The sequence below is a fragment of the Megalobrama amblycephala genome, linkage group LG7 (genome assembly GCF_018812025.1).
Source record: "Megalobrama amblycephala isolate DHTTF-2021 linkage group LG7, ASM1881202v1, whole genome shotgun sequence".
Taxonomy (NCBI): domain Eukaryota; kingdom Metazoa; phylum Chordata; class Actinopteri; order Cypriniformes; family Xenocyprididae; genus Megalobrama; species Megalobrama amblycephala.
In genome coordinates this window covers 54795650-54939828 of record NC_063050.1, presented here as the reverse complement: position 1 = coordinate 54939828, position 144179 = coordinate 54795650, and the positions used below count along the sequence as shown (strand labels likewise).

The 144179-nt window shown below is 36.5% G+C and overlaps 9 protein-coding genes and 2 long non-coding RNA genes across 17 annotated transcripts in view; 6 read left to right on the top strand and 5 right to left on the bottom strand.

Moving 5' to 3' along the window:
- The window catches only part of rhbdl3 (rhomboid, veinlet-like 3 (Drosophila)), a 93898-nt gene extending 78897 nt beyond the window's left edge, over nt 1-15001 (top strand). Inside the window, exons 7-9 of the mRNA XM_048198434.1 lie at nt 201-313; nt 9482-9649; nt 13368-15001. Of these exons, the coding sequence (XP_048054391.1) occupies nt 201-313; nt 9482-9649; nt 13368-13657 (571 nt within the window). The 3' untranslated portion in view covers nt 13658-15001. The remainder of the gene's footprint in view (nt 1-200; nt 314-9481; nt 9650-13367) is intronic.
- Nucleotides 15002-22104: 7103 nt separating this feature from the next.
- On the top strand, nt 22105-24708 carry LOC125272942. Its single transcript, XR_007185970.1, has 3 exons — nt 22105-22428; nt 22784-22888; nt 24510-24708. It is a non-coding gene; the product is annotated as an uncharacterized LOC125272942 (long non-coding RNA).
- A 3778-nt stretch (nt 24709-28486) lies between these two features.
- Nucleotides 28487-37852, top strand: znf207b (zinc finger protein 207, b). 3 transcript variants are annotated; one of them, XM_048198133.1, is made up of 12 exons: nt 28487-28752; nt 29153-29279; nt 29375-29513; nt 29611-29796; nt 29874-29949; nt 30034-30104; nt 30502-30644; nt 33339-33431; nt 33877-34089; nt 34281-34446; nt 37131-37304; nt 37520-37852. In XM_048198133.1, exons 1-11 carry the CDS (start codon nt 28712-28714, stop codon nt 37280-37282), a joined length of 1407 nt encoding a protein of 468 aa, XP_048054090.1. In that variant the 5' UTR covers nt 28487-28711; the 3' UTR covers nt 37283-37304; nt 37520-37852. The 3 variants fall into 3 exon arrangements, with proteins under 3 accessions (XP_048054090.1, XP_048054089.1, XP_048054091.1); XM_048198132.1 differs by having other exon boundaries at nt 28488-28752; nt 37131-37852; XM_048198134.1 differs by lacking the exon at nt 33339-33431 and having other exon boundaries at nt 28492-28752; nt 37131-37852.
- Nucleotides 37853-41068: 3216 nt separating this feature from the next.
- On the top strand, nt 41069-50323 carry cd7al (cd7 antigen-like). Its single transcript, XM_048198139.1, has 4 exons — nt 41069-42572; nt 42862-43215; nt 48263-48369; nt 48891-50323. The coding sequence occupies exons 1-4, from the start codon at nt 42512-42514 to the stop codon at nt 49065-49067; spliced, it is 699 nt and encodes a 232-aa protein (XP_048054096.1). The 5' UTR covers nt 41069-42511; the 3' UTR covers nt 49068-50323.
- Nucleotides 49974-70744, bottom strand: rhot1b (ras homolog family member T1). Of its 3 annotated transcripts, none has more exons than XM_048198121.1 (20): nt 70606-70744; nt 67739-67797; nt 67539-67620; nt 67005-67048; nt 66864-66917; nt 66312-66364; nt 64052-64160; nt 61792-61893; nt 61551-61649; nt 60354-60462; nt 60092-60212; nt 59427-59511; nt 59187-59332; nt 58921-59021; nt 55541-55671; nt 55025-55108; nt 54172-54294; nt 53747-53949; nt 51894-52016; nt 49974-50637 (listed from the first exon to the last, which is right to left on the bottom strand). In XM_048198121.1, the coding sequence occupies exons 2-20, from the start codon at nt 67769-67771 to the stop codon at nt 50520-50522; spliced, it is 1920 nt and encodes a 639-aa protein (XP_048054078.1). In that variant the 5' UTR covers nt 67772-67797; nt 70606-70744; the 3' UTR covers nt 49974-50519. The 3 variants fall into 3 exon arrangements, with proteins under 3 accessions (XP_048054078.1, XP_048054077.1, XP_048054079.1); XM_048198120.1 differs by lacking the exon at nt 70606-70744 and adding an exon at nt 68907-69399; XM_048198122.1 differs by lacking the exons at nt 51894-52016; nt 70606-70744 and adding an exon at nt 68907-69396.
- LOC125272932 (E3 ubiquitin-protein ligase RNF135) lies at nt 70436-76334 on the bottom strand. Its single transcript, XM_048198135.1, has 5 exons — nt 75993-76334; nt 75514-75609; nt 75271-75417; nt 71143-71257; nt 70436-71051 (listed from the first exon to the last, which is right to left on the bottom strand). Exons 1-5 carry the CDS (start codon nt 76320-76322, stop codon nt 70525-70527), a joined length of 1215 nt encoding a protein of 404 aa, XP_048054092.1. The 5' UTR covers nt 76323-76334; the 3' UTR covers nt 70436-70524.
- An 86-nt stretch (nt 76335-76420) lies between these two features.
- Nucleotides 76421-79463, top strand: tefm (transcription elongation factor, mitochondrial). Its single transcript, XM_048198138.1, has 4 exons — nt 76421-76558; nt 76960-77429; nt 77518-77667; nt 78584-79463. The coding sequence occupies exons 1-4, from the start codon at nt 76516-76518 to the stop codon at nt 79007-79009; spliced, it is 1089 nt and encodes a 362-aa protein (XP_048054095.1). The 5' UTR covers nt 76421-76515; the 3' UTR covers nt 79010-79463.
- A 1790-nt stretch (nt 79464-81253) lies between these two features.
- On the bottom strand, nt 81254-98928 carry atad5b (ATPase family AAA domain containing 5b). Of its 2 annotated transcripts, none has more exons than XM_048198100.1 (14): nt 97772-98928; nt 97511-97658; nt 91071-91404; nt 87162-87250; nt 86883-87028; nt 86618-86771; nt 86262-86429; nt 83728-83879; nt 83462-83555; nt 83326-83390; nt 82915-83100; nt 81920-82668; nt 81668-81820; nt 81254-81490 (listed from the first exon to the last, which is right to left on the bottom strand). In XM_048198100.1, exons 1-14 carry the CDS (start codon nt 98531-98533, stop codon nt 81418-81420), a joined length of 3273 nt encoding a protein of 1090 aa, XP_048054057.1. In that variant the 5' UTR covers nt 98534-98928; the 3' UTR covers nt 81254-81417. The 2 variants fall into 2 exon arrangements, with proteins under 2 accessions (XP_048054057.1, XP_048054056.1); XM_048198099.1 differs by having other exon boundaries at nt 91071-91407; nt 97772-98927.
- Nucleotides 98929-99833: 905 nt separating this feature from the next.
- suz12b (SUZ12 polycomb repressive complex 2 subunit b) lies at nt 99834-116458 on the bottom strand. The gene is made up of 17 exons (XM_048198115.1): nt 115842-116458; nt 115462-115508; nt 115288-115352; nt 115119-115187; nt 114125-114174; nt 113938-114023; nt 113575-113806; nt 112765-112873; nt 112571-112676; nt 112192-112366; nt 109397-109485; nt 106859-107002; nt 106444-106601; nt 103062-103260; nt 102789-102868; nt 100905-102668; nt 99834-99957 (listed from the first exon to the last, which is right to left on the bottom strand). Exons 1-16 carry the CDS (start codon nt 115987-115989, stop codon nt 102368-102370), a joined length of 2058 nt encoding a protein of 685 aa, XP_048054072.1. The 5' UTR covers nt 115990-116458; the 3' UTR covers nt 99834-99957; nt 100905-102367.
- A 255-nt stretch (nt 116459-116713) lies between these two features.
- Nucleotides 116714-123609, top strand: utp6 (UTP6 small subunit processome component). The gene is made up of 19 exons (XM_048198124.1): nt 116714-117177; nt 117262-117346; nt 117525-117566; nt 117884-117976; nt 118062-118109; nt 118247-118310; nt 118504-118622; nt 118740-118817; nt 118901-118982; nt 119072-119153; nt 119402-119577; nt 119701-119780; nt 120397-120474; nt 120603-120782; nt 122020-122100; nt 122293-122402; nt 122779-122845; nt 122960-123032; nt 123131-123609. Exons 1-19 carry the CDS (start codon nt 117086-117088, stop codon nt 123283-123285), a joined length of 1785 nt encoding a protein of 594 aa, XP_048054081.1. The 5' UTR covers nt 116714-117085; the 3' UTR covers nt 123286-123609.
- Nucleotides 123610-123915: 306 nt separating this feature from the next.
- LOC125272941 lies at nt 123916-127618 on the bottom strand. 2 transcript variants are annotated; one of them, XR_007185969.1, is made up of 3 exons: nt 126814-127012; nt 124945-124975; nt 123916-124747 (listed from the first exon to the last, which is right to left on the bottom strand). It is a non-coding gene; the product is annotated as an uncharacterized LOC125272941 (long non-coding RNA). The 2 variants fall into 2 exon arrangements; XR_007185968.1 differs by lacking the exon at nt 124945-124975 and having other exon boundaries at nt 126814-127618.
- Nucleotides 127619-144179: the final 16561 nt, after the last annotated feature.

Sequence of the window (144179 nt, the reverse complement as noted above, 5' to 3'; positions counted from 1 at the left end):
GTACCGGCCCACTTCAAGCACTGGAAGTAGTACAATATAAGATTTGCCAACTTTACATAACCAAACCTGTTTGTATACCCTGCACTAAATCCAAATATACCAATTGTAAAAAATAAAAAAAGGGGGGGTGGGGGTATTCATCCCTTCCTCAAACTCATCTGTAATAATGCTAATGCTAATGGCTGATTTATATGTTTCAGAATAGAACACCTGGGCCTAAACATGGCCATGCAACTTTTGGTCGGTGTGCCGTTAGAGATGGTCCATGGAGCTTTGAGAATTGGCCTGGTATATGTGTGTGGCGTACTGGCAGGTGAGTCAAACTCAGCATAGATTTTTTTAGGGGGGTTTTGGTACTATTTGTGATGAGAAAGTGTGCTATTTTAGTGCAATCTTTTTTAAAGCCTTTTTTAAAAAATCAATTAACATGAACTAGAGAAGTCATGGAAAATTCATTGGAAATTCATAGGTCAAAAGTGTGGGAGTTCTGTTTTTTGCTGTTTTAACTTAGAACTGAGATTTTTCAAATGCAGTCTTTGAATGACAATCCATATCTGTCAGTCACTTCGATGTTGATGTACTGACACTAAGGGTCACACCTTGGAGCCCCAAACAGCTTTGATACTTTGAGAAAAGGTCAATGAAAACTGGCGAGTGGAATTTGCATGTGCCACTTCCTCGGACATAAGGGTATAAAGGAGATGGCGTGCATCCACTCATTCAGATTTTTTCTTCTGAACCGAGTGTTTATTGATGCAAATATTCAATCCATTCACCTCTAAAAGGGAACCTGGTTTCTTGGCTTGTGTTTACGGCGCATTGCAGTGGGCTCTATCCCCCTCTAAAGCACAGATAAGTGCAGAGAGCACTTTCCCCTGTGCACTTTAGCTTTAAAAGAGCAGATGTCCCTAAAAGAGCAAACACAGACAGAGAGTGTCTTTTTAAACATGCTTCTCCACCTGTGTGTTTCTGGTTGCAGTCGATATCTCTCATCCTCAGATGGCCACAATTTCTGCCTTTCGTGTTTGGGGACGATTCATGTTCTCATTGTGAGAACATGACCATGGCAATGTTATGGTCACGACTCTCTTTTCTGGTTAGAGAAAAAGTCACTTCAGTTGCACCCTGTCCCTGTCCTTCTGCTATGCACAAGGCCAGAGGATAATCGGATGCACAATAGGAGCATTTCCACTGGGTCAATTACCACAGGCCTCCCATTTCTCGTCTCACTTTGTGTCCGGTGGAGTTCATGGATGAGTTAGGTGGCTCAATGTCCACCATGGTGGTCCAGGAACGCCATCTCTGGCTCAACAATTCTGAGATGAGGGAGTTAACAAAGAAATTAACAAAATTAATTTTCTTGACGCTCCCATCTCACAAGGACACTGTGGAGAACTTTGCTCAGCAGATCTCAGCCATTAAAAAACAGAGGCGATCAAACATTTTCTGCCAAATCCACCAACCCCTTACAGCCTGCCGAGGTCCTGCACTCCGTTTACTTGTCACTGAGGGTGTCCACCTGCAGCTGCTACAGCCCAAGCCCTTAGCCCGGCCGCAGTGTAGAGCCACCCACAGAAAGGTGAGTGCCTATTCATCAGGTGATTGGTAAGAATCCAAGGAAGGCTTTGAAGTGACCCTGAGATGGCCGTCGCCTCATGCTCAGCTGCAGCACACACAAATCCCTACTCGGCTCAGTGTGACGCGTCACAAGGACAAACAGCTTCTTCACCCATAAGTCTGGTTTCAGACGGGATATACGGAGCAAGGTAGGTGTTTCAGTGCACCCACAGGTGCAACCATATGGTCGGGACATGATGTTTTCCAATTTGGCAGCAGGGCTCTGCTTCAAAAGCATCAAAAATGATTGTCCCACTAGTGCCACTCATAAGGAACTTGGAATAATGGTTACCGCCCCCCAACCCAAGCAAATCCGTACAAGGTCCTCCCTTTCGGGCTGTCTCTGTCACCTTGCATCTTTATGAAAGTCACAGATACTGCCCTTGCCCTGCTAAGGGAAGTGGGCTTTTAGCATTCACAATTATCTTGATGAGTGGCTGATTCTGGCTCATTCTCAGGATTTTATTTTGTGGGCACAGGGACCTGGTGCTCAGACACCTCAGCCGATTGGGGCTACAGGTCAACTGGAAAAAGAGCAAGCTCTCCCCAGAGCAGGGCATCTCTTTTCTTGGGATGGAGCTGGACTCAGTCACTATGACAGCGCATCCCACGAACGAGCATGCTCAGTCAGTGCTGCATTGCCTGAATTCATTTAGGGGAAAAACAGTGGTCCCATAATCAGGTTCCTCAGGGGTGCCAGGAGATTAAATCCTCCTAGGTTGCACCTTATTCCTTCTTGGGACCTCTCTGTAGTCTTGCTGGGCCTACAGAGAGCTTCTTTTGAGCCCTTGGTTTTCAGTTGAGTTGATCACCGTCTCTTTAAAGACAGTCCTCCTGACCGTGCTTACTTCCATTAAGAGGGTTGTGGACCTGCAGGTATACTCTGTCAGCAAAACATGCCTAGAGTTCAGTCCAGCATACTCTCACATGATCCTAAGACCCTGGCCAGGCTATGTGCCCAAAGTTCCTACGACCCTGTTTAGGGATCAAGTGGTGAACTTCTAAGCACTGCCTCGGAACCTCCAGCAACCTGCTCATTGGTGTTTTCCCCAGCGACCCCTAGTGTCAGTACATTAGCACAACATCAAAGTTACTGACAGATAGGGAACATCTTGGTTACTATTGTAAGAAAACGAGACGTTGTGTCCCTTTTGCCACAACACTAAACCACCCGCTGAATGGCTGGGACATGTTCTCAGCTCTTAAGCACCAACCAGAATGAGTGGATGCACGGCACATCCTTTTATACCCATATCGTCAATTCTCATTTGCCTTTTCTCAAAGTATAATAGGTGTTTGGGGCTCACAAGTGCGACCCTGTCTGACTTGTCTGTCTAGAGTACATTATTCCAGAAGTACTGTTCTTCATTTGTTGGATAGCAAACATCCATCTTGCCTTTTCCATCCATCAAAAAACGTTTTTTTTTTTTTTTTTAAAGTAGCTGCTGCTTTGCTGCCCTAGCATGTAGACCAGATTTGTGCAGTCTCTTTCACATGGTTGGCAGCTCTATCAACATTCACATTGTATACAGCTGACTGTAGATCCCTTATAACATCCTAGGGTCTCTTTGAGGGGTCTTTTACATGACACCCTTTCAACTAAAAACGGAAAACTTTTTATACGTTTTGGCCGTTCATTTACATGACAACAGCATTTTGGTGGCCTTAAAATGCAAATTTTTGAAAACAGGTTTCAAAGTGCAAGTTTTTGAAAATGGTCTCCGTGTAAACATCAAAAACACGGATGACGTCATGCACAGAATGCAGCGTCTTTAGTCATATTTCCGGATTTGTATAAATGGGGATCGTTTTGACAACGGTGTCGTCTGTACGCAGAAAATTCAAAGTTAAAACTTCTCTGTTTTAAGCATATCATTGTCATGTAAACATACTCTGAGCCTCCTTGAAGCATCTTGTGCCCTGCTCTTGAGGTGAGTTTGGTGGAACGGTTCAGTCTGGACAGATTGCCAGTGGTCTGAAACCTTCTCCATTGTGCATTATTTTAGATACAGTGAAATAGAGATTTAGAAAGGTTAGAAATGTCTTTAAATCGTTTTCCAGGCTCCTATGATTCAACAACCTTCTTTCAGGGGGTCAGGCATCACTTTTGTTCATGACACCAAAACAGACTAGTTTATTCAGGTTTACATAAGGTGTCACCTTCTTCTTTAATTATGTTCTATTCATGATGTTCTATTCTATTTCTCTCACTTCTACTCAAGTTTCTGTGCTCAAGTAGGCCTACAGCAGCTATTACAACTGTGTGGCCAGTCATTTGTTATTACATCAATTAGAGCCTTATGTACTAAATGCATATAGGGAGGGACCTTTTCATTCTAGAGAGCATGAAACTGTCAAAAATCTCTATAGTACATCATGAGTCCAATATTTATTTTCATGGAACAAAGTCAACTTGTGAATAGTGCACTTAATCCAACCACTCTGTTTACTTGTGATTAAACTAATGAAATAAACAAAATTGAAGTTCTGAAAACTCATAAAATCAAGTAGAAATCATAAAATTAATCTGAGTCAGATAGATGGAAGCAAACATGTTGGTATAACATAATGATTATATAATTATGTCCATGGACCAGCCATGTGCTTTCAGACTTGTGAAGATTAACAAATGGAAAGCTGATTAAAACGCTACAAACACTCTGAGCTTTTCCAACATTAGAAAACCTCTCACAACAGTCTGAAACCCCTGCTGAGAGTGTGGTTAAAAAAAAACAAAAAAAAACAAAAAAAAAACAGTAAAACAGAGAGATGAAGAGGCACGAGGAGTGAAAGAGAGAAAGATGCAGAGCAAAGGACAGAAGAAAGGAGGGAAAGCCCACCTGCATTTTCCATCAGCTGTAGGATTTGATTTGAAGTGGAAATGTCATTTCACTCTCCCTGATGACATTAGCAGCTTGTGTGTGTGTGTGTGTGTGTGTGTGTGTGTGTGTGTGTGTGTGTGTGTGTGTGTGTGTGTGTGTGTGCTCCTGGAGAATCAGCAGCAGATGTCATACACAGAGGGCAGAAGTTTAACCCCAGCCCTCACTTTACTGCAGCCCAGACCCAGACCCGGGAAATTAGGCATACATTTCTGGAATATTTTGGAGAAGACTCCAGTAAGTTGAAATGATAAAGGCTGTTTGTAGAGCTTGCAGGTATATATAGGTACATTGTATATAATGAATATTGTTGGCTCTTTGACTAAGGTGTTTACATTGAATAATTTAAAATGTAAACACCTCCCATTTTTACAAAGTGAAACGACTGAACCAAGCTAATTGATTGTGAAGAATGTAATCTCATATTGACTGACATTTCATCAATTTTTAACAAAATATAAACAACACTGAAGCCTAAAATAAAATGTAATTCCGCAAAAGAAGTGCTTTATGTAAAAAATGAAGTGCAATGTATTTGTAATCATAATTGACCATAAGGAGAATATTTCAAGAATATTCAGATTAAAGGCCTGTTAACGCCAAAAACAAGTATAACAACTATAAAGATAACTGTAACTATATTAGCATCCACATAAGTTAACAATATCATTCTGGTTATGTAAATCGCACGCTGCAGTTTTGTCCTCTGCCACTTTAATTGCTCTAACTCTAAGTAAAATGGATTCTGATTGGTTGTCAGCTGGAAAAAAAATCGATCTGAAAGTGATTCCAACCATATCATTTCTCTTTGCCGTTATCGTTATATTTGTGGTGTTGACTTTGCTATTCTTTTATATTCAGAATGATTTTTAGAACTATATCTTTATCATTATAGATATCATTCCTGGTGTGAGCAGGTCTTAATAGTCAATTATGTTTTTTCCAAGGTTCATTCTTACATTATTACAATTGCTTCTCTTCAATCGTAAATATGTGTTTACAACCCTGGGGGAACATGAGTTAATGACAAATGTAAGTAAATACAGTTGTTTAAAAGTAAACAATTGTGGGTGAGTAAATGACTTTTTTCAGTGAACTACAGTATGCTTTTAATGTTTGGTAATAAGGAAAGGAAATAAAGTTCTTTATTGCAATTTTGTTTTTGCAAATCAATCACCTGTAACACTTTAATATGAAGAACAATTCTCACTTTTTAACTACTTGCTTATTAGCTTGCATAATGGCTGTTTATTAATACTTATAAAGCACATATTAATGCCTTATTTGGAATGATCATATTCTACATCCCTGTTACAAACTGCTCCGAGACTTAGGGTGGAGATCCAAATGCAGCTTTTATTGGGACAATCCAGAGTCTTAATCCAAATAACAGGCAATAGGTCAAAACACAGGCAATCAGTCCAAAAATGCAACCAGGCAGAAAACACAGGCAAAAGGGAAATCCAGAAGACAAGCAGAGAATAAAAAAAACCAAGATGGAACCAGGAAATGTTCAGAAATGCAGTGTAGACATGTACAAAACCTCACCGTGAATGACAGTGTGAACAGGGTTTATATAGGCTGGGTTAAACAAGGTAATGAGGAACAGCTGTAGACAATTATGGATGACAAAACTGGGCAATGAGTCACGGGTAATGTTGTTCTTGATGGAGTTACAACAGTCTGGGGTGGAGTGCCCTCTGGTGGTAATCACGGGCACTGTAGCTGGTGACTGCGACAATCACTAAATCCTACCCCATACCTAAACTTAACAACTACCAAATTTCTTGTTTGTTTATATATATTATATATATATATTATATATATATATATATATATATAAAATGTGTGTGTGTGTATCAATTTACTGCTTCAGTCATTTAACTGGATTTTAGATTTTGACTTGGTTTCTGCAGGTCTCATGTCAAGAGGCTTCGTGTTATGAATAAAATTTCCACAGTGATGCAGTAAATTGAGTTTCATTTAAAGCAGCCACATTAAAGGAATAGTTTAAAGGTCCCGTTTTTCGTGGTTTTTTGAAGCTTTGATTGTGTTTATAGTGTGCAATATAACATGTGTTCATGTTTCGCGTGTAAAAAAAACACAGTATTTTTCACATAATTTACTTATCTGTATACCGCTGTTTCCACTGTCATAAAAACGGGCTGATGACTTCCTTGTTCTATGAAGTCCCTCCTTCAGAAATACGTAACGAGTTCTGATTGTGCCAGCGGTTCCTGTGTTGTGATTCGACAGCAGTTTAGCGCATCTTGCCCGGAAAGGTCACGCCTCTTACCATAACGTGGAGATGCATGCGCTCAGTGTTATTGTAAACATGTCTTTAATTTTACCCTATCAATTTGAGCCAGAATCAGACCCGGTGATTGGACTGCGGGATGAAAATAACAGCGTTTCGACGACATGGCGACAAACACACGCAACTCTTGTGTATTCCTGTGGGCGGAGGTTAGTCAGAAAACTGTTTTAGTGACGTCATTAAAGAAGGAAGTAGAGGGATGTAGTCCAAACTGGCCGTTCAATGTAGGCGACTTCTGTTAAATAAAATATCTCACTTGGCATTGAACTTTGAGCTTTAAAATTTTACAGATTTTATTTATACTCTAACAACAACATTACACACTAACTAAAGTTTGAAACATGGGATCATGAAGAACGGGACCTTTAAAAATCTTGGTCCCACTTTATATTAAGAGTCTTTAACTACTATGTACTAACATTTAAATGAATCATTTTATAAAATGCACTTATTGTGTACACCCTGTATGTGTTTTTTTTTACAATTTTTACAATTAAAGAATACCTGCATGTAATTACAACTATAAATATAGCTGCAAGCAGCAATTACGGGGCCAAGCACGAAAACAGCAGAAGAAGCCAGCCAACATGGCTGGGAGCATCAGACCAATTGCAACAGTGAGCAATTAAAGACCTATTAAGATCATTTTAGGCAAAAGAGCTGAAAAATTATCAAAAATGAGGATTTACTGTTTCATCACTTTCGACCAATAGGTGGCGCTGTGACCAAATTAATGTGGTATGGTCAGAGTGAGGTGACAATGACACTTGCAAAGTTTGGTGTCAATATGTCAAAGCATTGCAGAGATACATCTTCAAGAGTCGTTCTTGAATCATGCCTCAAATTCTTTGCTCTGGTATACGAAAACAGTTTGACATATTGACTTGAAATCCATAACGTTTTGTCGGCATGGTCTGAAGATGATGCGGTTCAATTTTGGTGAAAATTGGAGCAACGGTCTAGGAGGAGTTCGAAAAAGTAGGTTTTTAAAGAAAAACAATATGGCGGACAGGAAGTTCAGCTGACTATGGCAAATTTTATATCTATGTTCTCAGCATGACCCAAGGAATTGACAGAGACCAGTTTCATTACAATCGGTTAATACAGTCAAAAGTTATTAGCATTTTTTTGTAAATTTTGTTATAACTTTTGACCACAAGGTGGCGCAGTGCCGAATCTTCTCAGGCTCCTTCAGGGCATTGTACTGATGACCCATACCGAGTTTCGTAATGATACGCTAATTGCAAAAGTTGCAAAGTTTGGTGTCAATATGTCAAAGCATTGCAGAGATACAGCTTCAAGAGTGGGTTTTGCATCATGCCTCAAATTCGTTGCTCCGGTATATGAAAATGGTTTGATGTATCGACTTGAAATCTATAATTTTTTGTCGACATGGTCTGAAGATGATACGGTTCAATTTGGTGAAAATCGGAGCAACGGTCTAGGAGAAAATACAGCATTCGTAAAATACAGCATTTTAGCACAAAATTCAAAATGGCTGACGGCCAATATGCAAAAATTGGATATCATTCGACTCAGCATGACTCTCTGAATCCATCGAGAAATTTATGATTTTTGGACAAACCCATCAGAAGTTATAAGCAAAAATGACCATTTTTCATATCTCTGCACCAGTAGGTGGCACTGCGCCGAAACACTGCATGATGCCTCAGGTCATGCTTGTGATGACATGTACCAAGTTTGGTCTGAATACGATAAAGCGTTGCAGAGATACAGCCTTGTGTCCATTTTCGCAAGCACTACATACAATTTGTTCGTGTCTTTTTCGAAAACGGTTGTAGGAATCAACTTGAATTCCATAACTTTTAGTCGGCATAGTCTGAAGATGATCTGGTTCAATTTTCATGAAAATTGGAGTAACTGCCTAGGAGGAGTTCGAAAAAGTACATTTTACAGAAAATTCAAAATGGCGGAAAAATTTTCATGATGGAAAATGACGTCATAGGGACATTCAAATCGGCTTGACCCAAGGAATCAGGAAAAAAGAATTTCGTTTCTAACCCTTACGGTTCAAAAGTTATTAGCATAAACATAAGTGCAACTTTGGACAGCTGGTGGCGCTAGAGGGATTGAGTTAGAGACTCTAATTTTGCTATGGACAAAGGTCAGACTGTCCTCTAACTGTGTGCCAAATTTCACAACTTTCCCGCAAGCGGTTCTATGGGCTCCCATAGACTTCAAGAGCGGAAGAAGAAGAAGAAGAAGAAGAATCGAAAATAAAAAGAACGCCAACAGATACAATAGGTGCCTAAGCACCTTCGGTGCTTGGCCCCTAATTACAGTACACTGCTGACCCTTCCCTTACACTTTAACCTACCTTTAAACTTAACCATACCATGAAACCCATGTCTTTAACCTTATCTCCCTCCTCATTAGCAGAAGCAAAAGTGTTTTGCAATACAACATGAACACAATAACATGAGTACAATGTATCTAGAATTTTTTATGTGAATACATTTAATTAAAGACACCTAATATAAGGTGTGACCAAAATTACAATTTTCATTTGTTCAGCAATGTTATTTGTTAACGATGGTTTAATTTCAAGTGATTTTGGCTCCAGTTTCTAAGAAAGAGAAAATATTGGTGATAATGTCCTCAACATGTTTGTGTTATTGTGACTTTTGTCTGCATTGTCTTGCTGCAGGTTCATTGGCTGTGTCAGTAACGGACATGACAGCACCTGTGGTCGGATCATCAGGGGGAGTCTACGCTCTGGTCTCCGCCCACCTCGCCAATGTTGTCATGGTAATTGGGAAATCACTATATTCCTATAATGGCACTTTGAGGAATTGTGACTTGGTTTGGTCAGAAATTTGAATATGAATATACAATGTCCAAAATTCCAAGCAATTGGAACACTAATCACCATTACGGCGACTTCAAAACAATTACAGTACTAAACAATATAATTTCTTACAGTGGCATGGTTAAATACAACTTTATCATGTAAATTCACAGTAAAACAAGCAGCAAATCACTGTGATTTTAAGTATCATTTTGCTGTTGATTAACAGTAAGAAAATGACCCAGCATGCATTAATTTCACTGTAAATTTCTGACTACAGTTATTGATTATAAAATAATACTCTTAAATCCTATAAAACCTGGCAATATTTTACAGTGTAGACTTAATTCAAGCTTAATTCAGCTCGTGTTTAAATTCTCTTGAAAAATACCAGGATGCCTATGACTCAGACTTGTGTCAGGATGAATAATGAGTGTGAAGTTCAGCCGGATTTCTCTTGTCACAAAAATTACTCAATAACTCAAGCTATTAACCCTTTCTGATGTGTTTGTGTGTGATTCATTCTTTTTCTGACTTTATTTCAGACACGGCTGTTCCCATTGATATTCTCAGATTAGCAAATAGCTGAAAGATTGTTAGGATCTTGTTACAAGAGTTTTAGCCATTCATATGATACGTTAAACTCAAGTCTTGTATGTTGCTCCTCCCCCTCTGTGGCTGACCAATCAAAGACCTCTATGCTGCTCCCCGAAACTTTGACATTATCTCTAAGTGAATGGAGGTATTTTGTACTGCATAATGACCTGGAAACAGTCATTAAATATTAACACTGGGGCTGTACACAGTTCTCCCTGGTCAGATCATGAACCCTCCTATACTTGCTCAGCATTTCAAGTAGAACTTTTTGTGTCAGCACTGTTACATGGTCAGGACTCAGATTACACATAGTCTGGCCACACAAAAACTGATCTCTCATCAGGCCAAATCAAAACTGACTCAGTTATTATTTGGAATATTACATGCAAAACAGCAAGACTGACCTTGAATTAGCTGATGAGTCACAGGTGCTAATGCTGCTCCCTATGCCAGCTCTGATCCTCACATCATCACTGAAAATGCCAGAACAAATATCCATCTCAGTTTGAAGCAACCTCAATAAAATAGGGTACCAAAACCAATTCCCTGGAACAACACCAGAACAGTCTAAGCAAGAATACTGATGTGCTTTCTCTCTTACCTACCAATTTCCTACTCTTATCTCATAATTAGGGCCCAAGCGAAAATTCGCGCAGGGCCTGGTGTGCTATGTAAACTTTTTCATGTTCTTCTAAGGATTATTATTATTTTTTTTTTTTTTTTTTTTTTATTTTTTTTTATTTTTTTTCCGTCTTCCGGGGCTTTTTGGGGGCCTTAACATGCTCAAAAACTCTTGAAAATTGGCACACACATTGGAATCCGCGGCCATTAGGACGCCGGAGAGGCTGGTACCCGGGCGTGGCAGGGGGGCTCGACAGCGCCCCCTTGAAAAAAGTCTGAAAATTTGGTCCATATATTAAACACGCTTGCACGTATTAGTATGAAACTCAGTACACATATAGACCTCATCGGGCCGAACAACTTTCGTGCTCTAAGTTAAACACCACGCCAACAGGAAGTCAGCTATTAAGGGTTGTTTGAAAAACGCATGCTCTGGAATTTGATATACTCCTCCTAGACGATTAATCCGATCGCCACCAAACTCGGTCAGCATGAAGTCAAGACACTGATGATTAAAAATTGCCAGGGGATTTTTGATATCTCGAACGGTTTGGCCGTGGCGAGGCAACGAATTTATGGCGAGAAAAAGGAAACAGGAAATGTGTTATAACGTCTGCATACATATATTGATCTTTATGAAACTTCACGAGTGTGTTCGTTATAGGAGTCTGATCACATGGATGTGACTATTGTGAGTCAAAGTTATAGCGCCACCAACTGGCAGCAGGAAGTGTATCACTTTTTGAAATGTTTTGAGATCACCCTCTTATTTTTACCTGATTTGCTTCAAACTTCATCAGTGTAATGTCAATACACAGCAGATGTAGACCTATGACAGGATTTTTGATATTTGAAATATTGTTGCCATGGCAACAGGTCAAACTGTAATAATATTCTTGAGTGTTTTTGAGGCTCTTAACATGCTTCAAATTGCATGAAACTCGACACACACATCAATATTGTCAACCAGTAGACATGGACAAAGCCATAGAAATGGGCGTGGTGGAGGGGCTCAATAGCGCCACCTTTTGACAAAAGTGGGGGGGTTAGTTTTTCCTACAGTCACCAAACTCGGTACACATATTGTTCTCATCAAGCCGGACAATTTTCTAATTTACATTCATTAGCTCCGACCAACAGGAAGTCAGCTATTTTGGTTTGAATGTTAATTTTTTGAAAAAACAGGCTATGAATTTTATACTACTGCTCCTACAGGGTTTATCCAATTTACACCAAACTTTTTTTTGGTTGAAGTTGTTTATTGGGTTTTGGATATCTCAAACGGTTTGGCCGTGGCGAGGCAACGAATTTATGGCAAGAAAAGGGAAACAAAGTGTTATAACTTCTGCATACATTAATTGATTTTGATGACTTAGTCTTCGTTGTACAAGGCTGATCACATGGATGTGACTATTGTGATTCAAAGTCATAGCGCCATCAACTGGAAGCAGAAAATGTGTCACTTTCAGCTCAGAGATCACCCTTGATGCTTACGCTTCAAAATTCATCAGGGTTGCCAGTAATCCTTTGAAAATGGAGGGAGGAGGGGCTGCACACGCAACATGAATGAGCTCACCTGACAATGGAAGGCGGCGAGCCTTACACTATAATTTGAGTTGATTTATCTGCATTTTAATATGCCTCTGGATATAGAGCTTTTTACATGGATGCTGAGGCTTTTTAGGAAAGGTAGAATATACGATCTCTGACCTGGTTTGTTTGCTTACTTGCATGGCAACAATACGCTGTGTTTTCTGCCAGCTGGCAACCCGGGGTGTCAAAATACTATTAGGTAAATTGGCAGTGGGTGGGATCACACAGACCAAAACAAAAACAGACATTCCGACATGGAATGCGCATTTCAAAGTAGAATATCTGGCTGTAGCATTGTCTTTCAGGGAAACAAGTATATGAACTTACTGTAGTAAGTTTCCTAAATTTCTGCAAACATGGTGTTTTTGTGTTTTAGTACAGTCAAAACAATATCAATTTAACGTTATCAAATGTAAATCTCAAAAAATCCATTTTATAATGTTGTAATGCCTAAATTCTTTCATTCAACATTAAAATTCTACAGAATTTTAATATGGTCAGTTTATCAGTTATCGGCTTATCAGTATCAGACAGAATTTTAATATTGGTGCATCCCTATAGTTTTTTCTAGAACTAAAATGTCAAAGTCTGCAGAACTTTTCCTTTCTCTGAAGGTGCCTTAAGTTATTTTTTCCCCACATATTTATTCAGTACACAGTGGTTAAGAACATTTTCGACCTATGAATTAATTATAGTTACCAAATACCTGCAAATAGAACATTTCTGTAGATGACATCGAAAACTGAAACCTTTTGCAAGGAATTTCTTTTCTTTTCTACACCCACTGTTAGTGCAAGTCCAATAAACATAAATATGAACAAAAAATGACTTCATGCACTTTTAAGTTTACTGTATCAAAGATTTGCTGTATTTACTGAAATTTGTAATATAATCACCACTCATATAGATTCTACATGTAACCCCTCAAAGTAAGCATTTTCTGTATCTGCAGTGAGTGTGGAGTTTGGTCGTGCTGTCTGGCTCCGATTCTATCCCCCAGCTTTCCCACCATGCCCTAATCCCAGCTTTGTGGCCCATCTGGGGGGTGTGGCAGTGGGGCTCACCCTTGGTGTTGTGGTTCTTCAGAACTATGAACAGCGTTTGCAGGAACAGTCCTTATTCTGGATCTTCTTCAGTGTCTACACACTCTTTATCCTCTGTGGAATCTTCTGGAACATTTTTGCTTACAATCTCTTGGATGTCAAGTTACCCCCACCTCCATGAAGCACAGTGTGTTTGTGTGTGTGTGTAATGACAGGCAATATAATTTAACAGTTGTAAAGGTCATGAATGAGAAACAAATGCTAGTACCTTACTGCAGTGCTCCTGCAATGTTTGTGTTAATAGTGCCTAAACCATGCCAAGTTTTAGTGCCATCAAAGCAGCTAAAACAGCAGATTTAGATTTTTAAGCAATGATGAATGTAAATTTGCAGGAAAATCCCAAAGGTTGATGCTTTTTACAGCTATAATTTGTGCCAGCGATCGAGGGCTATCAGCGATAGCACAAGTATTCATTTAAAAAAAAACAACAACTTAGATTTAGAAGCTGCTACTGGCTTGTTAACTGAAAAAATTAATTCATATATTCTATGCTAGTTTAAATATTTCTTAATTATTGAAGGAATAATTACATTCCTTAAACTGGCACAGAACCTGAGGTTGCATTAGCAAAGAGAAATATCAGTATGAAGACCTTTTTAGTAAGTGTTCTATATTTTTATAAATGACTATAGACAAGTGCATGAGGTAGTATGAGAGCAATGTTAAAGCCCATTGTGTGTGAAGAACCCTTAAAAGATATTAAAGAGTACTGGAAACAAATGAACAGCTAGATATACTTCTCTCTATCTGGAAAACATTTAAGCATTTTTCTGAAAATAATACAGCTTTATAAGGTCGACTTAAAAAAACTGCAGTCCCTTCCTGTTTTCAGTGGTCGTCTGCAAGGGAATTTCCTAGACTTTAATATGTAAACCATTATTAATCAAATCTCTCCATAATATCTAAAAATATGAATAATAATTTAATAATCAATGACATGCTATCTTTCTGATCACCAAGTCAAAACTTGACCGGTCTATAGTACTGTAGTAAAAGACAAGAGCAAATCATGCAGTGCCATCTACAGACTATGAACAATATTTAAACACTTGTAAATTAATGGAGAGTCCGATTCCTTCTAACATCTACTCACTTGTGTAGGAAATTTCACTTTTCCACTCCATTATAGCATATTTTTTATACTTCAGACCAGAGGTTCTGAACTCTGGCCCTTGAGATACACTTTCTTGTAGAGTTAACCTCCACCCTTGATTAAACTCACCTACCTGCAACTTTTTAGTAATCCTGAAGATTTTAATTAGCTTGTTCAGGTGTGTTTGATTAGGGTTGGACCTAAACTCTGCAGAAAAGTGGACTTTGAGGGTCCTCGTTTCGGGTACATTTACATGACAGAAATGTACTAAAAACAGAAAAGTTTTTTTTCTTTGCATTTTTCATGTAAAGACAACAGTATTGTCAAAACAATCCCAGTTCACACAGATCCGCAAAAAATATTAAAAAACGCTGGTATTATGCATGCCAGGCCAGTAGATGGTGATGTCACTTTGTAAAGAAACACTTTGCATCTATAGACTGAACACGTAATACGTATGTGCATGACGTCACTGTTTTCACAAATTTGTGCTTTTGTAGTTTACTCGGAGACAATAACAGTATCATTGTCAAAAACTTGCACTTTCAGTCCCGTTTTCAAAAGTTTTCATTTTCAGGCCCCCATTCATATGATATGTTACCCCAAAACACCATTGTTGTGTAAATGAAAGGCCAAAGCACATAAAATGTTGTACGTTTTTGGTTGAAAATGGTGTTGTGTAAACAGCCCCTTAGGTTCTAACATTTAGGCTATGTGTTTGTCTAAGTCTTTATAAGCACAGGCTTCATGACACTGCAACTTTTACCTCTCATATTTATGCGAAAAGAAGTAAAAATATTTACTCCCTTTTGACTTTTTTGTGCCACATTGCATCATTTGAATTAATATTATTTCAATATCCTTTCTGACTGTGATTTAGTGGTTGAAATTCGCTTGAGCTTTCTCACATGAAGAAAAATATATATCTAAGTTATGCACATTAGTAAAATGATTAAAACAAGTTAGTTTTATCACTTTAGCTGTTATGTTTATTTTTAATAATTTTAAGGAGACTCAGTCTACCTTCCCTGATGGACCGCCACTGCTCATTTTTGTTGTTGTTGCCATCAAGGAAGAGAATTTACAGTACTAGCACTATGAGAATTTTTGTCCTGAAATTGCACATTTGATTAGATTTATTGAATCATATTTGAATCACGTTAGTGGAACAACAGCAAGAACTTGGGAATCACCAGAACTCAATTTCAAATCAATGATCAACAGAATAAGAACATGTAATTTATCAGCTATACATGCTACACATAACTAAATTGATCTGTTATATGCTGTTTAATATGTAAGTATTGCAGTAGTTTTCAATAAATTGTGATTTACTGTGTGATCTACTGTATACCTCAAATACTGTAAGTGGTCTATGTTATGAAGTTTATTTCTATTGGTGCTGTAGTATTTGAACAGGTTGCTGAGTGTCTGTGCCTCTAGTAACTGGTTAGCTCCTCTCAGTTCTGTGCACAGTCGTTCTTTACAGCAACACTGATCCTGGTACAGCTTTGTGTGTTCTCTGAGTATCTTCTGCCTGTAGCGTGTGTTGCCACTGATTCTCAAACTAACAAGAAAATGGGAAACTCTAAATAAAATCTTCAACTGCTGAAAGTTAAAGAACCCAGTACTTCAATCCCAGTTTATACTACTTTGTGTCCTGAACAACAGGAAATGTTTTAACAATGTATTTAAGCTACTTTTGAAGTGCCAGTATTTTGTTTTGTGTTGTGCTGACCTTACTGTATCAAAATGTAATGTTGGGATGCAAGTAACCTGGGATTGTGTGTAAAGGGCTATGGCACTGGAAATATGAGTTCAAGCATATTTCAACATGCGTCCGTTTTGTAGATTTGATATGTAAATATAAAGTGCATTAAAAAAATCTGTAATTGAAAATGGCGTTTTCTGGACTTTCATTATGAATCAGGACAGTGGTTCTATAATAGTATGTGTGAAACCTGAAACTCTGGATAAAACTTTTATTTTTAAAGGTGCCCTAGAATGTTTTTTCACAAGATGTAATATAAGTCTAAGGTGTCCCCTGAATGTGTCTATGAAGTTTCAGCTCAAAATACCCCATAGATTTTTTTAATTAATTTTTTTAACTGCCTATTTTGGGGTATCATTAAATATGCGCAGATTCAGGCTGCGGCCCCTTTAAATCCTTGCGCTCCCTGCCCCCGAGCTCTCGACTATAAAACAGTGCATAAACAAAGTTCACACAGCTAATACAACCCTCAAATGGATCTTTACAAAATGTTCGTCATGCATGCTGCATGCATGCATCGGATCATGTGAGTAGGGTACAAAGGGGCTAAAGGCGCCGTGGGGCAATAGGCGCCTTTGATTTTATTTCCATCTGAACCACTAGATGGCACAAAAACTTGCTGCAGCACTTTCCTAAACATTCGTTTTTAAAAATGCACATGCAAATTTGTCTGATCTTTGACGCGATCGTGGGCAGCAACACAAAGTTGATTCTGAGGTAGTTTGATCTAATATTTGATGTTTTTTAAAATGTTGTTGATTTAAGTAGCAAATAAGTATCCATTAAATTAATGTTTGTATTTTCAGACAAAGGTCTTAATGATTTTCAGTTTTGTTCAAGGTAATTCAAGCAACAGTTTTTCAATAACGGAAGAATATGTAAAAGTATAGTATTTGGGGTAAAAAGTGCCCCTGATGTTGGGGCAAAAGGCACAATAATTAACATGATAATAAACAGCTGAATGACTTTTCCTTTTCTTGACATAACATGGTTAGATTCACATAGCAAATATCATATATCAAATTAGGTATTCATCTTAGAGATAATACCCATATAATGAAACAATCATATTTTAAAATATATTAATCATATCATAATAAAATATAATTTATTGTTACTACTGTAAATCTATACTAAATAGGCTATTGTGGGATCTCCTTCAATGCTTTCAGAATCTTTACTTTTTAAAATAATTTTGTTTATATTTCTGTATTTTTAAAATCTATTTTTTATATTTTATATATAAAAATATGTCACATAGGCCTATTTTAATGACAGTATATTTATTGAACAAAAATTAATTATTTTATTTATCAAAATAAACAGAAAATAGTAAAAAAAAATTGCTAAAGTTATTCTTTTGAATAAGTATTAACCTAATCATTATTAAAAACATATTATTTTAGCTAAAGTATTTGTATAAATACAGTATGCCTTTTACCCCATGTGTGGGGGTAAAAGGCCCCCCTCACCACCTCAAACATTTATAAGATTTTTAAACAAAATTAACCACTTTATGATTTTTTTTTTCCACACAAAATATGTTGCTCCATCAATGTTCAATACAAACATATATATTTTTCCTGCAATCATATACTTTGAGAGTAGTGAAAAGCACAATTTTTCTTAAGGTGTGCCTTTAGCCCCGTTGTACCCTATAGTATTTATTTGGATGTTGACTATAAAATTGATTCTGAATGTGTTTCATAGTGCTCCATGGCTAACAGGCTAAAGCTAACATTACACACTGTTGGAGAGATTTATAAAGAATGAAGATGTGTTTATGCATTATACAGACTGCAAGTGTTTAAAAATGAAAATAGCAACGGCTCCGTGAATATAGTAATAAACGATGGTAACTTTAACCACATTTAACAGTACATTAGCAACATGCTAACAAAACATTTAGAAAGACAATTTACAAATACCACTAAAAATATCATGTTCTCATGGATCATGTCAATTATTGCTCCATCTGCCATTTTCCGCTATTGTCTTTGCTTGCTTACCTAGTCTGATGATTCAGCTGTACACAGATCCAGACGTGACTTGTCTAATGCCTTGAACATGAGCTGGCATATGCAAATATTGGGGGTGTACATATTAATGATCCCAACTGTTACGTAACAGTCGGTGTTATGTTGAGATTCGCCTGTTCTTCGGAGGTCTTTTAAACAAATGAGATTTACATAAGAAGGAGGAAACAATGGTGTTTGAGACTCACTGTATGTCATTTCCATGTACTGAACTCTTGTTATTCAACTATGCCAAGGTAAATTAAATTTTAAATTCTATGTCACCTTTAATGAATTGCTTTAAAAATAAGCAAAAGTCATACAAATTAGGGTGTTTATTGTAATAAAATGAATATTGATTTCAATAAATTAATAAATTATGGTTTCTAGGCGACTAGAGTCTATAGTACCAAAGTATTGTGAAATTTGTTACAGTGATTTGAGGGTAGGGAGTCTAAAAAGTAATTCAGTACATTATTTAAATATTATTAATTTAAAACAAACTCTGTTGCAAATGTGTATCTTTAAGTTTGCGACAGCTATAAAAAGTATTCAGAAGTGTTAAAGGTGCCCTAGACTCAAAAATTGAATTTACCTTGGCATAGTTAAATAACAAGAGTTCAGTACATGGAAAAGACATACAGTGAGTCTCAAACCCCATTGTTTCCTCCTTCTTATATAAATCTCATTTGTTTAAACGACCTCCGAAGAACAGGCGAATCTCAACATAACACAGACTGTTACGTAATGTACTTATTGTACTTGTTGTACTTGTAATGTAATGACTGTTACGGGGTGTACGCCCCAATATTTGCATAATGCCAGCCCATGTTCCCAACATTATGAAAGGGATTACACAAGGGCAGCCAGTTAACGTCTGGAGCTGCACACAGCCGAATCATCAGACTAGGTAAGCAAGAACAACAGCGAAAAATGGCAGATGGAGCAATAATAACTGACATAATCCATGATAGCATGATATTTTTACTGATATTTGTAAATTGTCTTTCTAAATGTTTCGTTAGCATGTTGCTAATGTACTGTTAAATGAGGTTAAAGTTACCATCGTTTCTTACTGTATTCACGGAGACAAGAGCCGTCGCTATTTTCATTTTTTTAAACACTTGCAGTCTGTATAATGCAAACACAACTTCATTCTTTATAAATCTCTCCAACAGTGTAGCATTAGCCGCTAGCCACGGAGGACAGCCTCAAATTCACTCAGAATAAAACTTTAACATCCAAATAAATACTTTACTCACATAATTCGAAGCATGCATACAGCATGCATGACGAACATCTTGTAAAGATCCATTTGAGGGTTATATTAGCTGTGTGAACTTTATAAATGCGCTGTAATATAGTCAACAGCTCATGTGGCAGGGAGCACACGATTTAAGGGGGCGGCGCAGAGTGTAAATCAGTGCATTGTTAATGATGCCCCAAAATAGGCAGTTAAAAAAATTAATTAAAAAAAATCTATGGGGTATTTTGAGCTGAAACTTCACAGACACATTCAGGAGACACCTTAAACTTATATTACATCTTGTGAAAAAGCATTCTTGGGCACCTTTAATCTAATATTACTAGCCAAGGAAAGTTGCATGACTGTGTTCCATTTCTTAGAACAGTTAAAAACTGCAGTAAACCATGACGCACTGTCACACTGACTATAAAATTGAATGACTCCATTGCTCTTGAAAGTGACACTTGTATGTTACTGCATGTCCAACATAGATGAGAAACCATGGAGTGCGAGTCAGTTGTTAGTTAATGACAGTGGATAAACATGCATCATGCTGAGATGAATGCAAATGAGGAAAAATTCAGTTGCTGTTTGAGTCCTCTGTTTCGTTTAAAACAACTCTTTCAGAGAAGCGGTGAACTGTATCACTGATATTCACTGTATCATGTAAATTCCCGAGATGATTTAACATCATGTTTAAATCTTTACTCAGTTGTTCTCTTGAAGAGGAGTATATTATTATTATTATCATTATTATCATCTATCCATATAAGAAAGTCCTTGTACTAGAATGTCCTCATGCCGTTGTTTCTCACTGGGGAAAAAGCTGCTTTCAAGCATCTGCTAAAAACCTGTGGGGCTAATGACTTACAGAACGGGACTGTATGATAGACCATCCCTGTATACAAACCTAAGGAATTTTCTGTGAAAGAATTAAACATGTATGTGAAAGTAAACCAAACCAATTATTCTGATAAACTGGTCAACGGAGACCTTGTGTTTCAATACCTTGAAGAAATATATTCAAATGGGGCAAGGTAATAAGTACTTTGCACTGTACAATTCATAGGCGTAATTTGCGGGTGGGACATGTCCCCACCACTTTTTGAAAGGGTCGATATTGTCCCCACCACTTTTTGAAACATCTGGCATCATCTCGCGGATATCTAATACAAAAGAAACACCTCTAGTTGATTATCAATTTGTGTTAATAATAGGCGATCTGGCGCTGGGATGTGTTGTTTTTGAAATCATGTTGAGTGCTCGTTGACGCTGTTATCAGAGGCGCAACAGTGTTCTCTTGGCGCTCGTGCACGCTGCGCAGTGTTCACACGGACGAGCGCTTCAATCTATCGCTTAACTGTTGCAGAGACTCTCTATTCGTTACGTTGAATCACAAAACAAAATACAAATAAACGTGCCCTTGTGAAAAAGAAGTGCACTTAATTGTATTGAAAGTGTACTTTTTGTGTACTTCAAGTCTTAAAAGTATACTTTTTAAAAAGTGCACTTGCAGATAATATAATATAATTAAAATTAAAGGCCACTTAATTGTACTTAAAAAGAATATACTTTAATGACAATATTTATTAACACACTTAAGTGCACTTCTTAAAAATGAACTTTGTAATAATGTCTAATTAAGTTGTACTTAAAGAAATTACACTTTAATGACAATATTTATTAACATGCTTAAGTGCACTTTTTAAAAATGCACTTTGTAATAATGTCTAATTAATTTGTACTTAAAGAAAGTACACTTTAATGACAATATTTATTAACACGCTTAAGTGCACTTTTTAAAAATGCACTTTGTAATAATGTCAAATTAAGTTTTACTTACAGAAAGTACACTTTAATGACAAAATTTATAAACATGCTTAAGTGCACTTTTTAAAAATGCACTTTGTAATAATGTCTAATTAATTTGTACTTAAAGAAAGTACACTTTAATGACAATATTTATTAACACGCTTAAGTGCACTTTTTAAAAATGCACTTTGTAATAATGTCTAATTAAATTTTACTTACAGAAAGTACACTTTAATGACAATATTTCTAAATATGCTAAAGTGCACTTTTTAAAAATGCACTTTTTAATGATCTCTAATTAAGTTTTACTTAAAGAAAGTACACTTTAATGACAATATTTATTAACATGCTTAAGTGCACTTTTAAAAAATGCACTTTGTATTAATGTCTAATTAAGTTGTACTTAAAGAAAGTACACTTTAATGACAATATTTACTAACACGCTTAAGTGCACATTTTAAAAATGCATTTTGGAACAATGTCTAATTAAGTTTTACTTAAAGAAAGTACAATTTCAAGACAATATTTCTAAACACACTTAAGTGCACTTTTTTAAAAATGCACTTAATTTTTACTTAATTATGACTTTATAGTGTTTTAAATAAGTACACTTATTTTGATGTATTGACTAATATGCTAAAGCACATGAAAAAAATAATTTATTTTAATTTCAATTTAAGTGTGTTGTCCAAAATGACATTTGTTAATGTATTTTAAATGTGCTTAGTCTTTAATATATAGTATACTGTGTGCATTAATACACCTCTAGAAATACTGCTTATAATCTGTTTTTCTTTTTGCATTTGAAAAGTAAGGTGTTCAATTACTGTTTGTGTTTGTAATATGTAATATTTTTGTGCTTATCTAGTTAAATATTCATTTTGTAGGATCAGTACAGATCTGTCAATGGAGATACAGTGCAAGCTGTGTGGAATCAAAGACCCGTATTGATGAGGTGATGTTACAAGTTTTGTCATTAATTCTGCCATTAATTCAGCCAGCACATCCTGATCACACATTACAAGCTAAACACTGCCATCAACTATCCTTATAGCTTTTAAATGCTTTGAATCTTTTCTATTTGCAAGTAATACATTCTCACATGTGCACTTACAAATCCCCATCTCATCATTATATATTTATAATGATATTATATCATTATTTTCAAAGCAAAACGCATTCTGTGTGAACGCCCGCTCAATTTGCTTGGGTCTTGGGTTATTTATCTATATTTGTGTAATTGAAGTTATGTTTAATTCCCTGTAAAGTAGGAATAATAACATTTATAAAAATGTTCTCTATGTTTAAAGGCCAGTGTCAGTGAAGATGGTGTGGCCACTGGAATCCTGGTGTTTGTGGGAAATGTGAAGGATGTTCTCCCAGGATTCTACTACAGTGTTGTCCTGATGACTGAGGTAATTCATCTTAGGTGATGCAGTTGCGGTCAAAAGTTTACTTACACCTTGCAGAATGAACTGCTTCATCAGGGAAGTACTAAATAAAAAGACAACATGCAAATTTTTATGATCCCTTTTATTGTTAAAATTATTTTGCGAATACTGCAAGGTGTTAGGGTGATTTGCCTACAGTGGTTTAGGCTGCAGGATGGCCGAATGACTAAAGAAACGTTATCAGACAAGAAACTTATAGTTTTCTACCATCTTGCTATTACCACCCACTGCCACTTATAGCAACAACGGAAATAAGTGCAGTTATAATAGCAAAATATGTGGGAGATCATTGCACATCAAAATTAATACCTAATCAAAACTAGTTAGCACATAATTTATAATTGAAATAGTTTAATAATATTTGGTTTAGGACTGCACGATATTGGCAAAAAAAAAATTCTGCAATATATATTGCGATATGAAAAAAATTCACCAGATGACTTAAATAGCTCTATTTGGAAAGAAGTAATCATTCTAGGAGAATTGGGTTGATTTTGTAGGTGAGTGAATGCACATAGAAAATAATGAACAAATTATAAGCATAGATAAATATAGAACAAAGATACAAATGAAATAAATAGTGCTTTATATTTTTCAGCTAAGTCTAACAGTATTCAGTAGGGCTGGGTATTGACAATGTTCACGATTCGATTAGATTTCTATTCACAAGCTTGCAATTCGATTTCGATTCAATATCGTTTATTTTGGATGTATATCAGATACAGTTAATGACAAATTTTCTTGAGGAAAAAAAATCTCTCAAATAATGCTATAAACTAGACGAGGGAGTCACTTGGTACTATATTACTATAATATTGAAGGTTAAAATTAACTTATTTACATACAAACACTTAAATTACAATAAATAGTTTTTTTTTATAAGAAAGTTATAATACTAACTTTAGAATTACATAATCATATTTCTACTCCAATTCGTTTTTTGAAATATAAACATTTAAATCATGGCTGTCATAAATAATTTATTCAAACATGCATTAAATACATAAATTAATTATAAATAAAAATTTAAAATAAAATTATAATGAATATGTAACGTGGGGCATATAATTAGCAGAATGCTCCTCTCTATAGCTGACTAATGAGTTTATGCTGAATATGATTTTTCTGAAGTAAATGTGACGTTACGTGACATTGTTTACAAGCTGTTTTATTGACGTCTTTCCACGGTTGAAACACTGATCTGAGCGATTAAATGTGACATGTTATGGATCAGTTGTACTGTATCTTGTAACATACCTTCAGATGTTCATTCATATTTATTTCACACTGTAACTGGTATTAAAGTGGAGGAGATGATCGTTACACAGTACACATCTTGGCTTCAATCACTATCAGCAACTCTTTGCCTTTAGGAATACCAAATGGGTCTAGGAGGGTGGTGGAAAAGGACATCAAATGTCTTTGTTCATTTTTGATTATTTTCAAAACTACAAAGGTGTATATAAACTTTGGAGTGCAACTATATCTCTATATCTATTGCTTTCATTCAATTGAGCCAATTATAATAATGGACTGACTCTGTTTACAAACAATTGTTTTCCTTCTGTTTATCTTTTTCCTCAAGGTATTTTTTTTTTTTGACTTTCCTGCCTCTTTGGAACATGTCCATTTACGCATACTGTGTAGAGATGGTGCGCAGCTTCATGGACATTTGAGGTTTTCTGCCGATGGAGAGCTTCTGGGACATTGACATAAACAGCACTTTTTCCTACAACTTCAAAAAAGTTGGTGATAGACAATTTTGGTTTCTTGTTTTTGTGCCTTTGGAATTTGTCAAGTTTTTTGTTTTGTTTTGTTTTGTTTTTCTTTTCAAAATTACATTCACTGTAATGCTGGAGAAAGATTTTAGAAGAAACCTTTTGGTCCTGTTTAATGTTCGATGCTTGTAAAGGTTTCAGAGCTTATAAGTAACTAGGTTCAAAAACACTTTACAATAAGGTCTCATTTGTTAACATCAATTAATATATTAGACAACATGATCTAACTATGTGCATTAACTTTTTACAGTATTTATTCATCTTTTGTTAACATTAGGTAATAAAAAATATAGTTTTTTCAAGTTAGTTAATAAAATGTATAGTCATTGTTCATGTTAGTTTACAGTGCATTATCTATTAACATATGTAACTTTTGATTTTAATCATGCATAAGTAAATGTTAAAATGAATATTAACCAGGATTAATAAATGCTTTGAAGTATTTTTCATTCATAGTTCATGTTAACTAAAATAGTTAACTAATAAAAAGTTATTGTAAAGTGTTACCCAAAGTTTTGAATCTTTTCTTTTCTTTACATTTTGTTTGTATACATTTTTGTTTGTATCTTATTTATCATCTTATAGATCATACCGAATGATTTTATCTGAAAATGTAAAAATGCAGAAAGTGATGGGTAGGTTTTAGGTACCTTTGTATGTGAGGGAGAAAATGATAGTGCATATAAGCCTCTCTGTCCTCCAGACTCTTTCTATATGAGAGTTAAAGTGTTGTAATTGTTTGTGTTTGTATAGTGTTTCTTGGGTTTTTCTTGTGCATCAACAAAAAGGTTTTTGTGTATTTGTTTTAGAGATTGTTTTGTCAATAAATGTAGAGGGTTTCAATTTGCATTTGTGTTGATTGCAATATTTTGAAATATACTAAATTGTAACTTCATTATTATATGTAACTACAAATAATGTAATAACAAATGTAAATAATGTAATTACAAATGTATTAAATGATATAACAGTGTACATGTAAATTACATTGAAGTATATTTTAGTTCACATTAATTGCTTGTCAGTACATTCGGAAGTACACTTTTACCATATTTCAAAGTACATAAAAAATTGTATTAAAGTCGTACTTAAGTAGTTTAAAAAAAATCACTCAGAAATTCAACTTATTGCATTTAATATGAACTTAATCTGTGATATATTTAAATTTAATTACAAATAGAATGCACTTAAGCGGCTGAAAACATTACATTTAATTCACACTTAAGTGTATTAATAACTGATATTAAAATATATTTTATTTCACATTAATTGCTTGTCAGTACATTAAGCAGTGCACTTCAACTATATTTTAAAGATACTAGACGCAATTATGAAGGTTATCATAAAGTTGTATTAAAGTACCACTTAAGTTGTTCAAAAAAATCACTCAAAAGTTCAACTTATTGCATTTAATATGAACTTAATCTGTGATACATTTGAAATTAATTACAAATAGAATGCACTTAAGCGCTGAAAACATTACATTTAATTCACACTTAAGTGTATTTATAACTGATATTAAAATATATTTTATTTCACATTAATTGCTTGTCAGTACATTAAGCAGTGCACTTCAACTATATTTTAAACATACTAGACGTAATTATGAAGGTTATCATAAAGTTGTATTAAAGTACCACTTAAGTTGTTCAAAAAAATCACTCAAAAGTTCAACTTATTGCATTTAATATGAACTTAATCTGTGATACATTTGAAATTAATTACAAATAGAATGCACTTAAGCGATGAAAACATTACATTAAATTCACACTTAAGTGTGTTCTTTTTAAGTATATTATTTGTGCAATAAGTACACTTTATAAAAGTATACTAAAGTGCACTTTTTTTTCACAAGGGTGTCCCTGCTCTTGATATACAATCACTGATGAACATCTTTGGTTTTAATGAGAAGAAAAAAAAATCATACATGGTTGGATTCGAACCCAGAATCTCTTGCATGCTAAACGAAAATATTGCCTTCAATCCATCAGGACAATCTATTTTCAACACCGGATCCACGTATTTATTAACTAATATACATACTCTCAAGACATATTGTATTATAGCAGATGTAAGGAAGAAACTATCATATTAATTTTAATATCATATTATTATTATTGTAATAATACAATTACAATAATAATAATTGCAGAAGCCTTGTTTGCTGATGTTCTGTTGCAGGTCTATAGTCTCGCGTAGCCAGACCTTCAGACTGATGGCAGAAGGTCTGGACTCTATCGCAGCTTTCATTGGCCAAGGACCGCTCGAGGACATTTGACTGACATGTCTGCGATTTCCACAAAACTGTCTGTTCCACAAAAAATCGGGGCTAAACTCATGTAGTGTGTACCTGGCATTAGTTGTCTTAGTGACTGATTATGTCCTTGTTAAAAGCCCTTGTAAACATACATGTTTACTTCTTAAAAATGTCCTCCAACTAACTCCCTGGCTCACTATACAAAGACCAATGTTATGGTGTTATTTATTTATTTATTTTTTTCCTCAACTCAGAAGACACATAAACTTCAGCCCTGGCTATCTAAATAAGATATTATTTACAAAAATAATGTGTGCATTTTGCTGCAATCTTTGTTCAAATTCATATGTTATCTTGAAAGTGAAACAAATGGTTATTGTAGGCTATTATAGCTGTAACAGTTGTGTTCACAAGTTCTAAAATCTGACAGTCAACAGTTGGGTTCAGAGTACACTGTAAATTGTGGTAACCTGATTTTGTAAGTTTTTCTAGTTGATCTTACTCTTAAAAATGACTTTTGTTGATGTAACCTTGTGTTATTAAATTAGTTTGAGGGGGTCTTAATATCTCAATTGATGTTTTGATCCTTAATAAAGTCCTTAATATTGCAAGGATCATTATCCTTTTAAAAGAAAGAGAATTAAGAACACAACGATCCTTCTCAAATCTACAGTTGAAGGTGTTTGCTTTATATCTTATGGGTGCATTCTGATAACTCTAAACTGATTGATATGATATAATGAAATGAAGAGTGCCCCCTATTTTCATTTCTTTGAACAAGACATTTTTCTGATTAGGCCTATAGTTTTTGTTGTTGTTGCTTTATGGATAGATGCTCTGTTCTATGTTTGTAATGTGGGGGAAATGCAGTTTTAATGGTCTGAAATAATATAAAGGGCTACTGAATGGTGAATTTTAGCCTGCATCAGAAATGTCCTTTTATTGGAATAACTGCTACGAAGCTTTACCGAGTGTTTTGTTTTTTTATGAAGGCACTTTCAATGTTTTATTTTTTTTCTCTCTCTCCATTTTGTAAATCAGGTTCTGTTAAAAACATTAAAAATTTTAGAGAAGTCAATAACAATATACTTTGTGTGTATTCACTATCAAACATACAGACCTACATGAAGACATGATGTCACGGAACTGTCCTGTTTGAAGTTTCAAAATAAACAAAAAATATATCCATGGGTTTCATGTGACGTCACTGTATTTTATCGCCGCCAATAAATAATTAATTCCAAAATAATAATATGCAAATGTAATTTAAACGTTTACATAACGTGTGCACAATATTAAATTTGTGACTATTTTAAACAAGTATCCTTAATCCGCTAATATTTTGAAAGAATGTTACAAATTTGGGTTGCAAACAACAAAACACAGCATTCACGTTATCTATCAAAGAAAAAAGCCATTTCTATCAATTACTTGTCCTTTATCATTATACCTCTAGCCTAGGTCACTAAATACCTTGCAACATGAGGAAGGGCCTGTCTATGGGAAGGGCGTATGGAGTTATGGCTTTTCCTGCTGATGTTCTGCATGTGGGAGGGGATCGATCGATCGTCATCAGGAGCGCGCGACGCAGCTGCGTGTTTGCGTCATATGCCGCTGCATTGTGGGAGAAGAGATACTAGCGAAGCCGCGCCATTTTTGCGTAATTCGATCTGAAGTCGAGAATCTGTGTATCGTGACGGTTTTGAATCGTTTCCCTGTTGGATTAGAAGACGATAAGAAGTTATTATTAAAATGGGACGAAAGAAGAAGAAGCAAATGAAGCCCTGGTGCTGGTATCCTTTTCGTAACCCGATGCGGCCTGTTCAGTGCTGTGGTGCAGCAGCGTGATCATGAATTTGAGCTTATGCTGTCAGTTTCACACTGCGGTCACATTTATTGCTGCAAATTAAAATAATTTTAAAAGCATGTGTGTTTAGTTTTGGTAGAATTTGGTATCTTAATGCCGTTTTCGTTAGAATGTCTTGTTTGTTGGGGTTAAGAGAGTATTTAGACACAATAGCTGTCTAAACGTAGCTAGGCGCTTTCTGGGCGTTTTGGGCTGCAATGGTGATCTATAACTACAACCATATGCATTTTTAAAACATTAAAGTTTGATCTTAAACAATTCACATCTTTCTTTTTATTAAAAGTATTTTCTCCTCCCTTTAATATGATCCTTAACCAGAATTTAAGGTACTGCAACAGAGATTTTGATGATGAAAAGATTCTCATTCAGCACCAGAAAGCCAAACATTTCAAATGTCATATATGTCACAAGAAGCTGTACACAGGGCCTGGATTAGCCATACATTGCATGCAGGTATGTTTTATAACATATATATGTTGATGTTTGGTAAGGGGTATTGAATTAAATACCTTTTTTCTTTTCTTTTTTTTTTCTTTTTTTTTTTTAAGGTGCACAAAGAGACTATTGACGCAGTTCCTAATGCAATACCAGGAAGAACAGACATAGAACTGGAAATCTACGGCATGGAGGGTATTCCAGATAAAGACATGCAAGATCGGAGAAGAGTACTTGAACAAAAGTCGCATGGTACATTGTAGTAGTGCATAGGCAATCTCATTGTTTTGTAAAACGTCAATAGAATGGTTTGTCACAGAAATATAACCGTGTTGTGTTGTCTGAGCAGAGAGTCAAAAGAAGAAACAGAATCCGGATGATTCTGATGAGGAGGATGATGATGACGACGAAGCTGGACCTTCTTCATTTCAGCAGCCTGCTGCTCAGCCTCAGGCTGCCTACATGCCCCCAATGACCCAGCCAGGCATCCATCCTGGAGCTCAGGCCCAAGGCATGCCACATGCTGGTTATGCAGGTGTGTATGCTAGTAGTATACAGAATACAGCTAAAACAAAAGTGTGCCCTATTTAGACTTCGTATCTCTTCCTAAAGGCATGCCACCTATGTTGACTGGTGTCCCACCAATGATTCCTGGTATGCCACCAGTAATGCCAGCCATGCCACCTGGGTAGGTCTCAATGTTCAGTTATGTAAATTGTAATCTTATTTATTATGGTCCAGTGTGATTAGTCTTTGGTTTCATTTTGAATAGCATGATGCCAATGGGAGGGATGATGCCTCCTGGTCCAGCAATGCCTCCAATGATGCCTGGCATGCCACCAGGTCAGTGTTAAAGACAATCATTGGGGTTTAAATTATTTAAATAGACTAGTTAACATAAATAATTAACTGTCATTATTTTTAATGATAATTTGAATTTCTGCTTGGGTAAAAAATTAATTTATCCTCAAACTGAAAATAAATAAAATTTTGCTAATTAAACTCTACTGTTCAGGGTTTTGTGTTCTCAGATAAATTAAACTAGTGATAGTAAATTTATTTGGCAACAAGATGCCTCAATATTTAAGCTGAATAAATTTGACATTCTTAGCATAATTTTTGTTCATTGTGAAGTGCTTCCACATATTTACCTGTTATGGTTTATTACTGGTACACATGAAATAGACACTCAAAAAACCTTATCCGAGGTGGTAGTAGTAGACAATTTTCTTGTTTATAGGAATGCCACCCCATGTTGCCAGGCCTGGCATGCCTCCTATGGCACCTGCAGCCCCTGTCACAGCTCCTGGAATGGCCAGCAGACCAGCTGTACCTGCCACACAGTCTGTTGCTTCTAAACCTCTCTTCCCCAGCGCTGTGCAGGTACTGAACGTAGGGCTAGACTTACTTGTTTGCTGGATGAGTGTGTAGCCACTGTTTGGGAATTGATACATTTATGGGATCATCAAATAAGTTATTGGATCATAGATTTATTTACAGAAACAACCAAAAACCAGTGGGTATTGTAATGCCGGGTTCTGACTACATATTATTTTTGTTACAATAGTCACTGTCAGATTATATGATTTTTCTTTCTTTTTTTTTTGTGTCATGAACAAGAAACATGTCAGACTACACGTTGCTTCCTGACCAGTCATCACTTGTTGTCTTTAACGATGCGCATGATGACATCGAGAAGGTGGAAGTCTTCTGGAAAGTGTAAACAATGCGGCGTGCTACCTTAATGCTAATTTCAGTACTCACTGGTGTCATGTCACCTTCACAAACGAGTGTTTTTCAACCACACTGCTGTGGTCTTGAAATCAGTTCCCCACAAACTGTCAGTTAATGATTATCCTAAGTATATACGAATTATATTAATTAAAAATACGCATATAGCTTACTATATAATGCGTAGGAAAACATATTATGCATAATAAAACCAATTGAACGTAATTTCTTACACTTAACAATTAATTAATAATAAGGGGATTAATTAATAAAGTAGGGATATAACAGTTTTATGAATTTCGTGGTATCACGATAGCAAAATTGTGTGTTGCGTTACTGTGTTAATAATAACTAAAGCACCTAATTATGTTACATAGCCTACTTATTTTGTATGAAAACTAGCACATTAGTTACTTATGCATTTAAAAGTACCATTGTCTCAGTGCTGCACGAGCTCGCTCTCATAAACACAAACGTGCATGCACAGAGAGAGGAAAGATCATTGTAAAATGAAAATTGCCGTACTTGGTTTAAACTTTTATTTTTCTGTCTGAAAGCATTTTGAATTATCCATCCATGTTTTTAAGATTCGGTAAATGAGGGACGCTTTAGTTAACACAACCCCTTGTTATATACTAACTTTTATATATATATATATATATATATATATATATTTTTTTTTTTTTTTTTTTTTATCAAACATTAATTTACAGAATTGAATTAGAACAGAATATACCATTTTAATAAATGAAAATAGCCTATTTAAAAAAATGAAATATGATCAAGTCAAACTGCAAAATGCCTGAAGTGCAGAGGAACATACACTCAAAACACAAGCCAGAAATAGTTAAATTAGATAACCCAGAGTGATCAATAAATAAATTAAAATGAAAGAAATTATTAAAATAACAAAAGTATAGCCTAGCTAGAATTGTCAACTTGTCTTTTTAACTGCAGATCGACAATAAATGCTAAACTGGAGTGGCAGTCTTTTTAGCTAAACATTAAAAGAATCTAAAAATCAAATTACAACCGGCTGAAATAGTTTGAAATCACTTGTAGCTACCCTACCTGATTGAGAGAGAAAAATACAGTCTTTCACGCGATCTGCCTGTGTCCGTTGGAGTCTTTTCAAATAGCGCGCTATAGGCAGCTCGTTGGCCGACAGAAGCGCGCCGCAGTGTTTGTCGCTGAGTTGTATAGGACATGAGCTGTTGGCACAACTTGCATCATACGTTTTTTTTTTTTTTTTTTATCATCTTTTACCGTTTCAAAGTGCATCCAATTCTACACTTTATCCCAGGCATTGTTGAAGATTTAATCCCTGCCATAAAGATGCTCATCTGCCGGTCACGGATCATGGAAGTGAAACTTAAATCGGTCACAGGTTGGATTTATTCACGCACATTAAAAATATTTATTAAAATCTTCCTTTTCACATTTTTATTTATAGTATTAACATAATAGGCTGTATATTAACCTATTGGGAAAGAACCGGTATGTCTATGTAAAATCAGATATTGAGCGCCCCCATATCTCGTCTCATAACACCTCTGCGACGATTCGACTGTGAGATTGGTAGTCGAATCAGGGTCCTCCTATCGAAGATTCGAATCGTCGACTATTCGGGGTCACCCCTACTAGTTTCCATTACAAAACCTGTATAAAGGACTGTCAGGTTAGTTGTAGTTTGTAAATATAGCCTATTTGTTTTAGTTCATATAATTGAATGCGATTCACTTGTGGTTGTCAGTTTGTATAAGCACACATTGTGCAATGCAATATTAATCATGAATTTAAAAAATGCTTTTGAGCAGGTGTGAAACTCTTTAATTGGATCAAATTCAAAAACCTTTAACAGTCAAAATTATATTTACGAAGTTAGGTGTGTGTGTGCGTGTTAGTATGTGAGTGTTTTGTGTATTACATTCTCAAAAATGTGAAAATATTCAAAAAAAAAAAACCTAAAAACAAAAAATTCCGAGGTTGGCAGGTCTGGACATGGTTAATTTGTACATCATTGTAATGTTCAATAATTGTTTAACCCTTACAGCACTTTCCAAGTCTTCATTTGTCTTGATAATTTGTCTTCATTTGTCCCGTCATAATAGAGACGTACTTTTCTTTTTGTTTTTTTGACAAATATAGTGCCAGTAAAGGACAACAGCTACGCAGATCTTGCTGCTAAAGAAACTACAAGTCATTATAAACAGGCTTTTAAAGTCTTTGCACAAACACACAAGGCTCTCTAGAGTAATTGCCAGTTTACTTTGTGAGGTTGAATCCCGAGTTGAGTCTAAGGAAAGGGTTTTTTTTTTTTACTGTTATCCTTTCTCTCTGCTTCAGATGGGGACTGGTGTTGCGAGCCCCAGCGCCGCCCCTGCAAGTGCAGAGACACAGTCTGCCTCCTCTAAGCCTCTGTTTCCTAGCTCTGCCCAAGTACGCAGTAGTTTGTGTGCTTCTCTTTACTGCAGCACAGCATGCCGATCAGACGCTTGTTTCTGTCATTAGTATATATGCACATGCATATGAAGTTGTAGTGTTGGTATTTAGCTGCTTAATGATTTGATTCAGTTCTTGATGCATGCATATGCTTTTTGCGTTCAGCATATTATATGGACAATATATGTAATTGGCCACAAAAATCACTCCAAAAAGACAAGTACTTGTACTTGTCTTTTAACTACCTTTATGTTATATATTTTGTTTTTGTATGATTTTTATTATTTTCAAAACTGAAATTATTTCTTCAATTAAAAACAGCTCAATTTGACCTTTTTTTTTTTTTTTTTTTTTTTTTGGTGATTTGTCAGTGTGTGCTGTGATTGGGCAAGACCTTTTTTCTTTTCTTCAAGCATGTTTTGAAAATGTTTTTTTCTTTCAGGCGCAGCAGACTGTATCAAAACCATCATCAACCACCTCTGATTCTCCTAAAGTGACATTCCCAGCCTACACCCAGCCTTCCTCCACTCCTTCTGTTGCTGCCTCCTCCAGCACTGTGGCCAAGCCCCCTGCCACAGTCACAAGTAAGCCAGCCACCCTCACCACCTTGAGTGCTACCAGTAAGTTGATGCACCCTGATGAGGATATTTCGCTGGTGAGTGCTTGAGTTTTGCTCTAACTACTTTTTTGACAGTAAGTAATTGTGAATGCATTATCTGGAGTTAAAGAAATATTGCAAAAAGCACAAGTTTAACAATTAATGTTGCGCGAATACATGCAGTCCAAAGTATGTTCTTGTTACCTCAAGTGTCTAATTACGTTGTTATTGTCTTGGCCCCAATTCAGGAAGAGAGACGGGCTCAGCTGCCTAGGTACCAGAGGCTAATCCCTCGGCCTGGGCAGACTGCAGCGACTGCTGCCTCTGCTCCCCCTAGTGGAGCAGTGGGGGGAATGATACCTGCCCAGCAGGTTATACCTCCTCAGCAGCCTGGAATGAGGCATCCCATACATGGTAAGATTGCATCTGTAGGTCGTATTTCTTTTGACAGTTAGTCACTGTCACAGGGTTTTTCCTGCATTAAAAATATTTTGGCGATCACCAAAATTAATCTTAGTTCCTCCAAAGGTTTATTTGGTCATTTGATGTGCCGTTCTACTGTACTGGTACCTGCTGATAGCCATCTGCTTTAAAACACTCTTGTGAGTGTTTGTGTTTGTGCTTTGTGAAGAGCATCAAAGGTTTCTATTTACAATGTGTTTTTGCAGCTTTTGAGCTTTGTAGCCAGTCACAGACATCTGTTGCAATGTTAAGATGGTCAGAATCTACTCACACCACCCAAAATGGTGGATTCTTTTTGTTCAGCACGAGTTCTGCACGCTTGTGAATCCTTTCATTATAACCAACAAAGCATAAACAGTCAATAAGAGATTCATTACACAGCATAGAAGGCTTCATTGATTAAAATAGTTTTCGCAAGAATGCAGCTTTGTGTACCACGTCATACTTGACAGCTTCAGCGATTATAATGGCAGAGATCTTTGCTTGCTACACATTGAAAAGTTTCTGAATTTACAACCGTATTTAAAGGGTGACTCAGAGATATTTCAAATCCACTGTTTGGAAGTTAGTCGAGCCGAGTCCAACAACAAACGTCTAACCAGTTAGCATCAGGGGCGTATGACAGTCGAGGAGAGAGAACGAGCAAGAGGGAGATTTGAAAATAAGCGAGAAATGGGACACAATACAAAACAGCTTAAAAGAATACCACTGGAATGAAGGTTTATGCCTGGGCAAGTGCTTTAGGACCCGGTTATATTAGAAAAGCTTTCCAGCGCCGGAGAGTGCAAAGGGGGAGGGCCTGCTTTGATCCCGCTTCTCATGTGAGTACACTGGGTTTTGATTGTCTGGAGCTGCTGTGATGTTTGCGACTAACAACGAACACTTTGAATTTACTCGTGTGTACTGTACGTTCATTTTTTTTGTGCTTCCTTGTCGTTCATCAACTGCGCTTTATTTTTCGCATTTTGTTGCACATCAGCTGTGATGAACAGACATCCATTCGCATTGCATGTGTAACAGTGGCCAGATAGTGAGAGTTTAGCAGGTAAACCACTGCACACTGATTGCCGCTAGAGAATGAGGTGTTTAGTGTCATTGGTAGTGCATTCGCCTTGCATGCCAGCAGCGATCGGGCAGCGGTTCGAGACCGACTCGGAGCAGGGTGGTTAGTATTGGAGTGTGAGTTTTGGAGGCGGAGCAATGAGGAGAGGGGTGTGTTTGTTTGGGTTGATTTCAAATATCATCTGTGTCCAACAGCGTAGTTGTCAGATGAATCAGTGACAGTGATAATCATAGCAGTGGACAGAACAGAACAAAACAATGCACAGATCATTTGACATACAGCGTTAGATTAAACCTGCCACTTTTGTGTAATGTTGTTTTATTGTTCATTTCTAACTTTACAAATCAGTCACTGTTTATCAGAATGGTTGCCTAGCAACAAACAATGTAATGGTTATGTAATGAGGTCACAGGTGTACACAAACAGCAAATCATAATCAAGGACAGTGATTATCTGTTTATCATAATCATACTTGAATTCCATGTTGACATTAAAATAAGGGAATTTTAATGATAATTTGATTATCTCAAATCATTAAAGGGATAGTTCACCCAAAAATGAAAATTATCCCATGATTTACTCACCCTCAAGCCATCTTAGGTGTTTATGACTATCTTCTTTCAGATGAACACAATTGGAGATATATTTAAAAAATATCCTTGTTCTCCAAAGATTTATAATGGTAGTGAACGGGGGCGTGTTTTGAAGCCCAAAATAAATGCATCCATCCATCATAAAAAATAATCAGTAGGGCTCCAGAGGGTTAATAAAGGCCTTCTGAAACAAAACAATGGGTTTTTGTAAGAAAAATATCCATATTTAAAACGTTATAAAGTTTAAAAAAAAAAAAAGCTTCTGGCAGACGGCTGTGCACATTGATTTGCGCCGGAAGAGTGAACTCTGACCCAAGCCGTGATGCAATGACGAACGCGGAAGCGCAGAGGATAGAACAAAACAAAACACTGCACATGAATTGGGTATAAAAATATTATTGAAAGAAATTCCAAAGAGAAATGTCAGAGGATTTCGATAAAAGTGAAGAGGAGCTTGAGTTTGTTGCCCAGCACTATTTGTATTTAATCGTGTGAGGGGTTACTCATTTGGCGCAAGTCGACTTGCGGATTATGCGTATGGTCATCTGGCGGAAGCTAGCTTTTTTAGATTATAAAGTTTTAAGTATGGATATTTTTCTTACAAAAACCCATCTCTTCACTTCAGAAAGCCTTTAACTCCCTGGAGCCTTATGGATTATAATTATGATGGTTGGATGCATTTATTTTTGGCTTCAAAACAGGCCCCCGTTTACTGCCGTTATAAATCTTAGAAGAGCAAGGATATTTTTAAATATATCTCCGATTGTGTAGGTCTGAAAGAAGATAGTCATATACACCTAGGATGGCTTGGGGGTGAGTAAATCATGGGATAATTTTCAGTTTTGGATGAACTATCCCTTTAAGTTTGGCAGGTGTAACTCTGTCAAGGTGAGATGTATGCTTAATATTAGCAGTCAGTCTTGTTGAATTTATTATGTAAATGTAATGTTTAGTCCCAATATGTGTATTTTTGTTTTCAGGTCAGTATGGTGGTCCTCCACAGGGCATTCCTGGTTATATGGCTGGTGGCATGCCTCCTTATGGACAGAGTGCCCCAATGGTGCCCCCATATCCACCTGGGCCTCCCATGGGTATAAGGCCACCCGTAATGTCTCCAGGCAGCCGATACTGAAACAGCGCTGTCGTCCCACTAGGTTTGGAGGTTAAACCTTTTCTCATCTTGTGCTTTTAATGTAGCCAAACCAATGAGCTCTAAACCCACTGCTGAAGAAAAACTGGACATTTAAGATATGTTATATCACACAAAAGTATTGGATTCAGCCCTTAAATAAAGACTAAGAAGATAACAGCAGTATCAATGTTACAGTTGATACATGTATTGCTTTTCTTCCTATTGTGTTTCATTCAGGTTGTACAAGTACAGTATATTAGACAAAGGTTCATAATATATTGAAGCCGCTGGCCTAACAGTATCTCCATACTCAAGGCAAGTTCCCAGTAAGATTTCTGCTTTTATCTTGGTAGTGAAGCCCTCACAGCACCATACTGTGCTGTTGGACTTTACGTCCCCAACATCAGCTTGGTGAGGGCTTCAGATCACTGTTGTCATGGTGTTTTTTCTTTTAACCGTTTGCATCCATTTATTCAGGGTTTAAATAGCACAAGGGTAAATATGTGTCTCTCTGTATTTTTATTTTATTTTTTTGCTATGTGCATTGTAATAAAACATACTTAATTTTGATTTTTCTTCTTGATTTTGTTTTTGTGTGAGTGTTTCCTGTACAGTGGAGTCTTCAGGCAGGTTGGTTTTCTTGATAAAGCCATAATGTTACAGACACACTCGTTCTGTCAATAACAAATTTGTTCTGGAATGTTCATATAGGTATTTAGTCTATATTAACACACCATTAAGAGTCATTTATAGTAAAGAGTAAAAAAGTAATCCTCCTTAATATTTTTAACTGTCATATGACACATTTTTGCTTGATAACCCAGTTGCATGGATGAGCTTTCCAGAAGTTGGATTTGAATGCACCACACATTTGTCTGACATGACATGCTTGTGATATTTCTCAGTTACCAGTATTAAATTGGTACAATGGCTTGGAAGCATTTCCTGGTCTGCAGGTAAGACCCGCTGTGTGAATTATATTGCCAAGGATCCAGTTTTACTGCATGTTTTTTGTATTTAACCCATGAGTTTTAGTCTGTCATGTAATTGATTCATCACAAGAAGAATGTGACGTCTGTTTTAGCGTTTGGGGAAAGCAGGAAAAATTGACTGAAGATATTTACCAGTTAAGTGTTTGCCAGAGAGCCATACAATTTAGTTACATTTTTAGGGTAGCCGCCCCTGCTCCTGGAGATCTACCGTCTTGCAAAGTCGATCAATCACACTTGTACTACATAAGTTATAACCATGGTGTTTTGGATTACTTGAAAATTACAGGTGTAATCATGATGGAGCAGTGCTGGAGCTAAACTCTGCATGAATGTTGCTCTCCAGGATTGGGGTTGTCTACCCCTGCTTTAAATTTACTTTATTTCACACCAGGTTTTCATCTTTCCTTCCTACTTCAGTATTACTTGGGAATGCCGAGAAGTGTTGTTATGATTGTTGCTCCTGATTTAAAATAGAAAGGTAGGGGTTTTTTGGACTGATGTTACAAATGTGAAATAAACAATTGTAATTTAATTTGAGTTTGTGTTTCATTGCTTGGATTTTAATATGCATACAGTACCAGTCAAAATGGTTTTGAGGTTATTTTCCACACATGGTAACACCTTTTGTCCAGTGAGGTGCTAATTGAGATTCTTTTCCAACAGTCTTGAATAAACTTTGCTATATAGTGGAGATGGTTTGCCCGTAATAGAAAAAAAAAAAAAATAATCTTTTGGCAAAATTTCACATACAATACATGTATTAAATATTTCCTTTACACTCAACAAAAAAAAGGTTTGTTCAATGAACTTTATAACAATTTCCCAACAATTTAGGTCTATACAATAAGAATGAAATGAAAGTTGATTTAAACAAATAAAAAGCTGACTTAATACATTTAAGCTTGTGTCATACTCATGGCTTTAGCATACTAACATGCGCTGTTTCTGGTTAGTATGATTTAAGAATTTAAAGGGTTCACCCAAAAATGAAAATGTCATTTATTACTCGCCTTCATGTCATTCTACACCCGTAAGACCATTCATCTTCGGAACACAAATTAAGATATTTTGATTCAATCAGATGGCGTCTAGACAGCAATCTCAAGATCCATAAAGGTACTAAAAACATATTAAAATCAGTTCATGTGAGTTCAGTGGTTCAATCTTAATATTATAAAGCAACGAGAATACTTTTTGTGTGCCAACAAAACGACTCTTCAACAATATAGTGGTGGACCAATTTCAAAACACTGCTTCGGATCTCCTATCAAATGGTTAAACTGCTGAAATCACATGACTTTGATGCTCCGAATAACTGATTAGATTCATAAAGCTCCGAAGCAGTGTTTTGAAATCGGTTCATCTCTATATTGTTAAAGTCTGCATTTTGTTTTTTGTTTTTTCTGTGCACAAAAAGTAGTCTCTTTGCTTAATAATATTAAGGTAGAACCAACTCACGTGAACTGTTTTAAATATGTTTTTAGTACCTTTACACTGTGTCCAGAATTATTAGGCAAGTTGATTTTCTGATCATAATTTTTTCCCAAGCACATTTTACCAATTCTAAACCACGTTAATCTTAATTACTATTCATTTTGTATTTAATCATTTATAAGTGATATATATAATTGTTCATGAAGGCTGGAAATGAAAAATGCCTTATATTCAGGTGTGCATAATTATTAGGCAGGTTTTCTTTTACAGGCAAAATGAGCCAAAAAAGAGATTTAACTCAGACTGAAAAGTCAAAAATTATTAAATACTCACGAGAAAGATGCAATACTAATGCAATACTAGAAATTGCAAAGTTAAAGCATGACCATTGTACAGCAAAATGCTCATTGGGTCAGCAGGGTCACACAAAAACTGGTGGAACAGAAAAGACACGTTAACTGCATAAGAATTAAGGTGAAGAATTAAGTGTGAAACCATCAGGAAACCTTTAGTGCCACCATTTTTCAGAACTGAAACCTACCTGGAGTCTCCAGAAGTGCAAGGTGTCAGGATCTCAGAGACTTAGGTTAGCTGAAGAATCTAATAAGACCTAAATAAGAATGGCTTAATAAGAATCACAAGCTGAAGTGTTGTAAAATACATGAATACTGTTTTTTTTTTTTTTTTAAACTATCATTATTATTTTTTAATACACTTTATAAACAGACAGATTGAGAGTGACTCTTGAAGGACCAGCACCACATCCTCTTGTACCACTGTTTGAAGAATTTATAAAAACCCAGTCTTCATGTATTTTATAACACTTCAGCTTGTGATTCTTATTAAGTGCGGGTCATTTTTTAGGATTCTTTAGCTAACCAAAGTCTCTGAGATCCTGACACCTTGCACTTCTGGAGACTCCAGGTAGGTTGCAGTTCTCGAAAATGGTGGCGCTGGAGACTAAAGGGTTCCTGATGGTTTCACATTTAATTCTTCACCTTAATTCGTTTGCAGTGTTGTTTATTTTCCACCTGTTTTTGTATGACTCAGCTGACCCAATGAGCATTTTGCTGTCCAATGGTCATGCTTTAACTTTGCGATTTCTAGTATTGCATTAGTATTTCATCCTTCTCATGGGCATTTAATCATTTTTGACTTTCAGTCTGAGTTAAATCTCTTTTTTGGCTCATTTTGCCTGTAAAAGCAAACCTGCCTAATAATTATGAACACCTGAATATAAGGCATTTTTCACTTCCAGCCTTCATGAACAATTATATATCACTTATAAATTATTAAATACAATATTAATAGTAGTTATTAAGATTGATGTGGTTTGGAATTGGTAAAATGTGCTTAGAAAAAAAATATGATCAATGCAAAGGAGTACAAGTGTGTGTTGTGAATACATGTGAAAACACTAAATATTCAAATTTATCACAGATGATTGCCAGACCATGAGATTTTTTTTTCTGTAGAAATCCAGTTATTTTCAGCCCTGAGAAGTAACAGTTAAACCAACCCTTTAACATTCTTGAGAACACATTTATTCTACAAAAACAAGAAACCGTGTTAAAAAATGTCTTCCAGTAGCCTCATAACCCCACCTGTTACAAAGGTGAAGTTGAAAACGTTTTGTTAAAAAGATTTTATTGTTGAGCATTAGGGGGAAAAGGCTTTTGTATGGTCTCCAAACAGGTGCTTGCGAATCAGACATGTTTTTTTATTTAAGGCCATTGATAAGCCAGTCATCTACTGGCTCAACAGCAGCTCTTCCTTCATGTTTTAACTGGACAGACTACAACTCTTCCTTCCCACCTAAATTTCACACCGTGTTTATCTACGCCAGAGAGGAAATAGTCCCTCAACTGAGCCTGGTTTCTCCCAAGGTTTTTTCTCCATTTCTGTCACCTCATGGAGTTCAGGTTCCTTGACCTGTGTAGCAACTGTCAATTAATAAAATGTATTGTCTGTTGCTTATTTGCTTGGCTGAATGACAATGTATTTTGGCTAAATTTTATATTTTGCCAACTGGATTGGTCTAAATATACATTCTGTGGCTCCAGCAGGATGCTCTACTTAAGATGGCAATCCTTTTCAGACTACTTGTTTTCCTACCCTCTCAGATGTGTAACAGATGTCTCCAGATGCAGATTAATAACCTGAATCCTGTTTCCCTGTTTTTCTTAACTAACACGACCATTAATCTGTTTTGTTTTGTCCTGTGTCTGTTCTCTGTACTCCCTCTAAGAGGCAGTATAACAGTTCATCCTGAGATGTGAATAAGCTCTGAAGAAAGTTCTTGGCATCAGAAAGTAAATGATCAGGTTCATTCAAACGACTTCAGATTCATTTTGTTGAAGATGTTGTGTCCAGGCTTTAAATGATGAAAGAGTGAGTATGCATATATTCTTTCTTTTTAGATTGCAATGAAGCAGTCCATTTAATTTGGGTAATTTTGATTTACCACTCAATCAATTGAGATTTATTTGTACTTTCATGTTTATGTTCTCATGTGTTTTTACACTATTATCATACTATTATTATCAAACATTACACTATTGAGATACTTAAAGTGAAGATGACTCTATGCAAAAATCTGTATGTTACAGTAATGAACTGAAGTTGACAAACCACCTAACACTAGTTTCCTTTTCCTCTTGATCTGTAAAGGGCCCCAAACCCCACACCCCTTTGAGGTGGAGTCACTGTGCTCCTCGTGTGCATCTGACATTATTTCTTTGTTACGCTCAGATGTTTCTGGCTTTCTTACCTCAGTCACTATTATTTAATTTCCTCTTCAATAATGTTAGGTTTGAAGTATGCTCATGTTACTCTCTTGTTTCTTATCACCCCTTCTGTAACTGGTAAGTAAATATTTCATACTGATTCTAACCTTTTTTTTTTTTTTTTTTTTTTATAAGACTAATTTAAAGACTGAATAATTGATACACTCTTACATAAGAAGGTAAGTAGAGAAAATAAAGTTTATGTACAGAAATGTTTTGTGGCAAAAGTGTTCTCATAAGACTTGTTAAATGTTGAATTTTATTTTAGCAAACTAAAACAGTTCTTTTAGTTTGTGTAACTAGGCATGAGTTTTGCAATACATGCGATTCATCTAAATGTTACTAACTTGTAGCCATTTCACCTCAGCACATGGAGGTATTGTTTATATCCACAGAGTGAGAAATTCGTCCATTGACATTTCCTGTGTATCGGCAAACAAGGAGGAAAACCTATTTGCCTTTTCACTGAAACGCAGGTTGCTGCAGACCAGTCAAGTAATGTATCTTTCAAAAGGAAACACACCATATATCAATAAATCTGAGGACAAGGATCGCATTACTGTACGTGATGAGTTCTTCAACCATACAGTTCATCTGACAATCTCAAACCTGCAAGGTCAGGACACAGACGTGTACCACTGTGAATTCCACTATGGTGATCTTCCATATGATAAGAATATCCCTGGCAAGATCGAGTTCTTCATCTATGTCGAAGACTTCTGTAGGTGACTTTTATTTTTATTTCTTCAAATATGACTTTACATGAAACAGTCTAGATCCAGGTCTATGGTAATGTCCCCTCCAAACACAGTGGATAGCCAAAATATGTTAATCTTGCATTTAATCTACCATCACCTTAACAAACCAAAATTATACAGATGCACTTCAGTTTCAACTGTAAATATTTAACTGATTTTTTAAATGATTTCATGCAGTGCATGAAATCAGTGCCTGAAATACGCATTTAGTATACCCATAACAGGAACAGATTGATTGTTATTTTTCAGTGCATTAGTATCCAAATCTTTTAGTCAACATGCTTGAAACTGTAGTGAAACATTTTGTAGAAGTCAAAGCCATCAAATCTACAAGGTTTATACATTAGATTACTTGCAATTTACTTGTACCACAGTTCTTGCCACAGTCAAGAGTGCTGTTGTACTAAATATTAGCACAGCTGTAGACACAAAGCCTAGAAACTGACAGTACTCTTATAGTGTGGTCTGTATAAAGTCTGCAAACGTAAGTTATACAGTGAAAATATACTAAATGTATCAGCACTCTTGCACACTGCTTCACAAATCAAATTAGAGGACCATAACAAACTGTTGTGTAATGTTCTTTTTTATTTGCAGTTGATGGTTACAGAACCCCAGAAGAATGACACTTAAAATAAATTAAACTTAGGCAGAAACATACATAGTTTATTTATTGAAAAAGAGATTAATTTTTGTGCATAATTCTTTCGGCTTCTACCTTCGTTAGTGTTTTATTATTAGGAGTTCAAGCACGTGTAATTGTTAAATTTTCCAAGGATCAGCATTCTCCCCTAAAAGTGATCGGGCAGACCAAACCATAAGTCGTAGAGACTTGAAACTCTGAGGGCTGGTAGTACTCATAACGCCTACAACGTCACCAAGGCTCACCCCGATCGGCCTGACAGGGGCGCTACAGCAGTCAAAGTATGAAATGGCTCATAACTCCTGAACCGTTAGGCCTAGGCTCAAGTGTCTTATATCGTTGGAAGGTGGACATTATCAGGGTTTAATTATTATTATTATTATTTTTTTTTAAAACTACTTTTGTGAGCTAGTCCTTGGTTTTTGACCCAGTCGGAACCAAACCAGTGCAGAAATGTTCTCTGGAGTCTGAATATCAATAATTATCAAAAAAAAAAAAAAAAAAAAAAAGTTACAATTTTGATTAACTGTCGCTAAGGGGCGCCAAAACAAATGATGGGGCGGAGCCACTTTTACTAAAATGGCTATAATTCAAGAAAAAAATTAACTAAACATTTAATTAAATTGAAAACTAAAAAAATTAACTTAAATTAACTCAGTACACTTGTGGAGGGCCTCAATCTTTGGTCACAAAAAAAAAAACAATTGTGTTGATTGGACACTAGGTGACGCTATAACTTGAAAAAAAAAAAACATGAAAACAGCTGTAACTATGCACCCGTTAGTCCGATCGACTTAAATTTGGCATGTAGTGTCTTGGTCCAAGGGGGCATATCTCAAAAAACATGGCCGCCATTGGCCAATGAAATTTGAGCACCTATTAGACAAGGTTAACGGAGGCCACTCATGACGAAACTCGGTGGGCTTGTTCGACTCAAGGGCTGCGTCCGAAAACTGGAAAATGCTGCCTTCTGAGGACACATTTCAAGGTAGTAAGGCATCAAGGCACGTCCGAATCCAATGTTAGCTTCACTTCCTGTCTCATGAGATACCTCACTCAGATCGATTTTTGAAGGAAGCATAGATGTATCCTTAGCTGCCTTTGATATCCCACAATCCTGTGCTTTCCATTCTGTGACAGTTGAGCTAGAAAAATAAAGATGGCGTCTGAAAGTTGCGTTTGCTGCTCATTTTGTGTATAAATGTACGATTTTGACCAACATATTTCAATTTTGATATAATTTCTATCGAGAAATTACTATTGTAATAATTAAATATTTGTTCTATTCTCACGAAAGCTCATGCTATATTGCTGTAGATCATTAAACTGTTACGCTGCCTCAGAAGTCTGTCCGAAATCAGTTTCGTGAGGTACCTTCATGCACAAACACTGCCGTACAAGTCATTCTCTTATAAGACAGCGAGGCAGCAAGACAGCTACCTAGGTTTTCGGACGCAGCCACTGTCTGTAAGAATTTTGAAAGAAATTGGCCACTAGTTGGCGCTAACGAGTTTTACGCTTCTGTAATCACGTGGTGTTTCACACATCCACACAATATGCATATCATTTGATAGATCTCCTCATAGATCTCCTCAACTTCGCCTCAAGAACCAATGCTGTCAATCAAATCGTTCATTAATTATTCGCGAATATCTGAAAAACCTACTTTTGCAAACTAGTCCTAGGTTTTTCGCCAGATCACAAAAAAAAAAAAAAAACATTCTTTGGACTCTCTAGTCTAGATCAATAATTATCAAAAAAAAAGTTTAACTTTACCCTTTAGGTTGCTATAACAGGGTCATTTAGAAAATGGGCTTGGCAAAATATACTCAAAAGCCTATAAATCCCAAACAAAAACTAAAAATATATTTTTAATGGTTTTGGCTGAAAATGTATGTAACTTTGGGTGTGGTCGACTTATTTTCCCGGGAGTCACGTCCTTAGACACCTGAAACCTTGCCGAGTCCAACGATACCAGACTTGCCAGGTTTCGGCTTATGGTTTGTGAAACGTTGTGATTTAGAGCTTAAACAAATTTTGCGAATATCTTCGAAACCATTAGTCTGATCGAGACGAAACCAGCGTAGGAAACACAGCACCAAAGTTGGTTAACTATGTCACTGCCCAAAAGTCAAACTTTTGATAGGAAGTGGCAAAAAAAAATCGCTCATGGGTCATTTTTTATGCTCTCATATACATAAGTTTCTATAACTCCAAAGCAAAATGAGATATTTTCACCAAAATTAACACATATGTATGGGCACACTCTGAGGACACCCAAAAAAAAAACCTTTAAAAAACATATTTTTCCTTACTAAATTGCCTGTATTGGCTGTAAATGTTTTTTTTTTCCATATATGATCTAAGTGCTTACATGATTGCTAAATAAAATATAATATCTTTTTATGTGCTTAAAGGCCTTACATGCTTGAACCTCGATAAATGCTGCTTGCAACTTTAATTATTATTATTATTATTATTATTATTATTATTAATGACATAAATGGCTAGTACAATTCCATAATAGTTTAGTATGAACTAACGTTTAGTAATAGGCATTATAAAGAGTACTAAATAATACCATCTTCAGCTATTTCTTATTGCTAATTCTTATATATACGTGTGTGTGTTCATTGATGGCCGATTACAAAATCAGCAGTGTATCTTAAATAAAACAAGACAGGTGAGTAAATACAATACATTATATAGACTAGTACAGTGCACAGCATAAATGAGTACACCCCATCTGAACAAATCCAAAAGATGAATTTTCTTTATGATCACTAATACAGTTCATGGAAAGATGGCAAAACTAAAATGTATTAAACATATACATAATAAAAGAGAAAATATATGTAATTAATAGCTATAAAATAAGTAAATTAGCCAATTTTGTTCAAATTAAGGATTGCAGAAATGAGTACACTCTAGATTTAATTCAACAAATGTATAATATTCTAGTACTTAGTATGTCCTCCATAATTTTGAATATACTTGCTCTGACCCTTATTGGCACGGAGTGTACAAGTTCATGACAAATTGTCACATCTGTCCTGTTTAACTCCTGGATGATGAGCTCCTTAAATGCCCTGATTTTAATGGGGAGTGTTGCTCAACCCGTCTCTACAGAATCCCCCACAGGTGCTCAAGAGTGTTAAGATTGAGTGCAATACATGTCCACAGAAGGTTTTTCACCTTGGGAGAATGCATATCCTCATTGTCATGTTGAAAAAATGCCCAACAATGCAGGGAATGAGGAAAGGGTAACATCTTCTGTTTCAAGTTTGTGTATTAAATTACACAGTGGTGTAGGAATACATGACAGCATTGATAAAGCACATCTCCCTCACACCTTCAGCACTCATATATCCCTATAAGAGCTTTACTACCAACTTTACTGTGGGAACCAGGCACTTCTCACTGTACTCCTCCTCTAGCAACACCATAACATTCTGGATGCAGTTAGATCCAAAATGTTTGATTTGGTCTCATGAGACCAGAGTATTGATTCCCAGAATCTATATTTTGTAAATATGGGCTTTGGAAATGGCTAACTGACTTTATTCTGCTTTGGCTACAGAAGGTAGTTCCAGTGAGAACAACAACCATACATGTCATTTCTGCAGGCTGCATATTACTCTGTGAGATAAACAGTCACTCTTTCCATAGCTTTTGCTGGCTCTGAGACACTCTCTTGGTATTTCTCCTGCTCTTTGTTTAGCAAAAAAATCCCTCATCACTAAATGAAAGCTTAAAATGAAGGCCTGATTATTTCAGGGGCCTTGTCACAAGTCCATTGTTTTTGAATTTCTGTGTTACTTTTGCTATAGTTTCACACTTAAAACAATGATTTGGTAATCCTCTTGTACCACTGTCCTCTTTTGTGCTAAGAAAAAAGTCTCCTGACAGTTCTCTCCCAAGTGGTTCCATCGTTGTCAGCATTATGTCTGAGAATGATTCACTGGGTTATATAACACTTTTAATTGTCAAGAAAGTACTTCTCTTTAAATGTTTTGGTTAAACATACTTACCTGTTGATCAAACATTGCCTTAAACGTACACCAGAACATTTTTATTTTGTTTTATTTAGTAATTTTTAGGAGGGTGTACTCATTTTTGCTACACAGCATTTTATCACCTTGATAAGAAAATCTTATTTTCCTGAATAATTTTGACATTCTTCTTTGGTAATTGATTAAGCAGACTTGCTGGAACATTATATCTTTAAAGAACCCTAACATGTCCTCTAAATAATTAAGTAATTGCTGACTTTCAGAAGTTTCAAAGGGGGTGTACTCATTTATGCTGTGCACTGTATTACAGCATGTCTCTTTATTGTGACTGTATTTGTTGTGACTGTGTTGCAGCTCGCGAGCCTTGTAATTGTTCAAGTTACCTGCCATTGCTGTATGTGATCTCTGGAGCTGCATGTCTGCTGGGTGTTCTGGTTTTCACTCTCGCTACAGCTTACTGTGTAAGTATTTTATGTAGAGTTTCAAGTTTGATTTTAAATTCAGTGTATAGGGCAGAGTAGGGTAAGCTGTGTCACCTTTTATTCAGTTTGTTCTTTAGGCAAAAAGACATGAAATAACTAAAACTCCTAATTATAGTCAAGATGTCTTGCTATTCACTGAAATGAGAAGAAAACTGCATATAATAATAGGTCCGTGGACTTTTTTCTCCTCAAACCACTTGGTCCCTATATTATGGATCCCATCATTGGGGAATAAGTTAATGATAATAATAATAATAATAATTCTACGAGAAAACAATTTATTAATGCATAATCTCATTTGAAAGTTTCATTGCAACTTTTTTACAATACAATGTTTTATTGTTATAATATTGGTTCAAAAATCTAATTTAAAAAAATCAAAATGTTGACGGTGATTTGCCATCAAATATGTGATTTAAAGGTGGTGTCATTCTATGGTTTGCTCCCCACTATACATTTCAGTTAAACCCACACTTTTACCGATTTCCTCTCACATGCAGTGTAAATGGCCTAACCGTAGAAAGCCACAGCCTGTAGTTCCTGTTTATGAGGAGATGACTGGGGTGCGGCCCACCAAAGGAAAAGCCACAAGCCGTCAGACTGATATTGCAAAACTGGAGGAGACAAACAGCTCTTTGGCCACCTTCTTAAGCAACGAAAACCATTATGTAAATTGAAGTGTCAAAATGTAGTGAATAGGAAGTCACTCTGCATTGATGTTGATGTTCATGATGATGCTCCAGCTGATCCACAAGACTTCACTGAATCATCAGATTTGTTTGTTAGCATAAAATTAGTCTTTTCATCTTTCATCTATACCTCTGTTAAAGGTACTTTAAGACATGTAATTTTATTGCTACAAAAACAGATCGTCAGCTTGCATCCTTTTTATAGAGATTAAATGCTGTTTTGTCTAATAGTACAAAATTGATATATCATGATAAAACACAAAAAATGTTTTTTTTTTTTCAATTTTATGTTTATTTTGATTATAGGTGTAGTCATATAACATATTTCACTTTACATATAGGCTTCAGGCTATACGCATCAGGCTACATTGCCTGATGCGTTTTAAATGTAAATTGTACTCCACATTTAAGTTGTTTATAACCTTTTTTCATTTTTACAAAAATAAATATAATATTGATAATAAAATAAAGGTATATAAACAGTAACTATGTACATACAGGGAGAGAACGTGTGGCCTAATTTAATTCCATCCAGAATAGACTCAAGTGACTTTCATTTAAGTAAAACATCTATATGCACGTAGATATTAAACCTACATTCATACACTCACACACACATATAATATATATATATATATATATATATATATATATATATATATTTTTTTTTTTTTTTTTTTTTTTTTTTTTTTTGATACATATTCAACCAGGAACCATTTCCAAGAACACATCCTTCTTTAAATTAAGATAAAGTATTCTGTATTTCTAAAGTACGCACTGGTAATATGTTTATTTGCTGTTTTTGTTTTTAACCCTTGTGTGGAACTGAATAGAGTGGTAGTTTACCACTGTCTGCACATTCTATTTAAAAAGAAAATTTGATTTCACAAAATACACTATTGCAGGACCTGTTTATTGAAAGGTAGGAAAAAGATGCAAACTTACAAGAAAAAAAAATCAGTTGATAAGACTTTCACATTATTTAAAACATTAAAGCATGCAAATAAAGTCTAGAAGATGGAGTGTTTCCACAGTTTCACTTTACACAAGCAGGCAACAAGAATTCCAGTCTTATCTGCCACTTGGTTGGTTTTGGTTCAAAAACAGTGGACCATAGACCACTAACAGTTTATTTGACAGTTTGAGACAAAAGTGAGAGCATAGTGTTGCATTGGTTTGCTTTAAATATGAATGCTATATGTTTTATTCACATGGCAACAAATAAATATTCTCTCATATACATATTTACAGTTTGATTGTATTATTCTAATTTTCCATCTCAAACAGATATGACAATGATAATTAAATATAAATATAACAGCTATGTTGCTTTATCCTTTCCTTTTTAAAAACGAAATATTCCTGTCTCTATTGGTTCCTCTGCAAATGGGATATATCTAGGGCAGACAGGAAGTGAGGAGAGTAAGTTTTAGTGTCTGCTCATCGAGATCTGAGGAGGGCTCTGTACATGGCAAAGCCAAACACAGCAAAAACCGTGGCACCAACACTTGCTCGGAGCCAAAATGTAGAGCTCTTCAGGTCAGCATGTGTAATATGTCTGAAAGACAAAAAAAAAAAAACAGAAATTAAGACAAGGTGGTTCGATTAATGTTTAGCAGCTTGCATTTATAACTTTTACAACTATACCAATTATAGTTATGTGGCTACAACTTAAATACAAATAAAACATTTAGTAACATTCTATATGGGAAGATCGAGCTAAAACTAAAAATGATGCGTGAAAAGTGACAAACCAAAGAATTCAAATGAAAAGGAGGATATATGCAGGAAATGAAGAAAGGCTCAACACTAAAATGTTTCAAAACTCTATCGAAAGATAGATAAAAGATGAAGAAAGAACCATTTCAGTGTCAAGAAATGCCAATGTCAGATGGAGAACAAAGAAACTTTAAGAAGAGGAAATAAGAGAGGAAAAGGGTAATAGCTGGATCATTGTTGCAACTTGAAACTTGTGAGAACGAGAAACTGAATTGCTGCATGTCACAAGTTGCAAGTCAGATGAGGATGGCAAGATAATGAATTTAAGAAGCATGTAGAATGTGCAAGAAAGTGCTTAAATCACTCAATCCACCCAAATCCACATGTCCCCTTGGCCATGACAGTCTCAAGACCAGCCTTAACCCGTTTTCGTCATATGTGGTATATGCGAAGGGTATATCCCTCCTGCTTGCACATGACATGGTTTATTTTATTAGAAGTCTTTATAATCATTATGTCTAATTACACATGCACACAAATGCCAATATTATCATTAATACTGTTGATCCTCAAATGAACATTTGTGTTTGTATGCACGTTTGCATAAAGCATGAGGAGGTGGGCTTTCCCAGCGTAAGAATCCCCAGATTCTTGGTTCCAAATTTGTTTTTGTTTTTTTCCCCCTCCATCTACCTAAATGTCTTAGGGAATTTTTTCCTTGTCATTTCGCTTGTTCATTGGGGGGATTTATGAGGCACTATTCTTTATAAAGCTCCTTTGAAACTATATTTTGTGAAAAGTGCTACACAAATAAACTGGACTGAAATAGTATCCAAAAATGCTTGGTGATCCATCCAAAAGTCTACAGCCCAACTCAGAAATGAGTCCACAAAACGTCATAACTGCAGCAGCTCCATTGCATTTTCATATAGTCTATATAGTCAAAAATGTATCAGGCCAAAACAAAAGGCTGAAATGAAAGAAAATGAATGTGAATCAGGATGATAAATAAAGTAGATGAATAAAGATAAATTCAGAAGAGATATATAAAAATAGAGGAACAGCAATGAAGCAAGATAAAACCATCCTGAGAACCTGCTAAAGACGACAGTGTAGAGTTTGGTCCGAACCGTCTGGACAAGCTCAGAGTTGAGGAAGTTCTGACACAGACAGAAGGTGCACCTGTTACAGGTACACATGCAGCGCAGTCGCGCATGGCTGCCAACACACAGAAAAAGATACAAGCACATGACAAATGAGCTATTTCTAAGAAACAGGATATAGTGTACTTTCGAGTTAACAGATAAAGGAAAGACTTGAAGTGAAAAAGTGAAATGATTAAATGCACACTGTGAATTTATATGTTCTCTCAAGATTTTTTAAACCACTAACGAGTGTAATGTTCTTTGTTGTTTTCTTTCCACACAGAAGATGCAGTGTTTCTCTCATTGTCTTACACAATGAAGGAAAAAATGAGGAAAAAATATTATTTATATCACATGCTCGGGACTTCACTGACTGACTCATAAGATGCTCTGCAGCCAGACAGCTTGAAGAAGGGGTTTCTGTTTTTAGCAAAATAATTTATTCTGAGTAAGTCACCAAACCATGTGCTAGTTTCATCGTTATCTGCATATAAAAAAACCCAGAGAGATAAACAAGAGTGGTAAATTAACAGAGATTTTAACAGAGAGATAACAGAGAGAGACAGAGAGAGAGAGAGATAAAAGTCATTTGTCTTAACCCATAAAATGGCAAGACCATAAAGAGAAATCAGAAAATTAATTTATTGCTATTTTCCATCTTCTTAGGCCACAAATAATACGATTTCATGATTTGACTTATTTTTGTATCCCTCAATGCGTGTTACAACATTTTAGCCAACCTTTTATAACTTAAACTAAACATTATTTGTAAAATTCTGTTGGACAATACATATAATTCCTATTTATGAATATATTAGCCTAATGAATCATATTTAATACACACATTTCTAGGGCCTATAAATTAATCAATATGAAAAACTTGTAGTACACAATCTACTTCATGCCTTCTGTCCTCTGATTGTTAATTTATACTTTTTTTTAATCAAGTAATGTATTTTTTTCCTCAGAAATCTTTAATGATTTTTATAGAGAAAATGTAAGATAAACATTTACAGGACTGAAACAACTTGTGTTTACTTGGTTATTCATACACTATTTTTTAATGTTAAAAATTAAAACTTCTTTTTACAATTTTTCATGTTAATGTAAATGTCAAATATGACACAACAGGATTTGGGGAACATTTATTTGTCCATCTCTCCCATCCCTAGAAATTGGCATATTAAATATGATAAAGTTGGTTAATATATTCATAAATAGGCATTATACTTATTATTCAACAAGTATAAGTAAGTTTAACTTATGAGAAAATAAAGATTTTAAATGTTTGGCAAAAATGTTGTAACATGCATTTTTATACCCCCAAAATAGTGACGTATCCTGGGGGATACAATTACAGGCAGATAATGAAAATTTTAAAAATTAAATTCATAAAATTTCAACACTAACGTAATAAGCTAACTCTTAACAACAACTATTTAAAACATGCAAGTCCCCTCCAAATATTGTAAATATGTGAAATATATCAACTTTTACTGAAGGTGAGTAGATTTCCCACTATAGGTGGTCATGCTGTTTTTAAATGCTGCCAGTGAGCTAAACAAAGAATGTATGTTCATACAAAACACCCTTTCAACATGAAACCAAGAAATGAGGCCTATACTTTCCCTGCCTCTCCCCACAGCCTCTTAAACATTTGTATACCCCAGGATATGTCACCCATTTTAAGGTTAAAACACCCCCCAAAAAAGTACTGATAAGCAGAGGCAAACTCCACTGTCCTTCAAATGTGTTAAAATACCCTCTAAATATCTGAATTGTGGATAATGAAACAACACTTACGGGTACACGGCCATGGTGGTGAGTTTGATGAAGATGTCTTTGCTGGGAGCCGCAGCTGTGTTACAGGTATAGGACTGAGGTGGAGGCATCTTGTGCTTGCGGCAGAATTCCAGTGGAGTCATACAGTATTGCTGTTTTGTTTCTGGCAGGTCTGACTTTGCAGCAATCAACATACATGGAGTCTTACTGTCCATGAAGTATTGCTGGCAAATGAGTTAAAATGTGCATTTAGAACACACATATCAAATAACATGCAGAATATAGCATGTATAAAAATAAATTACAGTCATAAAGGAACTTATTGCTCTCTAATCTATTATTATTAAACAGACAGCACAGTATTGGCTTTGCCCTTTATTTAGAGGGAAAACAAATTGGCATCAATGTTTAAAAGAACAACACTGAACAGTGTCAGTATAGCAAACCTTGAAGATTTGTGCGCAGTACTCAAAAGAGCAGGGGTTGCTGACATCATAGATCAGACACACAATGTCACATGAAAGTTCTGTCTCAGACAAGAAATCAAAATCTGGAAAGACTTCATGGAGCTGAAGGAAAAACAAAGAAACTTAGAACAAAGTTTCATCAAAGATTCAGCTTACTTTTTGAGAAACTGATAAATAGTAGAAACAATGAGAAATAGTGGTCAATTATCTGAACTCTTGGATCCCAAAAAAATTGATTAAATGCATAATGTAAGTTCAAATGGTTTGAGGAACTGCAATAGAGTGGTGCAGGGATGATGTCAAAACCCAGAAGACTAATTTCGCCACTAAAGATCCAGTGGTTTCCTCGAGATTTTAATATGGGTTTTTCTGGGGGTTTTCAATTTATGAGAAAAAATAAGGTCTGTGGTAAATATAACGACAACAATTGGACGTTTTGCTCTACAACGTAAATCACACACACCCATATCAAAAACACAAATTTTGAAGCAGTTACGTTTAAAAAAAAAAAAGTTTCTAATAGATAAGAACATCTGGGGTGTGCAACATTTGGGGTGAGTGCAATTTAAATTGTAGAGCAAAACGTTCAAGAATCGTCAGTGTTTATCACAGACCTTATTTTACTCATAAATTGAAAAAGCCTCTTATAAAACCCCATAGGAAAATCTCGAGGGAACCAGTGGCAAATTAGTCTTCCAAGCTTTGACATCATCCCTGCAGCACTCTATATACTTTTCCAAGAGAGTGTTCAGAGTTACTGTAGAGTTACTGCTCCACAGACTGAAAAAAAAATTCTAATGTGTAAGATTCTGTAAGACAAATAGCTATTTACCAACAAGTACTTCTCCTGTCCATATACATGTGCAGTGCTGATTGCATAATATGATTTATGCTCTTCTCTTATTGTCTTCTGATGCTGTGAAGGACAGTAAATAAACATCTTGGGGAAAAAACAGCAATCATGACAATGTCACATCTAAAACTACACAGTCACATCTTTTTTAATGAATAAAATGCAAATGATACCATCAGAAATACCACAGATGGGCATGTAAAATGTTTCAAAATCATGTTACTGTTGTTCCTATAGAGTAGCTCTGATGAAATCTAAAACTGCGCAAGAGCAGAACTATGAACAAATTACTACTTAATGTTCATACTATGAACGAACATCAATGGTATATTTATACATTAACATTAACCTAACTTAACTTGTGCTTTTTTCATTCCACAATAACACAGACAAACAAACAAACAAAAAGTCACAATATACAGACACGATGCTTATTTGAAGGCTAGTGGTCTGTATGGTTTTTCATTTAAACAAAATGTTTTTCTTGTAACTGACCACAAGGTTTCTGCCAAGGAAGCCCTGCAGGAAACCAGTTTTGCCACTTCCAGTTAGTCCAAACACATGACAGCGAAATACATTCCGTTGCGTCTGTTTCTTCTGAAGGTCGAGCTTCTTATCACGGGTCACTAGCATGTGCAGATACATTCAGTCAGCACCACAGGTGTCATACTGCTCTTTTATGAATTTTAAAATAAAATACATAATGTCATGATGAATTTTACACAGTCATTGAACTGAACTGAATCAACACTGAACTGACTTTAGCTGAATAATGACACTGTTTATCAATGTTTAAAACAATCTGTATTGTATAAAGCACTATATAAATAAAGGGGACTTGACTTGGTTATAAAGCCTCCTTTAATGAGTTCAGACACACTTAATATTGAATGAAGAGATGCACATTTTATGTGCTCTCTACTGTACTGTACTGGCCCCCGATCAGTGTTGTAAAGTATTTGAGTATCAGTATACTTTATCAGTATTTGAGTAGTTTTAATGAGTATCAAAAATATTAGAAACTTTTACTCTCTACTTGACTACATTTCTGAACAAGTAAATGTACTTTTAATGCAACTACATACTACATTTTGCATGGCATCTAACTTTTTCTGCAGCAGTTTATTTCTGCTATAAAGTAGTGATATTGCCATCTAAGGGCATTGAATGTACTATATCTTGTGCGTTTTGCCTTTACTCTTCCAAACTTGTCAGCAAGGCTACTTTACATGAATGAGAGTGCATTAGCAGGTAGTTGCTGAATCACGGGTGTTTGATTTATTATAAGAACAAACCAGCACATCCAGTGCAAGTAGACTTTGACTATTTAATTTGACTTAACATTATTTTATTTATCCGCTATATTGACAAGACCTTTCTGAAAGATATTGGTTTACTTATGGCTTTTTTGCACTTGAGCTTAACTGAGACTTGAGAGTTTGTAGCCGTTTAAGAGGCTGTTTTGTCGACCTTGATTTATTGCAATTTTGAGGTGTTCAGTTTTATTTTGACTTTAGAAAATAAACATGATTCTCATCTTACAAATCAACTGTTTCTCATTTTTACTGGCATGTCTCTCAGGTGTTGAGGACTAGTGCATCATTGAGCCTACATTCAGCATGAGTAAAATACTTAAAGGTACAATATGTAAAAAATTCTGTCCGCTAGAGGTCGCTAGAGGCCTATTCAAAACAAAGGTGTAGCTTGATGACACCAAGTTTAAACGCGGAATCTTAGGACATGTGGTCTTTAACTTACAACCGGTGAAAAATGTTTGGGATAGGACTCGGGGTGAAATCATGTTCATGGATGCGATTATTAATGTTACTGTAGTATGAAGCAGAGCAAGACCGAGTGTTGTGGGAGCTGAACGAGGCCACTGGAGCGATTGCACAACACACGCCTCACGAGCAGCAGAACTTTTATTATGCCACAGTCGCCGGCGCCGCTTCCGCTTTTCCGGTCATGAGTATGAGGTAACACAGCTCTGTTTATCACAGACATTATAATGTCTATGCTGTTTATCATATTAGATACATTTGACTGTGTTGAAAATTATGTTATAACATTACTCTGTGCGTTCGCTCGGCAGCTGCTGTGAGACACTTGTTACACACTGCAGTAAGATAGATCGATTTTAGAATATCATATTAAATTCTGGATGGCTTGTGTTGATAAATGGCATGCAATTAATTTTAAAACGTATTGTATGATGGAGAAAATGCTGTAGGCTGTTACTAAAAATAAAGCTGCATCTGATTATGCTATGTTAGCTACTTCAAAAAATAGTATTTTTCTCTGAGGCAAGGAGAAGCATGGTACTCGCAAAAAAAACAAAAAAACAATAAAATAAAGAAAACTAGATTTAAACAATAAGACTATGTTGAGCTATAACAACAATTTGTTTATCGGTCTGTAAATATATCAAAACAGTTGTTCCCTTGCCTATTAAAACATGTAATATATTAAAGCGTCTTTGGTGTTTCCATGGTTTCTAAAAAAAAAAAACGGAAACTGAGGGTAACACGGGTATGACGCAACTGACAGACGACTCCTCACACGTCCCGGAGCCTTCATTAAAATAGCAATTTTCTCACAATTTTCTCCACCAGAAAACTGAAGTCTCCATCCAGCTCAGTTCAGTTCTCATCCAATAGTGTCAGTGCATTCAAAAATAATATTGTTGTTGAATATTAAAGGGTTAGTTCACCCAAAAAACAAAATTCTGTCATCAATTACTCACCCTCATGTAGTTCATACCCGTAAGACCTTTGTTCATCTTCGTAAGTTCATTACTCGTCCATAGACAGCAATATAATCAACACTTTTAAGGTCCAGAAAGGAACTAAAGACATTGTTAAAAGCGACGAGAAAACTTTTTATGTGCAAAAACAAAACAAACATACAAAAATAGTGACTTTATTCAACAATATCTTCTCTTCTGTGTCATTTTCATACGTTGTTTATGTCCAGCGCTTCCAAGTTCTACATTAGAATGGCAACTCATTATTATTAGTCGGCTCCTGCATCACACCCATGCGTCGTGCTGCTCACATGTGCAGCTTTAGACAATACTGAGCCGGCATTCGGACGTAAACACAGAAGCCTTCATTGTGCTTACTGAGTCACCTTCGTAAGGATAATGACAGAAAAGAGATTGTTGAATAAAGTCGTTATTTTTGTTTTGTTTTTGCACACAAAAAGTATTCTCTTCATTTCATAAAATTGAGGTTGAACCACTGCAGTCACATCAACGGTTTTAACAATGTCTTTAGTACCTTTCTGGACCTTGAAAGTGGTGATTATATTGCTGTCTATATTGCTCTCGCATTTCATCAAAAATATCTGAATTTGTGTTCTGAAAAAGAACGAAGATCTTACAGGTGTGGAATGACATGAGGGTGAGTAATTAATGACAGAAATTTCATTTATGGGTGAACATGGTGTAAGCAACAAGGTGTGGTTTAATTCCAGCTGTGTCACAAATAGTGTCAAGTGCAGTCAAGGATTTGTCTCATAATTTTATGAAGTTTACAACACGGATTCTGTTATTTTCCTGTATATTATTGTAAAGCTGTTTTGAAACTGCTGTATTGTATAAAGCGCTATATAAATAAAAGTGACTTGACTTGAATGGACTTGATTTCTGCATCTGCAATTACCCTAACAACCACAGGAGGGCTCAGTGACTCACAGGTCACCCAAAGATGAAAATGCTGTCATTATTTTCACATGTTTTAAACAACTTTTCAAATTCAAATGTCCAAGATGGAATCTTTGCATATTCGATTATACAGACTTTTTTTGCTCAAAAATACCCAAGTAGTAGTAATTATATATTTTTTGTTATAGCAAATATATGTCTTTGAACTTACCTGTTATGGCAGATGCCTGAGACTCCTGCTCAGCAATGATGGAGTAACCAAGGTAGCCAAGATATTCTAGACATCGCTGGACATCCAAGTAAGTTGTTAACCTGAAAAAAAGACACCGATAATTGATAAACTGATGAAGCATTTCAAAACCATCCAGACAGTGATGAACAACAGGATTCTCCTGTTCAAAAACACATCATTACATTCACAACATTAAAGATGACTAGAATTCTTGAACTGAGACACATGGCATGATTGATACACACGTCCACTGAGAGAGATAGCCTTGATATGTGATCCAGCCCTGGTCATTAGTGCAGACGGTACTGTTCACATCCATTCCCCAGGGGACATAGGGGAAAACATCGAAGAGATCCATAAGCTCTTCAGGGGATAAAGCACAGTCTCTGTCCTAAAGCAGATACAAAACAAGTTTAATTTAAAACAGTATTCAACTGATCATCCAGAAATGAAAAATGAAGTGAAGGAGCATCAACCACTTGTACCTTATCATGTTTATCAAAGATGCTCTGTAGAAACAGGTAAGCATTGTGATTGAGCTCTGTGGTGCAATCCGGTGGTATTTTTAACCTGTAGGAATGTAAACATTGAGTCGGATGTTGATAACTGTAAGATTAGCAGATTAGCACAGTTGGATTAAATTGGGATTGCTAAAAAGTCTCTAATGGGGAGTGTTCAAAGCAGATTATGAAAGTTCCAGGTTAAGAGAGTTCGAGCCTGTTTTTAATTACTGTAAGGGAGCAGTTAATAAACAGACACATTAAGATTACATTATATTTGTACTATTTATAGTTTTTACTGAAAAAAAAAATGTATTCTTACACTCACATGTAATAAATAATTAATTTATAAAGTTTTTATACAGAGGACAAAATGACAACATGCAACCAACATAACATCTAAGACCCAGTAAAAAGGTCTGTATTTAAAAAAGACCCTGTAAAAACAACTGTGGGGAATATAAACAAACAAACCTGGGGAAAATAAATCTACAGTATGTTCTAACCAACAGAAAATTTATCAAGGTCTCTTCAGACAAGCCAAATGAATAGAAATCAGGTATGAGGCAAAATAAGATGCTGCTGCTTCCACCCATGAAAGAGAATGTGACTTGCTGAAGTAGTGACTGATGGGAAGTGGTTGTTCTTACGGGGGAAACAGGTAGTCCTGATGCAGCTCAAGATCGTCATCATATCCAAACCTCCGCAGTACCGTCCACGTGGTCTCATGCCTTCCTCTTTGGATGAAGAGAGTATGTAGGAAAAGGAAACCTGTGGGAAAAAAACAACTGCCATGATGATCGATTTAAAGATAAAGCTAAGATAAGAGGCCCCGGATATTCCTTTCTGGACAGATTCCTAAGCAAACACAGGGCTGTGTGCAAATGTTAAGCTTCACAAATGCAGCCTTACCTTTGAGAGTGAGCCCATTGTCACGCACTCCATCCGTCAGGTTTTTACTTACAACATTTTTTACATCCTCCAGGGCTTGTGGGGCTAGTGGGGTGTTGAAACAGGTTCTCTAAAAATAAGAAACAGACAATGACATTGAATACACATGACAACATAAAGTTAGTTCATTTGAAAAAGAAAATTCTGTCATCATTTACTCACCATTAAATCATTACAAAACCATAAGAATTCAGTTAATCTTCAAAACAAAAATAAAGACATTTTTAATAATACAAGATTTCGGTCTCTCCACTGAAATTCCATTTCACCACAATTTTGACATGACAAAAGTTAAGAGATTGTAAGACAAATCCATATAATAAACAGATTTAATTTAGGCTTTTATTATTAACAGTGATCAGCAGCACACATACAAAGAGCACATCAAATGTTCATCTTTTAAATTTTAACCTCCTTCATATTTTTGAATTTTGTGTTTCAAAGATGAACAAAAGCATGTTTGAAATAACATGAGAGTAATGACAGAATTTTGACTTTAGGGTGAACTGTCTCTTCAGATTGATTATATTGTTATGGTTTGACTTAACCAAAATATTATGGTAAAACATCGAGTTAGATTGTCTTCTTAAAGGTTAGGACCAACAAATGTTAGTTTAAGTGTATATATATATATATATATATATATATATATATGTAAACATGTCCTTAGGAGACAAAGAAGATTACATTCACAAATACACTTCCATGACCAAAACACCAAATACAATTGTTGAGCATTTATTTCAAAGCCACTGGGATTTACAGGAGATTGGTCCACAAAGGCTTGCTACAATATGATTCAATATGGATGCAGGGATTTTCTCAAGATCAATTGATTGGGAAGATCAATGAGGTCATGCACTGATGTTGGCGATGGGATCTGTGTTCCAATTCTTCTTAATGTTGTCAAAGAGGTTCAGGTCTTGGCTTTGTGGAGGCCAGTTAAACTCTTCCACACCATATTTCATTATGGACCTCACTTTGTGCACAAATGTTATGCAGGAGCAGAAAAAGGCTCTCCCTAAACTGTTGTAACAAGCAGGAAGCAAACAATTCTCTAAAATATAATGATATAACCGTGTTAATTAGAAGATATTCACATATTGTGTTGAGCACCCTAAAAGGACATCAATATACCATACACAGCAGGTATCTCACCTGAAAAAAGGTGAGCTCATAATCATTGAGGATGCCATTGTTGTCTAAATCTGACACCTTAAAAATTCGTGTCAATGCTCGAACACAGGCAGGCCTCATCTGTGAACCAAAAAAATAAAATAAAATAATAAATTAATTAATTAATTAAAACCCCTTAAACTTCAGAACACAATACATGAAGTACTGTACGGTTTAAGCAACTACATATTAAAAAGTATTTCACACACAAAGATGTGCAGACCTCTTTCTTTTCTGGACAGTAGAGTGGCCCTGTAGGGTGAAGGACAGCCTTCTGTGCATAGTAAAATAACTCTGAAATATTCTTCAGATTCTTAGCAGAACACTATGAAAAGAGGTAGAAAAGATACACATTAAACATTAAAATGTGCTACACAATCAAAGAAATTATAGGAATACAGGATTTTTTTATCGGAACAATTTAAAGTTACAGATAAGATTAAGCTTTTTGCAAATCTAAAAACTAGAGATGGGACTTTAGCTTGATCAATTAACAAAAATGCAGTATAAATCCTTACAGTAAAGCGTAAGGAATTCACCCATGAACCAGACAAATAGCAACAAAGAATTTTCCAAAAGAGGTGAATATGCCTGTGCCATGTTAAACCCATGAAGTTCAATAGTTAAAGGGTTAGTTCACCCAAAAATGAAAATGTCCAACTGCATTTAGCATTCGCTTAGTGAGGTCTGATCGCGCTCTGACAACGGCAGTGATGTCTCGCGGATATACTTCAATGAGAGCAAGACATCACTGCCGCTGTCAGAGCGCGATCAGACCTTACTAAGCGAGTGCTGAACACAGTTGGACATAGTGGTGTATTAGAGGTAAAAAAAATTATATAAATACTGTTCGGTTTATCACACAAACCGATCGTTTCGTGTCTTAGGACATCAATGTGTCGTCACGAGCCGCAGGGTTTAATTTGGACTTGTCTATGCAATTTTTATTTACTCTTATAGTAGAAGTTCCTATCCACTCGCATTATTTGACTGACAGACGGCAACGGTTGGAGTTAAAAATCATCATTTATGTTCTACTGAAGAAACAAAGTCACCTACATCTTGGATGCGCTGGGGGTAAGCAGATAAACAACAAATTTTCATTTTTGGGTGAACTATCCCTTTAAGATATTTTTGATGAAATCCGAGAGGTATCTGACAGCAATTTAACCACCACTTTCAAGGTCCAGAAAGGTACAAAAGACATTGTTAAGCCGCCGTTCTGACATAGAACCTGGAAGTGCTGAACGTAAACAGCATATGAGAGTAACACAGAATTGTGATGCGCGGGTCATCTCATAACGCGCGGGTCATCTCATATTTTTTTTTGCACAGCGAACGTAAAAACGCTAAATGAACATTTCCGTGTGTTAAATAAAACAAAAGTTCAGTGGTTATGTAGCGTAGGCTGTAAACTGTTGTTATACAGATCTGAAATAATTTTTTTTTTAGCCTATTAGATGAATACAAACGCTGCTTTGTAAATGTTGAAAATGTTTATCATTATCTTGTTATTAATATGACCTGATTTATGGTTCACATTCATAATTGTATGTCGTTGCCAGTTTACAGGGCGATGTTTCCAAGCACTTTCAGGCTGAAATAAAGGCTGTTTTGATTTAACATTACAATGCCTAGTATGTCTATTTAATGGTCGCGGGTGCGGGGCGGGGCGGCTTGTAAAAATAGATACAGTGGTGCGGGGCGGGCTGGGGCAGGCCAAATAATTTCATAAAAGCGGGACCCGCGGGTTGGAAGAAAAACCGACCCGCCCATCACTAACACAAAAGAGAAGGTACTGTTAAAGTCGTTATTTTTGTTTTGTTTTTGCGCACAAAATGTATTCTCATCGCTTCATAACTTTAAGGTTGAACCACTGCAGTCACATCAACTTTTTTAATGATGCCTTTAGTACCTTTCTGGACCATGAAAGTGGTGGTTAAATTGCTATTTATAGAGGAGTCATATACTTCTCGGAGTTCATCAAAAATATCTTAATTTGTGTTTCGAAGATGAACAAAGGTCTTACAGGTGTGGAACGACATGAGGGTGAGTAATTAATGACAGAATTTTAATTTTTTTGGTGAACTAACTCTGTAAAACAATAAATGAATACAGTTTTACATCTTTAGAGCTCACCTGACCATACATATTTAAGTACACCTTTTTTTTTTAATACCATAAATTATTTTCTTATACATCCTTGACTCCGCCTTGCAATGTACACTCCACTTCAATTTAGCTGGAGATTATTGGGGACTTCAAAAATACCTAAAAATTGGTGGAGATTCTGGGGAGTGGCTTCCTCTTTTTTGAGTATCATGCCTTTGGAATGAAATATTTTACTGGAATCCACACAGCATACAGACTACTATAATCTGAATGCACATGACCTATTTGATGGTTAAATGAGATGTCAGGGATAAGGAGACATTCAGCTGCTCAGCACACAAATAAATATGAATATGCATGGCTTGACATACCTCCACACAAGTCTCTATTTCTGTGTATTTGTTCATGATGGGAAGGACAGTCTCCATACTACTATGTTCAACCAGATCAGATTTATTCCCCACAAGGATCAGCGGAACCCTTTAACAAATGCGTGCACACACACACGCCCACACACACGCGCGCAAACACACACACACACACACACACACACACACACACACACACACACACACACACAGTGAAAGGTAAACACAAACAGCTACTGGTTATTTTTAGTAGGGACCGGGGTGTCCAATCCTGCTCCTGCAGGGCCAGTGTCCTGCAGGGTTCAGCTCCATCCCCAATTAAACACAAGTTGGAGCTAAACTCTGCAGGACAGTGGCCCTCCAGGACAGAGTTTGGACAAACATAGACATATACACTATATTGCCAAAAGTTTTGGGATGCCTGCCTTTACGTGCACATGAAATTTAATGACATCCCATTCTTAATCCGTAGGGTTTAATATGGAGTTGGCCCACCCTTTGCAGCTATTACAGCTTCAATTCTTCTGGGAAGGCTTTCCACAAGGTTTAGGAGTGTGTCTATGGGAATTTTTGACCATTCTTCTAGAAGCGCATTTGTGAGGTCTGGCAGTGATGTTGGCAAGAAGGCCTGGCTCGTAGTCTCCACTCTAAATCATCCCAAAGCTCTTCTATTGGGTTGAGGTCAGGACTCTGTACAGGCCAGTCAAGTTCATCCACACAAAACTCGCTCATCCATGTCTTTACGGACCTTGCTTTGTGCACTGTTATGCAGTCATGTTGGAACAGGAAGGGGCCATCCCCAAACTGTTCCCAAATAGTTGGGAGCATGAAATTGTCCAAAATATCTGAAGCATTAAGAGCTCCTTTCACTGGATCTAAGGGGCCAACAAACCCTAAAAAACAACCCAACACCATGATCCCCCCTCCATCAAACTTTACACTTGGCACAATGGAGTCAGACAAGTACCGTTCTCCTGGCAACCGTCAAACCCAGACTCGTCCATCAGATTGCCACACAGAGAAGCATGATTCATCACTCCAGAAACACGTCTCCACTGCTCTAGAGTCCAGTGGCGGCATGCTTTACACCACTGCATCCAACGCTTTGCATTGCATTTGGTGATGTAAGGCTTGGATGCATCTGCTCGGCCATGGAAACCCATTCCATGAAGCTCTCTACGCACTGTTCTTGAGCTAATCTGAAGGCCACATGAAGTTTGGAGGTCTGTAGATATTGACTTCTGCGCACTGTGAGCCTCAGCATGCGCTGACCCCGCTCTGTGATTTTACGTGGCCTACCACTTCGTCGTTGAGTTGCTCTTGTTCCCAATTGCTTCCACTTTGATATGATACCACTATCAGTTGACTGTGGAATATTTGGTAGTGAGGAAATTTCACGAATAGACTTATTGCACAAGTGGCAACCTATCACGGTACCACACTTGAATTCACTGAGTTCCTGAGAGCGAGCCATTCTTTCACAAATGTTTGTAGAAGCAGTCTGCATGCCTAGGTGCTTGATTTAACACACCTTTGGCCATGGAAGTGATTGCAACACCTGAATTCAATGATTTGGAGGGGTGTCCCAATACTTTTGGCAATATAGTGTACAGTATGAGGAAATTATTATACAGACTGTGAAAGAAATCTGCCGCTATTTCCATTTAATTGTGACTTTAAGAGGCTGTGCAAACCGTGAATATATAGGACAGTTTATTTTTTTGTTTTTTCTGCCACTGCCCCTTTTCATGTGAGATGACCAATAAAAGTACATTTTCAGATTCATGAAAGTGTTTCAAATTGTTAGCTGGCAGTAAAATTGACAGAAATTGATCATATGTAAATTGTGTGTAAAACATCATAATGTTGTATGTTCTTTTAGGCAAACTGATAACAATGCATTCTGATATGCACACTATTTACCATAAAAATGTTATATTATATTTAATATAACATTATATTAATTATATTTACCATATAATAAAATTAATTAGTGAACCAATTAGTTCAGTGTGAAAAATAAATTTCATTGATAAACAAAAATGATTGAAAACTGCCACGTAGTCCACTTTCCTTTTTATTATAGAAAGCGGAAATGTATTATTATATTTACTATTAATCTAAGCACCAGTAGTATTTGTCTGCAAGCTTAACACTTTCATTAAATAATTTCTGTTACTGTAATGGCATGTGACCAGAAGTCCAGAAGATCCCACAGCATACAATGGAGCACACTGAACCATTAATACCAGCAGGTACCTACCTGCTATCTTTGTCTGTTCTCTCATTTATCAGAGGAATCCAGTGACTTGTCACCTGTGACAAAGACATTATTTACAAAATCTGAAAGCTACTGAAAGACCTGTTCACATCAAGGATGATAATGATAACTATAACAACGACTATAAAGTTTTAATAATCATTCTAATTCTATCAGAATCCACACCACAACTATAACAATGACAAGGAACAATATTGTTAGAATCACTTTCAGAATGATTTCTACCAGCTGATGAATAATAAAAACATTGACAGCCAATCAGATTCCACCCGACTTTAAAGAGCTTGAGCATTTAAAGTGGCATGCAGCATAACTACTTATAATAAACAGAACATTATTGTGAGCTGGTTTGGACACTTATATAGTTATATATCTTAATAGATACTATTCTTGATGTGAATGGGCCTTTACATGTGCCATGTAGGAACAAGTAAAATATATGTAAATTGTATTATCAGACGTATCTGGAAATCACGGATCAAATAACCAATTATTATAATGAACGATTAAGTTATTCTGATCAAGTTCTCTCACCTTCTCAATAGACTTCTTGTTGTTCACTGAGTAGACTATACATATAACATTGGCCTAAAAAGGGATGCAAATATCATTTCTCTGAAGATATCAACAACAACAACAAAAAATCTCTTTGAGTGTTGTTAATCCATATCTTACCTTTGATATCTCTTGATACAGTTGTTCATCTGTTTGTTCAGCTTCTGTGTATATTTAAAAAATATATTGTTATCTCCTCTCCATTAAATAATAATAATTAAAATATTTATTTAAAATTAACAAAAAGTATTTTATTTGTGTAAATAGTGTTAAATATCATTTATGCATAGTGCAAATAGTGGCAGATACAGTGTACTGTAGTATGTTATAAAACATTATCCAATAATAACAACATATTCTGTTCATATATTGTGTATTTATTAAATATACATATATTATAATATATGCTGCCTTATTGGAACTTTACTTATCCCTATCCCTAAAGTCCTCCACTTACACCAACCCCTGAAGTTAATTTAAATAGCCTTTGCCACAAGTTGGGCTTCTGGCACTATTTGCACAGTGTAAGTAGACACTCCAAAAGAATGTCAGTAAAGTTGTGTATTTGCTATCATCATTAAATCATATCATCAATATCAGTATCGGCCATTGAACTATTTTACATGACCACTAACTGAATTGCTTGTTTAATACCTGAGTAGTCTACTATATGAGTGGGGACTCTCTCTGGTGTGACATCTGCTGGTATAGTGATCTCCTCAGCTCTGTAAGGAACCTATTATGACAAAAAGATCCATACTGACAACAAACAGACATTGCAAATAATTGCAAATAATAACGTCCGTGAGAATAATAATTTTTACAAAGAATGTAATAATAACAATAATACATACCACAGCTGGGAATTCCTCACTGACCAATGACATGATCAGGGATGTCTTCCCCACTTTGGCTGTTTATACACACAAACAAAAAGAGTATTAGGGGGAGACCAGGAGGGCAGGAGATCAGGGGGGAGGGGTAGGGGGAGACCAGGGGGCAATTGTAACAAATTTTGGTCATGTTGTAATTGAGAAATTGAGAATTGCAAAATGAGTTTCATGGTTCTGTGTCTTTTCTGATTGGTGTAATTTGAGATGTTACAATTGCCCCCTGTTACATTTGCCCCTGGTCCCCCCCTACTGGATTCCTTATCTCCACACATCAACCTGGTCAACCCTGAAATCCTTAACATAATCTAGACACGAGAATTCCTCATGCAATTTTAATTTATAATTTAATTTATAAGCCAGATGAAACACTATTACGGTCATAAAATAACAGACATTCTTTGCAGAGCTCAGAAAGGGAAATACATTTGAGTGTGACAAACTGCAATATTTACCAACCTTTTGCATTCCATAAAAACCTGTCACAGATTAACCTATTCTTCCTTTTATTTTAAACAGGCCTTCATGGACCACAACAGATCTTCTTCAATGCTTCAGGAGTCAGAACCCTCAAATTATGGATTTTGCAAATGCTGCAAACCTAGATGTCATTTTATATACCTAGTGAGCTGCCTACCAAGAAAACCTTCTATAGGCTAAACCTAGTGAGCTGCCTACCAAGAAAACCTTCTATAGGCTAAACCTAGTGAGCTGGCTACCAAGACAGTATTATTGGGCATCTCACACACACTTTGCCCAGCTCAGACTGAAACGGGAACATAAAGATGCTCAAAAACGTTGCCTAGATACTATAGGAAGTTCACTATCCCTCTCATCCTTACATTGTCATACATAAATATAACCAAATGTCTATGTTCAATGTTACTGTTATGAAGCAATGCGCTATCATTACAAGAGCAGGTCTGCAGCGACAGTACAGTAACCTTGTCATCAACCATAACTGTCATTCCATCTAATGTTACAGAGCGACAATTTCAAACAATTCTATCGTCTATAAGCTGAATATTTCAGAGGAAGACTGTAAATGTTAATTTATTTAAGGTTCACTTATTTAAAGGTTACGGTAATTTCGTAACAAATAAGGACAACATCCCATTAATAAGAGACTTACGTTCTCCAACCAGCAGAATCCTCACGTCTTTTCGCATATTTCACACTTCGCATTTACCCGATTATAATCTTCAAGATTTTACAGGCGTCCACAGCAATCCACATCAATCTTCACACTAAATAAGCTTGACATTATGTAAAAATCAAAACAAGTTTATTTTTAAAATCACAGCGCAATACATAAGCATCGGTATTAATTTGCATTACTGGAGCCTAAAGTGGTGGAGTGGAGACACTCAGTGGCTGTTAACTGTTGTAGATGTAACGCGCACACGCCTCCTGCTGACCTCCAACATGACTACGGGTCTCACAAAGGGACAAACCATGCAAAAGTCAAAAGATGCACGATTCTTCCGTTTTAATATAGAAAGTTATTAGTTAAGAATCACTTTTTACATGTTTTCAAGATACATCATATTATTCCATCAAATTAACTCATATCCAAGCGCCTAAACACAATTAAGCAAAAAAAAAAAAAAAAAAAAAAAAAAAAAAAGGTCTCCACTAGACCCCGAAGGTGTGCTGTGGTATCTGGCACCAAGATGTTAGCAGCAGATCCTTTAAGTCCTGTAAATTACAAGGTGGGGCCTCCATGGATTGGACTTGTTTGTTCAGCATATCCTACAGATGCTCAATTGGATTGAGATCTGTGGAATTTGGAGGACAAGTCAACACCTCAAACTCATTGTTGTGCTCCTTAAACCATTCCTGAACCATTTTTGCTTTGTGGCAGGGTGCATTATCCTGCAGAAAGAGGCCACAGCCACCAGGGAATACCATTTCCATGAAAGGGTGTTCATGGTCTGCAACAATGCTTACGTAGGTGGTACGTGTCAAAGTAACATCCACATGGATGGAAGGACCCAAGGTTTCCCAGCAGAACATTGCCTAAAGCATCACACTGCCTCTGCCGGCTTGCCTTCTTCCCATAGTGCATCCTGGTGCCATGTGTTCCTCAGGTAAGCGATGCACACACACCCGGCCATCCACGTGATGTAAAAGAAAACGTGATTCATTAGACCAGGCCACCTTCTTCCATTGCTCCATGGTCCAGTTGATGCTCACATGCCCACTATTGCCGCTTTTGGCGGTGGACAGGGGTCAGCATCGGCACCCTGATTGGTCTGCGGCTATGCAGCTCCACATGCAACAAACTGCGATTCACTACTGTGTATTCTGACACCTTTCAATCAGAACCAGCATTAACTTTTCTGTTGGATGTGACTACACGGGCCAGCCTTCGCTCCCCACGTGCATCAGTGAGCCTTTACCGCCCATGACCCCGTCGCCAGTTCACCACTGTTCCTTCCTTGGACCACTTTTGATAGATACTGACCACTGCAGACCAGGAAACCCCACAAGACCCCATCAACTTTGAGGACAAAATGTTCACTTGCTGCCTAATATATCCCACCCACTAACAGAATTACATAGAATATTTATGGTGGTGTAGCTAAAGGGTAAATGCCAGAAAGCCAAATGAGATTACGCAGGTATTGAAAACTTAAAAAAACTTAAAAAAAATAAAAATAAAAATAATAGAAATAGGATATATACTCTGTAAGCAAAATGGAGTGTATAAGCTATTGTAAATTCTATGGATCAATTTTATCCTACACTCAATGTCTAGGAAAGGTTAAGGCATTTTGCGACAATCCATAAAGCCAGAAGACAGGTCTGACAGGGCCAGAGAAATTCACCTGGAAACTGTGTAATTCAAGCAGGCTATCATCCAGACCCTGAAAGCACAACTGTCCTTTTGCCATATCCAGAATGACTCTGATCCCATTAGGGACACTATGCTTTACAGGGATCTTTATATTGTTGTGACAAGCACTCAGTTGCCTACTGCTCCACTCCAAACACCAAGACGAAGAAGTCTTTCCCAATCTCTCGTTACGCATCAGATCGGGATACGCCACCCCAACAGCCCATCCAGTGCTGAATGTGGTGTCCACATCCCAGTAAAACCACCCTCCTGTAAATTCCTGCTCAGCCATCCACTGACAGGCATCAAAACGGCCAGGTGAAGTTCTTCCTTGCCCCAGTTGTGTTTCCACTGTACGGCGCTCTGTATGAAAAACCAGCCTTCTGTTTCCCAGCTGGGGAGAGAAGGAAAGCTCAACAAACTTTGCCTGAAGAGCAGCTGGGAGGGAGAGAGAGACATTTAAGTAATAACATGAATATCAATATTAGTCAAACATGTATGAAAATCACAGTTAGCATAAAAACATTACCCTCAGCACAGTCACTGTTGTGGTGCTGTGCTCCTGCACTGGGAGTAGGTCGAGCATCCTCAAACAGAGAGTCTGAATTCTCTGGATCCTCTTCTACAAACTCCTGTGAACTATCCTGAAAGAGATTATGTTTTTGACAATCAGCCCATTTCTATGGGAGAACTGTAAACATATTCCTCAGCATTCTTCATTACATCAATTTTAAGAAGATCCCTAAATCACTAGCCAATACATGTACTTGCTGGGCTGGTGTGATTTAATGAAAATACTTTGGTTCCAAAAGCTCTCATTTAGACATCTCGTAAAAACATAATGGGTCTCATCTACTTCTCATGCGTGCACACAATTCATCATGAATAATATATACATTTGTACATTCACTACCATTTGAGAGTTTGGGGTCAGTAAGAAGCTTTTGAAACAAACAAACTAAGGCCCAAACAAAAAAATGGCAACATTTTTTTTTTCATTCTTCGTTTAGGGGTAAAACGAAGTTCGAAATATGTGAGCAGCGATATACTGTTATCAAACATCTACACCTACCTATTACGTAATCACCACGGACCAATGGTAGCACAAAGGTGTTTAAGAGCCGAAGCAAACTTTTCCAGAAATTTCGCTTTGGCAAGCTGTTTCGAACTCCCAAAACAAATTCCAAAGAAGTTCATTCTTCGATTTTCGATTGAAATAATCAGGGCCTTTATGCTTTAGGCTGCATTTATTTGATAAAACATTAAGTAAAATCAGTTATATTATTGCAATTCAAGAATGCAGGGTATAAGTGCAGTTCATGATGGTTAATGATGGTCAGGTGTGTGAAATTCAAGGCATTGACGCTTCCTTACAGATCTACCACAGGCTCGGCACCCTCCTACTTCCACTCACTCTTACGCATCAACACTCCTACCAGAAGCCTACACTCATTAAAGGAGCGAAGGCTCATGGTACCATCACAGAGAGGCACGAAATCACTCTCCAGAACATTCTCGTACACTTTTCCTTGCTGGTGGAATGATCTTCCTGCCTTCATCTGGAATCCATGGCAATATTCAAAAGACAGCAGGAAACTCATCCCTTTCGTGAGCACTTATCCTCATCCTAAAAAAAAAAAAAAAATTCTATACCTATCCTTTCACTTCCTTTAATCCCTCTCTATTGTAGCTTATGATACTCTGAGTACTGCCTAAAACTTGTATTGTGAGCACGTCTTGTGTCTATTTGCCTCGTCATGACGACTCGCTTGTTGTATTCCTCACTTGTAAGTCGCTTTGGATAAATGTAAATGTAAATTAGAATGTGGGCAAGCCGAGAGTGAGTGGAGTGTGTTGAGAGAGGCGGAGCCTTTACAAGTTTCAGACATCCTTCAGAAATCATTCTAAAGGCTGAAATACACTTCATGACTTTTCATGCTGTGCTAGATTTTTACAGTCTCTAGGAGTCTACGCTAGTTGCCATAAGTCAGAGTCAGTCTGCAGATTTTGTATGGCAAGCTGTTTAGACTTTTAATCATTCCAAGGATATTTTTTGATATCAAGAATTAAATTTTGAAAGTTTTGAACAGTTTACATTACTAGTTATAGAAACTGCATAACTAAGTGTCCCTTCAACAGTGGTCCTGGAGTACCCCCAGCACTGCACATTTTAGATGTCTCCTTAATCAAACACACCTTAGTAAAGACTCTAAAGATGCATTCAAGCCATGTCGTAATTACCATAATTACAAGAGTTCAACTTGTAAAGAGCATCAATGTCCTCATTGAGATCATAATTACAACTTCTAAGCTGGGATTTTTTTTTAAAGCTCCTACTTGTACCAGGTGACCACTGTACCACCTGACCACTGCACATCCATATCCACTGTTAACTTCCTGGCTGCATCCGAAAACTGAAAAATGCTGCCTTTGGAGGATGCATTCCAATGTCCAGATCCAAAGTTAGCTTAACTCGTGAGATGCCGTCATCTGATCGATTTTGAAGGCAGCATAGATGTATCCTTTGCTGCCTTTGATATCCCACAATCCTGTGCTTTCCATTCTGTGACAGTTGAGCTAAAAAATAATGAAAGTTGCGGTTGGTGGTCAGTTTGTGTGAAAATGTACGTTTTTGACCATTGTTTTCCACTTTTGATGTCATTTCTAGCGAAAAATTACTACTGTAGTAATTAAATATTTGCTTAGTGATCACCAAAGCTATCTCTATTTTGTTGTACATCATTTAACCTTTACGCTGCCTCAGTCTGTCCGAAATCAGTTTAGTGAGGTACCTTCATGCACAAATGCTGCCTGCAAAGTCATTGCCTGATAGGGCAGTAAGGCAACAAGTCAGCTGCCTAAATTTTCAGATGTAGCAGGTATCATGGGGATACCTTTATTTGACAGATTTTTGAACATAGTGGGAAATTACTATTATAGTAATTAAATATTCGCTTATTTATCACCAAAGCTCTCTCTATTTTGTTGTAGATCATTAAATTGTCAAACTGTTGAAATCAGTTTTGTGAGGTGCCTTAGTGTGCAAACATTGCCTGCAAAGTCAATGCCTGATAAAGCAGTGAAGCAACAAGTCAGCAACCTAAGTTTACGAACACAGCCATGATCTCTTTATTGGTATATATGAGGGCCTTGGATCACATGTTCCTTGATTTATAGTAGTATTTGAGTTTATTGCCACATCTACTTCACAGACTATAATACAAAATAAAACATATTTTATAAAACAAAATGCTATACATATAATTCTATAAAAGATTATTTTGTTAGAAATTGTAAAAGTTTTTCTAGGTCCATCTTACAAAATAAATCCTTAAAAATTTGTCCTTACAATAATATTTGTCTCATGACATTACAAATTGGGCTGACCAAAAACATGCTTTATCGACAAGTTGGTGCTACACTATTGGCATTTTGGTGATGTGTGCCTTGACAACCAATCACATTACAGCCCTGATGTCATTGTATTTCTTCCAGAGTTGTGCGACAGTATTCAATCACTCTTTCCAGATATCACAAAAATGAATGAGAAGTGCCATAAACTGAATCCTACCTGCTGCAAAATTGTCTGTTACTCTTATAAAACAGCATTTTTCAGTATAAACTCTAAAAATAGATCAATCCAAAATGAATGTTTAATGGCAAACATGTTGAAGATTAGCCAATATAGGCTGTAGATTTATTAAATGATAAACTGTGTTCCCACAAAAGGGAATACAGCCTCTCCTCCATTGACATCCGTTCAAAAAAAAAAAAAAACTGCCTCTGGTCTCCTTCCCTAAATATTGCAATGCTACAATTTGTTTTCTAAACTTGGAGGCTTGCCATAAAGCTGCTTTCTCCAAGACCTCAAATATGTGTGTTAGATAAAAGAGATTAAAAAATGGGGGTACTCCAGGACCAGGATTGGGAACAACTGGCCTATATAAATGGTGTTTTTTGTGTTCCAATTGGTTTTGAAAATTACACACAAGATCTTGCTTGCTGCTGTGCTCTCAAGTGACAGAGCATCTTCAAAATATCTCTATTATATCAAAATTTAGCTTTTGAGCAAACACGTAATAACAGTTGTATATAGCAGTATCTAATTATATATTGTATACAGCAGTATCTAAAAGCACTATATAAATGCTTCATTCATTCAGTATGCAGAAGCATGCAGAAAATTCAGCACCATCACAACGGAAGATATACACCATAATGAATGAGTATGATAAATTAACTTTTTAGGTTTTTAATGATTTGGGATGTGTCAATCTGTCAACAACAGTTTAAATACAGCTTAAAAGTGAACGCAAAGAAACAATACATATGTGAACATCTGTAAAGCTTTTGATGAGGGGAGCTGAGAGCCACAAAGAACACTGCTTTGCAGCTTGTAGAAAAGGGGCCGTGACTTATTTGGTGGCAGAAGCTCTAGAACGGCTAACATCACAAACAGAATCTTTAATAATTATTTAAATTTATTTAAATGTTATGTAGTGTTTTCCCACACAGAGAACTGTACACATACACACAAACATAATGTTCTTTGTTGGCTTTCCTCAGAGTCCTGTATATATAGAGTGCAAACTTTCATAATGGTATTGTTACAGTTGTATATCTGAGTGTATATCTTTAGATACCAAAGGTGCTGTACCTCTGTACTGTACTGAGAAGGTTGTTCCTGATGATCCCCTGATGTCTGACTAAAACTTCTGTCAGCATAACTTGAAGCATCACTGTCTATTGATGAACTGGTTACATCCATCGAAACAGTCGAGGAATCATAAATGCCAAACCCATCCTGAGTCATACAAAATTCACTCATTATTATTTTTTAAGATTCATTTTCATATAGTACATGTGCAAATTTTAAAGTACTAAGAGCTAAACATATTACCTCACAAGCCTGAGTTGAATTCAATTCAGCTGAAAGAGAATCTTCTGTCTTTTTGATCTCAGATTTTAACCAGTCCAGACGTTTCATTAAAGTATCCTAAAGAGCAAGCAGCTGAAGTTAGAATAGACTGAAAGTTAGCACACCAGACCAGATAGGCTACACTACACTTGCCAGGTGTGTGTTTGCATGAGTGTGTGATCAACATCAGTTCTTTAGATTAGATGACCAAAAACACAAATAACCAATAACTTTTTTTTTTTTCTTAAACAATAGGAATTTAGGTTAAAATTAAATAGATCCCTACTGAAAAGTGCCTGCCTATACTGGTTTTCTGGGTAAAGGTGATACTCTTTCCAGTCTACAGTGGCTAGGTGAAAAATGCCCAAAACTAGCTCAGACTAGTCATAGATAAAACATTGTTATACTAGATTAAAGCATAATAAACCGTGAACTTGGTCAAATTAAGACCATGAACTTGCCACTTTAGTTCTCCCAGCGTGTTGTGGGTTATAGTCTTGATCTGTTTCTGCCAGAATCTGCTCCCATCTGTCGCGACCACCAAGCTCCTGTAATTCCAGTATGTCACACAGAGTGAAGTTAATTTTTAGTTTACTACTCCTTATATCTGTCCGGCACTGTGGGCAATCTCTCTTTGCGCAGCTACGTGCCCAACATTCATTGATGCACTTCAGACAATAGTTATGCCCACAAATTAGCGTAACTGGCTTTGTAAAAATATTAAAACATATTAAGCATTTAAGATTGTTCGCGACGAACTTCACGATATCCTCATATAATGCTGACATCATGTCAACAATTTTCTTCTGCAATCGAAACTGAAACTTAACTCTTAACTCTTTTGTTTTCTTGGCCAAAGCGTTAATTCGCCGTCGGAACCAAAGTCACACACGCCATGTTTCCTCACGAGCCCTTAACCTCGGACCTCTGAGGGTAAAGCATCATTCACATGTAACAAAAAACAGTAAGCTGTAGCGATCAAACATGTGGATCGCGAAACGTCTTCTGTCCTCTATCGTCCTCAAAGGTAACAATAACACGTAAATATATTATGAAATTCAATAAGAGCAAGTTGCGATGCCAGTCACAAGGACTAATATTATGCAGTGTCTTGCAGATCATCACAGATCTTTTTGGATTATCAGTTGCACCAATGCAATTTTAAGTGTAGAGTTATACAGTATAAAGTATTTTACTTGAATATATTTGTTAAATGAACTTGCTATTCTGAAAATATATCTATCAATTTAACTCTTTGTGAGTTTGTGAGTTTGAGAACATAACGTGAACTGAATTGAGCTGGTTAATGACAATATTGTCTTCTGTAGAGCTGCTTTATAGCTGAAATTAAAATCCCTTTACAACATTGGCACTGTTATTGTACTATTTGATTGATCATTTTCTGACTAAATCATTGATTGTTTGCAGGGCATTACAGTCTGTTTTGTCGTCCTCCAAGCTCCTTGCCTGAATATGAGCTCCGATTCTTGCATTGCACCTGTTGCAAAAGGAGCAGAATAATGGTGTCTGGGTTTGACACCCTGAATTCATCCATTTCATCTGAATTGTGCCAAGAAAACGACAAACTCCTGGACTCATGTTATACTACAGAGCAGCGTGCTGCCATCCTCCAGCATCTTAATACAGCCACAGAGTCAGAACTGGCACAGGTCAAACTGCTGCGAGGACGGAAAGCTGTCAACATCATAGACTACAGAACCAGACATGGACCATTCAACAGTCTGGAGAGTGTCATTAATGTACCCTTACTGAAACACAAGAGTGCTGTCATAGTCTTTGACTCAATCCTCAAACCAGCTGACAGGAAAGAGAGGAAAAAGGGAAAAGTCAATCTGGCTAAATTTATAAGACCTGAGGTTGACCGAGCTCTCTTGGAGGTGAGAAAAATTCATCTAAACCACTACATTTAATAGCTTTTGTGAATAAAGAAGTTTATTCTATGTTTTGTTCTTGAATGTCTTGCAGGATACAAGCTCTATCGTGTCCATTGTTTGTGGTACTAATAAAATTGCATGGACACACATGGATCGGGCAAAAACTGTCTTAGACTGGCAGCAAGCAGAGTGCAAGAGTTTTATGAAAGGAACGTACATGGCATCAGATTATTTGAAAGATGTGAGTTTCTAAATTGTGTTTTTATGTTAATTTATTTGAGATTTAGCAGTATTCATGTTTAATATTCAGTAAAATCTTTGCATATCCTTTTGAGAAGGTAAACCAGCAACCCTTGTGAATTGAAGAAAATGTAGGGGTGGGGAGTTAGTTCTATGCATCGATTGTTGATTGAATGGAAGCAAATCTGAATGTATAGCTTGCAGTTTATAGTAAGAAAGGGGCGGGGTTTATCCAGACAAAATGATTGGATAAATATTTGGACATGTCTGTCGTTTCAGTTGTAGTTGTATCATTTTGATTACAAATTACAAGGTCAACAAATTAAAAATAAATTAAAAAATGAAACGCATGCATGGATGAATAGTTCACAATAAGATAGAGCTGCATGATTATTTGTTAAAAGATTGCAATCTCGAATCAAACACCCATGCAATCTTTTTCCTAAATGAATATGATTCGTCTATCAGAGGTAGCTAACATTTGTCCTGGAGAGCCACAGTCCTGCAGAATTCAGCTCCAACCCTAATCAAACACACCTGAAAAAGCTAATCAAGGTCTGAAGGGTTGCTAGAAAGCTATTGGCAAGCGAGTTTTTATGAAGGTTGGAGCTCAACTCTGCAGGACAGACGTTCACCACTCCAGTGGCCTGTTGCACAAAGCCGGTTTCAGTGGCTACCCAGGTAAGTTCGAGATTAGTTTGAGCAAACTCTGGTTTTCGGGCCCAAGAAGGTGGTATGATACACGAACAACTCAAATCATTTGTGTATGCCAAAATGTGTCGGTTTAAATTCTCCTGTCAACAAGAGTTGCTGGTTTAACTTCTGTATAGTAGTTACTTTCATGCACCTTATTTGATAGTGATTTTGCACTGGAATAACCACTTTGAATTACAGTGTATATTCTTTATCCACCCCAGATCTCTACTGTTATTTCAAGCTTTCCTGCTGCTGACTTTTTTGTGGTGGAGAAGCCAAGCATCTCTCCCCAGAATACTTCTCTTTATCCAGTCATGGTCCATCTCCGGACAGTAGAGGCCATGCTATTCGCTTTACTCACTCCAGCGAGGGAACCAGGATGCCCTCCTAAAGTCCTTAACATGTTACGCACAGCCATTGGCCGCCATTTTGACCTAATAGTGGGAGATTGTCGGACAAGTGGAGCTGAGACAGTAAGGAAAATGATGACGGAGTCCGTGATGAAGCGAGACCCACGTGTTCTTTTCCCTCATGACTTGGTGTTAAAGCACAGAAACTCCTTTCAGATGAGCAGTAGGAATAGAGGGGAAGAGCTGTGTGACGCTCTTCTGCAAGCTGTCGCATTTTTCGAACTCCTGCAGGAGTAAATCGCTACTGGATGACCATGTCTTATTTGTTGGACTTCATCAGCTGAATGATTAATCAAGTTCCTTGAACATGACATAGGATTTTATTAAGTATTTTTATTTCCCTAACTGTTAAACTGGACTGTATTGGACAAGCCTTATAAATTTAAAGGTTAAATGAAGTCTACAGTAACATGGTATTGTACACCTTATTTTAGCCCTGTTAAAACGCAACACTCAGTTTTATACAATATTTAACTAGTGGTCATTGCTCCACCTCTGTATCCACTAAGAGTTAAAGCCCAAGGCTTGTAATCATAACATTGTCGGTTGGATACCCACAAAGAATGAGCCATCACCATTATGCACTTGAGCAAGGCATTAAACCCCAGGTTGCTGCTCGAGGGGGAATGTGAACTGTACTGTCCAGTGGGAAAGCTGCTTTGGGATTAAAGAAAATACTTAAAAATGTCAAGCTGGTTTGTTGTCATTTTTCACATGAGAATGAAACAAAATATAGAAATATAGTGTCCCCTGAGCCACAGTGTGGAAACATTTAACATCTGACAGACCTTTTCAAGCCGAACACAGATGAAGATTAGACAAGGCATACATTTTGTAGAGGGAGAGATTATTTTTTAATGTTTTTAAATGAAGTCTCTTATGCTCACAAAGGCTGCATTTATTTGATACAGTAAAAACGGTAATACTGTGAAACATTAATAATATTTGAATATAAATTAAAAATAAAATACATTCCTGTGATGGCAACGTAACATTTCTCAATATAACATGACAATATTAAAAGGATATGCTTTTTAATATTAAATATCAAAACACGTTTCAAAATATGAAGCAAGAGTCTTGGGCACTTGTCAAATTTTGTGAAAAATGTTTAATGTTAAAAATGGTTAATTTGATTAACTACACCAGTAACACCAGTAACTCCCACCAGTTCTGCTGGGATATTTGAGGATTTAAGGGGAAATCACTTTATACATCCACAAATGATCTTGAGACCAGTTGGTTAAAGGTGCCCTAGATTCAAAAATTGAATTTACCTCGGCATAGTTAAATAACAAGAGTTCAGTACATGGAAAAGACATACAGTGAGTCTCAAACTCCATTGTTTCCTCCTCCTTATATAAATCTCATTTGTTTAAAAGACCTCCCAAGAACAGGCGAATCTCAACATAACACCGACTGTTACGTAACAGTCGGGGTGTACGCCCCCAATATTTGCATATGCCAGCCCATGTTCCCAACATTATGAAAGGCATTAGACAAGGGCAGAAAGTCTGGATGTGCACAGCTGAATCAACAGACTAGGTAAGCAAGCAAGGACAATAGCAAAAAATGGCAGATGGAGCAATAATAACTGACATGATTCATGATATCATGATATTTTTAGTGATATTTGTAAATTGTCTTTCTAAATGTTTCGTAAGCATGTTGTTAATGTATGTTGTTAAATGTGGTTAAAGTTACCATCTTTTCTTACTGTATTCAAGGAGACAAGAGCCGTCGCTATTTTCATTTTTAAACACTTGCAGTATGTATAATGCATAAAAACAACTTCATTCTTTATAAATCTCTCCAACAGTGTAGCATTAGCCGTTAGCCACGGAGCATAGCCTCAAACTCATTCAGAGTCAATGTAAACATAAAAATAAACACTGTACTTATGCGATTAGACATGCTGCATGACAAACACTTTGTAAAGATTCATTTTGAGGGTTATATTAGCTGTTTGAACTTTTTTTTATGTTGTTTAAGGCAAGCGCGAGCTCTTGGGGCGTGGAGCACGAGATTTACAGGGCCACACACCCTGAATCGGCTCATTTCTAATTATGCCCCAAAATAGGCAGTTAAAAAAATGAATTTAAAAAAATCTATGGGGTATTTTGAGCTGAAACTTCACAGACACAGTCAGGGGACACCTTAGACTTATATTACATCTTTTAAAAAAAGTTCTAGGGCACCTTTAAAAATAAAAAAGTGGCCTCAAAACTAGTTAGTTCTGAGAAAATCTATTTGTTTGCATATGGCACTTGGTTTGATGTTTAGTATGTAATGCAATGAAATTCAGATATTTTTAAACATGACTTACTAAGTGTTTGAATATTTGTTGGAGTCACAGTATATAGATATTATGAATGGTACTGTCGTGCATAACTAGAGAATGTCATTGTTCATTTGAGGTACCAGCGAAAATTCCCCACTGCTAATTAGTAAAATACATAAAAAAAAAAAAAAAAAAAAAAGTTTAACAAAATATATTTTCTTTATTTGACAAGAGTAAATGATCTTATAGAAGACTTCACATATATATTTCTGTAACCATGTACAAACACATCACATTCCTGTCACAATACAGTAAACAGTTTAGAAGTCATGGAGGTTTTCTAGAGCAGCCTGTCAGTCAGACATCAAGGAAAATCCGAGGCCATAAGCTCCAGTGTGCTTCTGGGCAGGTTAAGGCTTGAAAGGTAGTGTGAATGTCTGACAGTGAGAGACAAACAGAGCAAATCTTAATCATTAAACAAAGATCACATTAAATAATTGCAGTACATTTTATTTCTTATTATAAAGCATTAGAAATTTCCTAAGTACAACAGTGGCACATTCATGAATCTTGAGACTCCAAGCTGTACATGAACCATGCACAAATTCAAGTACCTGAATGAGTGCTGTTCTTTAACTCTCTCTGATCTACAGATTGAGCGCAGAGTGGGCAGGTAGTCCATGGAAAGAGCAGGTTTATTATTATGACAACAAACCTTTTTGCTAGAGATCAGTATGGATATAATTTCCTTGCACTTCTGGATACCACTGTAAAAGAAGTCAAAACCACACACCACAGGATATTAGAGTAGCACCACACAGAGATGAAGTTAACGCTTCATGTAAACTCATTTAATACACACATACCTAGGTGCACAGAATTTGCAGTGACACAATTTGAGGGTTTTTTTGTCAGATGGCAGAGAAAGGGCAGAAATAATTTGTTCCCATCTCTCTGAAGACAACATCTCCTTCAGCCTCACAGCTTCCATCCAGATCCCAGAGAGTTCAGTCTGGCACTGAAGAAAACCCAAACCTTCCACAATGGCCAATATCTGTGAGGAATTCTCGAAACATTGTCTAATCTGTTCCTCTCTTGGTAAGTCCAATAAGCTATCCTTCAGTGTGGCGCCCATCCAGCCAAGAGGTTCCGGTTTGCAATATCCAGTTCCACTGAGAGATGGTCTTTGTAAATAAGCATCCAGAAAAGACATGTTGTCAAAAAAATTTGCAATGCACACCAAATGCTGAAAAACCAGCATGAGTGAATTATCCTGTCCATTGACATCTGTTTCTGAGGCCAAATGATTAGTTTGCTTTGAAGGAACTGAGAATAGTTTTTTTGGCTCACAAGATGACAAATGTTTTTGTCCTCTGCGTATATAGAGTCTGTCTGGATTAACCTCATTTACATTTGCAGAGGTTTGTAACATCAAGCCTTTGACTGTCTTTTCTCCTTTAGTCTTGGGATTTATTGACTCTTGATGATGAGAGGATTGAGATGTGAAATGTGGAGAAAATAGTCTTTCGATGTTGGAGTACAGTAGACCTCCTCCCGTTTTCTCTGCCAGGATCTCCAGACATCTGCTGTTTTCCAGCTCAGTCCATGATCCACACTGTGTAATTTAAGACAGAATACACACATTAGGTGTATTACTATGAGGCCTACAAGCTCTGTGAGAAAAGCAGCATAAAGTGTGATCCACTTTTATGCTTAGGTTCTACACAAGTGTGCAGTGACACATAACATAAAACACCCAATGATCTATTACATGACCATGCAAAACTTTGAGACTGATGACAGTTTGCATTTCTAAAACTGAATGTACAGAAAAATAAGTTGTAAGGCAAATCTGGCTCACTTTGAGTGTGTTCTTGAGAATTTGTTGTTCTGTTCTCCCACCACCACTACAGACCCAGAGCTGAAGCTGGAGAATACTCTGTCTGATATCCCCCTTATTCTGACACAACAAAAAAGCCATGTCTTCTGGATCAGTCCTCATGTTCTCCACCACACACATGCACTGCAGATAGCTCCTGATGGTTTGCTGATGGAGTTTAAAATGATACATAATATTATTACTTAAAATAATTATGCAATTAATCAAAATAATATTAATGCCATAAGATAAGAGCTAATTCAAACAATTGCATCAACAATTGTCATTGTGATACAAAAAGGGTGAACAGTAACTTACAATATCTGTGAATAGTGTAATATGTATAATTGAATATGTAATATGTAAATATGAATATTTAAATGTTTTTCTTACCAGTGAAGGAGTTTGGAAATGGACTTCATCAAAATGCCCCTTAAGTCTTCTACCAAATAATGGATCTGTAAGGAAGCATCATTTTAACAAACAAATAAACACTTATCTGCATTTTATGCAATTATTGGTTGCTCACCATTGGTTGTTAGAATTATGGGTCTTTTGGTTGTGCTCATGAAAGTCCTAATTGCTGCAAGAAATCCAACATCTTCAGGAAAAATGACATCAACCTGGGGGACACATTTAACATTGAAAGCACATTTAAAAAAAACATGAACAAATAGAAAGGAGTTTAAATCAGCAAAATTAGTTAATTATAAGTTATTTTTTTAATAAACAGTTAATTAAAAGCATTTATGATGCTCTCACTCAGTCTGCAAAGCAGTCTCTTTCACTTTTTACCTCCTCAAACAGAATGAGTGACATGGGGATTGTTTGGCTCTGCCTGACTGATGTAGGATCTTTAGAAGAACATGTTAACTCCTTATCTCCTTCTCTCTTGTCCTTAAAACCCGACCCTGAACTCTGAAGTCTACCCGGCTTCAGTTCGACAGCTGTTGTAATCAGATTTGTGATGAATAATCAATATAATCGTAATACTTTACATTAAAGTTTCATTAGTTAACATCAGTTAACTACTTTAGTTAACAAGAACTAAGAATTAAAAATACTTCAACAGCATTTATTAATCTTAGTTAATGTTAATTTCAACATTTACTAATATGTTATTCAAATCAAAAGTTGTATTTGATAACATTAGTTAATGCACTGTAAACTAACATGAACAAATCAATGAACAGCTGGATTTGTATTAAATAACATTAACAAAGATTTATAAATACCAAATGCAATTGCCAATAACAAATGTATTGCTAATTGTTAATTCATGTTAATACATTAAAAAGGCACAATATGTACATTTTTGCCACTAGAGGTCACTTATTCAAAACAAAGGCATAGCTTGATGATGCCTTGATTTTGTGGAATCATGCGAGGTGTTGTCTTCTCTTCACGTCTACAGCCTAAGGAAAAGAATCTGAACGGGACTCGGGCAGAAATCCTAATCATTATTATTCTATAATAACATTATTATACTAATCAGATTATTAACATTACTGTAGTATGAAGCAGAGCAAGGCGAGTGCTGTGCGAGCAGAAACGAGGCCGTTGGAGTAATTGCTAGACGAGCGAGACACACGTGTTGAAAGTTGTTATAGTGCTACTCTGCGTTCGTTAAATGAAAAAAAAATTATATCTCTGATGACGCATCTATAATATGGTTTGTTGAAAACAACGTGCAAAACAGATGGATTCGGCTAATGTATGTTTCAGTCGAGCATTCTAGTTTCCCAATACGTTACAACAACAATGAACGTGGACAAAACTGTCACTCGTTGTAAACAAATGTTCAATGACGTGCCGAAAGCTCTATGACCAGTCATTTACGCCGTGATCACCCAGGTGTTGATGGTGCGCAACGCGAGCGCAGGTGAGACCTGAACATCTCACGTTGCTATCTGTGTTCAAACTAAACTCATTTAAACCTTGCCAATTTAAACATTCATCCGTAAGACACGAAAGAGAACTCGCGCACGCTGTGAGGAGATTTGTGTGTGCGCTCATCTGAAGCTCGTTCATGGAGAGCCGCGTCACAGCGCACAAATACTCTCAAATTATCTTTCGAGTCTTGCACCTAAACGGACAAATTCACACAAAAATTATGTCAAAATGCCCATCTTAGCGAGTATCCTAACAAACATAGTAGGTTATGTCTTAAGGAGAAAGAGACAGACAACGCATGTGTATCAGTATCAGTGTACTGGATCTTTGAATTATGTCTTCAAGGGAAAGCAGTCTAATATTCCTACTCTGTGTTTTAATGTTATTCGAACAAAGCATGGAGAAATCACCCTTGACTGAATAGATTTTGTAACTTAAATATTGTTTCATCTTTATTTAACTATTCAACAAAGTTTATATGCAGCGTTGTTTTATATTTGATTACTTTATTCAGTTTCTGTACCTGAAAACTATTGTTAATACATAAACCTATAAAGCATTGTTTATTTTATTTGTATCTTAGCTCTCATGTATTTATTTGTGCTGTTTCTTGTTTGTCCTATTTGTACAATTGTCCTATTTTTTTTACTAAACATAGCACATACCGAACTGTACCGAAACCGTGACACTAAAACCGTGATACAAACCGAACCGTGAGAAATCTGAACCGTCCCACCCCTAGCGTTCACTCAGCAGTTACTATGAAACACTTTTTGCACACTGCAGTAAGCTAGACCGATATTAGGCATGGTAAAACATGGTACTCCCTGTAAATCAAGAAAACGAGATTTAAACAATAAGACTTACTGTGTTGAGCTATATAACATAATTAGTTTTCTGTTGATAAATGTATCCATCCAAACAGTTGCTCACCTGTCTAATAAAACACATATTATATTAAAGCATCTGTGGTATTTCCATGGTTTCTACAAAATAAAACCGGAAACAGAGGATAACGTGGGTATGATGTCATTGATAGGCGAGCACGGACACGGTCTGTGTCCTGGTTAATATTGCTTATCTCTCTGGATTTAAACATTCTTGGAAACATGCAAGTACACAAGTCAACAAAATATATAACATTGTTCTAGTGGTTTTTGGATATTTTAATCCAAAAATCTTACATATTGTGCCTTTAACTAATTAGTAAATGAGACCTGATTGTAATCCAAAATAATAATGACAATTGTTCATATTTATAAAAGTATCTAGTTCATGCTCCATTATTATTCTTCAGATATTATAGAATGCTTATACAATACAATGCTTACTTATTTTACCCAGACAAAGCAGATATATCTTTGAAATGGTTTAGCGAAACAGGCCCATTTTACATGTTCTTGTAAAACATGGCTTAATTAACGTAGTACACTTACCATGAATGTGGCGTTCAGGACCATCAGAGGTTTTACCTACAGATTTTTTGCTACTCAACTTGAAGAAACGAGTGAGTTTTACTGGTTGTGATTTACCACTTAGACAGGAAGCACTAGGAGAATTTGAAGTGCCCTTAGATGAAGTAACCTTTCTATTGGCTTCATCGCCTGTGAAAAAAGGGGAAATGTAGTCAATGATTTCAAAATTATTCAGTTTGAATAAACAGCATTAATTATATGACTATCCCCTTTCACTCATATTGGTCATCCATTTGAGAATCCATGAGAAATTTTGTGCAAGACAATATCAACTGATGAACCAAAAATTCATATTGTAAACTAAGACGTTCACTCACAAGGTGGAGCAGGTTTTATTTTGCTTTGGTTAATGATTTCAGGTTTGAGGGTTTTAATTTTCTGTATGTCCACCTGATGAGACTGAGTCGCTTCTGTCAGCTGGGAGAGGATGAGACGACCACAGCGCAGGACTGAACTATTCACCTCAAACACCTGTGTGACCAAGGAACAGAGGAAGACGTCATTAAGGCAGGTTTAACAGACAGCCAAGATTACGCTTATTGTGATAAACACTCTGATAAAATGAAAACATATTGCACTGACCTTAAATCCCAGCTCCTGTGCACAGGCATAAACAGCAGCTGTTTTGCCCACTCCGGATGGACCGATCATGAGCACTGTGTTACACAGGTCCTTCTCATGGTCTATGGATACAGTATCACCCTCAAAATCACCACAGTCCCATGACTCTACCAGAATAGAAGTTTACACATATTTCTCAGTTACAGAACAATACAGGCTTGACAAATATAATATTTAATTATTATGATAATAATATTATATTCTATTGCAAAAACTGCAAGTGCTCTGGCAGTTACATACCATTACTGTTTTCTTCTTTCATCCTCATTTCTTCTTGTCGTCTTCTCCTCTCCTCACTGTCTGCCCTTAATTTCCATTCTTTTAACCAGCTGTCATTGGAAGAATGAACAAAAGGAGATGCATTTCTGTTTGTCAGTACTGTCTAGTATATGAATCTTTTGGCCATTATTGTGTAGTAAAATACATAACAGACTATTTTTATTTTAGTGACATACTAATCATATGACGTTCCTCTAAAACAGTGGTTCCCAACCTTTTTGACTTTAACATTGCCCACAATATTCGAATGCCCCACCCCATGTAGGCTATTAAGTTTCCACTGGTAATAAGTTTGATTAATAAGTTAATCTAATAAGTTTTGTTTTCATTTTTTTTTTAATGTACAGAAATTAGTACATTAGAGTGTTCAGAAAATAAAATAAGTAACTATTTTAGTTATAAATAATGAAGCTGAATGTTCATCAGGGTTCCCACTTTAACCAATGAATTTACATGACTCTTACAGTCATTTGCAATTTACTTGATAACTATTCTTTTTTTTTTTTTTTTAAGAACAGTTTCTACAATTTATATTTATGACATTTGCTGAGGCCCTCTGATTCACAAGCCACCCCTTTAAACATGTGACTTTTGGGTTATCAACCCTGATTGTGAATAGGAATAGTTCACCCAAAAACAAAAATTATGTCATACACTACACACATTTCGTTACCGTTTTTTTCCATTAAAAAGTTTTTTTTTTTTTTCACCCATCTCAAACCTGCCACATTCAAAACAAGGAAACCAGTTAAGTTTTAGTGTAATTTCTTCTACTCCTCAACCTTCTTCTGTAGCATTGCTGTGCAGTATCTCACAAAAGTGAGTACACCCCTCACATTTCAGCAACCATTTTAGTTTATCTTCTCAAGGGACAATACTATAGAAATGAAACTTGGATATATTTTAGAGTAGTCAATGTGCTCCTTGTATAGCAGTATAGATTTACTGTCCTCTGAAAATAACTTAACATACAGCCATTATTGTCAAAATAGCTGGAAACAAAAGTGAGTACACCCTAACTGATAACAGTTGTATGTTATTTAACCATGCAAAGCCACATGTCCTATTCATCATGTTCATGTTTTTGTCTGCTTGACAGGAGCATACAAATGTGTGGATCTTGTATTAGAGCAGTGAAAATTTGATGCTTTGAGTACATTTCTCTCATACTGATCACTGGATGTTCAACATGGCACCTCATGGCAAAGAACTCTCTGAGGATTTGAGAATTAGAATTGTTGCACTCCACAAAGTTGGCCTAGGCTAGATGATGATCAGTAACACCCTGAAACTGAGTTACAGCACAGTGGCCAGGGTCATATACCCCCTTTCCACCAGCACGAAACAGGTGCTAGTTCAGAGCTAGTGCTAGTGCCAGTTCGGAGTTGGTTCAACTGACGAGCCTTCTAAGAACCGGTTTGCCTTTCCACAGGCTAGAGAGCCACCACAGAGCCAGGTCTTGCGTCACTGTATACGTCTCATATTTCACAGCAAAGCTAGCGCCGCAGCGGCAAACACAAATACACCAGGCTCGTTTGAGATGCATCAGCTTCTCACAAAGCGATCGGCGCATGACATCAAAGCTCCGCGAGAACGATCCAAAAGTACAAGGAGTCGTATGCCGAAGTATCTCCGAAGAGACGCGCATTTAGGTCTGCGCATGCGCATTAGCTTGATCAAGCCTGAAAAAATACATTTTTTTTGTCATGATTCAAGCGTTTAGAAACTAAATTTATGAGTCGGTTGTTGTTAGATTTCATTGGTGATTTCAAATATGAAATTTAATCGTAAGGTTGGCGAACAGTTTTGGAGAATCTGATGTTTCCCCATTCGAAGAGATAGGAGCTGCATGATGCCCAGGATGCCCGAGAGGCGTTTCAAAGATGGCCGCCGAGTGAAATGACTTGTCTTAAAGGGACTTTGGATTAGCTGCTATTTCAAAAATGGTGGTCACAAGTTTCTTGTTGGTCACGGTAACCCCGCCCCCAGCCCCTGACGCAAGCGGTTCTTACTTCTAGCCCAGCAATGTTTTGGTGCTACTTACGAACCACTTTTTCTGGTTCGGAGCTGCTGCTTTGTGTGTCGAAAGACAAAGAACCGATTTGAAACTAGGCTCTGGCTCTGAACCAGCACTCAAACTGCCTTGGTGGAAAAGGGGTAATAGAGAGGTTTTCCAAGATGGGTTCCACTCGGAACAGGCCAAAGAAGTTGAATCAAAGAAGTTGAGACCTTGTGCTGTGCATCAGGTGCAGAAGCTGGCTTCAAAAAAGATGCATGAGTGTTGCCAGCATTGCTTTAGAGGTTGCAGAAGCAGAAGTTCAGCTTGTCAGTGCGCAGACCATACACTGCACACTGCAACAAGTCGGTCTGCATGGTCATCGTCCCAGAAGCTGGCTCACAAGAAAGCCCGCAAGCAGTTTGCTGAAGACAACCTGTCCAAGAGCATAAATTACTGGAACCATGTCCTGTGGTCTGATGAGACCAAGATAAACTTGTTTGGCTCTGTTACATGCATGTATATTTATGTATTTGCCTGCCCTCTAGGGGCAGGAAAAGTGTGATTTACATTTGTCCTATTTAGCAGATTCCTTACACCTGTGGACTATTATCCCGTGCTTAAAGGAAGCCAAGTTGCCACACTTCAGGGACGGAACTTGAGCGACCGTCCCGAGATGGAGCTGCGCTCTCTTTTGTGTTTAGCCCTTTATTTTCCTGTCTAATTTCTCCCACTCACTGTTATATTTTGTCTTATTTCAATAAATTCCCCTATTTGACCGAGCCATTGTGTCATCCCTTTCTTATGTTATGGCAGTGGCTGTAACATAATTGGGGGCTCATCCGTTGTTTTTTTTTCTTTCTCTCAGCTGTTTAGTGTGGGAGAAAGAATGCGTATGGCCGTGTCTGGCTGTAACAGGCTCAGATGGTGTCCAGCATGTGTGTGGACGCCCTGGTGAGGAGTACTGAGCAAATTGTGTTTTGCCTACAGTAAAGCATGGTGGTGGTAGCATCATGGTCTGGGGCTGCATGATTGCTGCTGGTACTGGGGAGCTCTGCTCCATTGAGGGAAACATGGATTCCAACATATACTGTGACATTCTGAAACAGAACATGATGCCCTCCCTTCAGAAACTGAGCTAAACGGCATGATAATGACCCCAAACACACCGCCAAAATGACAACTGCCTTGCTGAGGAAGCTAAAGGTGAAGGTGATTGAGTGGGCAAGTATGTCTCCAGACCTGAACCCTATTGAGCACCTGTGGGGCATCCTCAAGCAGAAGGTGGAGAAGCGACATGTTTCTAACATCCAGCAGCTCCATGATGTCATTACAGAGAAGTGGAAGAGGATCCCAGCAACAACCTGTGCAGCTCTGGTGAATTCCATGCCCAGGAGGATTAAGGCAGTGCTTGATAACAATGGTGCTCACACAAAATATTGACACTTTGGACACAGTTTTGACATGTTCACTTAGGGTGTACTCACTTTTGTTGCCAGTTATTTAGACAATAATGGCTGTATGTTGAGTTATTTTCAGAGGACAGTAAATCTGTACTGCTATACAAGCTGCACATTGTCTACTCTAAAGTATATCCAATTTTCATTTCTATAGTATTGTCCCTTGAGAACATATAAAATGGTTGCTGAAATTTGAGGGGTGTACTCACTTTTGCGAGATACTGTATGCTTCAGACTTAAAAAGACTTAAAAGTTGTACAGACTAAATTTTTGTTTTGTGACTTTGGGATGTATTTTTTGTATAGAAAAAAAAAAAAAAAAGAAAAAAAAAATCTTGAGACTGAGTGATTAAATTACATATTTTTGGGTTAAACTACTAGGCTACCATCTAAAATTAATGCAGTGACATTTCACCTGTGTAGTTGCCGTACTGATGCAGAGTTGCCAATGACTTCTCTAGACTTTTGAGGTTTATATTTATCTGTCCAGAGAACATCCACTCTTTGTAGACAACCGCGCCATGGGTCCAGATGAACAGATGTTCGGCTCAGTCGGTTTCTGTATTTTGCATGAGAGTGGGTTAAACTATCTGAAAATAGCTCAAAATCCAACTTATCAGCAGAAATACTGCCTTTGTTTGTCTTAGGACTTTTGTATGTCCTGTCACACATCTGTTCTTGCAACTCTCGTTTTCTCTTTCTCTGGACAGAGGAAGCTGAAGGATGCTTGGAATAGTCAGTTTTTTCTGCTTCTGAAAATGAGTGGCAGTAAAACATGGAAAAACTTGCATCAATAAAAGTAAAAAACAAAAACCTTACAATCATAAAACATTACAAAAAAAGCCATTTCCCAAATCCTGACAGATTTACAGTAAATCAGATTTTTTTTATGATTAATCTTAGTTTTAGTTTGATGACTATAGTAGTAGTAATAGAAATGTTAATGCCATGTCAGCATGTGGGAAATGCCTTTTTTCATAGTAAGAGCTGAATTACTAGTTATACAAGAGTTGCATAAATACAATAAAAATAAAAATAGAGAAATAGAGAAAAAAAAAATTAAGAACAAAAATTCTGGTAATATCTTACTAAAGTCATTTGATTAGTATATTTTTGTTTTCTCTATCATGAGAAACTAGCAGCAGCATGATGAATGGGTGGGTGGTTAGGTTATGTAGTTTTTCACCCCATTACTAGAAAGGTACAGTGGGTACAGTCTTCATAACCCTATTAAATTTGCAGCTTATATATATATATATATATATATATATATATATATATATATATATATATATATATATATATATATATAATTAGTATTAGTATTAGTATCATTGTGGCGACCAAGGCGGGCGAGAGCCGTGAGAGAACGGCGCGAGATCTTGAGTCTCTCACGGAGGAGTTCCGGATACATAAAAGGAGGAGTCATCGCCAGCCGCCAGGAGGCGGTCGAGGATCGGGCCATCCACCGAGCGTCCAGTGCCATCGAATGGCACCGCGAGGAAGAGCCTCTCGGCAGACCATAGGGGTACTCAACAGGCGGCCCGCGGGCCGCATCCGGCCCGTCAGCATTAAATTTGTGGCCCGCATCATGCTACATATAAATGTATTTTTATTATAATTTGCGTTCAAAATTAGCGTGAATATTACTTCGTTTTTTTACACGTACACTAGGGTAGGCGTGCAGTGCGCGTGACGCTGTAATCATCTGCAGAGAACGCATATAGTGAACGCGCGCAGCGCAGTTTTTCTAACCGCAAAGAACAATGTAAACTGAAGGCACTTTGCACGCGCGCATTGAATAGTTTTTGCACTAATTTACTTTGTCCACAAGGTGTCAGCACTGAAACGGGCTGTTGTTTCAGTCTGAAAAGAAACGGAGAAGACAGAACAAGAGTAACAACAAACACAATAGCCGACCGTGTTGAAGAGCGCTCGTTTGAGGGGATTAAAAGATACCAGCAACTCTAATTTTAAACAAGTACAAAGACATTTTATTGTAACTATTTGAGCGAAAAAGACTAGACAAGCATGAATCTCTCTAGTGCGCATGTGTCGAGCACTTGTGTTCGTGAACGCCATCAAAGGCTCGAGACTGTGCGCGCAAGTAAAAACAAAGTAACCTTATTTTTCCATGATAAAAATTCAGTTGACATTCCTCAAACTTTGCAAGTTGTCGAGCAGCATGAAAAACAAACCTTTTATTCTTAATGTCAATGTGTTATAAACAGAAAGCAAGCAGCGCTCCCATTACAGATCTGTCCTCACATCATTGAGCTCACGGAGAATATCTGATTTATCATGTTTACAACATTGGTTATAGTTAAATAATTCATGAGATTGTGATTGAACATTAAAAAAAAAAAAGAAAAAAAAAAGATTTTTGGATTCTGACCAAATTAAAAGGTAGGTAGCCTAATAATAATACGAATGATAAAACATTTATTCTCTGAGTATAAATAGGTGCTATAAAAAGTGTTAAAAAGGTGCAATGGAGTATAAAAAGACTATAAAAATTGCAATGTTTTTGTCTTACGGACAAACTCTCATCAGCCAGTGAACAACAGCCATACCTTAAATTTCTTGTGAAAACAATGCAGACATTTCAAATGAACAAGGATTTCATTTCATCAGTTCTTGTTTTTCTTTATGCATTTGTACATTAAGAATACAGCAAGACAAGCTATTAGTCCCTTTTTTAAATGCCATTTGTCATGTTCAGTGACACTTATAAAAGGACACCATACTATTAAGACTTAGCTAGATAATAAACTGCACTTTTAGTAAATAAACAGTAAAACTACAAATATTGTCTTAAGTAGGCCTAAATAAAAGTCTTGCGATCAAATTTATAATTTGTGGCCCTTCGCATTTCATTTGGTTAAAATGCGGCCCTCTTGGCCTCTGAACTTGAGTACCCCTGCCATAGACTGTAAGCTGAGGACCGAGCGGCAGTGTCTGGGAACCGGACGTTCAACGTTTTTAACGTTCAACAAAACTTTAATTCAAAATAAACAAATACAAAACGAAAGTAATGCCGGCAGACCCTTACGGACGTCTGCCGGCCACACAAACATAATAAAACATAAAATAAAGTCCAGACCAGGGGCCCGTTCTTCGTACGTCTCTTATTACATCCGAGATCAAATGACACATCCAAGATGATATCATCGTGCTAATCATGATCCGGCTAATTGGGTTCTTCGAACACACCTGTTGTGTATAATTAGTATCGCTGGATTGAGTTATCTGAGATAATTGCGCGTTCATGTATTGGCTTAAAAGGGGATATGTATCGATAGTAGAAACATTGATCAGCAATGCAGCGATTGGCTGGAGTCAAGACGGCAACGTAATGACATCATAGAATGAGAAAAGACACCTGACGAAAAACTTGACGATAGTGATGGGAAGTTCGGATCATTTTACTGACTCGGACTTTTGAGTCTCGTTCAACAAAATGAACGAATCTTTTTTCGAGTCATTTCGTTCATTTCGTTCATTTTAGCAAAATGTAATTAAAATGTTACGTGTTACTTCCCCAACACATCTACTACTTATGCAAACGTTGATCCCACTACAAACAATACAAAACTACAATGCTATAAGATTCAGAAATGATTAATTCATTACTGGGTCTTCAGTTTATGACAAGCTGATTAAGCTCACCTCACCTCTTGTCTGACAAGTCTTCGGGTTTAAGTCATTCCTTAATGACGTGACAGGCAGTCCCATGCTAAACCAATGCAGTCTGAGCCGGAAAGAGAATTGATTAGTTCATTTCATGAGTCTTTCGGGTTTTTGAGTCGTTCCTTAAACACGTGACAGACCCATACACTAAGCCAATGCAGTCTGAGCCGGAAAGAGAATTGATTAGTTCATTTCATGAGTCTTTCGGGTTTTTGAGTCGTTCCTTAAACACGTGACAGACCCATACACTAAGCCAATGCATTCTGAGCCGGAAAGAGAATTGATTAGTTCATTTCATGAGTCATTCGGGTTTTGAGTCGTTCCTTAATCATGTAACAGACCCATACGCTATTTCTGACATTTCTGTCACTGTTTTTGTTACTGTTTCTTGAGGATCTGTGGTGTGTTATTATAAATAAATAAAGCCCTGTTATAAATAAAATATTGATTAATTTATCTTTTTGACTGTCTATCTGTAAATAAACACTAGGCTATATAATAATATAATAATCCAAGACTACAATACAAAGTATTTATAGCCTAGTTTGTTCATTTTTACTCCAATTTTGAGTTTGCTGTTATAATAATTGCTTTTCCTAGGCAGACTTGACATATTGGTCTAATATATGTATAAGAAGATTGCTCAAAAAGGACATAATGACATAAATTAAAAGCAAATAACATTTTGAATTTGAATTATTAATGTTAGTTTAAAACATCAAGGTTATGAAAACTTCAGAGAAATGACTCAAAGACTCAAAGACTCAAAGACTCAAAGACTCAAAGACTCAAAGACTCAAAGACTCATGAAATGAACTAATCAATTGAATCATCAGGTGAACTACTTCTAGCAGTACAGAACCTGTAGAATATTGCACATGCGCGACTGAACGAATCACCCCCCGAGACGACTCGTTCTTCCCGAGTCACATTAAAGATTCGTTCAAAATGAACGAATCGTTCAAGAACGACACATCACTACTTGACGAATTTCTAGACATTTATAAGGAAACAGCCAAGTGAATAAATGACAGAAGAACGATATAAATGTTAGATAAATGAAATGTGCACTATTTTTTTTTTTTTTTACATGATTACCCAATTATTTAGGCTATATTCACAATTTCTATTATTTGTACATTCAATTTTTTATTTCAATGTTGTAATTAGCAACTAATTTACCTTTGAAGCATATTTGACAGCATTAATTAAAGTTTCTTAAGGGTCAAGATCAAGTTATCTGCATTTCCTGCGCTTCATCAAGCCACTCCCATAATATATGTCGCGGTTCAAATGCACAAATGCATGTATGGCATAGACATCTGTACATCATGTGTGTAAAACTCCAATAAAAAATATTACGTAATTATTCCCTCACGAATGAATCTCTCACAGAGTAAAACTGTCGGTGTCTATATTATGACACTACATGGCATTATAGTGTTATTTGCAAATTTATTTTTAAATCATTATTATTGTCCCTGGTTTACATTAGGGTACTCTTGTGGGAAAGTAGCAGAGGCTGGGACAGACTTTAAACATCACCTCCGCGTAAAAAGATGCAATCTAATCCTGTTTACATGAAATAAGCCTGCTCCCGAGCAGGTTTGAGCTTACGGACCTGTTGCTATGACAGCAAGTCTAGGATGAGCTTCGAAGAACCAAACGATCCAAGATCATGCCAAATCGTCAACAATCAAATCCAGCTAACTGAGTTAGCGACGTACGAAGAACGGGCCCCTGGTCCTTTCTCGTCCTTTACTGTCGTCGCTCCTCCTCTTATGCTTCCAGAGCTCCTCCGTGAGAGATTCTCGCGCCTTTCCCTCACGGCTCTCGCCCGCCCTGGTCGCCACAATCATCAATAAAATTATGTCAGATCTTTTTCCACCTTTACACCCTTTCATAATGTACATCCTTTCATAATCCATGGCCTGTAAATTGTGAAGAGGCACCAGTAAGGAGAAACGTACAAAAATATTTCCAAAACCATTAGATGTGCCATGGAATAACATGAAGGCCATTATCAACAAGTGGAGACAATGGACAGCACAATGACATTCCAAAGAACAGGTCACCTGTCAAAAACTGATGTAAAATTACAAAATTAAATCTCATCAAGGAGACTGCCAAGAGACTTGCAGTATCATTAAAGGAGCTGCAAGAATATCTGGCAAATATTGATCACTTGCTGTATGTGACAACATTGTCATGTATTCTTCATTTATCTGGCATGGGGTAGGGTAGCCAGACAAAAACAACAACAACAAACACACATAAATAAGCCTGCTTTTTGCCAAAACCATGTGGCAAAATGTCTGATGATACCTAACTGAACTTTTGGACCATAATTTTAAAAGGTATGTTGGCACAAAGACAAGACTGGTCATCATCCAAACACTACTATACCCACGATGAAGCATGCTGATGCTGTAGGGCTGCTTCAGTTCAGCTGAGACCAGGGCAGTAGTCAAAATAGAAGGAATCATGGAGTGTGTCAAATACTGGATAATTTTGGCACAAAACTTGCAGGCCTGTATTAGAAATCTGAAGATGAAGAGGAATTTCATCACAGCACGATAAGTCAAAGTCAAAGATCAAAGAAATGGCTCCAGAAGAAGAAAAGAAGAACATTTTCAAATGTCCCAGTCGGAGCCCAGTCCTATATCCAATGGGGAGATTTTTTTTTTAACACGGATGAAATGCCTTAAACAGGGATGTAGACAGAGGATCCCCCTGAAATAAGATTAATCTGAGGCTCTTTTTGCAAGGAAGAGTGGGACAAATAGCGTTGATATACTCTTATGGCAGCTGTATTAAAAGCAAAAGGTGTTTCAACCAAGTATTAGTTGAGGTGTGTGCACACTTGTGCAACAAGGATATTTTAAATCTTCCATTGTTCCCCCCATTAAATGTTTATATTTATTTGTTATATGATTTTTGTCTGTTTCAACATTATATTAAATGTGGAAAAAGATCTGACATGGATTTAAATGGATGCATTTCTTATATCTCAAAAAGCTGTAATTATAATAAGGGTGTATAAACATTTTTATACCCACTGTAAATAAATACAACAAAGATCTTTGTCTGTTGCTTCCTCTTTAAAAAATTGAGAGGTAGGTTGTGAACATCTATTTGTTGGTAAAAACATGTCTAATTTCCTACCCAAAGCAGAACTCTCCTCAGGTTTAGTTCTCTTGCTCAGGAGAAGAGTGAGAAACCTGTGGATGGGAAACTTCAAATTGAGTATCTGAATCTCTTCCAGAAACTCACTGCTGATTTCATTGGGAAATTCATTTCTCCAGCCAGACATCTGAGAACAAAAATAAACACAAATACTGAGCAAACTAATTATTCTACTATACTATACAAAATAATCAACAACATGAGAGAGAGAGAGAGAGAGAGAGAGAGAGAGAGACCCACCATTTCTCTGAGGATTTTGACATTGGTTGATTCTTTACAGATGTTCTGAGCAGTCCGAGGCGTGATGAAAGTCAGGGCTTGGCCAATATCATGATGTTTTGTGCTCTCTGGGGTTTGTCCAATGTTAACTTCTGGCTGATCCATCAAACGGTCCCCCTTACTGGTGTTTATTCGTAAACAGCTGGACAACACCTCTTTATTAGCTGCAAAATGATCAATGTCTGGCTTTAAGCTTCTGTCACTTGAGCTACGTTCCCTCTCCGCAGGAACAGAGACAAACTGAACACCCATATTGCTGCTCATCCTCTTTAATGCCAGTTTATTGCGTTTCATAAATCCCTTTGTAGATACCTCATTTTGCATTTGGGAAACGCTTTGCAAAGTTTGAGAATGGCGTCTTTCATTTCTTATGCTTTCTGTGGGAAGTTCTGATGATAAAGGAAGACAAACTGAATTGTCTTTACCGTCAATAGCTATGGCAGCATCTGTAAATAGTTTTTCTTTACCGTTAATGAGAATAACGTCACAAGATGCATTGGACTCCGGGGTCTCAGTCACGTGGGTAAGCCTGTTTCCGCAGTCAGTTAAATTCTCCAATCCTTTGTGTGTTTTTGTTCGTTTCAGCCTGTTGTGTTTTGGGAGCACCTGGATTTTGCATTTGCCGTCCGTCTCCAGGTTCGTAAGGCAGGTCCTTCTGTCGGAGACACTTCCGGAAGAGTTCTTGTTTCTAGTAGGCTGAGGTAGAGAGAACGGCGTTTCCATGTTGCCATATATATATATAATCCATCCCTACAGTAAACACTTTAACTGCAACAAGTAACAGTCACAGTTGTATCTTCATATTTCATAATTAACCGTTCCAGTTTCTCGCTTTGGATAAAAAGTCATTGCTGTACATTAATGATGAATACCGTGCGCGTTTTGTGCATTATCGCGCTTTTAAATTCACGGAATTGTTACGGGTTTGTACCAACATGGAGCAAGGTTTGACGGTCTAATATTAAATCTCGCGCCAAGCAGAAAGGCGATTGCTGCTGCTCATGGGGTGCGTCCATTAGATGCCTTCTCACATGACGTTCACTCTCCCCATTGGATATGACTGTCACGAAGGCGTGGCTTCTCGCTTTACGGCTGCTAAAATCCAGAGCCATAGAGAGACAGAGTTGCGACAACGGAAGTTCAAAACGCTTGATCGTCACGTGATTCGTGTAGCCTTCAGATAGTTCCAGGAAGTGCTTCGGCGGCAATTCAAATGATAGGGTTAGAGAGACAGAACCGTGATTTTTGGTAATTTGTAGTCAATAAATGCATCGGTTTACAATATTTATGTAATACACCGACATGTGAATGTAGCATGTGTTTGTAGTTACAGCAATGTTGTTTTTAAAAGATAAAAACCTGCTAATATTTGAGGATTAGTGTTGTCAACCAGCGCTGCCTGCCTTGTTAACATATTTCTGGCTAACATTACCTTGTTTAAAGATCGCGTTGCAGTTGTTTTGAAGTATTTTTATGTTTTTAAACTTGTATGTTAGTTAAGGGCAATCATGTCATGTTCACTATGGTTTTACAGGGACAGGAGACCTGCAAGTGACAGGTTGTCTTAAAAAACCCATTGCAAATAAGTGAAATGTAAAATTTAATTAAGTGAAATTTAATTAATCTTAATGTTAACAATTATATATACTATATATATTATATATACATTCATACACAATATATTCAATTCTAAAATAAAACATTATACACACATTGACTTTTGCACTGATTTAGTGCAATGGATTTATACATTTATAATAAACTGCATGTCAAGCATTTCGTCTGTCCTTTCCTACATGTTCTTGTAGTCTCCCCGCTATGGTTTGCAGTGTTGCATGAGGATGATCCAGTCACTCAGAGAAAGCAGTATGAATGCATGGTTTCCCCACTGACACGGAAAGGAGAAAGTTATGTTCTAGTCAGCAGGAGCAATCTAAATAGAACTAAAGATTGTGCGCCAAGTTGTGTGTTAATCATATATAGGTTGTATCTGCCTTTTTTCACAAAAACCAACACTGGGAACTTTTATGTTTATTAAAGGTTTATTAAAAATAAGGAGCAAGGAAAAGCTTGCAAAATCCAAGGAGCAGAGACTGGCGGTGACAGCATCATTGCATGGAGTCTTCAGGATCTGAATCCCCTTTGTGCTTGTTTTGAAAGCAAGATAAAAGGAAACAAAATGGGAGAAATTAAATACAGTAGTAGTATATAATATACAGTTGGTATTTAGTATGATTTCCCATTTAGCCTAGTGTAATTATATATATATAATTTTTTTTTTTTTTTGCTGCTTTTAAGCATTGTTTTTTTTAATCTCACTTATAAACTTCCCTCTCCCCATCAATCCAAAAATAGACACATAATAGACAGACGACAGATTCACAATACATTCTCGAATATAAATTCTAAAATAAGGATTTTTTTTTCTTTATTACCAGGTGAAAAAATACTATAGTAATTTATAGTAAATACCATAGTGTTTTTGAACCATACTATAGTAAAGTACTTGAATTAATTTGTTGTGGTAATTCTATAGTTGCTGTGATAATAGAACAACTATAGTAATATAAACAAATTAAGTTACCCAATACTGTACTAAGTTTTCTACAACTTTAGGGTATATTATACTACAATAAAAAACTACAGTAAAACAGTACTGCAGTAAAAAACTAAAGTATACTACAGTATTTATTACAGTTTATCAGTTCACTATATTGCAGTATGCTGTAGCATTCATTAACGTGTTGTAAATACTATAATATAGTATACTACAATTTACTATAGTATGGTTCAAAAACATTATACCATTTACTATAGTATTTTTTCACCTGGGTTGTACATTTAATATGGAATAAGGATATTCTCATTTTACCACTTTCACCCACCACAAGCCCCAAAGTTATATTTAACCCCGTTTAGAATCCTTTTTCTCTAATTACACAACGATGAACAAATTGTTTTAATCTATTATCTAATCTACTATCCCCTGGAACTATTTATTTAGTGAGCAATATCAGCTAGCATGCTTTAATACACAAGTTAATTTGATTCAGATGTACTGATACTATAAAATCTTATAATTTAAACGGCTTACCTTTTAAAAGTACATCACAAACGATCTGTTCTGCTGTAACTCTACGGCGCGGCTGCTACTTCCGGGAACTATTGAGAGGCTCCACGAGCCGCCATTGCTGTAAAAAACCGTTCCATTGGAGTCTATGGAGTTGTCGCAACTCTCTCTCTCTACGGCTCTGCTAAAATCCATCTCCAGATAAATAAAAACTAGTATTTATATAGTATTGTAAAAAATTTTTTTTTCGCGTGGAATCACGTTTAGAATGACACTGAAATTTCCAAAAACAGGTGGGCCCATAGCATTGAGAACTGAATTGAGAACAATTAGTTAAAATCCATTTAAACCGAGCATTTACACATCTTTAATTTGTAAATAATTTTCTTGTGTACACCAAACTTGTGCATTTTGCAGAGAAAACAAATTGAAGGAGTAAGGATGCTGTATCTGATATACTTTGGCATGTACAACATCTGAACATTATAATAGCAACAAACTATTATATAACCACATATCCAGTAGTAACATCGATTTGACATGACCTACATAGGACTGAAAATGATTCCTGATCCCCATTCTAAATGGCATAATGAGGTTGGTTTACAAAGATTTATGAAACAAGGACTTCTTGTAGCCCAAACACAGGCAGCTCTCCTTTCATGGGGTGTGCATTATATTGCTAGTCAATTAAAAAGAGAACTGGGGAAAAAAAGAAAAGAAAAAATATACACACAGAAGGTATTCTAAGATGGAAGGATCTTCACACTCCACATGTGAGACAAGAAGCTGTTGACAGAATGCAATTTATATATTGATTGGTCCAATCTAAATCTGATAAAAGAGCATCTGTATGTTATAAAAACGGAAATGCAAAGCTGTTTAGCTTTCAAATCCCACTTGAGAAACCTGAATATCACAACTTAGGGTCCATGTCTCAACAATTCTGAGTCTACAGCCACTGAATAAGTAGTAACACAAGTGCTACTATGTGCTAAATAGTCACTGAACGCACAGTGGTTTAAAAAAAAAAAAAAAAAAAAAAAAAAAAGTCAAAATGTATACAGAAAATGTTGATTAACAGTACTCCCAATTCTACAGTAACTCACTTTTTTTCTTTTTTTTTCTTTTTTAGAAAAAAAAAACTAAAGATTATCCTAGACATGACTGCTGAAATGATAATGGTTTATGACACACTGCACTGGAAAACATTGAAAAATTGCATTAATTCATTCAAAAAGCACTTGCGTCAGTTCATAATACCAGCAGCTAACTCACAATCGAGTCTCAAATGGGCTCCTTATTAATAAATGGGAATATGGGCAGATCAGAAATAGAACTCATGTTCTAAGCCACAGAAGCACTGCTGGCTGAGAGTTCTAGACCTCAAAACAATAAAGTGATTCCAAGGGATAAGTATGGAGAATTTGAGTTCAAACTAGAGCTCATGATTCTGTTCATAATTTTTCTTTTAAAACCAGCAGTTGTCAGTCTGAGACTCCACTTTTGGTGCGTTTGCCATGTAGTGAAACACCCGAGGACACTGCGTGACCATTGCAAGTGACATCCGATGACTCCTGCCCCTCCTCTAGTTCAGGAAGTGACTCCTCTATCTCCTTCATACGCGCCATGGCCCGGTCAATGGTCGCTATGGTGACCAGGTTGAAGTCATGCAGGTTGACCAGGTGGAGGAGAAAGTTCCGACACAGATTCCTGCGAATGATGTGAGGCCCGCAGTTCTCCACAAACAGCATGCTTGCCTGACTCATCTGATTATCAGCAATGAATCTGGAGAATGGACAGTTGGCAAATAAGATGCAACAGTGTTTTTGTAAATTATGATCAAGGTCCTAAAGCTACTTAAACAGTAATATAAGGATGAAAGAGAATATGAATGTATTTTTTTACCCATTCTTCATAACGTGAAGATTCCACAATTTCATTACTTCTTTTTCTCCTTCATTCACATCTGTGAATTCTTCAATTTGCTTCAGGCAAAACAAAATATACTACTATCAGTGCAAACATAATGCATGAACTGAAAAGTTCCATTGAGTGACAGCATGATCTTCTTCATATATTACCCAGACTTATAATACATAAAAGAGCATTAACTGATCCATTCAAATGCAAAAAAATCAATCGTGCTGAGAATGGTACTTGCTTGACCACTCAACTAACCGTGGTGGTCTTTTCTCTGAGCCACTCTGGGTCCCTTTCATCCTCACTGTCCACCTCCATCTCCTGCGGACGGAGGGGCATGCAGCTGTCGCTGTGGAAATACAGACGATTATGTCCGCTCACATAAGTCCGTTGCTGCTCAGGCTCACCATCCTCTGACTCCAAAAACTCAGACAGGCTTGGCTTGGTTCGCTTTGGCCTAAGTGAAAGTGTGAGATTAAACAACCATGGGTAACAATTCTGGCATCACAACCATAAACAAAACAAGAGTGTTCTGCATTTATCTGTATTAAACTTTAAGAGCTTGCAGCACCATTGATTTTATAGGCAAAAAGAACACTGAGCAACAATACATGCATGTAAGGTCATGTACATTCCCTAAGCAGTAATATTTATTTATTTTTTTTATTTTTTTTAATCAAGTAACACTCATAATGGTTTAAGAAAAACCAGACTGAAAGACTGTCATTTTCCTGCTTATCCCTGTCAAAGCAGCTTTGAAACAATCTATATTGTATAAAGTATGGAGTCAAATTAATGCCTTAAAGTTTTGCACAAAAATAAAGTTTTGCAAAACACAAAAAAGAATTGAGCAATAAAAAAATGTTTTGCAAACAAAAATAAAGAATTGCAAAGGAAAAATAAAGTATTGAGCAGAAAAAAATAAGTTTTGCAAACAAAAATAATAAATTGCAAAATAAAATAAAGTAGTGCAAAAATAAAAATATAATCAATTACAAAAATCAATGACAGCTGTAATCCTATTTTATCTTTGCCACATATTTTTCATGCTCAAACCTACTAAATCATTTGCAACGCTCATTTTATTCTGCGTTTCAGTCAAGCGTGCGCTCACGATACTGGTTTTCTTTTGCGCTGCACTGTTCTGTGCGGATCTCTTTATGGCACTGGTTTGACGTGGGGGTGGAGTCAAGAAACGGGGGCACGCCCCCGCGAAATGCATTGGAGGGGAACGTAATCAGCGACAGGTGAAATAATTCTTTGACATGGTTAAAAATAATGAATGGTTTGTTTTTGTTGGTTTGTTTAGCATATGTTGTCGCCAATTACGACCCCCTCCAAAGCATTTCTTATAGTAATATGACCTGTTGTGCTCTGTCTCACTGCCTGTATCCACTTTTGTGTCCTTAAACATTCGTTTTTTGGGGTCGACAGCTTATAAAAACTTATTTCTGGGTTTTTTAGCTTGTTAGCTGTACACCTTGTCACACAGCAGCTTTTAGGCATTGTTCTGTTTTTTGTAATGAGTCAGAAAAGACGAGGCGGCAGCCTCACGCATTACAAAGTCAATAGAGACGGTTGGATTGTTTTTCCCCCGGTGGGCGTGGTTTTCAGATTATAATAAATGCGCTCTGTCTCTATGCTTGATCTGTTCTGTTGCGATCTGCGTCTCCTGCCGATGACGTGTTTCGCGGGGGCGTGCCCCCGTTTCTTGACTCCACCCCCACGTCAAACCAGTGCCATAAAGAGAACCTATGGAGTCAAATTAATGCCTTAAAGTTTTGCACAAAAATAAAGTTTTGCAAAACACAAAAAAGAATTGAGCAATAAAAAAATGTTTTGCAAACAAAAATAAAGAATAGCAAAGGAAAAATAAAGTATTGAGCGGAAAAAAATAAGTTTTGCAAACAAAAATAATAAATTGCAAAATAAAATAAAGTAGTGCAAAAATAAAAATATAATCAATTACAAAAATCAATGACAGCTGTAATCCTATTTTATCTTTGCCACATATTTTTCATGCTCAAAACTACTAAATCATTTGCAACGCTCATTTTATTCTGCGTTTCAGTCAAGCGTGCGCTCACGATACCGGTTTTCTTTTGCGCTGCAAGTTTCTGCGCGGTTCTCTTTATGGCACTGCTTTGACGTGGGGGTGGAGTCAAGAAACGGGGGCACGCCCCCGCGAAACACGTCATCGGCAGGCGACGCAGATCGGAACAGAACAGATCAAGCATAGAGACAGAGCGCATTTATTATAATCTGAAATCCACCGGGGAAAAACAATCCAACCGTCTCCAGGCTGCCTTCTTGTCTTTTCTGACTCATTACAAAAACAGAACAATGCCTAAAAGCTGCTGTGTGACAAGGTGTACAGCTAACAAGCTAAAAAACCCAGAAATAAGTTTTTATAAGCTGTCGACCCCAAAAAACGAATGTTTAAGGACACAAAAGTGGATACAGGCAGTGAGACAGAGAGCAACGGGTCATATTACTATAAGAAATGCATTGGAGGGGGTCGTAATCGGCGACAACATATGCTAAACAAACCAACAAAAACAAACCATTCATTATTTTTAACCATGTCAAAGAATTATTTCACCTGTCGCCGATACGCTTCCCTCCAATGCATTTCGCGGGGGCGTGCCCCCGTTTCTTGACTCCACCCCCACGTCAAACCAGTGCCATAAAGAGATCCGCACAGAAAAGTGCAGCGCAAAAGAAAACCGGTATTGTGAGCGCACGCTTGACTGAAACGCAGAATAAAATGAGCGTTGCAAATGATTTAGTAGGTTTGAGCATGAAAAATATGTGGCAAAGATAAAATAGGATTACAGCTGTCATTGATTTTTGTGATTGATTATATTTTTATTTTTGCACTACTTTATTTTATTTTGCAATTTATTATTTTTGTTTGCAAAACTTATTTTTTTTCTGCTCAATACTTTATTTTTCCTTTGCAATTCTTTATTTTTGCTTGCAAAACATTTTTTTATTGCTCAGTTCTTTTTTGTGTTTTGCAAAACTTTATTTTTGTGCAAAACTTTAAGGCATTAATTTGACTCCATAATAAAGTGCTATATAAATAAAGGTGACTTGACTTACCCCAATTCTGTTCTATGTAAAAACCTTTACCGGCATTCTGGCTTATTCAATGTGCACAATCTGTATATATTTTGACAACAAAACTGAAGACAATTTAAAAATCAATTGAGCTGATTTTAAATAGTTGTCAGTGATTGAAACACACTTATTGATTACAACATAGGTTTAAAGTCAAAATTAAACGGAAATTGTGGTAGTCTCTTCTTCACTATTGTGACATATCTTAGTAAAACAACTTCAGGGACGAGGAAAAAAAACGTAGGTGGGACTTGATTTCGTTCATTGGGAACTGATCACTGTCATTTGCTAACTGCTACAATTGTTTTAATGTGATTGACAGGTTGCTGGAAGGGGAAGGATTCTTCTTATCTGGTACTGGACAAGCGTACTGCCCGGCCCTCGTGCCATTTTTTTTACTTTTTAAATTATGACTTGCACAGATAAATCATTTATAACAATTAAGAATTGTCAATTTTGGTTTCATGGTGACTTTTTTCCCCCAAAATACATGGACACATTTAGACCTATTTCATACCGACAAACAAGTATGTGGGTGACAGCTGTCCTTTTAACAGGGCCGTTGCGGCTGAAGGCAAACCCAGGCTGGCTGTGGATGTCTTGTGGATTGCCGACATATGAGCCGTCATAGCACTCATTTATGGAAACGTCTATCCGAGCACCTTTAGGATGAGGCTGGAAAACAGAGAAAAATTTTAGTCATGTGACTGAATTCTTGAAATTGTCTATGAAATTAAAGACACAACCAATTATAGCATGATCCCTCTAAGTTCTTATTCTAATAAAACTTTTCATACATACAGAAACTATCCACGAAATTATAAAATTAAAATAAGTAACTGTTACACTAAGTATTAAACTTATACAACTGTTGTATTCATCTTTTGAAACGAAGCAGGCAGAGATTAATTTCAGTATCCTTCTGTTCTCACCACATAGTTAAAGATGAATCTACTGTGGGAGAGTTTGAGGTGTTTCAGCAGACTGTAGAGTTTACGGCAGTTGAGCGTGCACCAAGGACAATGCAGGTCGTCTCTGGCCTCTGTTTGCTGACGAGTGTTATTGTTGTACAGAAACTGTGGACAAACAAACAAAAAAAACAAAGATGCATAAAGTTCAAGATTTTCAAATTTACATTACAACTGGTTCTCCAGTAAACCTTAAAGGTTTAGTTCACCCAAAAATGAAAATTCTGTCATTTATTACTCATCCTCATGCTGTCCCACACCCGTAAGACCTTTGTTAATCTTCGGAACGCAAATTAAGATTTTTTGTTGAAATACGATGGCTCCGTGAGGCCTGCATAGCCAGCAATGACATTTCCTCTCTCAAGATCCATAAAGGTACTAAAAACATATTTAAACCAGTTCATGTGAGTATAGTGGTTCAATATTAATATTATAAAGCGACGAGAATATTTTTGGTGCGCCAAAAAAACAAAATAACGACTTATATAGTGATAGCCGATTTCAAAACACTGCTTCAGGAAGCTTCGGAGCATTATGAATCAGCGTGTCGAATCAGCGGTTCGGAACACCAAAGTCACGTGATTTCAGCAGTTTGGCGGTTTGACACGCGATCCAAATCATGATTCGATACGCTGATTCATAACGCTCTGAAGTTTCCTGAAGCAGTGTTTTGAAATTGGCCATCACTATATAAGTCGTTATTTTGTTTTTTTGGTGCACCAAAAATATTCTCATCGCTCTATAATATTAATATTGAACCACTGTACTCACATGAACTAATTTAAATATGTTTTTAGTACATTAATGGATCTTGAGAGAGGAAATGTCTTTGCTAGCTATGAAGGCTTCACTGGGTGAGTAATAAATGACATTTTCATTTTTGGGTGGACTAACCCTTTAAGTGTAAATTGTGTTTTCTATTTGGTAATATACAATGTACTTTTAAGGGGCTGTATGTAGAATTTAGAAACCCTTGTTATTAGTGACACTGGTGGCCATTAAGTGCACTTAAGTGAACTGCAGCCAGCGACTTATTGCTCATGTTTGCATTCATGGACACGCAACAAACGTACATGAGACTGAACGTGATTCAAGACCTCGATATACTCACAGCGATGTTCTATTTTATTCTTTGCTTAGAGTAAAAAGAAGTTAGAAAACCTTGGCAGTGATATACTGATAATGAACATCCAGATGCCATCCACGCTGCTGAGAGCGAAGTTTAGATGAATATGTAAATATGTGCTGTGCACTTTCCTCTCAAAAACAAAAGAAACACAACAAAAATGACAGCGGTGGAAAAACAGCATTTAAGATATCATCTGATTATAGCAATGTGTATATGTTTGCACCAGCTCTGCAATTCACCGGCATCATGTTGACAGAAGAGGTCATTAAAATTATTCTGTTATGATAGTTTGATTATAAAGTATATTAGAGACTATAGACTATAAATCTGGCTATGCGAGGCTATAGTTTGAATTAATCAACTATACCTTTTCTTTGCATGACATTATTGACATTACAGTACAGAATTGCATTATCCTAAACATTGTATAAGCATTCGTTTCATGTGACAGAATGGAAGAGAGGCTCTCAGAAGCATGCAAAAACATCACATCCTTTAGATTTTCCTGGCAAAAACATCCCAAGTCTGTCACATAAAAATCAGTCTACAGACTTTCACAGACAGCCTAGGAAGGGACATTTAAGGGTACACTCACACTAGGCACTCTGAACCGTGCCTGAGCGCGTTTGACCCTCAAAGCCTGGTTCGTTTGACAAGTGTGAGTGCTCCGTTCCGTGCCCTGGCGCAGTTAATTTAGCCGGCCCTGCCCCTCTTGGAAGAGGTGGGCCAGAGCATGGTTCGGTTGGGCTCGAGCGAGGTTCGCATGCAGTGTGAGCGCAAACCGTGCCTGAGCACAGAACAGCTACTACTTTTGTGTGCGCTACTGTCATCATTACGATGGCAAACATCTTTATTACTACTCTGATAGTACACTTATCAATTCATGTAATTAATTCGAGTGTATTTGGGTTTATAATGGGTCTGATTCTCACCTTGATGAACAGAAATTGTAGTTTGCAAGTAAAGCTTTAAATTCCACCATTAACGTCACCTGCTGTAATAATCCTCTGATACGTGCAAGTGAAAATCGCTGCGCGGCATAAATGATAAATATATTAGGCAGTATCTGTGCATTTCTTCCTGTTTTCTTCCATTCAAAAAGTTGCATCGTATATGACGTAAGCGTGCTCCGGCTCGGAACGTTAAGTTCAGTGTGAAGTGCAGGCCAGCGGGAGAGTGGGGAGGGGGGGACAATCGAGCTCGGGCTCAGTAAAGGCAACCATGCCTTGTGTGAGTACACCATAAGTTTCATTACAAGCTGTTCACACATTGGCAATAAAAAAGCTATTAATACATGAAAATTCTTAGATATAGCCCTTTTAAAGAGTGCAATTTACATAAATGTACCATCATAAAGAGTTCAAAATTTCTACCTGGTAAAAGATGCGTAGTTTCTGTCTGGGTTCACAGGGGGACTGCTCTCTCCTGGTCTGTATGCTGGTGCTCACTGAATCCTTCACGGCTGAGAGAATAAAACATTAAACAACTATATTCTCCGTTCGATCTTGATTAGATATTATATATGAGAAACCTCACCAAAACTAAAAACATTGAAAGAAAGCAAATTCTGCGTCATCAGATCCTGCATTATGTTTATGATTATAGTCATCAGATAAGAATTTTGTATGTTTTCAGACCAAGCAGTCCATGGTTGCTAACAAACGTATACAAGACAGGGCTCAACGCGAAGGATTTTTTCTTGGTTCAAATTTTTACTTGCCCTGCCAAAATGTTCACTGGCCCCACCACAAAAAAGTAATAAATAAAATAGGCCTAGTTACTGTTTTTCCCTTTCTTTTCTTTTCTTTTCTTTTTTTTTTTTTTTGACCCATAAACTTAATAAAAAGGTCATAACACCAAAAAATACTAGCCTAACTCATATAAATTTCATATACTGTTAAAGACAATTAAACTGGCAGTAATAAAATAAGAACAAATAATCAAATTACGAGCAATTGCATAAATTAGGACTTAAGATATTTCTAGTCGACTAGTAGTTGTTCATTTAAGCCATTAGTCGATTAATCACATTTATATTGATTTCATTACTTGAATATATACTGGGGGGAATACTAAACCATAAATGAACTTTTAATATATATAGGCGTAATATATAGCCAATTCCAAATGTGTAGGACACATTTTAATTATTTATTAACAAACTAGTGTTTTCTGAGTCAGTGTCAGCTGCAAAGATGAATCTGACGATGCTGACTCTCATCTCCATGGTAGCATGAATGTGCATTTAGAGAGAAATGCACCTTTCATAAAGATGACATAATTAGAGAGTGTTTGTTTTTGATTTGAATTGGTTAATTTAAAAGTAGACATTTAAAGGTGCCCTAGAATTAAAAATTGAATTTATCTTGGCATAATTGAATAACAAGAGTTCAGTACATGGAAATGACATACAGTGAGTCTCAAACACCATTGTTTCCTCCTTCTTATATAAATCTCATTTGTTTAAAAGACCTCCAAAAAACATACATAACAGTCGGGATCATTAATATGTATGCCCCCAATATTTGCATATGCCAGCTCATGTTCAAGGCATTACACAAGCCAGTATTAACGTCTGGAGCTGCACAGCTGAATCATCAGACTAGGTAAGCAAGCAAGGACAATAGCGAAAAATGGCAGATGGAGCAATAATAACTGACATGATCCATAATATCATGATATTTTTAGTGATATTTGTAAATTGTCTTTCTAAATGTTTCGTTAGCATGTTGCTAATGTACTGTTAAATGTGGTTAAAGTTACCATTGTTTCTTATTGTATTCACGGAGACAAGACTGTGGTTATTTTCATTTTTTAAACACTTGCAGTCTGTATAATTCATAAACAATTTCATTATTTATAAATCTTTCCAACAGTGAGTAATGTTAGATTTAGCCATGGAGCATACTATCAAACTCATTTAGAATCAAATGTAAACATCCAAATAAATACCATACTTACGCGATTAGACATGTTGCATGACGAACACTTTGTAAAGATCCATTTTGAGGGTTATATTAGCTGCGTGAACTTTGTTTATGCTGTTTAAGGCAAGCGAGAGCTCCGAAAATTTAAAGGGACTGCAGCCTGAATCGGCGCATATTTAATGATGCCCCAAAATAGGCAGTTAAAAAAATGAATTAAAAAAAAAATATCTATGTGGTATTTTGAGCTGAAACTTCACAGACACATTCAAGGGAACCCCTTAAACTTATATAACATCTTTTGAAAACACGTTCTACAGCACCTTTAAAAGCTTACCATAGTTATCTCATGTCTGTGAGGGAAATAGCCTATACACTGAGTTTTGGTTTATTATTGTGACACAGAGTGTTGCAAGTGATTGCGCCAGTACCTCCATGTCATGCAGTAAGCCTGCTAATACTTTAGCTACTGTTTATTTATAGGGAGTTAGAGAAGATTCTTTGTAATTTTTGTTTTTCCTGATTATTTTATTTATTCATGTTTTATTTATAAGTCTATTTTGTTTATTATTTTGGCACTGGGGCATACTGAAGCCATGGCTCCTTGATTTAATTATTTTTCATTCAACCTTAATAAACTGCTTTTTGTGGATCTTATGTTTTGGTGTCTTTGGTGACAACAAAACATAAGATCCTCTCTTGTTGTCTCTGGATTCCCGTTTAACATCCGAAATATTCACGTGTAGCCCTTTTTTTAGAACGTGTCATAACACTTGAATATGCACCTAATAATAGTGAACATTTATCTAAGTTAATGTTAAAGCAAAAAGGCCAAGTTACTTACATCTTTCAAATGATCTGAAGTCGATGGATGATAGGCAAACATTTGAATTTCCTGCCCGACATACTGTATTTACCACAAGGACCCGCTGTTAACGGACTGTTCCTCACGGATAGTGTGACTTTGCCACTTCCTGTGGAGTTTTTTTTTTTTTCCCTGTGACTAAACGATTAATACAATTTTGGACAACTAAGCCTCTTCTCATCGACTAACGTTTGTTGTTTTATTAACATTAAAAACTCATTAGGCTGCTGTCACTTTGAGAGCTGCACAGACCATGTATCACTGGCCCGTTCCGTCAACTGTCCCGAGTGACGTTTACACTTGCCTCGGGCCATTAGGCAGTCATTATTTTCGAGCCCTGCAAGATCAGATGCTAGCAAGCAGGCCCTTGCTTCCTTACCAACAGGTGCAGGTCGGAGAGTGCTGGGTCTGCTCTCTGTGGTGCTGGTGTCAGAATTGCGGGTGGAGAGAGGTTTGGCCACAGGGGCCGTTGAAGGGTCACTGGGGTCACCTGTCCAGCGAAGGGTGAACTGCAAAGTGGGTCCCTGAGAGAAGGTCTCAAATGGGGGCAACCTCTTCAAAATACAAGAATCAACAATTGCAATCTACATCGCCACTGAATGAAATCTATACAGCTATATAAATATGGGATTTAAACCAAGAAAACTTCAGGATTTTTGACAAATTTTAAAAACACTGCCAAATAACTCCCCACTTGTTTTGTTCAGAACTTCAAATGCTTGACAGGAAAATTCACAGCTTATTTTTCGCAGACCAACCTTTCCATCCAGTATGGTTTCCCATGTGGCCCTCTTCTTGCTGACTGGACAGTCTTCTATCTGTTGCATGGAAACCTCATACTCTCCATCCAGCAGTTGCAACCGTCTGAAGGATAATAGTTTTTAATCAGCTATCATGTGTCACATAAGGAACAGCATGTATTTTTTTTCTAGCTCTTTCAGAAGTTACTAACCGGTTTTTATCGAAAACAGTCATCTGAGCAACAAATGTTTCTGTGGTCTCTCCATCACCTCTGTGTGATAAGGATCTCTTCTTTCTGGATGGGAGTTCCTCTTTTACATCTACAGATAAAATCATTAAGACTGTTTTCTTCCATTTTGTTCCGGCCTAGCATTTGTGAGGCTGAGGCTACGACAACTGCAGTGGGCAGTGCGCAATTAACTGTATTGACTATGTTTGAAAATGTAGGGTGCTAACTTTAATTGCTCTTCGCACCAATTCATGCATCATCATGGAGAGATGACAGAAAAGGTTCGATTTCAGTCAGTCACTCACCATCAGATTTTCTGAAAAAAATGATACTCCTTAAATTGCCATCCCTCTCCCTGATTCATGGATAGTAAAGCGAAAGTTCACCCAAAAATGGAAATGCTGTCATCTTTTCCTCACCCCCATGTCATTCCAAACCTGTAGGACTTTTTCTTTCTTAATTCTGTGGAACACAATATTTTGAAAAACTGTTTTGTGCATATAATGAAAGTCAATGGGATCCAAAGAACACTGGACCCCAATGACTGACTTTGTATAGACAAAAAAGAAGACATTTTTCAAAACAATTTTTGCATTCCACAGAAGAAAGTCGTACAGGTTTGGAACAAGAGGGTGAGTAAATTACATTATTTTTTTTATTTTTTTGGATGAACTATCCCTTTAGCTTAACACTCAAGCCATGAAACAGATTAGGATGGGTGCAGAGCTTTTCCACAGCATTCTACACTTTTCAAAAAGATGTCAAACACTGTGTACCTACACTGCCACTCACCGATATTCTCATCCGCCTCACAGTTGATGAAGCCATTGGGGTCTCTTTTGCCTGTGCGAGACACCCTGAAGAGAAGAGAATAGGATTTGACCATGTGACTGTTACTGGGCTCAAACTCATTGCTGGACACCAGCAGTGAAGGGAAGGCACCAGGCTTGGTTTGGCTGAGATCCGGGTTCAAAGGCACCTGCTTTTTCCCCGTAGGCACTTGCTTTATAGGGCAGCTGACATCCTGAGGAAGCAAAATGACCAACATAACAAAAAAAAAGTTATGATCTTAAAATCAGCATACATTTTTTAACTATTGTTTTCTCCACCTGTAAATTTTAATGCAATAACACATCTAAGTAAAGAGAGGCTCACCTTACGCTTTTTATGACAGACTTTGACAAGTAGCACCTCAAGTGAAACTGAGTTTTGATCATTTTCTGAGTTTTGACATGGCTTATCTGGTAAAGAAACAAAATTATATTAGAACCCTAAAATGATAATTGTACATTAAGATGATAATTCAGACACATTGATATACTTCAGGCAGATTTAGACTAACCATTCTTGTGAAAAAATCCAGTGAATGTCAGTTGCAGATGTGAAGTCAAACTGAAATCACAAATGAAACAACTAAAAAACACCATCTGGAACCAAATGATCCTATAACACAATTTTCAATGAAAACTATTTATTCACTCTAAAACACAGTCATTCTGAAAACAACAATAAGTTTTATTTATGAAGCGCCTTTCCCAAGCTCATTGGGACAAAACTGCTATATCTAACAATCCAGTTTATGGCTGCAATACACTACACAACTTTTGCCCAGATTCAACACTATTTGCTGAAAGTCAGAACCAGTCAGCAAATTTGGGCAGTTGGTGTTGACAGATTTCACAGAAAATTGCGTAATGTATGGTCGATTTTTCGATTCAGACTATGATTTTATCCAGCTGGAAGAAATAAAACATGTTTGATGTTTTGAGCGAGTTTTAGAATACATATTGCTTTCATTTGTCATGTGTCTCCTAGTAATGAGGCACATGTTTCTGCATTAGCTTATTGTGTTCAGAAAGACTTGAAAGTCAGTTTTTTAGTGTAAAATGCCCAGTTTTTCCTGTGTTGCCATTTACAAAGTCAGCAAGTGTACAAGGATAAAATGTTTAATTTACTTAAAATGTTAAATTTAATTTACAGAACTTTTTGTTTTGTTTTCAAACAATTTGGACTTGAATAAAGACAGAACCTACACTTAACCTTTTCACAGGGATTTTGTTTTCACTGTTAGACATATCGTGATGTATCATTATAGGATTGTATAGCAATTTATCGATTATCACAGAATTGCTGTATCGTGATATTATCGGTATCATAAGTCATGTATCGTGTATCGTATCGTATCGTATTGTGTGGTACCCTGTGATTCCCACCCTTAGTACAAGGCCTATTACTTAAAAAAAAAAAAAAACTGTTCAGATTTTAAAAGTTGTGTGGTCCTTTAGGCTCACATTTGTCAGAACACAGCTTGCAAAACATCAGTAGAAAACCAATACCTCTGAGACTCCGGCTCCCCTTTCATTCTCTCCACACTGGACAGCAAGTCATCCACTTTGAATGCTTTCCTGAAGAAAAAAAGAACAGTTTATTCAATAAATACACTTTAAGAGAGCTAAGCAAAGCAGATTTTTGGGTCACAATTATTAAAACATTGAGAGGACCCACCTTTTGGCATTTGTTCGTGAGTTTCTATGAGACATAAAGGTAAGGGTCCTGTGAAGTAATATCGGCTGTGAAAGAGCAAGAAAGAAAACTAAAACCAAGTACAACCAGACTCAACTTAACTGTTAATGTAAATTCAGTGTTAAGCCTTTTATTAACTTATAAAGGTATACTTACAGCTATTAAGTTCCTTGTTCGAAGGAATCTGTAAATTTGAGTAGGCTCTGAAGGAAAAATGCAAAAGTATTAAAAACAACACAGTATTATAAAGTTTACTCTGTTAAGTGACAACTTATATGTCACTTTTAAATCTTTCATCTACAATAAATTGGTTTTAATTAAGTGCCATCAAAATCAGTTATTACTTGTTATAAATAATAAACCCAAGATAAAGATAAATCCAAGGACTTGACTTTAATCCAAGGTCCAGGTATCTAATGGCATAGCACTTTGTCATGATCCTGTCTTTTGACAGATGTGAGTCTGTTAATGTATTCTCTTTCAGGAAGAGCTAATGGTTTAACTTTGTGCGCTAAATGAGACAGATGTGAACTCACTCTCAAAGGCCTGCAGGAAGAGCTCATGGTCGGCCTGCAGCTGCTCCATCTTGGGCTTCTTGAGTGAGCTCACGCCAGTGGACGGGTATACAGCACCATTGGCTTTACAGTTCATCACCTGAGCCGAGTATTTCTGAGGAGCCATCATAAACTAACAACTAACCGAAACTTCACACAAAAACAACACCAGGCGAAATGAATATCTGCACATTAATGACAGACAGCCGCCCTCGCTCCTTTAACCAGCTCTCTACCATCACCTAAACATCAGATACCGCTGGTTACCAGTCTCTCTAACTAGTACGTGTTTTAATATGACTTATATGAGTAAAACATATGACTTGTAAATATGTTATTGATGTATATCCTCAGTCTGGTCACTGATCCTCAACAGATGAAAATTAGCACGTTAGCTTGCGGTCCTTTACAGCGACAAAAACACAGTTAAATAACACCAGGTTATCCATCCATATAGGCAGCCGTTCACTTTCCGGTTTAGACAAACGTTATGGTTTATTAAATATTTGTTATTTACGACCGAAATTGCATTTATTTTGGATGGGAAAATCCTACCAAGTGATGGTTATCGGTACTACTGTATCGCCCGAGCCCTTGAGAAAAGTGCCATGATAACCCGCCTACTGCAATGTGTCAGCCAATCAGAAACGTCGTCTGGTGAAATCGAAGTTTTCTATTGGTCTGACTGTTCTTGATAGACGCGAGATTAAGATTGGTAGAGGAGACAAATTGCCGCCAAGAATGTTTTGGTTCTGAGAAGAGACAGGACTCGGGGCAGAATCACACATTTTGAGAACTCTGTTTAGTTACTCATATGTTGTAAATTATAATTTCCAATAAAAATAACGAAAATATGTAACCAACATAATAATTGTGTGCTACATTTGAATCGAATGACAGCGGTTAAAAATATTGACAGTGCTGTCCCTCGCCAGTTCACGAAGATGCGCAAAGAAGAAAAATTGACCTACTTATTAATGCTCTAAATTATAATGTTTCCCTAAAACGAATAGCTTTTAAAAATAAAAATAAAAAACCGAGGACCCATCATTCGTGCGCAGAATTCTCGTCGGAGTTTTTTCTCTGACGAGCAACCGGATGTAGAACATATGACAACTTCCCCTCCACACGTGTGTAGTGATGTGAAGTTGGTCAGTTTTCGTTATTATATCAAAACGCTGAATATCTTACACGTTTTGTGAAAATTTCATTCACAACCTTTAGAAATGGCTGATATAGTACAACAACGATTAGAGGACAGAATACCAGCGCTTCAACAGCTGGAGAGAGTCGGTTTGTTCACGAATAAAGAAGTCAAGTGAGTATAACAGTAAACACACTAATAGAAAAAGTGGTTATTCTCTGAAACAGACAGTTTCTTCAGACAAGACTTTTGTTTTAGGTCCATGCTGAAAAGATCTACTGCTCTTGAATACAAGCTGCACCGGGCAATTCAGAGTAAAGATGACTTTATTACGTACATACAGGTCTGTGTTAACAAAAAGCTCATTAATTTATTTTGTGTGAGACAAAAATTATCAGTATACATATTAGTTATCTTTATCACAATAGGTTGGACTTTGCAAATAACTCTTCTAACCAGCTGCACAGTCCAAATAGCTTGATATGTGACATAATTGGCTGTTTTTGATTTTTGTTTATCAGTATGAAATTAACGTCCTAGAGCTCATCAAGAAGAGGAGGTCGGTGAGTAGAGCTTTGGTTTACTTCTATTGTAAAATTCATTTTTAGTAAAAATAAAAAAAAAAGACTTATGTTACCTTATAGCAGGGGTTCTCAACACTTACCATAAAGGTCCACTTTCTTGCAGATTTTAGCTCCAACTCTAATCAAACACATCTGAACAAGCTTATCAAGGTCTTCAGGATTAGTTAGAACATTGCAGGAAGATGAGTTTGATCAAAGTTGGAGCTAAACTCTGCAGGAAAGTGGAGCTTGAGGGCCAAAGTTCAGAACCCCTGCACTAAATTGTACTTTACTGAACTGTACTGTTGTGTTTACAGAGAATTAAATACCATTTTAAACGTGAGGAAATTGAGTATCCCTTCATTCATCGCATAAACAATGTTTTCAGAAGGGCTACCACGAAATGGCAGGTTGGAAAATATGAAACTATAATCTCACTTTATGTGCTTTAAAGTGATGTTCAGTTTTTGATTCAAATAAATGCTTTTCCTGTAGGACGATGTGCAGCTCTGGCTTTCTCAGGTTGCCTTTAATAAGAAATGGGTATGTGATTTTGCATTTGCATAAACTTCAATAAAAACCATCAGATCCATATTAAGGGGCATGATGAAGTTATAATATGTTTATGTCATTAGGTTTAAAAGAAGATCTTAATCATGTTCCTCTCATCTTTCAAACAGGGCACAAAGTCTCAGCTCAGCAAGGTTTTGTCAACTATGTTGGCTATCCATCCAGACAAACCAGGTAAACTTTTATTGGATTTACTGTCATTGCTATAGACAATTATATTACTCTGACTGCTCTATGGAACCATATTCTTATAATATTTGTATGTGAGTGTGTCTGTGTGTGTCAAGTGTATGTATTCTTTTACTTTAAAGGTGTATAAATTGTCAAACAGATGGCAAGAAATAAAGTAATTTTGTAATTCTTGCAGCTCTGTGGATAATGGCTGCTAAGTGTGAGATGGAGGACAGGAACTCTTCAGAGAGCGCTCGACATCTCTTCCTCCGTGCCCTGCGCTTTCACCCTGAGAATAAGAAAATCTATCAGGAGGTGAGAAGACACTAGCGTCTCTTTGAATTAGCCTGGGAAAACTAATAAAAAATTTAGTTATAAAAGGTCCACACCGATGTTCATATGATAAAATAGCATTCATTTGTGTGTGTGCAGTATTTTCGGATGGAGCTCATGCATGCTGAGAAATTGAGGAAACAGCAGCAGGAGTTGGAGCAAGCTCAAATAGATGTGGTGGGTTAATAGGTGAAGATTTGGACCCGTGCATAAAATGCAATTGGAAAAAAAGTAACAAAACATTTATTTTCTCAATTTAGGGGGAATATACATTTTCTCCAGAAATCATGAGTGGAAAACTTGCTGAGGTGGTATACAGAGATGGTGCACAAAAAATTAAAGGTCAGATACATTTCCACAGAGCTGTTCAACTCAACTGTTTCAGATTGTATTAGTTGAGTGTTGTAAACATATCTGTCTTGTCTCATCAGGGGCTGAATTCATCTTGTCCCTGCTACAGATCGCTGCCATCTTTGACTTCACAAAGGAGCTACAGGACACCATCCTGCAAGAGTAGAGTCTTTTCCCTTTTTGCCTGCTAGATTCTTTTTTTTCCTCTTTCATGTCTTGCAGTTTTTACATGATCATTTTAATTAGAGTTTGACTGATTTATCGTGTTTGCTGAATAATCAGCAACAATTAATGCTATTGGTACTATTGTAAATCCAGAAAAATTTACTGTGAAACCAGTATTGGCAAAATCCATTTACAGAAAGTTCTTTAAGTCAGAAAAGGTGATGTTTGAATACTTTTGATTTCAGTCTGCAGAGTCAGTATAACGATGACTACCTGATGTGGGATTTCATGGCTAAGCGTGAGCTGGATGCTGCCGGGGCCCCGGAGCTCCAGTCTGCGAAAGGAAGAGCTTCCGATACAGACCGCAGAGAAGATCGCTGCTGTGCCGTCTATGAGGAGGCTCTGAAGAACCTTAATACAGGTATCATGATGTTACACCTACCTCCAGACACATGTTCAGTGTTTTCATCTAAAAATATTAAGTTAGAAATCATTGGTTGGATATGAGTGGATTCTCATGGTTGTGCATAATTTCTTTTTGTAGAGGCCATGTGGACATGCTATGTCACATTCTGTCTTGAGAGATATAAGAGGAAGACAAACATCACTGAACTCAAGGAAAAGGTAAAGAACATGGTGTTTTATTGGGGTGTAGCAGTGTAAAATTTTCATATGATAATGTTAATTATGAAATGGCATGGATATTCTTGATTTGGGTAGTTGGGAAGACATTTACAACATGAGTATGAAGTCATTCCCCCTTTACAGGCGAAAGGCACATCGAGAAGAGTTAATTTTAACAATTTGGTATAACGTCTGGCTAAACAATAACCAATACTATAAGTTCTTACTCATCATTCTTGTTTCATCATTCAAATTTGTGTGATTCCTGTGTCTCAGGAAAAAAAGCCAAAACCTTTTATAGAGGTTCTTATGGTTAGCTCAGTTTGAGCTGAATGAATCTGTGCTACTCTTTGATTAATTTATTATAGAAAAGTTTATTTTTAATCTTATATTTATTTATTTTAAATAGTTTGATACCAAGCTCTGATCAAATTGCATGTTGATGATAATACCTTATAATACACCAACAACCAGTCTGATCATAACATTGAGAAATTTCCTGTTACTAATAGCAACCTTTTTTTTGCTTTCTTAAACAAAAGTGTTTTTGGTATTTGTTGATTTTATTGTTTTCAGTTTGTGCTTAACTTGATTGTGTGACTGTTCGACTTTTCAGAGAAAGCAACGATTACTCCGAGTCTTACAGAGTGCTCATGATGCAAAGCTTTTGCAAGAGACTTTCTACAAGAACTGGGTAATGTACACTTAACATTGGTATCTTATTGAAACATCTTCTCCTTACACACCTTATGCAGTATGCAGCAGTTGGTTAAAATGGTGCTGCTGTAGTAATATAGGCCACTTCTATCCCCGCAAAAACAGCTACAGGTCCTGCTGTCTTCAGGGGATACAGTAACTGCTACCCAGATTGCCATCACAGCCACCCAGCACTTCAGCCAATCATTAGAGATGTGGAGCTTCAGCCTCCAGACATTGGTCCATCTGGAGAGCGCAGAGGCGGGACATCTATTCCAGGAAGCCCTGAAGCACGTAAATCCCAAGGTAGCAGTTGTGCCACAGCTGCATCTAAGTGGGACATCTTCCTGCAACAGCAGATTTGCCCTAATTAGTCTACTTTAATAAATGAACTTCTCCTTAGTGCTTTTTCTTACAAATATTTTATTGGATAACAATATTATAATTACATTTACATTTATCTGTTTGGATTTTATCCAAAGTGACTTAAATTGTATTTAAGGCATACATTTTTATCAGTTAATGCATTCCCTGGGAATTGAACTCTTAAACTTGGTGTGACTAGCAACCTGCTCTACTGTTTGAGCTACAGGAATGCCTATATAAAACTATTGTCAAGTGATGAGTCGTCCTTTGCTAGGATAACTTAGGTTTGCACATTACTTGTCCTAGCACTCTTTCGTCAACCAGCTAGTAAGAAGTAGCCATGTGTGCAGGATTATGAAGCCTTTGGTTACATAACTCCACAACGAGGCCGTTATCCAACCACATGGGAACATGAGACTATAGAGTGATATCAGCATGCACAATTCATTTCTCATTCCTTCATGTCTTGGTGTTTGTTTTGTCCAAATAAAATGGTTATATCAGTTTCTTGCAGAATTAGAGGTTTTGAGGAGGAGAGTAGTGAGTGAACTCATCACTATTGTGAAATTCATTGTGATATTATATAATACGGTTGGGGTCCAAAATAATATGTTTGGGGTCTTGTTGCAGTAGTGCAAATGCTCTTATTTTCATGAATAATATTTTCAGCGTTGTACATAATGTACAATGGAACTGAACTACATTGAGAATGTTCCAAAGCATCTTTTGTACTTTGGTGAAAGCAAGGAAATTGACTTTTAGTACATATGCTTTCCCAGGGTTAGTGCCACACATTTTGTTATATTTATTAATACAGCATCATAATATTCAAAAATCATCTAAAAACTCATCTCTTCTGTAAGCACTTAATTACATTCTGTTAACTGTATTCTAGACAATGTTTGAAACAATATTTTTAGTACTTCTTGTGTTATTACCTCCTTAAGATGAATTGCTTGGTTTCTCATTTGTAAGTCACTTTGGATAAAATAAATAAATGTAAAATGTACATTTGTATTTGATTAATGACCTACATACAGTGTTCAAGGTATGCCTTTTTTCCTCTTTTCCAAAATCCTGAAATGCAGACATTTTTAATTTAAACCTTCAAATATTTTCACTGTGGATCCAATGATATCCCTTATATATCTAATAATCTCTATAATGTGTTCTGCAGGAAAGTCTGCCATTATGGCAGCTGCAGGCAGATTGGAGCATGACCTCACAGACACCAGAGGAAACTGAGACCTTTTTCAAGGTGGGACCTTTTTCAATTTGTTTACACTAAAACTTACTCAAGACCGATCAGTGACATTTTTCTGACATATTTCTGACATTAGCTTTTTTTCTTTACTTTTTGTAGTCCTGAATACATTGAGTTTGAATTCTAATGCAGTCCACAGTGCTAATGTCAAAAGTAATTAAATTGCTCCTGATTCTGTACTTGCAGAAAGGACTTCTGTCCCCAGTACCTGCAGTGTCATCTGCCATGAAGGAAAAATACCTTGAATGGTCATACAAAACTGGTGGTTACAAAAGGGCTAGAAAAACATTCAGAAGGTACACATCGAATACATTTATGTGCTCTAAGGTTCTTTCTTTCTGTATGAACAGTGGGAGTAAAAATGCTTATATTTTGCATTGTTTTAATGGAATTTTAAATTTAATTTCATTTTAATCAGAATTTTAAATATTTCTATTTTTTATATTGACATACCTTTTACTCCTTTAAATTTAGCAGATACTTACATATAAAGCAGCAGCTTACAAATGAGAAACATCATAAGCAAAATCCTGAAACATTATTTTGAGGTTTAATTTAATTTTCAATTCTAGATTTTCAGTGTGGCTTTAGACTTTTGGAATGCACTGTATATCTACAAATTAGAAATAAGCCATTTGAAAACAACCCCTCCTTTTACTCCTTGGGTTTTAGCTTACATGAACACAGACCCTTCACTAAGGCATTCTTCCTGAAGATGATTCAGATCGAAAAGGAGCAGGTAAAAGTGATGTAGCACCTGGTGACGGGTGTGTAAAATATTTATTAATCAACAGACGTGTGTGTGTGTGTGTAAATGCTTACAGTGTATTACTGATTTGTATTATTCTCTCAGGAGACACCAAAGATGAGTAACCTGAGAGATTACTATGAGCGAGCCCTTCGTGAGTTCGGCTCCTCAGATGAAAGTGAGTGATTCAGTTCTGTTTAGCCTTTGAAGAAGCAACTCTCTTTCATACTTGAATAGTATATTACACTGAGCAACAAAAACAATTTGATGTTTTAGATCTGTGGATGGACTACATCAAGGAAGAGTTAGGAAGGCTTGGAAACCCAGAGAACTGTGGGAAGCTCCACTGGAGGGCTATTAAAACCCTGGAGGGCGAAAGAGTTGAGAGTTTTACCACCCAATACACACTGCTGCAGACCGGGAACATTTAAAACCAGCATGAGTCTTTAACATCTTACTCTGTATTGTTCATATTTGGAGCACACCGTGACTGATAGCCTCAGGGGTTTCCCTTTTAAAAGCCTAATTCCCATGTTGCAGTCAGTAAAAGGAAACATTGAAGTTCCATTTGTTATCTTTTGAAAATTTTGTGAAACATGCTGGTGCACAGACATTTGCTCTTTCCTGTCGTTCCAGAAATAAACATTTTATTATGACATTGTTATTGTCTAAAAATGTTAAATAAATGCTTTGTTGTATTTTGACAGATCCTGGTTAACACCAGCACACCAAATAAAAACAAATTCTACACAAAATAAAACATGTTGAATTGTAGCCTTTAGGTTTCATCAATTCAGAATACTCTATATTTTTTTGCATAAAGCTAGACATTCATTTTGCTAATACAGAGCAAGTTTAACATTTTTACGAAACTTAAGCCTTTTCATAAAATGTAAAAATTTAAATCGCACAATGGCAGTGCATAAACTGATTTCACATCAGAATTTTAACAAAATCAAAGTAAAAGCTTCTCAAGCATGACACTTAGTAGTAGTTAATATACACAGATAAAATTGTCAAGATCACTACACCTTTTCTTTAGTGATTAAGGACACTTCAAGTTGTGAAATCAAGAGTTTAATCAATGTCACTAATTGTTATTAATAAATTCCCATGGATCTGAGAAATAAGTTGTATGAGATGTTATAGGTTAACAAAGTTATACTTTGACATTGGCAAGCTGAATGTGTCGTTTAAAAGTAAGCTACACAAAAGCTGACTCCATTGAAGATAGCAGCAAACAGGTTGAAAAGCCTACTAATCCAGTGGTGGTTTTGTGTTTGTTCAGCTTTCACCAAGCATGTGTATAAAGAAACCATGGTCAGGTAGCATCTCTGAATCCTTCCCTCTGAACAACCTATAAAATCCATGGTGGAAGCCTATTTTTTAGTGAAGAAACACGCTTGTTTTTGTTTACCAGATTACTTGGAATCGCATTAACTGATAATGAAGCAGCAAAATTTTTAACGAGTTGGGAGTAACTAAAGTTTAGTAAGTTATTGATTAGGTAAAAGTCAGACATGTTAAAATCCCTTTTAAGGTGAACAGAACACAGCTTGACACCAACATAAATTCCCTCTGTTGTCACCGCTGTAGTCTCTCTGGCTTGACTAGTCCTGAGTCAGTGCTTTCTTAGCAGAATATAGGTGAAGAGAGCCACAAGTGCAGCTGACAGCAGGCCAATGACACACTGGTGGATAGTTATAACACTCTCCAGTGAGTGAATGCGCTCTTCCATGGCACTCGTGTGGATGTAGTCATAGATTGAGGCCCCAATGCTCCACACCGCCCAAACTGCATCCACCAATGCCTTCATTGTGGGAGACACCATTGAGCGTGTGACTGCCCCACAGTGTGGGATCCTCACAGCGGCCCTCACTCACCCCGCCCCCTCTGAGGGATAGAGAGAGAGAAAAACATGGTCAAATAAAACAAACTAAGTAGTAACACTAGGTAATGTGTACACTGTATGTATGCAGCATCTATTGTAATATTTCTTGTTGTAATATCTTGCTTGGCTGTGAAATAAATTCTACAGCAGATTAAAGGGATAGTTCAACAAAATGAAATTTCTGTCATCATTTACTCACCCGCATGCCATTCCAAACAATTTTCTTTCATCTGTAGAAAATAAAATAAGTCATTTTTAGAAATGTCTGTTAAAAATTATCCCATGATTTTCTCACCCTCAAGCCATCCTAGGTGTATATGACTATCTTCTTTCAGACGAACACAATCGGCCTCCAATGCTTATAATGGTTGTGAATGGGTGGCCACATTTTAAAACAAACAAAAAAAAAATGCATCCATCCAAAATCAAAGGAATCCATACGGCTCCAGGGGGTTAATAAAGGCTGTAAAGTTAATATTGAAGTGAAGGGATGCGTTTCTGTACGAAAAATATCCATATTTAAAACTTTATAAATTCTAATAACTAGCTTCAAATATACTGCGTAAGTCGACTTGCACCAAATGAGTAAACGCCTGACGCAATGTAGGACGCAGGATGTAGGAGTATTGTAAGCTTAGTGTAAGGTTAAGCCACTCACAGTTCAAACAAATAGGGCTGTGCAATAAACTCAAACTCCTCATATCGAAATCCTTCGACATGTGCAGTATGTGTACGGTTGTCAGCCGAAAGCTAGTTATTTGAATTTATAAAGTTTTAAATATGTATATTTTTCTTACAAAAACACATCACTTAACTTTAAAAGGGCGTTATTAAACCTCTGGAGCTGTATGGATTACTTTGATCATGGATGGATGCATTTTTTTTTTTTTTTTTTTTAACATGACCACCCATTCACAACCATTATAAACCTCTGAGGGCTAAAGATATTTTTAATATATCTCTGATTGTGTTTGTCTGAAAGAAAACGGTCATATACACCAAGGATGGCTTGAGGGTGAGTAAATAATGGGATAATTTTCATTTTTGGGTGAACTATCCCTTTAAACAGATTGTCCACACCAAACTAAGGCACTTCTGTCTATGCATGTACACTTTAATTTGGGCTCACTGGAATGAGGCCGCTTTGTAAAATGTTCACGTTGTTCCAAACCGGTATGAATTTTTTTCTTCTTCTGAACAGAAAAGGTGATATTTTGAAGAATGTCAGTATCCAATCAGTTAATGGGGCCCCAGTGACTTCCATGGTATAGTCAGCGGGGCCCATCAGCTGTTTGGTTACCCATATTCTTCAAAATATCTTCAGGTTTGGAACAACTTAATGGAGAGTAAATGATAACAGAATTTTCATTTTTGGGGGAACTATCCCTTTAAAGGGTAACTGCTGACACCAAGCTTCTGTTTCACTCTTATTTTCTGTTAATTTGCATATGCCATATACAGTAGCTAGTATTATGAAACACTCTCCTGTGGTGCCTACAGTAATACATTTATTATTCAATGAAAAATAATAATCAAAACAATGTAGCATTAATCACAAATTAAAGGAGATGGTGTTTCATTATAATGTGTTTGCTTGTAATACTGACAGTGACATCATTTGTTACTGTATTGACCAGTCCAGTCTGTTCACTGACAGAACGAGGCCATACATCTCACAGCCCCTCATGTTTACATAGCCTACTGCATGTAATATAAGCATGGCATGACATCCTTCACAGCAACAGTGCAACTCTAGTTTGAGCACAATTCAAAATCTAGTACCTCTGCCGTCTCAATCATTAAAAAAGCTACGAAGAACTGTGCAACTTTGCACTGATTTACAGGCCATTATTGCTCAGCTCACTAGGCCGATCATATATCTCCCTATGGGTAAAATAACCATCCCTGCTAAATAAAATGCACTATGTGTGATTTAGTATCAGAGAGTTTCTGAAGCAGCCAGATAAAAGAATTTAGGAAATGATGAGAGGCGTCAGAGAGATGAAAACATCATCAGCTGACATTCCTGCTCGGATAAACAGCGTGATGAACAATGATAAAGACTCACCGAAGGTTTGACGATGTTAGCTGAGTAACGGATGCAATGTGGATGATCATTCGTACAGCTGAATTTTGTTTTTAAATATAACCGGCCGCCGTATCACAGAAATCCGCGATACTCCACCGCGAGCCCTAAGCGGCTCCAGTGATGACGACATATGTGAAGGGCGTGTCTTCTATTGAGAATTATTCAATGCATTAAATCAGCTGTTGTGAACTAAACGATGTCCTTATATATAATGTCTCTAAATATAATGAAAAAATACGCCACTGCAGAGAGATAAAAAAATATCTTACAAATAGAATATTGGTATTTTGGGGTTTAATATGTTTTGTATGGATGTATATGTTTTTATGTTTTTTGTATGCATGTATAAACTTATTAAAAATAAAAAAAGACGAGTGTCGTAATAATTTTCTTCACAACTACAGTAGTGAAAAAGTAGAACAATTCGAATGTTTAGAGTGTATATTAATGTGTCACCACAGGGAGCCGCTCCACGCTGCAACTGAAAAAAATAAATAAATAAATAAATTACAATTTTACTTATGTATACAGACATTAAATAACTTTTCACAGACTTTTAGAGGCGGCAAAAATGGAATGTATTAATTATCCTAATTATTATTCACCGGTTTTGAATGATAATGAACCTAACAACAATTGACCTGAATAATTTATAATATACTATTAGTATTATTGTTATGTGTTTTGACGTTGATGCACAATTTTAGCAGGGTTATGGATACCGTAAACTTTAGTGATTTTACTCCTGTTACTAATAGGAGTAAAATCACTAATAGTATTAGTTGTTTGATTCAACATAAAGCTCATCATTTATTATGACAGGTCTAATGCATTCATCTTCACATCCGCAGGACGATCTTGAAATAACCAGGCTATGCAGTCACATCAACGATCCAAATCTGGGAGGTCCCGGGCGCGGATACACACATCCTACTACGATGAAGGACTGGCTTTTGAATATTAATTAGGTTAGTGACGTTAACCTAGTAGGTCAAACCAGCAGGCGGTTTAACTAAAGATACGAGGATTAATTAGAGTACGTGAATGGACACTTTAGAAGGGTTACTAAGCAACGTCAGCCTGGCTTAATTAATATTCATAAGCTATGCCTTCACCATAGTAGGACTCGCTGATTCTAGACCCAGACACAATTCATCCCGCATGTGGTCGAAGGAACCAGTCGGTGGCGCTTCAGCGCAACATGTACAAATATGATATGTGTATGCAGCCAGATGGATAATTCATTAATAACGAGCACATGGGGTCGCTCTGGCAGAAACAGCATACATGGAGAATTTCAAAAGGCTTGCGCATTAACGAGGCTCACTGTTCCACCGCGTAATGATGACTTTTTCCCTTCGTCCACTTTTGCGCAAAGGGAGAATGTTGTAAGCGGTCCCTGTGGATATACTGTGTCTTCATGAGGAGTTGAGCGCAAATAAGGGGGCGGGTGATGATAATGTGTGAAGAGTGGCAGCAACTTCTCACTACACGGCAACATTTTTCGTTCTTCTTCAGGCGATATGACCCTTCTTTCTAAAGAAGCTCCGTGGAGGAAGGCTGGTGGTGGACATGGTGAAAATGACAGGTAAAAAAAGTGAGACACGGGTGGCTTGATTCACTCGGTCTTCACTGGACTCGTCGTGTCGTTGTTTCTCATGTCATATGCAATGGGATGATCGCGTTTCCGAGATTTGCCGATGGTCTACTACAAATGCCATAGATTAACACAGACTAATACACTTTTAACGCATGAGCACGCAACCTGAAGCAGAATTCAGCAACAATTGAGAGTGTGTCAGAGGCTGGGTCTTTGCGGGCAAGGTGAGTTTTCCTTTTATTCAACTGGCCTACAAAGTCCCAGTTTTCGGCCCATGTGACCATCTCTGTCAATTGACCATGCTGAATATAGTTTAGCTAGTGGAGTTTATCTCCAATAGGCCACTGATAATAATAAAGTGCTGAAATAGAATAGAATAGTTCAAGTTAAGTATAGCTCTTGGTCAATATTCTGTTCTTTTTTGTGATGTCATAACATTTTTTTCGATTTCTGTTCTTCACTCCAAACCCTTTTCAAACTTTCTTAAACTTTTTATTTTAATTTATGATTTAAATGTATAATTATGTATACATTTAAAATTTGATATATTTATAGCCTACATAAAGCAGAAAACAAATAGAATTTAAATATATAAATATAAGTTAGTACACTAGCTAAAAAAAAAAATTTAAAAAATCTGTTAGAAACAACCCAAGTTGGGTTGAAAATGGACAAACCCAGTGATTGGGCTGGGTTAAATGTTTTGGCAGTTTTAAAAAACTATTGTTTAAAAAAAATACTATATGGCTGGCTTAAAATAGGCATGTAACAGGCAACAATAATAATCAAACAGTGAACATTGATTAATAAGCAATTTAATAAATGTTTATTGTTTAATTATTATTCATTAAACTTATTAATAAATGTTAATTTATTAAACATATAAATGATAATTTCCAACATACTTTGGGTTCATTTTAAGTAAGCAATACAGTAATTTTTAAACAATAGCTGAGTTAAATAAAACTAACCAGCAGGTTGGGCAAACATTTAACCCGTTCGCTGGGTCAAAACAACCAAATTGCTGGTTTTGTCCATTTTCAACCCAACTTAATCCAGCATTTTTAGAGTGTAGGAAAACCTAAAAATATCTTAAGTCATAGTTTTACAGTATATTTTAACCATGTCTTATAACAGTACTATACGTAGTAAAGAGCTTTGGAAACATTTGACAGAAATCATCTCTTGCAGAGTACTAAAATAAATTTAGTAAAATAAATAAATAAATAAATGATTGATGTAAGCTTTGTTTGTGTCAGCTAATTGTTTTGTGAACTTGTATTATGCATTGTAAATATTCAAATTAAATATTTTATAGGCTTTTGGTAATAACTAGTAACTTAGGTGTCATATTACTTATTTAAAAATGTAGAACTGTTTGTGAATATTGAAGAAATTTTTAAAAAAAAAATCCGTAAAAATTGGTCCAAATTAATTTTCTGTATTTATTTATTTATTTATTTATTTTTACAGGTGTTTTACCTGTATGTTGAATTTTGTTAAATATATGCTTTACAATCAAAATGTAGAAAATATAAATATTGTCTTCAAACCCTAAATGCTTGGAATTCAAGCCTTTTTGTTTACTAAAATAAAGTTTTCAAATTTTGTTTGCATATTTTAAAATTAATAGCAGACTCTAACACTGAATAAAAGCTTTTTTTATCATTCACAGCGGAAAAAATACTGAATTCAGGGACAATAAAAAGACACAAAAAATCAAAAACATAAACTTCATTAGTTTCTGCGAAAATAAAAGTATGTTGGTTCTCATTAAAGATTTTACTGTATAGGGAGTGGCAGAGGCAGGTTACAAGAAGCTTTGTTAGTGTGTATGACTTCTGTAATAGCTTACAAGCATGTCTGATATAGCAGTTCTCAAAGTTGCCTGCCAGTACTTTCCCAAAGGATTTGTACATTGTTCTGGCTCAGTCACACATCTTGAGAGTTGCAAAGGCCTGAAATCACAGTAAACTAACCTATTCCAATGCAGCACATGAAAAGCTACAATAATAATTTATAGAATAGTTTATATAATAATACTTTATTGTATTGGTAAAAGTTATTTCATTAGATGTTATGAGATTAGTTCCTTTTTAAATACCATAAAATATCTTATTTGCTCTATTTCACCTCACCATCTAATGCAGGAATTAAAGATACCCAATAATATGACCATATTATACAAGTTAAAACATACATTAATTTTACCAATTATTTCACAAAAACAAAGTTATTTTTATGTTTAGCTCTTTACCCATTCACAAATAACTGACTTTTTTCAGAAAACAAGTCATTACAGCAGCTTCACTGAAACATGCTTAGAGCATGTTAGAGCTCTATTGTATTTGCATAATTTGAAAAGAACAAGCATAACACGCAAACTTCTGTACTGTGAAGAATCTTCCTGAATGATCAAGAGATGTTTGTAGTTTGTAAATGACCATTTTCTAATGTTCAGGTAAAAAAAAAAAAGACTTAGTGAAGCACAGTTCATCATTTAAAATAGTTTAGTCATTCAATGCATTCTAATAATAAGGCTCTGACATTATGGTTGGCCCTCGTTCAGGGAGAGGAGGGATATTATAGTCCAGACTGACCTTTACTTCAGTTTCCTCAGAGTCTTTAGATCCATGGTATAAACCTTAAACGTTCTTGAACAGCAGGCAGATCCCGGACAAAGAAACTGTGAATAAGTCAGCAAGAAAAGTGAGGGACTTTTAGGGGCAGCTGTGTTACACTGACCCAGTCATAATGCCCCTAAAAATCCTTATTACTCTTGCAATGCTCAACGATGAACTGCTCTTAAATCAGTCCTAACAGTATTGTTCCCTCAGGATCGGTAATATAGTGATTAGCCTCAAAATGTGCTTTCCTTATGGACATCATCCTTTAGAGAAGAGTGTTTATAGAATATGGGGTTTGTTTCAACAATTGGTTTTGTTTCAGCTACTAAAAATGTTTCCCAATTGCAATAAAAACCAGATCCCAGTGCTTGAGATCTGTTGCGCATTCAAATCAGTAACTCTTATGTCAAATATATCTGCTTCTCTCATTCACGTCACACGTTGACATCTTGGCATAGGGCCATCCGTTGTCTCCAAGGCAAGCAGTGAGGGGAATTTTATATGTGAATGGGGGAAAACCAATGGCGTTGCTTAAAACGTGTGTGCATTTCTAACCAATTGTTCTTCTGCTGTTTATTTCATACAGGAAGTGAGAGAGAATGAGAGTGACGGGTAGAAAGTGGCAGCAGAGTAACTGAAACAGCAATAGTTAGAGAAATAAAGGGTGGTAAGGAGAGAAAAGAGACAGGCAGCATGGTTGGAGCAAGAGAAAGAAAGCTAGCTGATGACTCAGGCTCATACGCTTCATATGTAGGGAGGGAGGGAGGGATGGAGTGGGGGATGAGGAAGGGAGGGAGGGAGAAATGACTCATCAGAGCATGTGGAATCTCATATGGCTATCACAGGATCGAGGTTCTCTCTTTCTCCTCATTGCTTCCTGCCTGTTCATGACTCTGTCTGAGGTAGGTGAAGACTGCCCACTCTGTCTGTCTCCAGCAACAACCTGCATCCAAAGGGACAGCCATTGCAATGCACAATCCTCCATAGCTGCCTGCCTTTTGGGGAGTCTGGCAAAAAAAAAAAAAAACATCTTAAAATAAGACCATACTGAATGTGTCTATATACCATGTACAAAATGTAAACAATTATTTGGACACTTTCAGAATGTGACTGTAGCTATGTTTTCATCCAAAGTTGTGAATTACATTTTTTTTAATATTTGCACATTTGCAAATATTTCCATCCCATCCTCTCAAGAGAACAAAATCGTCACGTCCTTTGAAATTGGTGCAAAATATCTGTAATAAAAATGGAAGCCACTATGGCTCTTATAGTTCCTACATCATAAATGACTTAAACGCTGTCATGTTATCCTTCATTTGGATGCCTGGTGTTTGGGAATAACATGAGACACTTCAGGGAGGTCACTATACTAAATTATTCTGATGACAGACTATGGCTTTTCAGAATGATCAAACCAACATTTGAACAAACCAACAAACCACCAACTGTGCAATGAGATTGGTCCGCTGGTTAGTCCAGTTATCCAATCATATCCAAGTCATTTGAGTTTTTTCTAAACCAATTGGACTTTTCTGAACCATTGAACTGGTATCAAAGTGATTGGCTCTGTCCGAAAGTTTAGACCGCTGCCTCACTGCCCTATCAGGCAATGGCTTTGCAGGAAATGTTTGCACATGAAGGTACCTCCCAATTTCGGACAGGTTTCTGAGGCCATGTTTCCACCTAGTATTAAAGGGTTAGTTTACCCAAAAATGAAAATAATGTCATTTATTACTCACCTTCATGTCGTTCTACACCAGTAAGACCTTCATTCATCTTCGGAACACAAATTAAGATATTTTTGATGAACTCCGATAGCTCAGTGTGGCCTTTATTGCCATCAATGCCACCGAACTTGAAAGGTGCTCAAAACATATTTAAAACAGCTCATGTGAGTACAGTGGTTCTACCTTAATATTATAAAGATAAATAACGACTTTTCAACAATATCTAGTGATGGCCGATTTCACTGCTTCAAAAGCTTTACGAATCATTTGATTTGAATCAGTTGTTCGGAGTTACAACTGGTCTTAATGTGTTTTAAATGCATCTCCTGTGACCACTTGTGTTTGGTTTTCTTCTTGACCCTCCCCTCCTTAACATCACTTAACATCACTTTACAAATTGTAACACCGTTTTCAAACTTGATCCATGTGTTTTGCCACAACATAGCGAAGTTTGAATCAATTGTTTTGGTGCACTTTCTAAAAATGTGTCCCATATCAGATTAGGTCATTCTTTTGTGTCTGTTCAAATGCATTCGACCACATTAGTGTCTACACTATGAAAGCAGTCCGGTTAAATGCGTTTCCGACTGTCTCTGGAAGTGGTGAAAAGTGGACAAGCTCAAAACATTTTAGACCATGTTTACACCTGTATTTAGCATCCTAAGAGCAGGTGTAAACAGGGCCAAAGGAAGCATAATGATCTAAAACAAAATAGAAGGAGCTTTAGTGATAAATAAGCGACTATTTACAGTTTTTCTCAATTGTTTACACACAAATATTGGTACTTGAGACACAATGACCACAGCATGTAAACTCATGCACCAACCCCCTGAACCAATTTTGCTAAACTACAAGCACAATTCCTGCTTTACACTCACATTGCAGTTCTAAAACACACTTTTTTCAAAACACTACACACAATTCTCTGCATTTGGCACAATTTTCGGGCAGAAAAATCTCTTGTTTTCACAAGGAACACACTGCCATTCAAATATGCACACTGACTCATCACATGGGCAAACACCTGTCACACATTTTTACAATTAGCAAACAGAGCTTTAGCATAAAAGGGCAACAGGTGAGCTCTTCTGTTTTGGAGCAATGGATGCCAACAATGGAAACAGAGGCAGAGCAGCATAGTTTTTTTTTACTGTAACTGTATACAGTAAATTCTTCTGTTGTTTTGTACGGTATGTGCAACTTTGCATTGGTTGGGATGTGCACTGTACATTGTTTTTGTTGGAAAAATAAAATATATTTGTTACCGTGTATTTGTGTGTTCTGACTATATATACATACATACATATACATATATATATATATATATATATATATATATATATATATATATATATATATATGTATATGTATGTATATATATATATATATGTATATGTATGTATATATGTATATGTATGTATATATGTATGTATACATATATATATATATATATATATATATATGTATGTGTATGTATATATATGTATATGTGTATATATATATATATATATATATATATATATATATATATATATATATATACACACATACATACATATATATGTATATATATATATATATATATATATATATATATATATATATATATATACTACAAATATTTTACAACACACTTATGTATGTACTGTCTGTAGTAAGTGTAACACTGAACCAAATAAAGACCAAAGTCATTATGATGAATGGAGAAGTGTTTTCCATTCATCATAGTGTTTTACATAGAGCACATCAGTGTTCAACTGGTTCTTATAAATGTCTATTCATATGATGGTTTGTGTGTGTCATTTGAACACAAAATACCATTTTGAGAAGAAAGAACATTGTTTTGAATGTAAAGTTTCATTTTGCAGGAGAATTGAGGGGTTTTGCCCATTGTGTGTGTGTTTTTTGATTTGTGTGTAGAGTTCTGAGAGTATGAGGCATGCTTTCAGAAAATGTGTGTAAACAATCAAGAAAAACTGTAATAAATACTAAATACTGTAATACTAATTTCTCGCTAGAAAGTAAATCAAAAGTTGAAAACGTTGTTCAAAAACATACATTTACACACAAACTGATCAGCCGTAACTTTCAAACGGCATTTTATTCATTTTATTTTTTTTAGATCAACTGTCACAGAATCGATTGCACAGGATAGTGGGATATCATAGGCAGTGAATGTTTTATCATTTGAAAATTAACTTCTGAAGAAATGTTTTGCTGAAAAGTTTGCTTGAGTTGTCTTTTGTAATGCAATTTGGTTTAATATAAAATGCAAAGACATTTATAGGGGTTACTGTGTGTGTGTGTGTGTGTGTGTGTGTGTGTGTGTGTGTGTGTGTGTGTGTGTGTGTGTGTGTGTACACTTCAGGGCAATAAATAAATAAAATGGCTAAACACTAAGCTTTTAATTGTCTTAACAACAAATTACTGGTCAGGAAATTAGCAAATTTAATCAAATTTAAGCAAATGCACTAAAGCCATTGCTGTCTCAGAAAAACATCAGAGATGAAGTTTTTGGCAGAATATGGGAAGTTTGATTCGTGGTTCAGCTGATTCGTGGTTCAGCAGTTATGTGGAGTGATGAATCACAATGAAACACGAGTTGCGTGGCGATGCTCCAAAGCGGTGTCTTTGAAAATATGTTGAGAAATATAATAATAAATCCATCTCTACCATAGTGAAGTATATGGAGGTGTCATTGTGTTTGGAGCCTTTTTAGCTACTGGTATTGGTGTGCTTCTACACTATGAAAAGTCATTTAATGCTTTGGAGAACAGGAGAATATTGTAGAATGACTTGCTTCCCACAAATGAAAAGTTGTTTTCAACAAGACAATGCTCCTGTCCAAATTGCAAAGACAACCAAGAAGTGGCTTGCCTTAAGAACAAGTCCATCAGGCTCATGTTTTGGACTGGTTAGTGTCCAGATTTGAGCCCTATAGTGCATATTTAGTCTCACATTAAACTCAGATTACTTGTGAACTGTTTGAAGCCATTAAAGGATTAGTTCACTTTTAAATAAACTTTTGCTGATAATTTACTCATCCCCATGTCATCCAAGATGTCCATGTCTGTCTTTCTTCAGTCGAAAAGAAATTAAGGTTTTTGATGAAAACATTCCAGGATTTTTCTCCATATAATGGACTTCAATGGGCACCAAAGGGTTCAAGGTCCAAATGACAGTTTCAGTGCAGCTTCAAATGGATTTAAACGATACCAGACGATGAATAAGGGTCTTATCTAGCGAAACGATCGGTCATTTAAAAAATAAATAAAAAAGTTTAAGTTTTATAAGCACAAATACTCGCCTTGCTCTGTTCTGGTATGCGCGTTCGTGACGTCACGTAATACGCAATTACGTTGAAAAGGTCACGCTTGACGGAGGCGGAAGTACCGACTCAATGTGTACAAGTCAAACGCCGTTTACAAAAAAGGTAAAATAACTAATTGTTCTTCCATCCTGTGTTGTCAGTGCCATCAGACTGTCATACCCTTCCCCATCAAAACAAAAACACCTCTAAAAGGGGTCGCACACCGGATGCGAAGCGTCGCGTCTCTGCCGCGCACATTATATATGCGCAAGCTCAATTTTGAATCGACTCCTGATAGAAGAGCTGCACAATGGGAGTGTTTTACGTCAACAGGGAAATGTTACATGTGCCCATGCTTTAATATTTCGCACTGCGGTTAGTGTACATGGAAAAATTGCACAACAAAGCAAAAGGAAAGAAAGGCTAGGTTTATTATACATTTTTAGACCTTATTCAAGCTGTTAAACTAAAAATTTAAAACTAATGTATCTTGCAGCACAGGGTGAAGTCAGTATGTACATTAACAACGATTTGAGAAAAATATAATATACATTTAATGTAAAACAATGTACATGGCGCTTCTGTGGCGCGGCAGGATTTTGAGTCGTAGCGCGGCGTCGCCGCCGGTGTGCTTACACTCATAGAAAACAATGCGTTTGAATTTTAAAGACGTGGCGCGGCGCTGAGCTTCGCGTCCGGTGTGCGACCCCCTTAAAAAACGCTGTTGCTCAGTAACGGTGGAAATCCATTTTTTCCGGTAATGCAGCGAGATGGAAACAGGGACTCACCGACTGATTCTAATGGCGGGATTGAAATGGTCCAGATTCTAGATTCTTCCTCTGTTGGCATTTGCCACATGTGCACCACCACGTCTCGTTAGATCTTCATCTGCCCGATGCTGGAGAGGTGTGTGTCGCTGCAGCAGTCTCTTCCATCTGCCCAATTTCTGTGTATTCCGGTTCAAAAAGGTAGGGCAGGGCGGAAAACTCATCTTCTCCTCGAAGTTCAAAATCTTTTTTTGTAAACGGCGTTTGACTTAGTATTTGCACGTTCAATCTGTAAACACTGACTCGTACTTCCACCTATGTCAAGCGTGACCTTTTCAACGTAATTGCGTTTTACGTGACGTTACGAACGCTCATACCAGAACAGAGCAAGGTGAGTATTTGTGCTTATAAAACTTAAACTTTTTTATTTATTTTTTAAATGGCCGATCATTTCGCTAGATAAGACCCTTATTTATTGTTTGGTATCGTTTAAATCCATTTGAAGCTGCTCTGAAACTGTCATTTGGACCTTGAACCCTTTGGTGCCCATTGAAGTCCATTATATGGAGAAAAATCCTGGAATGTTTTACTCAGAAACCTTAATTTCTTTTCGACTGAAGAAAGAAAGACATGGACATCTTGGATGACATGGGGTTGAGTAAATTATCAGCAAAAGTTTATTTAAAAGTGGACTAATCCTTTAACATTGAGTGAAACAACACTGACTCTTCTTCCTGTAAAAAGCTGTCTGCAAGTCTACCCACATGGCTTAAACATTTACAGAATAGGTACAAAGGAGAAGGCTATTCCATCCTAAGTTACTTTATGTACAATATTTTTGCTAATTTCCTGACCAGTGATGAAAATGGTTAAGACCAATAAAAGACTACTTTTTGGAATATTTTGTAGGGATGCACCGATACCAGTATCGGTATCGGCCCGATACCAAGCTCGTGTACTTGTACTCGTACTCGTAAAAATACCCCCGATACCAAAGACTGATACCTCACGTGATGTAACTGAATTTTCCGTGCAAAGAGACACTGGCGGCAGCAGCAGAAACAATGTCAGCCTCAGAGGTGTGGAAATACTTCAAAATTAATGATGATGACACACATGCTTTCAGTCACAATTCATTATCGATTAGTGAAGGCGGGATAGGCGGAATCGCGCTGAATGACACAGACCAGTATGGCAAGCCAAAAGGGTCAGAATTACGCTATAGAATATACGTGTTTACAATCTAGCGCCGTCAAATATGGTGTTTTAAACAGTATTTGCGCAGCAAAATATGCCGTAAAAAACGTGCAAAAATCCATCAATGATTTTTTTGCATAAAACTTGGTTAGCCTTAATATTATTTATTTATTTTTGGACTAAAACATTTCTTAAAAAAACATATAAATTAAAAAAAACGTAATAAAAACGTAAACATTTGTGTGAAAACAGGATATGTGTCAGTATCCATGGATTCGGTCTTAAAGGGACCGTAAGCCTATATTTGTCATTAATGTTAATAAAACAACAAAAGATGTTAAATAAATGTATACATGGTAAATAAACCTACTGTATCTGAAAAACAAGTTTATTTAATTTGTATCTCTATAGTATTTGTTGTATTGTTTGTAAATTTATTTTTATATAACAGCAATTATATATATTGGTAGTTATGCCCTTTGAAGGTTATTGGACACTGTGAAATTTTTGTTCTTTAAGTTTGTGACAAGCACATAAAAAATTATTACTTTTTTCATTAGAATAATAATAAAGAAGCTGTCCTACATTCATTAGTCTCACTGTGTTGTGCTTGGAAAACTGCAACATCACAAAAAAAAAGAGAGAGAGAAATTAATAAATGTATAGGCATCGGTATCGGCGCATCCCTAATGTTTTGTTATGTTTTTAGAAGAAGTCTCTAATGCTCATCATTTATTTGATCAAATATCCAGTAAAAACAGTAATACTGTGAAGTATTATTATAATTTGAATTTTCAGCAGCTTGTTGTTAATCAGCGAAATTGTTTTCAATGTTTATAATACCAATACCATTATAAATAATTGAGCACAAATAATAACTGATAATAAATACATTATATTTTAAAATACTTTAAAATAGAGAAGTTACACTGCCCGGCCAAAAAAAAATAAATAAATAAATAAAAGTTGCTGTTTGGATTTTAATAGGCAAATACTTAAGAGTCAATGGGTGGATTATTACAGTGATTATTATTTTTCTAGCATGTTTGGCACTGGATCTTTTAACCCTAAAAGATAGAGTGTGTAGCTTTTAATTTCTTAAACAACCATGTATTAAGATGTATCATGGCCATATTCCAGGATGACAATGTCAAGATTCATCAGGCTCAAACTGTGAAATAATTGTTGGGAGGGAGCATGAAGAATCATTTTCACACATTTATTGGCACTGACCTTAACCTCAGTGTACGTTTTTGGGATGTGCCGGAGGAGACAGAGAGAGAGCTCACCTCTTGCATTGTCAGTACAAGATCTTGACCAAAAATGATGCACTTCTCGATGGAAATAAATGTTGTGATGTTAGTTCCATCAAGAGGTGCATCATTTTTTGGTCAAGATCTTGTATTGACAGTGCAAGAGGTGAGCACTCTGTAAAGTCTACTCCAGCACATCCCAAAGACCTTCAATGAAATTAAGATCTGGACTCAGAGGTGAAAATGATTCTTCATGCTCTCTGAACCATTCTTTCACAATTTTAACCCTGGCGAATCTTGACATTGTCATCCTGGAATATGGCCATGATGTGTCTTCCTACATGGTTGTTTAAGAAATGAAAAGATACACACTCCATTTTTAAGGGTTAAAAGAACCGTTGCCAAACATATAACATGCTAGAAACATAATAATCACTGTAATAATGATCCTTTCATAGATTCTTAAGTATTTGCCTATATTAAAATCCAAACAGCGACTTTTTTTTTTTGGCCAGGCAGTGTATTTTAAATGTAATAATATTACTGTTTTACTGTATTTTTGATCAAATAAATGTAGCCTTGGTAAGCAGAAGAAAAAAAATCGTAATGATTCCAAACTTTTGAAAGGTGTATATATATTCATCTGTTTAGTCACCTAATTAAAACTGTGTTTCGGTTCTCACGTTTGTAAAGTTAACAGCACACTTGCAGTGTACAGGTGAATCTGAGGGAGTTTGATGAGTCACCACTGGAATAGGAGGAGGACACACCCTATTAACAAGTGTCAACTCCAAATATCTCCTTGGGTTCTGCAGTAATGTGGGTGTGGGATACAAAAAAAAAAAAAAGCTGGTCCACATACGAGGCAATGTGCAAACAAAATGTAGAAAGGCAGCAGCAACCACCCCCACCCCCAACACTCCCCGGTCCCCTCCAGGCTAAACTTACCCGACCTGATTTCTGCAGCCACCTTCCAATATAAAAGTTGGGAAACGCATAGTTGAACACCCTCCAGAGCAAATAAGATGTCAATGCTTGTTGTATCCTTGTAAAGGGTGGGAAGGTATTATTATTATAAATAATATGTGCATTTTCTTTCATTCTAAACATGATTTAGTGTCATTGGTGTTTATCCTCTCCAACAGTAAACTCAGCATGAAACAATTATGGACATTTTGAATATGGATGTGCACTGCTATTAAAACAAGTCTTGTGCATTAGTGTTTCTCAGTATGACTGAATGGAAAGGAGGAGGGAAGGTTAAATAAACAGCTCACTGAAATCCCAGTCTTGGCTCTTGGCAAATACAACTTTTTTGAGTTGGCATGAATATATATTTATGATTTATGGTCAGCATGAGTGTTATTGTATGGGATATATGCATAAAAATCTCAAAATGAAAGCTCAAATATTGTCCTCCAACATCTATTCTGTTTTTGTTTTTTAATAGATTCTAATTATCCATTGTATGTTGTTAAAGGCAAAGTCAAGTTCTGTTCTTGTCCTTCTTGAGCTTTTGATACCGAGAGACTGGTAGTAGGTTTTTGGTTGTTTACGCACAGTGATTCATAGTTAATTGCCATGGCTTTTTGCATGATGAAATCAGGATTAACCTGTATCCTGAAAAGCTTATTCCACAGGAGAGCAATTCACTTATGTTTAATATCGCTGATATATGAATGAATTACTTGATAGATGCAGAGGTTTCATCAGGAAGCTTGCAGTTGTACTGTGGAGAGGCTGCTAAAATTAATGTTCCTAATGGACAACTGAATCCACAGACAAGTATAAATGAATATAATATAATACAAATGTCTAAGTATCCATATATTAACCCTTTGTGTTTCTGTGTATACTGTGTAGTATATTGTGTAACATAACTTTTCATTCCTGTTTTTGTTTTTTCGGGGTGGGGGGTGGGGGGGATTGCATCACATTGGGAATTAACATGTCGAAACACTCCTCAAACTGTGCTATTAAGCACATTTCTTCTACATCTGGGTTTTAAAAAGCATTTTTGTTGAGCTAAACTGTTCACAGATCAACTTTATCATTGACATTTATCATTAACATTGTTTACCGAAAATTGAGAACATACGAATGTTGGAACATGTCTGTAAAACGTTAACTGCAGTAATGTATTTCCTAACTGAAGATTTTTTATGATAAATTTTATTACTGCATTTATTTAATTATTTATGTATGTGGAAGTGTTTATAATAATACATGATAACTGCATCTCTGCATAAGTCTCACAATTATGTTTTTTTTATTTATGTTTTATGTTTACCAAAAAAACACACTGAATACTGGCTCAACAGTGAGGATGGTAGGCTTTTGTGAAAACATTGATATTGATATTAATAAAAGAACATTACTTAATTTTGGTTTAATTGTATTTTGTGAATTCTTGAATGAAACATGAATTTCACGAGTTCACATATCCATATAATTAAATAGAGTAAAGTAATGTATTTGGTGTGCTGTCCGGGGAGAGGGCTCCGAGCTCGGAATTTTGGCCCAAACCCAGAGAACTCCCCCCGGTGTATACAGAACTATAAGTGAGGAAATGGGGTGGAGGAGGGACGCTGATAAACTCTCAGATGAACAGAAGTCAGTCTGCTGAATTTATACCTTTTGACATTGTTTGAGTTGATTAACTGAATGCTCTCCACCTGTGCTAATTAGGTTAATTATCTGAACTTGCTCCTCCCGAATTTTGTTAATAAAACATTCAGTTAGGGGGAGGCATTTATACAACAACTACTCACCTAATTTCCCAACATTTACCACAAAATTGTGCTCTAAAATTGTCTGGTGTTTTATGGCAAAAAAATCAAAAATAATATTCCATTATTAGACATTGCATACCAAAGAGTGTTAATAGACCTCACTCAAGTTGAATGATAACTAACACAACTGTACAGCATAATAATATAAACATACAGAACATCTTTCTACATTGGTACTTTCATATGAAACTCATAACATCTTATTACACAAACAGATAAAATTCTTATTATAACTTTTATGTAAAATGTGAACATTGAAGAACTAATGGCATTTCCGGTGGGACCTGTGTGACTTTGTATTATTTGTGTTCTGTAACTTTTATGTTTTGATATGCTGTCTGTGTGCAGAACAGATGGGGCCCCGTCTAAAGTGTGAGTGTTCTGTGCCAGAGTCACCAACTTGAGAAGCAAAGAGCGAGTTTATCATGGCAGGCCCATGCAGTGAACATACAAAAAGTCAGTAGTACTGATGTAAATGAACTAACCAAACAAGGTAAGTTGCAATACAAACTGTCATGAAAACCTTAATTTTCATGCAAAACAAAACGGAATTTTGCTATTTCAATATACAGGTCTTTAGTTGGCCTGGTAGGCTTTGTTTTAAATTTACAGTTAAGATAAAGATTTGTTGAGATTGGTGTAGGAGAGGATTGATGGTTCCTAGGAGGTGAGTGGAAGGTTTCCTGAAAGCTAAGAATCCTTGACCCATAACCCTTTCACCCACTCATTTAGACCGGTCACACACACACACAAGAGAGAGACATTAATTTAAAAAATACATGCAATGCCTCTCCCCCTCTCTCCTCCGGCACACCCTTATGTGTACAAAGACTACGACACCCAAAGGAGTAACTTATAAGAAAAAAGAAAAGAAAAAACGTGGAATCTTCCGATAATGAATAAGCTAGGGCCTTGTTTGAAAAGTATACTATGAACTTATGCGTTAAACTATTGTCACAATCGTACGTTACACTGTTGTTGGTGTACTGTTACACTAAAGCTGATCAAAAGTAAGTTATTTTTACATCTTTAACATTTTCTTGTTTGATGGCAGCTGCATAGTATTCTAATTTGTTTATTCAGTTGCTGGTGTTGCTTTCAATTAGCTAACGTTCTCACAGTCTCTCTCTCTCTCTTTTTGTGTGAATGTATGTGTGTGTGTGATCCTTGTAAAATGCAGAAAGTTTTCTGTGATGGGTAGGTTTAACAAACATACACACATCTTCTGTCTTAAAGAGGGCATGCACATGACATGAAGCCTGAGGCGAAATCTCTTATCAGACAGCAGTGAAACTCATGAACAGGCTGTTCGTTTCTGAATAATATTATCCATATACAAGTGGTTTTGGCCTTTTATATAATAATGAAATACCCACTTTCTTTACAGTAGGTCCTATATAATAAAGCAGTATCACTAGTATTGTACTAGTTTTAGTATCAATATTCGATCTATCTAATGTTCCAGAGTAAAGATCTATGAATGGCTGTTCTGACTAAACTCTGTAAAAGCATGTGAAATTGAATTGAAGACTCATTGACGTCACCTGACATCACAAGATTCCTCAATTCTCAGATATTGCCCCTGGTACTTGACAAACTGCCAAACCAAGCAACTTAAAATCAAGCCTTTCTGTTGAGAGTGCAGAGATAAAATAAAATGGTGTTTGTTGCCTTTTGTACTGTTTGAAATATTTAGGCAGCTGATACTTTCTTTGATGGTGTGGAATTAAAGCAGCATAAAGCACAGCTTGCAGTAGGCCTATTTTCTACATACATACTGTATTTTGTCATAAAATGTTTTAGAACTAGCTTGCTTCTGTTATAAGTGTTCCTGTAAATGCTTAATGTCTCAAAAATAAATGAACAATTTAATAAAAACAATACAAAAATATGCATACTTCATCATGTCCTAATGTTTAAAATATTGGTTAAAAACATGGTTGCATAAAAATTCACATGAAAACACTGGTCATCATATAAAATGAATTTCCCAAATCATTCTAAACCAGCAATACTGATATTCTAAAAGTACAGAACACATGTGCTTGGCCCATAGTTCTCTATTCAGT

Excerpts from the sequence above, each read along its gene's own strand:
- rhot1b (XM_048198120.1), bottom strand. The coding sequence starts at position 68,943 with ATGCGAAAAGACGTGAGGATTCTGCTGGTTGGAGAAC. Across the intron at positions 59,333-59,426 it reads TCTTTGATAAACATGATAAG|GACAGAGACTGTGCTTTATC; the intron begins GTACAAGTGGTT and ends TATCTGCTTTAG. Across the intron at positions 52,017-53,746 it reads ACCACCATGGCCGTGTACCC|CCATGCGCGACTGCGCTGCA; the intron begins GTAAGTGTTGTT and ends GTGTGTTGGCAG.
- utp6 (XM_048198124.1), top strand. The coding sequence starts at position 117,086 with ATGGCTGATATAGTACAACAACGATTAGAGGACAGAATACCAGCGCTT. Across the intron at positions 118,311-118,503 it reads TATCCATCCAGACAAACCAG|CTCTGTGGATAATGGCTGCT; the intron begins GTAAACTTTTAT and ends TAATTCTTGCAG. Across the intron at positions 119,154-119,401 it reads CAGGACACCATCCTGCAAGA|TCTGCAGAGTCAGTATAACG; the intron begins GTAGAGTCTTTT and ends TTTTGATTTCAG.
- znf207b (XM_048198133.1), top strand. The coding sequence starts at position 28,712 with ATGGGACGAAAGAAGAAGAAGCAAATGAAGCCCTGGTGCTG. Across the intron at positions 29,280-29,374 it reads TAGCCATACATTGCATGCAG|GTGCACAAAGAGACTATTGA; the intron begins GTATGTTTTATA and ends TTTTTTTTTAAG. Across the intron at positions 33,432-33,876 it reads TGTTTCCTAGCTCTGCCCAA|GCGCAGCAGACTGTATCAAA; the intron begins GTACGCAGTAGT and ends TTTTTCTTTCAG.
- atad5b (XM_048198099.1), bottom strand. The coding sequence starts at position 98,533 with ATGGAAACGCCGTTCTCTCTACCTCAGCCTACTAGAAACAAGAACTCT. Across the intron at positions 86,430-86,617 it reads AATAAAACCTGCTCCACCTT|GCGATGAAGCCAATAGAAAG; the intron begins GTGAGTGAACGT and ends CTTTTTTCACAG. Across the intron at positions 81,821-81,919 it reads TGCAAATTCTGTGCACCTAG|TGGTATCCAGAAGTGCAAGG; the intron begins GTATGTGTGTAT and ends CTTCTTTTACAG.
- LOC125272932 (XM_048198135.1), bottom strand. The coding sequence starts at position 76,322 with ATGATGTCAGCATTATATGAGGATATCGTGAAGTTCGTCGCGAACAAT. Across the intron at positions 71,258-75,270 it reads CTTCTCAGTACAGTACAGAG|GATAGTTCACAGGAGTTTGT; the intron begins GTACAGCACCTT and ends AATCTCTTTCAG. Across the intron at positions 71,052-71,142 it reads CAACAGTGACTGTGCTGAGG|CTGCTCTTCAGGCAAAGTTT; the intron begins GTAATGTTTTTA and ends TCTCCCTCCCAG.
- tefm (XM_048198138.1), top strand. The coding sequence starts at position 76,516 with ATGTGGATCGCGAAACGTCTTCTGTCCTCTATCGTCCTCAAAG. Across the intron at positions 76,559-76,959 it reads GTCCTCTATCGTCCTCAAAG|GGCATTACAGTCTGTTTTGT; the intron begins GTAACAATAACA and ends GATTGTTTGCAG. Across the intron at positions 77,668-78,583 it reads CATCAGATTATTTGAAAGAT|ATCTCTACTGTTATTTCAAG; the intron begins GTGAGTTTCTAA and ends TATCCACCCCAG.
- cd7al (XM_048198139.1), top strand. The coding sequence starts at position 42,512 with ATGTTAGGTTTGAAGTATGCTCATGTTACTCTCTTGTTTCTTATCACC. Across the intron at positions 42,573-42,861 it reads TATCACCCCTTCTGTAACTG|CACATGGAGGTATTGTTTAT; the intron begins GTAAGTAAATAT and ends ATTTCACCTCAG. Across the intron at positions 43,216-48,262 it reads CATCTATGTCGAAGACTTCT|CTCGCGAGCCTTGTAATTGT; the intron begins GTAGGTGACTTT and ends ACTGTGTTGCAG.
- suz12b (XM_048198115.1), bottom strand. The coding sequence starts at position 115,989 with ATGATGGCTCCTCAGAAATACTCGGCTCAGGTGATGAACTGTAAAGCC. Across the intron at positions 106,602-106,858 it reads GATTCATCTTTAACTATGTG|CCTCATCCTAAAGGTGCTCG; the intron begins GTGAGAACAGAA and ends TCTGTTTTCCAG. Across the intron at positions 102,869-103,061 it reads TCAGAGAAAAGACCACCACG|CAAATTGAAGAATTCACAGA; the intron begins GTTAGTTGAGTG and ends TTTTGCCTGAAG.